Genomic DNA, 142,408 nt, shown 5'->3' on the forward strand with positions numbered 1-142,408 from the left:
GCGCACTTTCTTTCCTTAAAATGATCGGAGTGTAAAACGTTGTCAACGCCAACGCCAATGGCTTCAGCGCCGCGTTTCTGGCGCAACGTTGTCAATGCCTGCAGCCCCCATCTCTCTCGCATCACCCCACGTACCTATAAGCGCCATCCAGGCGTCCACTGACCCAGGGAGCCAGTTATGCGCACTTTCTTTCCTTAAAATGATCGGAGTGTAAAACGTCGTCAACGCCAACGCCAATGGCTTCAGCGCCGCGTTTCTGGCGCAACGTTGTCAATGCCTGCAGCCCCCATCTCTCTCGCATCACCCCACGTACCTATAAGCGCCATCCAGGCGTCCACTGACCCAGGGAGCCAGTTATGCGCACTTTCTTTCCTTAAAATGATCGGAGTGTAAAACGTCGTCAACGCCAACGCCAATGGCTTCAGCGCCGCGTTTCTGGCGCAACGTTGTCAATGCCTGCAGCCCCCATCTCTCTCGCATCACCCCACGTACCTATAAGCGCCATCCAGGCGTCCACTAACCCAGGGAGCCAGTTATGCGCACTTCCTTTTCTTAAAATCATCGGAGTGTAAAACGTCGTCAACGCCAACGCCAATGGCTTCAGCGCCGCGTTTCTGGCGCAACGTTGTCAATGCCTGCAGCCCCCCGAAGAAATCGGAATTCGTGCACATACGTCCCAATCCAAGGTGCACAACCAAAATTGCCCTCTCCCTGCTTAGTGGCCCGATACCTGAACAAGATGAAATCAGAGTATTGGGACTCTACATACAAAAGAACCGCAAGATTGACACCACGCTGAAGAAACTCCGCAAGGTGGGGGATCAGGTGGGCCGTATGGTCCGCCGGGTATCAAACAAACGAGGGGGGTTGAGATGCAAAGACGCCCTGCGGCTGGCGAATGCATTCGTAACCAGTCGAATCCTGTATTCGGCACCGTACCTCCACCTGCGCAAATGCGATGAGAACGCTTTCGAAGTGATTCTCCGAAAAATCTATGAGAGCTCTCGACCTCCCAATTGCAACATCCAGCCAACGTCTCCTCGGCCTGGGGATGACGAACACCTTTGGGGAGCTGCGCGAGGCTCATCTCAGCAATCAATACTTGCGGTTAAGCAAAACACGTGCGGGTAGCCGCCTACTGACCCGCCTCCACATCAATTACACAACCCAAGAGGAGAAGCGGGTATCCATGCCCGAGGCCTGGCGCTTCGCACTAAACGTTCGCCCCCTCCCCAATAACATGACAAAAGATGCCCATGATGGCCGCCGCCTCGCGCGAGCGGAGGCCATTTCCAAGCAGTACGGTGCTCGACCAGGGGTATTTTACACAGACGCGGCAGGTCCACACCATGGGGGTTGGTACACGGCTGCCGTTGTCCACCAAAACAACCCAGTTCAGGGCCTCACCTTCCGTGCCCCCAACATTACATTCGCGGAGGAAGTTGCTATCGCACTTGCAGCTGCGGATCCAGCGTCCCGAATCATTATCACCGACTCAAGAGAAGCTTGCCGCAATTTTGAACAGGGCCAAATTCCAGATCGTGCTTTCCAAATTTTACACAGTTGTGAGTACCGGGATTTCCCAACCCGGCGTACCATCATCTGGGCCCCAGCACATGCGGGGATAGAGGGAAATAAGGTAGCGGACACTACCGCCCGCGCGCTTAACCACCGGGCATCGCCTCTCTCGCCGCCTGATCCGGCTACTGATTTTAATCCGGCTATTACTTTTCGGGAGATCTCTCTCCTGTATCAAAACGCTCACGGCCGATACCCGCCCCCCTGTAAAGGCCTCAATAAGGCAGAGGAGCGTTGGCTACTTCGCCTCTACACCAACACGGTACTGTGCCCGGCAGTGCTCAAACATTTCAATTCGGCCTTTTCGGGCGAGTGTCCACACTGTGGGGAAGTGTTTGCGGACACGTATCACATGGTGTGGGCATGCCCTGCCAATCCTGCTTTCCCACCCCACCCCCACCCCACCCGAGAGGACTGGGAGGCTGCCCTGCTCGGCTGCTCAACTCTCCAGGACCAACGAGCCCTGGTGACAAGAGCCCGGGCCGCCGCGGAGGCCACAGGGGTCCCGGACTAGGGATCCCTCCTAGTGATTGTGAGGGCCGGGCCCTTCAGGCACGGTCCAAGCAATACCTCTCTTGTATATAGTATAAATAAATGTTTTACACCACCACCACCACCCATCTCTCTCGCATCACCCCACGTACCTATAAGCGCCATTCAGGCGTCCACTGACCCAGGGAGCCAGTTGGGCCGCCGCGGTGGCTCAGTGGCTATGGCGCTCGGCTGCTGACCCGAAAGACGCGGGTTCGATCCCGGCCGCGGCGGCTGAATTTCTTTGGAGGAGAAATTCGAGGCCCATGTACTGCGCGATGTCAGTGCACGTTAAAGAACCCCAGGTGGTCGAAATTTCCGGAGCCCTCCACTACGGCGTCTCTCATAGCCTGGGTCGCTTTGGGACGTTAAACCCCATAAACCAACCAACCAGGGAGCCAGTTATACGCACTTTCTTTCCTTAAGGCACAACGTTGTCAATGCCAATGCATGCAGCGCACATCTGTCACTACCGCCACGTAGCTTAAAGTACGATTGAAGTGTGCACTGTTCCAAGAGGAGAGTTATGAGCCTTTGCTTTCCAAGCTCCCACTCCATTGGTTTCACAGCTTAAAGCGCGACTTATGTGTCCACTGCTGGTTACAACGGCGACGGCGACGCCGTGAAACGCAGAAACAGGCGCCAAAGAGCTGCGGTCTAAAAAATTGGCTGTGGCTTAGCTAAGGTTAAGCCTGGATATCTCGAATGAATGAAATGAATGAAAAACTTTATTGTATAAGGGTTCTTTCTCGCAGCGTAGGTGGAGCCCTCAGTCCAGGGCCCCAGCGGCCTTTGCAGTCTTGCGAGCCCTGTCGATCAGCTTTAGCTGCTCTTCAGGCTTCGAGCTGGACAGCGCAGCCTCCCACTGCTCCGGTGTTGGTGTGTTGTTTATCGGCGCTGCCTGCATTTTCTGACAGGCCCATGTAACGTGGTAAAGCGTTGGGTGTTCACCGCATAGCGGGCATTTGTTGTCATATGTGGAAGGATAGATTTTGCTGAGTAAACTCAGATTCGGGTATGTATTAGTCTGCAGTTGTCTCCAGGCAACCGACTGCTCTCTACTAAGGTCTTTGTGGGGAGGAGGGTAGGTCCTCCGGAGGGCTCGTTGGTGTTCTAAGATGGCTCCATACCGTCTAGTGACTGCGTCCAGTTCCCCGTCGGTGCGCGCCTCCCGGTTGGCGTATGCTCGGGCATTGGCGTCCGCACATTGGTTCCCTTTGACAGCCTCATGGCCTGGTGTCCACGTGATGAAGCATCTCGTAAAAGTGATTGTCCTCGCCTTGAGTATGTGAATGGCTGCAGTGGATATGCGTCCAGTGCTGTATCTTCTGCACGCCTCTTGCGAGTCTGTAATGATGTGTGCATGGGGCTCGTCACTCTACTGGGTGATGGCGAGTGCAATTGCTGCTTCCTCAGCCTCGAGGATGTTGTTGGTTTTTATCGAAGCGCAGTTGATTTCCCTGAGCTGGTGATCCACCACGCTCGCTACCGAAGCAAAAAGCTGCAGCAAGGCGGAGGAGGAGCCGCGCGTGTAGTGACTACGGTGCTGTCTTAGAAGGTTGCTTTCGATACGTGTACTGTGGCGTGCATTCCTCTCGGGTGTACACCAAGATATGAGAGACAGGAATTTGCTTTCCTTAAAAGCAATTTTCATTTCATTTTCCTTACGGCCCTTACGGCGCGGTTTAAGGTATCCACCGAGATATGAGATAGACAGGCGTCGTTTCCGTTCCTTAAAACCAATTTTCCTTTCATTTTCCTTCCCTTACGGCGCGGTTCGGGTGTCCACCGGGACGTCACGCAGTTCGCGCATGCGCACCTGTGGCTTTTTCTGACGACGGGGCCCACACTAGCCTCGGTGTTGACTAGCCTAGTGAAGCTTTTCGCTTCAAAAAATAGCAGCGGTTTAACTATTGCTGGACCTGGTTAGAAAGCGAAAGCTATGGCGTATCGGGCAACTATACGCGGCTCGGCGTCTGTAACGTTAAGTGCCTTTCGGACACTGTATAGGCAGCGCGCCCACCTTGCCACCCTGGCAGGTGGCAGTTAATGGTTGATTGCGAGAGTTTGCTCTCCCGGGAGAATGAACACAGCGGCCTACTGCTGCAGTGCCGCGTGTCTGCCACAACGTTGTCAGTGCTAGCGCATGCCGCCCACAACTCTCTCTCTACCCCACGCACCTCAAAGCGTGATTTAGGCGTCCACTGAGCCAAGGAGCCAGTTATGCTCACTTCCTTTCCTTCACATCATCGGAGTCTAAAACGTTGTCAACGCCAGTGAAAGTAATGAACGCCGACGGTCTATGGCTTCAGTGCCGCGTTTCTGCCGCAACGTTGTCGATGTCAACGCACGCAGCGCACATCTGCCGCTACCGCCACGTAGCTTAAAGCACGATTAAGGTGCCCAGTGTTCCAAGAGGGCAGTTATGCGCTTGACTGTACCACCTGTGGCGTGGCCAGATCCACACTTTTCCTCTACCTTTGGGAATATGTCCTTCCCCAAAGGCAGTAGCCCCCATCCCCAATCCCACTCATTCTTCCTGGGAGGCTGCTTTACGGACCGCTCAGCCCGCCGGCAAGAAATGGCTGGTGGATCGGGCTTTACGTGAAGCTCAAGCCCGTGGACTCCTGGACCAGTGGGGGTCCACCCTGTAAGATTTTTTTTGTGTGTAATAAAGTTGTTTCCATCCTTTCTATGCGCCTTTCCTTTGCTTTCCAAGCTACCGCTCCATTGGTTTCGCAGCTTAAAGCGCGACTAAGTCCACTGCTGGTTACAACGGCGACGCCGCGAAACGCAGAAACGGGCGCCAAAGAGACGCGATCTAAAATAAAAACAAAGCACAACACGCAAACGCTTCTTCAACAGAGGAATGTGTTGCATTTCGACTTTGCAAGGCATATGCAAACCTTTGGTTTTTTGTAAATTTTCCCCGGTTTTCTGTCAGTGTCATCCATCACAAACGCTAATTCATGTCTTCACTGAAATGTGTTGTCGCGGAACCTAAGTTTTTTGTGTTGCTTCACCGCGGAAGTTTGTTTAATCTATAACCATCATTCTGTGTTTATATGTATATTATATTCTCCTGTCATTATGTATACCGTTTCAACAGGAGGAAAACCTGTATATGTATTGAAGCTGCCCACTGCTAATTTCAGACGGGAGACGAGGCCTTGTCAGGCTCCATGCCTTTTGCCTTGTCTTCCATTTTCAGTTGAAAGAAAATAAAATGTTTCTCTCTCTCTCAAAATCCCTTTCCGAGCGCCGACGGAACCCTCTCCCAACCTCGTGGCAGCGGCCACGACGGCACACTCGACTACCACGCGGTCACCTCACCTATTACAACCCCGAAAGTATAGGCGCTTCTACCCACCACCCCACCACTCCCTCGACCCACGTGAGGGGGCAGTCTGCAGGCAGCTCCCGACCAATTAGCACGTATCGCCTGAGTAGCTAACCGCATCCGCCTTACCTTACACCCCACTCACAGCAACAGCCCCTAGACCTCAGCTAATGGTCGGCCTTCTACCATTACCTTTCGGCCTGGCCACAACCGCGGACCATCGACTCCATCCTCAAGCTATTCGGCTCTTCCTGGAGGGACCCTCTGCGAGCCGCTGACCCGGTCAACCTGCCAAGACTGATCACCCGGATGAGCCGCGAAGCGGAGATAGGCAAGAGGGCTTCTGGACTGGAGCCCTCCCCGGAACCAACAGCCGTGCAATTTTACCAGAAAATAGGATTTATTCCTCCACCTCGGTGTACACAGATGCGTACATAGCTTGTGAAACGGGCTAAGTCGAAAACCTCGTTTAGACAGTCGATAACGCTGCGCTCTGTATCGTGAAATTTAAATGCAGTTTCATCCCGATGAACGCTGAAAGCTTTCAGAGAGAGAGAAAAACTTTATTATGGCAAGTGTGTTTAGACCCCCCTTGGGTCCCTGGACCACCGCACGGTCCCACTCTACGTCGGAACGTTCATGTGGTGTTTGTTCATGACGTCGGCACCCCTAAGCACCGCAGCAAGCTGCGATGGCGGGTACAGGGACGAGAGCACGACCTCCCAGTCCTCCCAACTTGATAACGCGGGCTGTCCCTGCGGGGGAGGATCAGCAGGGCAGCCGAAAAGGATGTGGGAGAGTGTGGCGTGAGGGTCGCCGCACAGGGTGCATGCAGGGGAGGTGCCACAGTAGTGTGATAGCAGCTGAGGGGATGAGAGAGAGCGGGTCTGCAGGCGTCTCCAGAGGATCTGTTGGGAATGGGTAAGGGAGGGGTGTGGAGGAGGGTAAGTCCGACGGTCCAAGCGGGGCATTTGCGTGAGCTCTGAGCGGTGATCGTAAGCTTATACCCGCGTCGCGTAGAAACGCTGGTCGGAGTGGACCAATGCAACTTAACATCGTTAAGCAGGATTAGACCTACTATCTAGATTTACTACCTGCGGAAGAAATGTGACTCGACAGTAAGCATCTTTTTCGATCAAAAACAAAATATATAGACTTGAAACAGTGCCCAGGTGTGGCGAGCGACTGGAGGCGTTTTTTTTTTCAGGAGGAGGAGGAGGATAAACTTTATTTTCGTCGACAAATGTATCTGACGGTGTGGGGTTACAGCCCCATCAAGTGGCCATGAGCCCGTGGCGTTCGGCGACTTCTAGGGCTCTTGTCACAAACATCACAAACATGTTAATGCATCAGCGCGCACTGCTAACACCACCAATCTGTTCAGAAAGCTGCAACTTAGTCGCCTTTGATTCTCGAAATGGCTTGGATTTATTCTTCCCTGTTTCCTATATACGGTGCAAGTCAAAGCATGCGCGATGAGAGTTTCAAGCCCCCGAAGAAGCTGTTCGCGGCTGGCAGAGAGCTTGCAGCGAATGAAGGCAGTGACGGTAACGAGTGCATTAAAAATGTTTTACAGTAATGTAGAAGCCCAAAAATAAGATTAGTTTTGTGCTTGTTCATTTTGGTATACCTCAAAGCTATTGCAGCAGCGCACGTAACTAATGCAGCATATCGGCTCCATCCCCTATCCATCCATCACAGTCGACTGTGACCACCCATTCTAATGGCAACAGACGAATAGCTATATCATCATCATCACCATAGAGTGCACACCCGATTCAAAGGGCAAATGGCATTACTATCATCATCATTTCGTTCACTCATCCCTCTTTTATTGATCTTTCCCCAACCCATTACAAGGGGAGAGCCTCATAACATTTACAAACACGTCACGTCTGACAAGTCACTCGAGCAGTGGCAGGAACAACTGCCCAGTGTCACCTTGGAAAGCCAACGAGTTCCAACTGGAGCGCTCGTCGTCCAAGGCCACTGGAGTACTGGACAAAGGACTCCAAGCACTAGTTCAGTCAACACATTTTTTGGTTATTAAACATCCCCTCCTACCTCATAATCAGGAGTACTGTAATGCGTCATCGAAGAAGATGAAGTTCGTTCTTGGTTCATCAAGGCTTCTTAAGCCTGAGAACATCATCATCATCATCAAGGCTTCGCACTCGGCGCAGATGAGGCGGCCCGACTAAGGACATCGAGCCGTAGAGGAAGAAGAAGGCGCAGAACGGGGAGCGCGTGTCGGCGGCCGGTCGCGCGGCGAGGAAGACAACGGACTGGGCGGGCGTGCGAGCCATTGGCGTGAGCTGATCGCGCGTGGCGAGGCCCGCAGCTGTTCGATGGGCCCACCCTGACTGTCCCTGCGGGACCCGCCAAGGAAAATTTGCACTCTCCCTGAGTAAGTGACGCCCAACGCCTTTCTCTGCGACGCGCCACCGCCCGCACGGCCGCCGGCGCCGGTCTTGAGCCGCTGGCGTGGCTTGGCCGGCCGCCCGGCCTCGCGCCGAGGGATGGCGCCTGGGCCCCACGGGCCAACGGTCGTCGGGCACTGTCTAGGGCTTCACCGAACGCGCTCAGTGCCGCCCTTACGACGCGCCACGCTAGCTGAGCTCGAGATTTCCTAGATTTTCTTCCGTTCCAGAATTTTTATCTCTTGGAACATTTGCTGACTGATTGGGAATATCCGCTGCCCTGTCACCTACGGGAGCCGGTTCGCTTAGGCAAGAGCAAGTATATCTGGCAGCACGAGTTCAGCATGGTTCGGAGGGAATGCTTACTGCGTCAGATGCTTCGTGTCCGGTCGATGCGCAGCAGTTAATTTCCCGGTATCTTAGCGACAAACTCATCGCCCTGGTACCATGCATAGGAGCTCGCTTTCCTGCGAAAGTGACAGCACGGGTTGAATGAAAAGGACGAGCTGGGTTTGTTTTTCGTCGCTGCCACGGCGGGACAGCTTATACAGTTAGGCCTAAAATGATATTGAAACCGCTTCATAGTGCCCATAAAGGTGCACGTTCGTGCCGCCCATATTGCTTTTTCGGATGCTAATAGGGACCACAAATGTGACTCGATGTGAACGAACGGACACGCAAGTTGCGCAGGAGAAACTTATGAACGTGGCTGGCGCACTTCGCAGTGTTCGCAGAAATGAAGCACAATCGATAAAAGAGCATTTCTACACGTACTGCAAACGTAGAAAACTGTTCCGCTTTGGCAACTGTATTTTGTTTCAGCCTTGCGTAGTTGTCCCGCCTGTGTCACGGTCTTCCCTAAACTGACTGCCGGAAACGGTTGCCACTTCGTGCCTATGGGAAATTGACTTAAAAGGGCTTGCTGTTATTTACGATTATGCTAAAATCTCGCCCATCCATAAAAGCTGTTCCACTTTACAGACTTTGTGTGTGCCCGGCTCCGTGCCAGTCGTCAAAGTTAAAGTGACGCATCCGCCAACCGTTCTTTCATGGCGAACAGCTTCGAAAATACACCCCCTCTTAACTTTAACGAAGCAGAATTGGCGCATTTTCGTAGCTCCTGGACAAAGGAAAGCATGCAAGAAGCTGTCACACTTTTCCGAACGGCTGCGCCTCGTCCGCTGCACATTTCCTGATGACGCGACTGTGTCACTCTGTCACATGACGAGTGGCCTCTAGGCTGTCTCACTGCGGTTCACTTGGTCATGTGGGCGCACTTTGAACTCTACAGTACGGGCGTGGGAGCGCCTCAGCGACCCTGAACACCACTGCTGAAACTTTCTCTTCGTAACGCCAGTGGCTGCCTCCAGTCGAATACAACTTCAGAACACAGCGGCACACGCCCCTTAAAGGAGGCCTTCCAGCCAATAGCGTTGACAGATTCTCATGACGTCGTGGTTAGTCCCTTTGCACCTGCCGGCCACCTGCAATGTAAACTTGCAGGAGCAAATGGATTAACCACGATGTCACCCAAATTACGACGATGAAGACAGGCCTCGTCGAGCCCGATCCCGTAGAGACGAGTCCTCGTCGTCTTCGTCATCTGATGGCCGTCGGCAGCGCCAGCCAATAGCGTTGACAGGTTCTCGTGACGTCGCGGTTAGTCCCTTTGCACCTGCCGGCCACCTGCAATGTAAACTTGCAGGAGCAAATGGATTAACCACGATGTCATCCCAAATTGTCCTCGCCATTAGCTGGATGCCTTCTTTGAAAGCATCTTCAGGGAAAGCAGGCTATGTTTCTGCGCGCTGCCTTAAGTAACGATGCAGACGGGCCAATAATCCCAAGAAGGAACTGCAGCTCCTTTGAAAGGTATTTGCAGCTGTGTTCTTCACTGGTGTCCCACTACAGAGGCAGCAGTCCGGGGCATTCTTACTGCCCGTCAGGCGCCAGTGTGCGCGCGCCTCTTCAGGTTAACCGTGCAACTCGTTTCTACGGCGTCGGCAACGTCAAGAGGGAGGTGATTTCACCGCCGCAGTTATCGCAACTTGCTAACGCTTGCAATACCCGTTATCTTAACCTCTTTTTACCTAACGGGGAGTCTGAGCACTGCAGTAGTGTGGATCTCCTTGGCCATTGGAGAAATATTCTGCACAAAAGACAGGCTCGCACAGACACTTGTGCCGAGTGTAGTTCTGTATACAAGCATGTTTCTTGAGCCGAAGATGACTCGAAGAGCTGCTTTGCGCTTCCAGCTAGTCGATGAATTGCAGTCGATGAATTGCAGGCTGTGTACGAGCAGTGAGCCGTGATACTGCTTCTCTCGCAGGTCGACGTCTCGACTCGCCGTTTCGTTCGGGGGGTTCGTGGGCTCCGACTTCATCTTCCGGGCGCCGCTCTTTCGTGGGATGAGGGTGGCCCCCAGTCCGCGGCAGCAGCAGTCAGCCCCGCAGCAGTAACTTCGCCGGCGCCCCTCCTCCGCCCTCAGAGCGAGAATGGCTGACGCTCCTCCTCCCGGAGCCTCTCCGGGCCAGGGATCTCCCGCCCAAGCCGCGCCCCTGGCAGGCGTTCCACCGCCTGCGGACCCTGCCGCAGCGGCGGCTGGCGCCGACGTCTTACCACCGCCGCCACCACCAATTGCTGACACTGGAGAAGCTCCCCTAGAGGCCGCCCAACCAGAGGCCGCGGCGATACAGCCAGCCCCGGGCACTTTCGTGACAACCACGGCAGCGGATGCACCCGTGGCACAAGTGATGATCGACCCGAACAAGAAGGAAGGACCGAAGAAGGAATTCATGGCGGCGGTCAAGTCGTACGAAGAGATAGTCGGTGGTAATGTGATTCGCGGCAAGATGTACCTAGAAAGCAAGCCGCAGTGCGAGGCAGGGATCCCCTTGGGCATGGGCGGCGGAGGCTATGACAGGCCCATGGGGATGGGCTACCAAGGACCCATGCCGTACCCGCCGCCCATGGGCATGGGAGGGTATGACAGGCCTCCCATGGGGTACGACGGACAAATGGGCGGCTACGGCTACGAGAGACCACCAATGGGCGGATACGGTTACGACAGGCCACCGCCGCCACCACCTGATATGTACGGGCCGCCCAGGGACAGGCCGTACTCGCCAGATCGCGGCAGGTATCCGCCTGACTATGACCGACCACCGATGGACAGGCGAGAACGACCCAGGAACCAGAGAGACGATGACTACTACTACGATGAGCTTCCCAAAGGACGCTCCGAGACTAAAGTACCCGTCAAGCAGGAATCCGCAAACCGGGCCGAGCGCGTGATTCAGAAGATACGTCAGGACATAGAGGCCTTCGACAAGGACGAGGGCGGAGTAGAAGATGCCACGAATGTTCCTGGCAGCAAGCCGAGCGAAAGCATGGAGAGGAAACCGCGAACAGGACCAACGCGTGCCCTGTGGAAAGCAACAGATGATTACGAAGACGAGCCGCCACCCGCACGAAGGAGTCCTCGACAGAGGTCGTCGTCTCACCGGTCGCGAGACGATGGCGATGACTATGACGATTACGATGACAAAAGGCGCAGCAGAAGGAAGAGATCTAAAACAAGGCATGATTACGACGATGAAGACAGGCCCCGTCGAGGCCGATCCCGTAGAGACGAGTCCTCGTCGTCTTCGTCATCTGATGGCCGTCGGCAGCGCCGGAGGAGGCAAGACTCTGACGATTACGACCGCGGGCGCAGTTCTTCGCGGCGGCGACGGGACTCAGAAGATTACGAAGACAAGCGCGCGAAGCGCAGCAGGTCGCGTTCGAAACGACGGGATGAAGAGGATGGTGACAGGAGCTCACCGCGTCAGCGGAAGGGTAAGGGTGGCGAGAGGCTAGTTTCTCGGCCCACAGACGACCGCAACTTCATGCAAGCAGGAATGCTCTACCGATACGAAAGCCAGCCGCTAATGCTCGTAAAAGGAGACGTGTACAAGAAAGAGGAAGGCGCTGCACCAGCGCCAGAAGGCCAGGAAGGCGGCCAGAAGGCGGAAGAGGGCGCGCCTCAACAGGCGAGGTTCCTGTCGCCGGATCAGTACCAGGACTTCCTCCTAGGTGTGAGGGCTGGCAAAACACCACTGGGCTACCCTGTGCGTGCAACGCCTTCGGCGGTGGCTGAAGAGCTGGGAAGGTACCACGACTTCCTCGGCAGCGTCATGCCGGAAGGCGCTGCTCGCGAAGCAATGGCGGCAGAGGTTGGGAAGTACCATTCGTTCATCCTGGGCACGGGTAACGCCGCCTTACGTGGAACCAGTCCGGAGCGCGATAACAAGTTCACAGAGTTTCTTCTAGCGTCAAACAAGGGTGTTGCCAGAGTCGTGAAACCGGTCCCGCCAGCAGAAGCCGAGCAAGGCGCTGCAGGCATCAGACCTCCTCCAGGCTACACGCCATTCACAGTGCAGGCTAAACCGACGGCGGGGGCTAAGCCCTCTGCCAAAGGTCAGGTTGAGGGGCCTCCAGACCAATACCAATTCACTGTTCAGGCAATGCCGGAGCCGGATGATATGGCCCGGCGCTCTTCCAGCGACAACCAGTTCACAATGCAGACAAGGCCTCAAAGGATGCCCAGCAAGATGAAGGGAGAGCGCTACGAGCACATGGAAGATACACCGCAGCTTAAAACAGAATGGTGGAGTCGTGCTGCCGGCATGTATGACGACGGCAGGCCTCCGTCGAGAACCAGGTCCATGAGGGGCCGGCGCGGGCTAGCGAGGTCCGCGTCGCCCCGTATGGTTTCGCCGCGGCGCAAGGCCTACGATGACGAAAACGGTGACGCATATCAAGTGACGAGCCTCGAAATGGAGGGCCCTATAAGCAATCAGTACGCCCAGATGCGCATATCGAGGCGAGGAAGAGACCCCAATAGGAGGTACTCTGCAACAAGGAGAATGTCTCCGACCGGCTACGGAGGACCTCCACGCAGGGCCTCCCCGGAGTTGATTGGAATGGGCGGAATGGGTGGCGGAGTTCAGGGCATGCCGATGCCGGGTATGCAGATGCAAGGAATGCAGATGCAAGGCATGCAAGGGATGCAAATGCAAGGAATGCCCATGCAAGGGATGCCAATGCAAGGGATGGGCATGCAACCGATGGGCATGCAACCGATGGGCATGCAACCGATGGGAATGCCTATGCAGGCTATGCCAATGCAAGCGATGCCCATGCAGGGAATGCCTGTTCAATACGATCCCCGCTCTGGCCGCGTTCCGATGCGCATGGACCGTCGAATTCATCAGATACTGAGTCAGCAGCCGGCGGGGGGACGGTACAACGTTCCTCCCATGCAAGTAGCAAGCGCAGCTATGCCAGTGCAGGCGCAAGATGCCGTGATGTTCAAGTACCAGATCCAGAACGAAAGCAGGCAACGCCAAGCGGACGAAGGAGACTCGAAGGAGCAGGGACCCGCCACCAGGGACGTGCTCATTGAGACGTCCAAGGAGGTATTGGTGGAGAAGGTACTCAGCTCGCAAGAAGTGCAGGTGGCGGAAAAGAGAGTGTCCAAGGCTACCAGCGCGCGAGTCAAGACTCGCTCGTCGGCAGCGGCCACGCACGACGCCGGTTCCAAGCGAAACGCCGAAGCTCAGGCCGAGATCGAAGAACAGATGCCTCACGTCAGCTTTACGAGGAACCCGAACTACGACAGCCCTCCACCGGGATATCCGTTCCCCATGGGCCCATTCCCGGGTCAGTCACCCATGTTCCCGCCTCCCGCTCCCCCGCAACCGGTACAGACTGTGTCGACCACGACCGTGCACACCCATCAGCATCATCATCACTATCACGATGACAAGAAGAACTACAAAGTCGCATACTTGCTCCCCAGAAGCGGCGAAGTTCGAAGGGACCAAGATCGATACGAGGACCAAGAGCCATTGGGCGCGGCAGTGGGCGTCCAGTGTCTGTCGCTGTACGAAAGGTTCATGAATTGGATATACCCCGAGACTAAGCAGACCGAGGATGTGAGCCTAATGACGGACGCCGACGAGCTTGACGACAGGAAGCGGCCGGGCAAGAAAGGAAAGAAGGCCGGCAAAAAGGGTGAGAAGGACGCCGATGGCAAGTCGGAGGAGAGCAAGAAGGGAGACAAGAAGAGCCTGGGAAGCGAATCGGAAGCGGAGGCCAAGGCCAAGGCTGCCGCAGGCGCGGACAAAGACAAGAAGGAAGGCGAAGGGGAGGAAGAAAAGAAGAAAGTGCCTCCGGGCCCACCTATCCCAGTCAACCTACCGTGGCAGGGGCACGAGTACGAGTACGAAGAGGAGATCAAGCCCGACGGCAGCCGAGTCGGAAAGTACCGCTACAAAGGTCTTGGCGGTGCCCCGAAGCTGCCTGAAGAAGGAGCAACCGAATCGATCGGGATGGCGTCGAAGGAGCCGGTTACCTTCGAGACGACGACGACGCGAATGGAGTCCGACGGGCAGCACTTCTGGCAGCGCGAAATCAAGCCCATTCCGGCCGGACAACGCATGGAGCCCATGATGCCCATGATAAAAGAATCGCACGAGTCCTACCAGAGACAAGCGCGGCAGCACCCGTCCATGAGATCTGTCTCGGGGTCACAGCGGCGCTCCGTGCAGACGACGAAGAAGGTGCACCGCTCCACGGAACACGGCGCGGTCGCTAAAGCTGGTGGGGCGGACAACTTCGTGCCCGATGTCCAGATTAGGCTGGACTTCGGGGACACGTCGGACAACAGCGGATCGCGGGGGTCCAAGACCAAGTCGGAAGCGTCGGCCGCGTGGCAGCCTGCGGATATGGTGGTCTCATACGCGCACAAAAGTTTCGATGACAAGAACATGACCGACGACGAAGATGAGGACGACGACGACGAGATGCTGCCGTCGGGTCACGTCTACGGCGGCCACGGCTCGACCAAGAAGCTCATCAGGAGGTAAGTGACCGCCTTCTTTCACATATTTCTAACTCTACAACGCTAGGGGGGAGCGAGGGATAGAAGGGACGTAGGACGGGGGAAAAAAAAGCGGTGGCAATGCGATTGCATTAGCAGCTTTTAACGCCTTGACCTGAAGTGACTTGGTGACGTCATTTCCGTCCACCCAGTGGGAATGTTCCGGTATGGTGCCGTTACTTCCTTCCATTCAAATGGCTAATTTTATGTGAGACGACGCATTAAAAGGGCACAAAAGAGGAAATTCGTGTCAAAAATGGGGCTAGGGAATAGCACTGAGGACAAACTGAAGTTGGCCTACATCGGCAGGTTCAACTACAAATATGCTACTTATAATCTAGAAGTAGTCGAAAAATGAAATACAGCCTAACCTCGTTATAACGAAATATGGATACAACGAAGGAATGAGGATTCCCCTCGGAAGCTCGGTCCACAGGGGCTGTAACGAAGCAACGGCTATAATGAAGTAATCACCGGTCTCCTTCAGCTACGTTATAACTGGATTCAACTGCATAGACATCGCCGCCACCGGCCGTTTCCACCAGCAAACTGCGGGACACGAATACAGGTTTATTGAATACGAATCGCGCGGCTACTCCGCTATTAATTTTCCACTGATAATCACGGAATCCTTTGTGGTCTTCATACCGATGAGTATGAACCGAGTGGTGAGAGAAGCCTCAAATCCAGTTAAAAAACACCAAGCTGGAAGACATATAGATTCAATGTTTCTTAAAAGCAATAACTTGAAGCTGCTGTTCTCAGAAGCGCTTCTAGAGTAAGCAATCGTCTATGCGGTTCGTTTACATGCACTGACTGCACCCGAACTCTTAAAAAAAAAATAGAGGTTACCTGCGCGTACCTGACAGTACTTTGGTGTCATTGCGTACTTTTATAACCCTTAAAGTTGCGTTTTTTTTTTGTTTTACTTGAACAAAAGATTGCCAGACAGAAAACGCACACTTCACGAGATGATCACTAACTACAAAGTGCGTTAAACACTGATTTTCAAACGCAACGCACCGTCAGTACCTCTGGCGGTATCGTGTAACAATGAGGAAAGTAAATTAAATTAGAATGGTTACCTTGCATTACAGGCCGCGCATTCGGCGCCAATAATTCTTTTGTCCTATTTCCTTCGACGTATAGCCTTAGCGCTACGCAACACGGATACAATAAGCAGACACGCAAGACAGGACGGGCGCTCTATGTCAGCGCCCGTACTATCTTGCGTGTCTTCTTCTTGTGTGCGTGTTACACAGCGCTAATGCTATACGTCGAAGGAAAGCAATGAACCAACTAGCCCAGACCAAAATCCTCATTGACCTTGAATGTCACCTTCTTGTCCCTTTTTGCATTCCCTTATTTGAACCAAGTTACTGCAGTTTGTCGCTGAAGTTGTTTTTGTGGTTCACCGTATCACCAAAAGTGTTACGTCTCTGACGCGGCGTGGTTATCAGACCTCCATCAAACACATTCACCAATTTGTGATTGCATCATTTCGTGCGTGCATTTCATAACGTTATATTCTGCCACCCAGACGTCCTCATGCGTACCTGGGGTTTCGGCGCAAGTTTGATGCCAGTATGTTCCCACCGGGCAGTTTTTCAATGCAAGTGTCACGAGAGACTGGGAGGAAGTGAGAGCCAATGCTTGGGGACTCGTTATCTGACATGTTGAGGAAATTATTGCCGAAATAGTTACGCGAAGCTTGCAGCATGCAAGGACACTCAGAACAAATGGAAGTGGGCCGGTATCGATAGACTACGGCATTTTAGAAGAGACTGATCTAACCGAAAACGGAGTTTCTAAGAGCTAGAAAATATCAAAAGCCGAAGTACAGGTGCCGCCAGCACCGGCAGATTTCGGAAGTAAACTGCGAATGTCGTACCACGGATCCCAAAGGCTACGCTACCCCGCCGTTCACTTCAAAATGGCGGCAACCAGTCGTTCTTGGCCGCGGCAGCCACGAGTTCGAATTGAAAGGCGGGAAAATTTTTTCATTAAATTTTCTCAACCACAAAAAGTTTCAGCAGCCGGACAAACGTTAACATACCTGGAAAGCCAGAATAACAATACAGTTGTTTTCGCTTGTCCCTTTCAAAAAATACCCACATTTGGTACCATACGCCCGGAGTGTAAGCTTTATTAGTAAAATCATCAGCCTGACTAAGTCCACTGCAGTACGAGGTCCTCTTCCTTATCTGCCGCCGCGGTGACTCAGTGGTTATGGCGCTCGGCTGCTGACCCGAAAGACGCGGGTTCGATCCCGGCTGCGGCGGCTAGAATTTCTTTGGAGGAGAAATTCTAGAGGCCCGTGCACTGTGCGATGTCAGCGCACGTTAAAGAACCCCAGGTGGTCGAAATTTCCGGTGCCCTCCACTACGGCGTCCCTCAAAGCCTGAGTTGCTTTGGGACGTTAAACCCCATAAACCAAACCAAGCCAATCTTCCTTATCTCTCCGCTTAGCCCTGTCCTGTGCCACTGCGGTCACCTTGTTCCCGTAAATAACCTCGTTTATTTTTAATTCGTTGCGTGTTCGTGACTACGGGCCTTGTTGGCAGTTTCTTCAATAAAGTGTATTGAAACTCGTTGGGTGCCTCCTGGCCGCAAGGCGTCACGAGTCCATTTCGCTCAGGACGCGTATTTCGCCGGAAAATTGTACGACGGTATCTCCTGGAATTACCACGATAGATACGCAGACTGCGTATAAGGTCTACAACATGCTCAGCCGCCGAGTATAGGCAGCTGCAGCAGCATTCATGTAGGGGGGAGGTCACAAAAGCCAATAGTAGACCGAGGTCTTTCTGCCTTCGTTATTTGACAGCTACGGCATTATAGGGTTAAACATGCGGAACGAAACAGCACCCATAGCCACCTTGTGTATAGAAAACTTGTGTCACTGCATGCATAAACAATTCTTCAGCTAATATGCAGAGCGTAAAAAGCTGACAATGAAGTCTTTTCTGCTCCGGAAGTTCACTCCGACAATAAGAAAGTTGCTTCATCGCCGCACCCGAAATGCACAGACACCTGCTACGGTTGAATCGATTAATCGGACGTAATGCTTCATTCGATGTCTTCCTTAAGGCAAACGAAGTTTATGTTTGTACGGTGTGGGTCAGCCTTGTGTAGAGCGCTCGAGTGTCTTGCCGCAAATGGTAAACAGAGAAATTAGCGGACCAAGCTCTGAGGCGAAGTACTTATTCCCATCTGGCCTATCGGTCCTTGCGGCCGCATGTCCAGCCAGTACATCCAGTACACAGCAAAAGGCGAAATTAGAGGGCCAGACTCTGGGGTGAAGCAGTTGTGCCCATCTAGCTTCTTGGTCCTTGCTGCTGCATGTCCGGCTAGTACACACCAAAAGGCGAAATTAGAGGGCCAAACTAAGAAGCGAAGTAGCTCCCATCTGACCTCTTGTTTCTTGTGGCAGCATGTGTCCTCAAATTTCGGCTTTTGGTGTGTACTAGCCGTACATGCGGCTACAAGGCCCAAGAGGCAAGATGGACAGTACTTCGCCTCAGAGCCTGGCTCTCAAATTTCGCCTCAGTATGCACTAGCCGGACATGCGACTAGATGGACATGAGGCTAGATGGGCACAAGTACTTCGCCTGAGAGCCTAGACCTCTAATTTCGCTTTTTATTGTTTGCGGCACGCCTCAAGCACTCTGCACGACTCTAACGCACTGCACATCTATACTCGGGACATCAAGGTAGCGTGGTCGTATGACCCTTGTTGTGAAGCGATCCACATACGCCTGTGCGAAGTGTGGTCACATAGAGCTTTGTTTCCCCACTTTTCTCCAAAAAGGGGTCGCAAGGTGAGGGGCATGCCGAACAAGGAGCTGATGGCCTACTCCATGGTTGTCCTTGTGGCCGTTGTGGGGCTCGCCCTCCTGATCACGATGACCGGACACAGGTCACAAGCAAGACGCAGTGAGTCTGCCGCGACGTTATAGTCGTTTTTTTTTTCCTTCGTTTTCCCCGCTGTTAGTGCGCTGCTGTACGGTCAGTTTGTTTTTCAGAATACAGAACATTATTACGCCAAGCCACAAATGCGTAATCGCAATCATCATAACGAAAACCTCTGCCGCGGTCGTCGCCATTTACATTAGTCGTGGTGCCAGCCGCGTGAACCGCAAACAGACAACTTTAATTTAAATTTTTAGCCCCTCATTCAACAGACGTAATCACTGCACCTGGCACTCAACCCTTGCCGGCTACGCTTTTCATTCCTTGTTACTTACTCGTTCATTCTAAAAGACCACCTTACGTCTATCACCGTTGCATGCTGTGCCCAAGTTTTAATTACGCCGATTAGATTTTAGCCCTTAGATGAATCCCAATTACGCTGCCACGCAGAGCGCCGTCATTGGTGCACCATGGGAACATGGGCGTGCCACCACAGTACAAACTGGACAGAAGTTAAGCAGCGACATATCACTCACTGGGTGGACGTGTTCCTGGGGAACTTTTGTCCTGTTTGTGCAACATTTAGCTCTGTGAAACGCGTTGCACTAGGAGAGGGTGCATCTCTGCGCCTGGCAATCCCACAGAAGCAGCCGTAATTTTCCTCGGATATACGCAGGTGCTGCTTTCCCACAACTGATTCTAAATGAGTGCGTCAGTGTCCTAGCTCTAGGGGGGAGGAAGAAGGGACGCTTGAGCTCCTCCTTAAGGGCATGACGCCACAGCGTTAATGGATCCTTCAACTGCCTGGGGTCCTCTTTGCGTGTCGCCTCGCTGACTCGTTCGTCCAATGTTTTACACTTATAGATCGTTGGTGGCTGTTCCAAACGCTGCCACCGGCGGCACATGCGAGACCCAGGTTGCTCTCCCCGACGACCCTTTCGCGGCCAGTAATTAATGTCACTGCCACCTGCAACGATGTGTGGTTGCGATGACGTCACAAGGTCACGTGGCCTAGGTGGCAGGTTGGCCAGTTGCTCACATGGCGAAATCCGGTTTTACCTACCAGAGAAGCTATCGCTTCAAAAATTGGATCGTAACTACCCCAGAATATTGGCGTGTGGGCCCCGTAGTACAGCTGGCGATCTAAGGCATTCAAGCGGTACAAAATACAATTCTTATTGTCTGAGGCATCGCACCGTCTTACTGCTGCAGATACTGCATGAGCTAATTTTCTGAAGTAGTGTTGCGACGTGGGCTCGTTGTCTCACGCGTATAATAGGCAAAAAAAAAAAAATGTCCCTGGACGACACGGAGCAAAGGGAAAGATTCAGCGCCCGGTTTGCCCTCTTAGCTCCGTGTCGACCCCGCAGAGGTTTCCAGTTTATTCTGAACAAATTTCCATTTCCTCTCACTTTTAGCCTGGAGAACATGACGGAAAGTCCCGCACGTTGTGCCTCCGTTAATACGCTTTTTTTCCTCTTCTTACGTTTCAGCCTTTGGACTGGATCGTCACCTCGTCCTGAATGCTTCCAAGTTCAAGGCCGTCCAAGCAGGACCAGGTGAAGCTTCCAGATATATACTAACCTATCTGCACACGTAGGAAGGCACAATCAATCAATCAATCAATCAATCAATCAATCAATCAATCAATCAATCAATCAATCAATCAATCAATCAATCAATCAATCAATCAATCAATCAATCAATCAATCTTCATTCATTCACTTCTTATTCCTCTTCAACACTTTCCAGGCGGCAATGCCTTCTGGAACGCTGCTCCAACCGTGTGCAAAGATGCCCGCTGCTTGACTAAAGGTGAGAACCATGTCTTTCACGAGCGACCGGTAACAGTAATACGGTACTCTGTATGCTAAACGCGTCTAGTAACCAGAGAAGTCAATCGTATGCTGCGGATTGTTACTAGTTAGTACTTAAGTTCATATTCCTTTATTCAAATCGATTGAGTCTCTTGATAGGTAATTCTTCTTACCGAGGTTTTCGGTCGACACGACCGCACGATAGATGCATCGAAATAGACTATGGTTTAGCCACAACACGTGGTGTAATGTCCCATCCTTTTATGAGAGTCTCGTTTGGTCAGCCTCACTTCCGGCAGCAAAGTGAGCGACATAAGTGCTTTCATGTCGCCAATTGATATCGAGTGTAATGGGTCTCGTTGCCCCTATTCTACTCTAATTAACCAATGTTATATACTGCTTTTGCCACGCTTCGCCCGGTAAGTTCCCTGTTCGTGTACAGCAAGTGTTGAGTGCGAGTCATATACCGTGGTCAGGTGTGGAGTACGCTAGTCATTCCTCCTTCAAATCCCACTTCACCACGAGAGACTTCCTGGAGGCTTTAAAACGGGCGATACGCGTTAAAAAACGCACCGTCATGGAGAGTCAACATTTAGGTACACGAATACATATATTCTTATATCCTTCGCATGTCTCTTCGAGGTCAACTCCCCCGTTCGTATTTTTTCTTTGCACTTATCGCTCGGCGTCTTGCCTCGTCGCTTCACCAGGGTCGGCGGCCGTCAGACACCTTCCCAGGGACTACGTGAGGTCTGCCTGCTCGGACTTCTACCAGTTTGTGTGCGCCCACCAGAACGTGACCAACTCTCCGCGCATGGTCGCCCACCGGGCCCTCGAGGACGGAGTACTGGGCGTCATCAAGGGTAAGTGTATTGGAGACCCGGAATCGGAGGCAAGACCTCGAATTATTTTTATAACTAAGCAAACTCAAGTAATACTGTTGAAATATTTTTCTTTAAAGCCCAGGAAAAATACCCGGAGCTGATGACCGCCCGACATCTGTACAAGGAGTGCTTGAACAAAGGTGATCTCACTTCCATATTACGACTTGGAGTGGCTATTCTCGAAATAACATCTGACTCGCGCATCCGAAACCACTACAATAAGCATCCTTAATGGTTTCCGGAGCCCTTCACTATGGCGTCCCTCTTAGCCCGAGTCGCTTTGGGACGTTAAACCCTCATAAACCATAAATCCCTTTAAGTGTGCAGAAGTAAACCTAATTAAAAAGTCCGCCTTTCTTGGACATCACTCTTAATTGAGAGGCAACTATGGAACATTGTAAGATGCTGTTGTGAATATTGATGAGCAAATTAACAAGATGAGAATGGTCTGACCTTCCGATGTGTCGTAAAATACGCTTTAAAGTTTGACAGTTTTGACGTTAAGCTCATTGCTAACGCGGGAAACACTGTAAAAAACGCACCATATTGCTTTTTTATGGCAGTTTTAACAGCTCGGTCCTCACGCAGGACATAGAAAAAAAGGGATTGTGTTTTAGACAATTTATAACAGAAAGCTACATGTCCCGGAGAGGGGTCTGCTGATGTATTTATTGTTATAGTGAAGACTTACGATATGCGAAAAAATTGAGTTCTCAAGCAAATTCTCGTTGAGAAAATGCGCTTGTCCAGACCAGAATTTCTGGTTATGTGCTCAACTGACACTAAACAGCGCCTGAGTGCGTACGTTCTTTCATTTTCTCGTTAGCCTCTCCAGAACTCCTTAATTATTCGAATCCTATTTCGGCCTCAGTGCTACACATAATTTCTTTCTGACTCACACACTTACGCACTAAAATACTGCAGTGCAACCCTCTGAGTCTGTCGATCAGCTGATGGGTGAGTACTTCCGCTGAAGTGCTCGACCATCAATTAACCGACTCTCACTCACTCATTCACAATCCATCACTCACACTCGCTCACTCTCACTCGCTCGCTCTTCCGGAGCCCTCCACTACGGCGTCTCTCATAGCCTCATTCGCTTTGGGACGTTGAACACCATAAACCAACCAACACACTCACTCACTCACTCACTCACTCACTCACTCACTCACTCACTCACTCACTCACTCACTCACTCACTCACACACTCACTCACTCACACACTCACTCACTCACTCAATCACACTAAAAACCATATCCACTCACACACCCACTCACTCACACTAAAAACCATATCCACTCACACACCCACTCAATTACACTAAAAACCATATCCACTCACACACCCACTCAATTACACTCCATCACTCTCATTCACCGGCTCGCTCACTCACTCAAACACAACCACTCTAACACCCACTCACGCTCACCTACTTCCACTCTAATTCACACCAACTCACTCACACCCGTTCACTCACCTACATACCCATTATCAACCTGAACCCATTCATTCGCTGGCTGCAGAGGCGATCAGCGAGCGTGGCTGGGACCCCCTGGCCGAGCTGCAGGAGTCGACCGACCTGAGCGGCTGGCCCTTCACCGACCCCGTGCAGCAGCCGCTCGTGTGGCGAGCCGCCGGACGCACGCTGCGCCGATTCAACCTCGCCGCGTTGCTCTCGCTGGGCGTCGAGAAGCACCCGCACAAACACGGCGCCAACATCCTCTCGGTATTACAAACTATATACACACGAGCTGCTGCTTCCCTGCCATCGTGTTTGTGTCTGACAGCTTGAAAGTTCCAGGCCCGACGCTGCATTACCACTTGACCGATTTTACACCCCGTTCAACTATACTTCTCAGAGTGCTACCGCTCAGTTTCAAACCACTCCGTTCTATTGAATCTGTATCGAATACGATGAAACACTCTTTGCCCTCGATAGAGTTAAGTGCCGACCTGGACAATGATGCTGAGACAATCTTGGTGTCCATGTTGTTCGGGCTATGTGAGCGTCGGCAAAGGTAGTTGTGGATTAGGTTTTAGAACGATAGCTCTACTAACTGCTAATCTGCAAACCGACTTCGGTAGTTCGTCTGAAATTGAAATGACCTTCAGACTTCGCGATTTCATAGCAACATCCCTAAGCCAAAGTGGGCATAGTCGAAGGATACTTCGACTGTGCCCAATGTGATGGTGCCCTCGAATTTGGCCCTGGCCGTTACCAAAACTAGCCCACCCCCACTCCCAAAATTTGGCCTTCGATTTGGGCCAAAATTTGTCCAATCAATGATGACCGCCAAATATGGCCCACCCCCAAATTTGACCATCTCGGATTTGGGCCAAAATCGATGTCCAGGCTAATTTGACTAGGGCCAAACGATGGTGACCCCTAAATTTGGCCTTGGTCGTTACCAAATTTGGCCCACCCCGCCCGTGAAATTAGAAATAGCAGCCGCTAACAAAAAGTCAACCCAAGAGATAAAGAACAGCAAAATCACAGTAAAACCGGAAAAAAAGGCATCGTTCGACCACCGGTGTAACGCAGTTAAACCACTGTAATTTGATGAAGATTTTTTAAAGGTTGGGTGACCACGTTCGTCACGTGGTTCTTCAGGGTTGAGTGCATTGTAAGCTTGCGGCAGCCATAACTTTTCTTGTTTAGGTCAGGATTCTGTCACTATCCTCACGCACTCCATTCCCATATTGCCCTACATTTATTCTTTAGCCTCGTATTAATGGACGTTATTATGGGCTCTGACGACTTCGCCGCTTGGCGGTTCGAAGACCCTAGACACTTGTTATTCATATTGATTAGGCTTAAGTTGCGAAGCAGGAAACTAAGGAGACGGACATACTAGTTAGTGGTGCTCATAATACTGTATATATAAAAAAGTAATAATTTGTGCAGGATTCGTGCAAATTTAACAATCTGTGTGATTTACTGAGAATGTTAGATTTGAAAGCTTCTGTTAGTGATTCATGCTTAATCTATCTCGAACCCTGTCTGCCGCCCTACATACAGCCTCCTGTCATTACAACTTTGATCAAGAATCGTTTCGTTACACCCACATCTCGCATTACTTCGTCTCCCGTATAAAGCAGGCTTTGCTTGCGACCGCAGGTCGGCCACCCCGAGCTGCTTCTACCGTCGAACCTGGGCAACCGTTCGGTGAAGTGGTACTACGGTGCCGTGATGCACGCGTTGGCTCCGTTCCGGGAGCGCATCGTGACCCCCGTGTTCGCCGTCGAAGTGTCCGCCTTCGAGAGCCGCCTCGCAAACCTGGTTCGGCCGCACCCGCGCATGGCCGTCCAGAAGCTCGCCGAGCGCCCGGAGCTCACCGAGGCAAGTCTTCTACGCGTGCGATTCGGCAGTGCGACTATACTCGCGGTCAACTTTCTGTGGCACTGCGTCAGAGGCTAGGCAGGAAAGGAAATATGACAGGCCTTTGTCCCTATGCCATGGGGAGTGGGTTGTTCGTTGTTCTGGCTAGGGGTGCGGAGGGATGAAGAGAGGAAGTTGGAGACGAGATGCGGGGTTGCTGAGGCTGAGGTACCCCATTCCCCACGACAAGGGGGAAGAGAAGAGCCTTCTTCTTTTCTGCCCAGACTCTGCTGCGGTGCCACAGAAAGTTGACCGCAAGCACAGTAGGCCCGCGAAGTCGCCTCACTATACTACAGACACGGATTGACGCTGGTTCATGCCGTACGTGTTTCTCGTCCGTGGATATTTTCGGCCGGAAAGTTAGGATGAACTCGTTAGTTGCCGCGTGCGTACCACACCTACGTCTTCAAGGGTAGAATGGAAACATGATGATGTATAGTTAAATACTAGACGTTGCAAGTAACAGTAACTACTGTCACAAGAAAAGCTGCTTGCCTTGTTGAGGCAGTTGATGTTAAGGCGTTAGTGTTCCTCTGATACAGCATGCTTTTTAGATGGCGAACTGCTTTTGAGACGCGGACATGGCCAGCAAGAATACGCGTGCTAGCTCTTCCGCTGCCACAAGCTAAGTAGCAGATTATATGGTTCTTCGCATATGGCGTCATTCTTCAAGGTGTTGTCGTCTTGCCTCTATAAGGTTCGGTGCAACATGACGATGCGGGAACTGGTATACCCTAACCTCCAGGGATTGTAAGAGGAGTACGGAGTTAGTTCGCCGCTAATCCTAGTTTCGCATACGAAGCCATCAATATCCGTAGGCAAACCTCAGTGTGCAAAGGACAGCCACTCGACAGTGCGAAGCTGTGTTGACAAGGCATGCCAAGTCTCTCCATTTTCCGTGAAGGTGAAAGGTGTTGGTGACGTCGGCAGGTGGAGAGAGGAAACTTCCCCGGACATAAAAAGCAAAAATCATTAAAGGAAGCATTTACGAATAAAAGTGCAATCAGAATAGGATCAGAATAGGATCAAAACTGAAATTGAAGTAGTATAGGAATATATTGGCGAAGGAAAGAAATATGGATTTTCTCCGCATCAATTCGAGTAATTGCCCCTAAATTTTTCTCCCTCTCCCGAGCAGTTCCTGAGCATCGCTCTCGAGAACATCACGCGGGTGACCAAGTCCACTGAGTTCCTGGTGAAAGACGTCGACTACGTCAACGACCTCGTGACTGCTATCAAGGAGACTGCACCGTGAGTCGCGGCAGTCGCCAAGTCCAGTGGCGTACAGCGTACGCTATATATAGCTCTGACGTCTTGGTGAAATCGCAGCGAATGATAGCACTCAAATGTGCAGATTTTTATAAGTCAAGACGTAAAAAGTCTTAACTACAGAGCTCGGCAAACAGCACCAAGGAACACAAGAGAAATGCGAACGGTCGCTGATTTCCAGTTGCGATTTTACACGGCAAAGCATCGTCGAAGAACGTGATGCAGGCTGTTTATGGGCGGTTCCAGACTAATCTAAACCCCCTGGGGGTTCATTAACGTGCACTGGATTTACGAAAATTAGTTACCATTCACCAACGTAGGAATTCATTAAACTGCGCCTGTCCACGAACTGGTTCAATACAAGCTTTTTCTTTATTTGCTTCGAATAACCCCTTTCGAAGGTCCGCTAAACAAGAATCGAAGGCCCGCTAAACAAGATCCTTCGGCACGAAAAAAATCTCTGCCTCTCCCGTAACCGAGAGTAGAGTAAGCATGAAATGTTTACGGGCCTGATGTCATCTCGGTGGACACCCGAACCGCACCGTACAGGAAGGGAGGAACGCCACCACCCGTTCAGCGCGATGCCTTGCCATTTGAACGCAAGGTTTTTTGAGGAAAGGAAATGGCGCAGTAATTCTCTGCCATCTCGGTGGACACCCGAACCGCACCGTAATGAAAGGGAGGAACGCTACCACCCGTTCGGCGCGATGCCTTGCCCTTTGAACGCAGCGCTTCTCCCCCGGGCCCCTGTGCGCCTGCGCGGCTTTGCTTCGATGCGCGAAGCCCCTAAGAGATCACGTATGACAACGAAGTGTATCGTGGCATTTATGTGCTTTTTGCACGCGTTATTAGAAATCGGAAATTATAATTCCGTGCATTATCAAACGCACAGCTCCACTGATATCTTGATAAACATTGAGAAGGCACTGGCAGCAGTTATTTTTTGTGACTCCTTTGGAGACCAACCGGTGCTTGCATGCCGGTCGCGTAGGAGGGCTTACAGAGTCTCGTTAAATCTCGTTGTCTCGTACGGTGCTCGGAAGTTGTTTCTTTTTGACGCGCTGTCGGTGTAGGCGCCGGCTTGTGAGCAAAAATTACGAGCATGACTCTGGCAGGTGGCGCCCAGAGAGCAACCTAGGAGGCAGGTGGGCCACCTGGGTCACGTGACCGTGCGGCGTCGTCGCAACCCGCCCACCGGATTGTGAGCAAACTGCCCACCGTGGCAGGTGGCGGTTAAGTTCATGATTGGTCGCTCGGAAAGAGCAAACTGGGTCGCACAAGTCCCACCGATGGCAGCACCTGCCATAGCAGGGCAGTGGCGCACCGCTTAAATGGCAACTGCAGCACTTTTCTGAGAATTTCGCGATATTCAAGGATTCAAATCTATATAGGCTGTAAGTAAAGCATGCCAGGTGTTTTTGCACTAGCATCTAAAACAGTGACGTAACCGACGACTGAATTTTTCGCTTCTCCTCAATGCACTGGAGGAGTGCAGGGAAATTCAGTGTGACGTCACGGAAGGTATGATTTCAAATTACTGGTGTCGTCAGCCACACCCTGCCCTGACTCGTTAGACGCTCCCAAACAATTCTCGGCAGGGTTTGCCTTCGGTGGCGTTGGTTTTTTCCTTCAAAGCAGGCGTTTGTGCGTTGGAAATGTACTGATACCTTCGATGACGTCATCATGCGTCCCCCACTTGGCGTTGTGCGCGGCGGAGAAGCTTGAAGGGCGTCCAGATTTTAATCGGCGATTACTTCACTATTTCAAGTGCTAGCCCAAAAAATATGTGGCTTAGCTTGGTTAAGCCCGGTAATTGCGAAAGCAATATCCGTACGTACGCCATGGTACAGCTGCTAGTGCAGCTGGTGGTGGTGCTTGTGGTTAGACTTGTGGTGATGCATCGGTTATACAATCCAATCCAATGCAATCCAATGCAATCCCATCCAATCCAATCTAATGCAATCCATTCCAATCCACTCAAATCCGATCCAATCCCATCAAATCCATTCCAATCCAATTCAATCCAATCCACTCCTATGCAATCCAATCCAATGTAATCTAATTTAATCCAATCTAATGTAATCTAATCTAATCAAATCCAATCTAGTCCAGTCCAGTCCAATACAACCCAATCCAATCTAATCCAATCTAATGTAATGCAATCAAGGTCAAATGAAGGTCAAGGTGGTCGCCGCCGCGGCGCGATGGTGGCCACCGGCCGCGGCACGCAACAGCGTGAAAGTGCAAGTAGTATTGCTTTCGCAAAGACTTCGCATGCTTTACCTGCAAGTTTCACACAATCGACCCTTTTGAGCTCGTTGATTTCTAAAACCTATGCAGTTTCCCTTTACCCGCTGCGCCACTGCGCCAGGAGGTGTATGAGAACTCCGAGGGATCTATGAATGTAAAGTAGAAAGTTACCTTCTGCAAACATGGGAATTGACTCATTAAGCTATCGCGTAATACCCTTTAGTCGGAGCTTAAGTGTCCCCTCCAGTTCTCTGAAACCACGCCACGCCTTTGGCGGCCGCGCAGGCACATTGTGCTCAACTACCTCGGCTTCCGGCAAGTGGTGGTGGCCTCCCCGTTCCTGCCCTCCAAGCTGCAGGCACTCAGCGCCCTGGGCCGCTCGCCTGCGCTGCGCAAGGAGATCTGCCTCGCGGTGGTGGCCGAGTCCCTGCCCGTCATGTCCCTCTACGCCGGATTCAACGCCTTCAAGCAGGGACTCAACAACTTCAAGGTCTCTGCTCTCTCGCTCCGATCTCAGCGCGTTAAGACGGCGCAACAGCAAGGCTTAGCGGAGACACTGCAAATTACTGCACGTGGAGGCTAACAAAGAGGGTTCAGCTTAAGTTAAGGATAACGCAGCGAGCTATGGAGAGAAAAATGATAGGTGTAACGTTAAGGGATCGGAAGCGGGCGGAGTGGGTGAGAGAACAAACGCGCGTTAATGATATCCTAGTTGAAATCAAGAGGAAGAAGTGGGCTTCGGCAGGGCCCATAATGCGAAGGCAAGATAACCGCTGGTCCTTAATAAGGGTAACGGAGTGGATTCCAAGAGAAGGCAAGCGTAGCAGGGGGCGGCAGAGAGTTATGTGGGTGGATGAGATTAAGAAATTTGCGGGAATACGGTGGCCGCAACTGGCGAAGCACAGGGTTAATTTTAGAAACATGGGAGAGGCCTTTGCCCTGCTGTGAGCATAGTCAGGCTGCTGCTGCTGATGATGATGAGGAACAAGAACGGAGTGCTTTTGTTGCAATGTTGCTTCTGTAAACAGTTACACTGATGCAGTAAGAACGGTCTAATTACTCATTGGCGTCCACCCAAGCGCAGCCATACGGCAACAAAGGAAAACGGCACAGCTTTTCCAGAAACTTGTTAGTTAAAAATAATTCGTCCTGGTCCGGTGTTAGAACCCTGGACCACAGCTTCACCGGAGCAGTAGCTCTACCAACTGAGCTAACCGGGACGGCTAGCTTATCGTAGGGCGAGAGCGAATCTACCAATAATTCAAAGTGGGAACAGTGTGTGTCAAATGACTGAGGAATAATCCCCCAAGGTGAAATAGATTTGTGATAAGGGAGTAATTACTCAACCAACACTGATGTTGCATTGACACCTCTTTTTGGGCTAGTTGGTGCATACTTGATTTGGTGGAACACTGATGTAGTGCATGTAAATCATTTTGGCTTCAGTGAGTTAACTACAGCTGACTTTCACTGTGACGAGGTGGGCTTAATCAATAGCAGCTCAATTTCGCTTGAGCGCTTCGCAGCTGCATATACCCATGCGTCAACCTGGGCAGAACGCAAAGAAAGCAGGGCAGGTCCTGCATGCAAAGAAATCAAGGCCACTAGCGAAACAGCATAAGCACGTTGTCATGCATGTCGTACCACGTTCATTGGCTCGATTTAACAGCGCCGAAGCAGCTCCTCTGTGGCTGATCGTACTGACCGTTACGTCACATAACTACGGGACGATGTTTAAAACTGGTAGAACCGGAAGCTGAGAAAGAAATTATATTGGACCATCAAGGTCCGTTGCACGTTTGACACGGGGTCTCTTCTTTTAGGCTGCGAACATTTCTGGAGCTACGAAGGAAGTCGTGTCGTCCTCCGTGAAGATGATGAGCTGGATGGATGACGCCACGAAAGCCAAGGTTGCCAAAAAGGTAGTACGCGCATTTCTGCTTCGTGCCAGGAAAACGCGGTGTCCGCGGAAACCAGCTTTTACCGACCCTTTGTGTTTCAGATACTCAACAGTCGCATGAAGACTTTCCACCCGTCGTGGATATCCGACAAGTTCAAGGTTTTCGCCCAACACGAAAACGTAAGCGCTTATTTCGCCTTTGTTAAAGGGTAACCCTGGAGGTTACCCAGGGTTACCCGGGTTACCAGGGTTACCAGTTAGGGGTTAGATTCTGGGCAAATAAATTTTACGTTTACCATTTCCATGCCGTTGGTCCAAGCGGATTCTACGGGAAACATAGCAAACATGCTAGACCACATAAATTAACCATCAACCATATGTTAGTGCTCTCTTCCTGCACGCATTACAAAGAAAAACTACTTCCCGTAATGAAAAAGAGGGGTGAAGAATACAAAACGATTATCAGCTCAAATTTCAAAAATACCTTGCTCTGCTGCAAGTTGAAGAAGAGTCCCTCAATGGGGGTTTGAGAGTGCAGCGCTGTGACTTGAAAGCGACTAGTTCAGTCCGATGAAAACTCTTATAGTACGGCAGGAATTTTCACTGACGTGGCTGGTACGAGGCTCCTAGAAGTTCTTACAAACTATGCTTTCGACAACTTGGACGTATTTCGCCTGAATATGTTCAATCTAATCTCTTATTAGATTCCCTCATTTCTGTTCCCCAAAGCGCGAGTTCATCGCCGTCATATTCAGTTCTAAAATCAAATTAAACAAACTCGCACTTTTTTAATGCAACACCTGAAAGTGTAGGAATACGTAGCGGCAAAGCGAACACGTGATCTTGGAAAAGAGGGAATTTATCTGACCTGATATAAGTTAATAGATTAATACGCTAAATAAAACTCATTATGTCCAAAACACAATTATATGCACGAAGCACGCCTGTCGTTTTCTGTTTGAACTGTGAGGAAGTGATTAAGGCGGTTAGCGTTTAGTTCATATGGTACTGCTCTGTGCTGCTAACAGCTCGACTTGATGTCTCACCAGGTGCCGATGGTTACCGAGAATGAGGGTCTCCGGTCGTACGCCTCCATCCGAAAGGCGCTCTTCGAGAATACGCTCAAAGCTGAAGCCGCCCACATCGACGAAAGGTGAGCCCCGACGCTCTAGTCGCCCACCTAAGGGAACTCTGTGAGCTGCATTTCGTCTAACTCTGTGCTGTAAAGTGTAAGAGCTCTTGGATCATCGCGAAACTCCCGCAGGGCCATGTATCAAAATCCGGCATATTTACTAGTTCAAAACTCTGTGGTTCTCACGTTCAAGTAAACTCTGTACAGGGCTGCACAAAGTGATGTCATGCAGCCCTTATAAATCTTTCCGTCGGATGAGGGAGATGTAGAAAACCCTCTTCTTAGGACTGTTGCGAACCGGTTCCGCTGCTGCTTCCACCGTGCCAGCGCCAGTTGCACACAACAGTCCGGCGAACATTATGGCGACGCCCAGGGAGTATTTCTTGGAAAGTTCCAAGGAATGAGTTCCCAACATATATTTGCTCCCTATACTCAGAAATTAGTTCGCTGTACACAGGTGTACGTTCCTACAAAGATGAATTGACTCTCCGTGGGGATACCCAGAGGTTCGCTCCCTAGGCACAGGAAGCTAACATACATGAATACTTGCTCCCTAAACAAAGGATTGTTCCCTATGCATATGAATTGGTTTCCTATACCTACAGTTACCTCCCTGTACACAAGGATCTTCCCCGGGATAAGTGGCGAGACCAATAAACATGGAGCGAATTCCTCATACAGCAGCGAGACAAAACACTGAGCGCACGTTTTACATCTACGTGCCAGAGCCTTTAGTTATAATCCATAGTTGTAAAACTAGCATGTTAAATAACGAACAGCACCGAGCTTTGCGTTCAATGCTGGCTTTGTACAACACTGTTATTCACATTTTCAGGTGGATCGGAACTATCCTCGACCCACAGTGCTCTTTCGACGCGCAAGGAACGAGCATCTGTAAGTATTCAGCGAATTTTAATTTCCCATCTTGCAGTTTGCAGCGCCTGTTTGTTTAAACTGCTCAACCTCTTCATGCTCGCAGACGCACCGGTATCCTTCTGGAATGTCTCTTCTCCGTCCACTGACAACTTCCTGTAAGTTGTTCTTAGCATAATGTACTAAGGGTATCGCACAGACTAACGCCCGAACTATAACCTCTTGTAACAGCTCTCTCGATGAACTAAAAAAATAAATAAGCAGCATTGCTCTGCCAAGCTTGAAAAATTCAAGCGCTGACCTGTATCGCCGATTACCGCATTCAAAAGACAGATTTTAAGTAGTTTCACTTAAAGGTGAGCCTTTATAAGCTAGAACCAACAAAAAAAAATGTAATACATGTGTCGCCATCATCGGCCGATTTCGCAAGTGGTCAACGCAGCTTTTTAGGTCGTGGATCCCAGAGGCTAGGCTACATGCTATTTCACTTCAAGAAGGTGATCACGGAGTCAGCTTCAGTATAGTCGTGACATGTTTGAATTGAGTGGTGGGAAAATTTTTACTGAAAATTTTTCAGCTATCAAAGCACCTTTTCCTGCCGGACAAACATCAACGTACTCAGAAGTGGATTTTAATGATAAAGGAAATCAGATGGAAGTGACCTCAATGTCCTCTTAGAGTCAATGAAAAATAAAAGCGAAGAGCCTAAACCTCGCGAAATAAGTTTTAGAAAGCCCCTCGGGCCGCCAAATTCCTTCCGTTCACCTAAGATACGATGCATTCACGATGATGACTGGATACTCAAGTTTGGAATTCAAGCCTTCAAGTCTAGTAAGCAGTGTCGGGGGCAGTAATTTGTGGCAGTTCCTTCCGAGACGCATCCTTCTACCACATTACCATTAGAAGTTGTCTGTGACGTCAGGGCTGATGCCGAGCTACCGAAAAATTTAATTTGCCAGCTCCACGGACTCGCAGGCGGGGCTGACCAATGCCAGTGACACGAAGTATCAACTGGGAAAAGACTGCCTACAAAAAACTGCCCCATTTCAGCCGTCAGCTGTTCTCGTACCCGACGACGTAGGTATAACGGGGCATAGCAGCTTTCTCCTCAAGGTGGACCACTGCTAGTTAAAGCCAGTGCGGCAGGAAACTAAAGAAAGTGCTTAAAATTAGAGAGACCAGCGACCTACAGAAGGCAGGACGATAGGGAAAACGTTGATGGCAACAAAAATAAGCGATAGTCAAAAGCAGGAAATGTACTGCAGCGGGCTATTTAACACGGAGAAAAGATAAGCGATGGTCTACGAGACTACAGCCCAAGGGGAAGGAAACGTAGCTTCGGGATCATGATAGTTTGACGGGCAGATGACTGTCGGCAGGAGGCATTGTCTTCCAAGTGGTCACATTTGGGCGGACGATGAGTTAGTCAAGTTGGCATTATATGACGATGCTTTACACTATGTTCAACTGAAAAGACAGACGGTTGTTAATTGACATGGCGTATATTGCAGGATGATGCACATGCCGGACACCCTGCCAAGGATCTCTCACTGCCTCATGACAATGCTGCTGCGAGAAGGTAGGTCACCATTCAAGGCTGACACTAAAGAACATTCATTGCAGCGGTAAACGACACAATATGCGGCAGGTTCCGCCAGTAATATTTGGTTCATTTGGACTACGTTTGTTCTTGCAGCGCGGTGTTAAAACGGTTTGGTAGAAGCTGCTTATTTGTGTTTAGTGCTCTGCTCCTTAAAACTGCACCACTAGCGTGCGAGACGACTTTTTCCGATGCTGGAACGTGTGATAACGCATTGCATGGAGCAGCGTTGTTGTCCATTGTGATTAGTGGTTACCTTGCATGCATTGCGCACTTGGTTTGATCATCCTCACTGCATTTTGCTGCGAGTCCTGCAATGGCCCTCCCGGAGAAATGACAGAGTGAAGAAACAAACCGGTGCTTCCGCTTACCACTTCGGCATCGTTCGCTTGCAGGGGGCGACTCGGACCACGAGGACAACCCGTACTCGAAGCCGCTGTGGACTGCCTCTACCAAGAAGCACTTCAGTAACGTCCGACACTGCTTCTCTAAGCAGCTCTCCGGCACTGCAAGCGAGAACGCTTCCACAACGGTACTGATGGCTTCCTCCATAGTCCCCACACTATCGGAGCATCGCGACGCACTTTCTTGCCGCTTTCCATGTGACGAAGCTACAGGCTACACTAAGCGTTTCTGACGCTTGCTTTGACGGCCGCTCTACATGTCCGCTGTCGTGTGACGTATACTAGACGATTGTGCGTACCGAACGCGCGTTGAAGTCTTGACCAAGCACCCGGCCTCTCCCAACTCGATTATGGACGGTAAACTTGCGTAAAACGAGCTTGCAGTGGCGCCGCGTAGCGGTGGCTCAGCGCGTTGCCCCATGGTTGCGGAGAGCGGCGTCACTGCAGCAAGAACGTTGGGTCCGTCGATGAAATCATCCTCTCTTATCACCGGCCGATGACGAAGCAGGAGCGAGGCGCACGCGAGCGCTGCTGCTGATAACCAGGCGGCCCCAATATAGCTCGGTGGCTTTCCGGCAACCGGCCACCTACGATTCGGTCGGAAGACGTCGTTTTACTTTAAGGATTGCTTGAGCCTCTGGTATGGACGAGCTTACGAATTTCTGCCTGGAATAAGACTGCTGTATCTGCATCGGGCGAACTTATTGCTCAGATACCTGAAAACACGACCTCTTTGAATGTTCGGCACCGCAAGAACATTAAGCACTCTACAGCTGTCAAGGTTGCTGCGATGCAGAACTTCGTTGTTCAATACGCGGTCATCTCTACCATCTTGTGGCAGAGGTGCAATGTCGACCCGGCACGGTATTATTCCTCGGGGCTGAGTTTTTGGCACAGTGGCCTAAGGCGAGGTGTGCAACACCGCTGCCGTAGGTCGAAAACTTATTTCAGGAATAAATTTCTAAACGCTGTGTCCCTTGTACAGGTGTGCGCAATCTCCTATTACGTGCGTGCTCGTGTGATCTGCGAAGGTTTCGACACCAAAGCCATTATTGAGCGCCATAAACAAACCGTTCAGACTTCGACTAGTGACTGATTAAAGGTTGTTAGGAGACGCCTTGCCTTAGAGCTGCATGGAAAAACAAAAGAAGACATTGGGAATATTTCTTGAAGCTAATTTTGCATATCCTGTGGCCTGTTAGTCGCACTCGACGAGTGTAGGGTTATCGAAGAACTGGCAATTAACAAATATGTACATCAGTGTGCCTCTCTTGTCTTTCTTTCGAGCCTTTTCGGGACCCTCGAGGGAGGGGGATTTCGAACTGGGTGTAAAGTGTACGGGAGGTTCTTAGCTGAAATATCTCCACTTCTACAAGCAGGTGTTGGCAAGTGCATCCTGCAGTCCCGTCTCGAGTATGGCACCTTAGTCAATACCCTTGTTAAAGGTTTCTTCACAAAGAGGTCAAAGGGCGCCACCATATTTGACACTGGGCAGTCAAACATGGTACTCTCTTCCCTAGTCAGGACACCACTTATCCCGTGACTTTACACCACCCGCCCATATAACCTTACAGTCGTGAAAGCGTCTATAACTTTATCCACCGTTTAATCATGACTGCGCTTTCTTTCATAATCTCTTAGATTCAGTCCACTGCAACCGCACTTGCATGCAGTTTCTCACCCTGTCGCGTCTTCTCCCTAACCGCAGGAACTCCTCTCTGTGGTAGCAGATGCAGCGGCTCTGAGCCCAAGCTTCAAGGTATTCGTCCCCAACATTTATTTCCCCAAATCTGCCTCCAACGTATACTTAACGCTTTTGCTTTCGTTGCATGCGACAGATCTACAAGAAGTTCATCAGCGAGAAGAACATTGACGTCAACAGCTTCGAGAAGACGCTCAACATGAACGTGGACCAGTTCTTCTTTGTGTCGTACGCGTCGGTGAGTGGCGGACCCTTACGCCTGGGAAGACGACTCCGACTGTTTCTGTGAAATTCCATGAGCCATGATGTAACCTGGAAGCACTACTAGTCCACACGCGAGAAAGATGGAAAGCTTTGCATTACTCTGCAGATATTGAGCGAGAAGAGGTAAACTGGTGAAGGTGAGGCGGCAGGTTCAGTGAGTGCGATCTTGAATCAAGTTTAGAAGGGGCACAGGGCAAGCGTTCCAACTGCAGCGAGAGTGATTCGTGCTTATAACTTTTAGTTAAATAGAAGTAAAATAGAAGATAACAGACAAAAGTAACGTTAGGAAACAGGAGGGCAGCATGGGTCAGGGAACGTACACTGGCTAGTGATATCGTAGCTGAAATAAAGAACTTTGACATAGGCCAGAAACGTAATGCGGGGAACGGATTTTCCTTTAAGTCAATCAAGGGCAGACGCAGCAAGGGGCTGTACAGGCGGTCAAGTGGCCGAGAGTCAGTTTGTGTCGACAGGAAGTTTGACTTATGGCGTGTTTCAATTGGCGAACTGAAGCAGCTCTCCGAATCCACGGAGGAGCAAATATGTCAGTCGCCGTCCAATCAGAACTCTGAATTTGAACCCGAATCGCCAACTGAAACGCGTTCTTCGGTTTCGCTGAGCAAGAACACTTGCTTTGAATTGCTGACTGGAATACGCTTATGCTTGTTGGTCCATTATGATCAAAGAAGCAAGACTGTGCACAAGACTTGAGTGAAAGACACGTCTGTCCACTGCTTTGCTTCCTTGAGCGCTTTTGTGTTTTTCGCATTCGGTGGAGTCCCTTGTGGCAAAGCTTTCGGTCCCCGCTATAAGAACCTCCTTGCGTCGTGACTGCAGAAACGCCAGCCTATTTGGACACCTGGTGCGGTCGTTGCGAGAGTCGGTCAGGTGGTGTGTAAATAATCCTCGGCCGATCAACGCGTCTCGCCTGCAGTAACGGCCTGAGGCAGCTGCTTGACCAACCACCCTGCAATCATATCATGCATTTTTTTGTTTGTTTCCTCTCCACGCAGAGCTACTGCGGCAACTCTCCGCCGGCAAAGCCCTCCCATCACAGCGAAGTGACGAACCGTGACAGGCACGTGTTTCTTCGTCTCACGCACTCTGCGAGCGAAACGCATGCTAATCGGCATCGTCCTAATTCCAAGTTAAACTGAGTTTTAGTGTTAGTGATATGCCACTGGTTGACAACGTCTCTAATGTGCGTTGTTACTCCGTTACTATGGCTCTCAGAACGTCTCTAATGTGGCTCTCATTCGGCGAAAAAGTCACTGCCTATGTGTCCGAAGCCCCCACCCTGAAACTCTAGGCGCACCCTCCCCCCACCTGCACTCTAAGCAGAAAGGAGTACAAAGGGAGTAAGCTGTCATATAGCGCACTCCCTTTATATAACAGGGAGTGCGATAGAGGAAGTCTTACTCCGTTTTTTACTCCCATGTGGGCGTATTTGTGTTTAGGCTAACTGTATGCCCTCCACAATTCTTTGCCCACTATAGAAATCCACGCAGCAGGCGGAACGAAATGGCGCAGTAATTCTCACACATCTCTGTGGGCACCCTAACTGCGCCGTACAGGAAGGGATAGAGGACAAAAAAGGAAGAGATGCCGTAGTAGAGGGCTTCGGAATAGTTTCGACCACCTGGGAATCTTTGACGTGTACCGACATCGCACAGCACACGAGCGCATTTAGCGTTTCGCCTGCTTTGAAATTCTGCCGCCGAGGCTGCGTTTGAACCCGCGTCCCCTGTCTCGGCAGCCGAGTCCAGTATAGCGAAGTTTAATGCTGTCTCTTCTCCGCTTCTGCGCGCAGGGTGAACACCGCGTTGAAGAACAGTCCAGAGTTCCTGTCAGCCTTCCGGTGCCCTTCGAAGCGAGCCATGAACCCTGAACACAAGTGCCACTTGTGGCGAACCTCGTGAAGACGACTTTCAGCCCCCCCGACCCACCCGAAACGCCCGACATCGCACGACCCAGACTCGCTGTCCAAATCCGATGAAGTCGCTCGTCAGCTTGGGACCCATCGAGCCTCGCAAAAGTGCCGTGTTGCAACAGACCTGTGTTCTGCTGCATAAAATCTTTTTTTTTTTCTTCAGCTTGGTCTGACCCTTCATTTGCGATGACGGCAAGATGAGAGGAGGATAACTGGGTCTGAAACCGGCTTGAGCGGTGTGAGCGCAGATTTTATTAGGGCCTAGTTTCATGCCACAAGCATGTATGCAGGCACGGGCAAAAGTTGGCGGGACGTAGATTCGCGGAAAAAATAATTGTGCATTGCCGCGCTTCTCGTCGTTTCCGACTTATCCCCCTACTAAACAAATGTTTTTTTCATGAACCCGAATCCCACAAACTAGGACCGATCAGGGACCAAGGCATTCTTTTGTCGGAAGGCATGCCTACATGGTTCTACACAGCCTCGGCCTGGATCGGAAGTTCCAGACAAGCTGCTAGCCGAGCCAGTAATCGAACCCTCAACCTGTCCCGATTCCAACACCCGCGCTGTTGGGGCTGTCTCCTGGCTCTTAAAGGGGATGAGTGCGCACAGTTTTCTTTTAAACGCAGGGGATGCCGATGCATCTTACAGATCCGTTCGTTGGCTGCTACTTTGTCAGTGCAATATCACTGTCGTCCATAGCTATTTTGTACCCATTTTTCTCCGGTTAGAGCTGAGGATGTGAACTCGCTCATAGTTCTGTTGTTCCGTTCTCTTGTTCCTTGGAACCCAACAGCTTTGAATTCAACAAACATCATTCAGAAGCGTTTCTGTGGAGTCCATGGGCGGTGACCTTTCTGTCATGGGGTTCAGTGCGTTGCTGAGGACGGCTGTGTGGGAGTTCATAGTAATCCATAGTTGAAGTAACAGCACCTCGTGATCTGGCACAGTTGCAAGTTACCGGTGCATTTGCACTGAAGTCCCACATTGGAGCAGTGGGAGGCGGCCTTGACCAGCACGATCGTGGAGAACCAGCCTTTACAGGCCAAGCCTGCACGGCGGCTGTCATCCTGGGGGCCTTGGACTAGAAAAAGTCCGTAGCGACCAGCACTGCTCCCATAGAGAGGCCTTTCGAAATAGTTTTGTCTGCGGTAAAGCGGAACCTACACTAAGCGGCAGTCAGTAGGAAGCAGAAGACAAAGCAAGTATCTGAAGTGTGCTCGAAGCGTGTATTTGTTGCTCGATTCCTAAAGGTGTACAGAACGCAAGTGGAGTTGATTCCCAACTCCACTTGTTCCGAAGTCCAGAATTCGCGCGTTCAAGAACGACGGAGGGGACAACTGTTAATTATGATTGTGATCCCTTACAAAAAACGGTGTGTTTTAGTGATCGTTTCGTGGACTTCTGTCAACACAGCCAATAACATAACAAAATGGTTTGGTTTGTTTGGTTTGGTTTATGGGGTTTAACGTCCCAAAGCGACTAAGGCTATGAGAGACGCTCCGGAAATTTCGACCACCTGGGGTTCTTTAACGTGCACTGACATCGCACAGTACACGGGCCTCTAGAATTTCTCCTCCAAAGAAATTCAACCGCCGCGGCCGGGATCGAACCCGCGTCTTTCGGGTCAGCAGCCGAGCACCATAACCACTGAGCCACCGAAAATGGTTGGTTTGGTTTATGGGGTTTTAACGTCTCAAAGCGACTCAGGCTACGAGGGCCGCCGTAGTGAATGGCTCCGGAAATTTCTGCCACCTGGGGTTCTTTAACGTGCACTGACATCGCACAGTGGCCATACACCTTATTGTTGCCAAATTCTTGCATAGTGGGTCGCCTTTTTGTTGACCACCTGTTGAAATCTGTTGAGAAGTTGTAGTCATTTTGTCGATGCACACAGAGAGGCAATCTTGCTGGAAGAACCTATGCAAATGGTGTTTGATATTTAATATAATGGACTACAGTTTAATATAACTTTCGTTGACTGCCGTTGACTGTAGTCAACAAGCATTCCGTTTTCGTTGACTACTTGGTTTCATAAGATGTCAACAGTTGGTCAACGAAATGGCGATGCTGATTTTTGTGAGGGAAGGGAGTCATTGCTCATACCATCCACCCGAGCGGAGCCATAATACAAAGGGAAGCTATCTAGCTTTCGCAGAAACTTCGTAGTTCCAGAAAAATTCGTCCTGGTCAAGGCAGTGGGTAATGTGGCATTTCCATATGAGGGCATCACCTACACAGTAACATCGACAAGATGCTCCGCTCGCTCTATGCAGCTTCGCTCGTTGAGTCGTCGTGCATCGATCTTGGCCAACAACCAACGGAGCCCTGGACTGAGGGCCGCACCCAAGAAGAGGAAGAGCGTCCCCCCTCCGGGGGGGGGGGGGGGGGGGGCACTCTTTAAAAAACAAAATAAAATTGTTTCCTCCTTTTTCTGCTCGTTGGCGATTCAAACACGACACTGCAAGTCCGTTGACTCCATCGTTGCAAAGTGCGGGACATGCCCGGAAGGCGTCCTGAATTCCTGGTCATGCGCAATGCATGCATGAATGCGTCTGAAAATGAGGCCATAGGTGATTCATATTTATGAAACGTTCCCCGTTTTCCGAGGTTGTGAAACTCACTCGCAACTTGAGTTGCTTTGGGTGTCACAAAGTGAAACGACAACACGATGAGAAACTTGGGGGAAAAAAATAAGCTCTTTATTGCAGAATCGACACTTGTCTCCCAACCGCTGATTTTTAAACTGGCAATTGTGCAGTTCTCTTGTTTTAGTTCCCGCTGCTTCTACTCGTCTGTTAGCCCCATCTAGATGCCTCGAGTGGCCAGTCCAGTTTTATTAACAATTTACATTTGACGGAAACCTTACGATTCAATTAAACCAGCATAAAAATACACCGCGGTTGAAAACAAAAATTACTGGGGGCATTCAAAGAACTTACTGCGAAAATACATTCTATTCTTTTGTGGTTGGCCCAGTTGTAAGTACTAGTACTGACGATTACTGGTGAACATATCGAACTTTCCCGCCTTTGATGACGTCGCATCGTTTCGACCAATCGCGAGCTTTGGCGACACCTGGTTTTCGTGTCGATGAGCCACCCAATTCTTTCGCATTAAAAGGAAATGTTCAATGTCGGTCAAATTTGTTGACAGTTCCCTTTCTCAACGTTACGCCAAACCTATTTCGGTGCATAATGCACAAAGCAATACCCTAGACCCTTACGAACAGCCCCCTCCCCTGGGCAAGCAAAATGAAATAAAATAAGAAACGAACGGTAAAGTAAAACGTGCGCGTGCTGAAAACAGCCTAAACGCTCAACATGTTCAAAAATAGCTGCCATTGAAGCGTTCTCGGTGTTCGCGCGCCATGAATCCGCTCAGGTGTGGTGGTCCGTTCAGTTCCTGGGTGCCTTGAACGACTTGCTCTTCTTCGAAGGCTTGGTCGTGGTCGTCGCCGCTTCCGTGGTGGTGGCGTCCGTCTCGTTGGGAGGGTTGATGCGGAGCTGCAAAGGTAGACAGCGGCAGGTTTCAACGACTCGTATGACGCGTTCACTCGACTCAGACAGGCCGATACTATACGTAATCATATTCAGCCTAACCACGTCCACTGCAGCACAAAGGCATCCCGTTACCCTGCAACTAACCAGGTCTAGTGCCAGATGCGGTAACTTCTTAAAAGTTAATTAGGCTAATTGGGTAATTAAGCAATTAACTAAGCTCAGTCCCACTTGGAGCATCACTATACGATCCCTTCAATTGGTTGCGTGGTTACTAGCCAAAGTACAATTGGCCCCGTTTGAAATTCGCGCACTGTGACGTCACGACCGTTTCGACCAATTGAAAAGCGTGACATTTCTGTCCACAACTGCTGCTTACAACGATGAGACATTAAAGGCTTTCGCCTTAATATCACTCGCCCAGAGCTTAGCCGCTGCTTCCGGTGTAGCCCATATCACCCAAGTGTTGGGCGATATGGGCTCATACGGTTCGACTTGAGAGGGCGACCCGGACCACGGTCTCTCTCTCTCTGACCCTCTACTTCACGCCTGCCTCAGGTTGCAATACGCTCCATTACCCTTCACTCCAACACGAATACGTCTAAATGGGAGCACAAAGGGTGTAAGATGTCCTCTAGCGGATACCGTTTTATAAAAGGAGACTCTCGTTTTAATCATTTCTGTTTAGAGTGTAAAGGCTGCCATGCCTATTTCTTCTCAATTGGCGGCTGCGGGTCTCTCGCCGGCCAATCTTTCGTCGAATATCACTTGGACGGAGGGACCGCATCATCGCTCACTCCTGGACTGCATTAGATCGGCCAACCTTTATTACGCAAAAGCGTAAAGACCTCGTAAAGGGTCGGCGTTGCCGTCGGCGTGACGGAGAAGTTAGGACTAGTCGATTACAAGAGACTCCCATAGATGGCGCCAGCCCCACCAACGGCGCATCAGAAACCCCTGACCCCGGGCCCTGGGATTGCGAGTCGGAAACGCTACCGCTACGTTCGCTAAGCTACGTCATGCAGACACGTTTGTACAGCTTGGTTAAAGAGGAACTTTATATGTACGTCGCGAGGTGTTTCCCATAATGAATGTGATTAACATTGTCAGCTCCCTTGTAGGCAAGAGGAACCGCTTTCCCTTGATACCATTAAAGGCGCAGCTTAACTTCTCCCCAGCTTTTATTCATTTAAGCATCCTTTTCTTCCAACCATCATTACATGCTCCGTTTACGCCCTGTGGCAATAAATAAAGCTATAAAAAAATACGCTTTCCCTTGATACCATTAAAGGCGCAGCTTAACTTCTCCCCAGCTTTTATTCATTTAAGCATCCTTTTCTTCCAACCATCATTACATGCTCCGTTTATGCCCTGTGGCGATAAATAAAGCTATAAAAAAATACGGACGCCAAGGCGGTGAGATGTGGAGGCCAAGAATTCATTCCTGCATTAAAAGCACGCCTAGACTGCCAGTCAGTGCACTTGCGTCGGTGACCTAGAGAGCATGAGTCACGACCACCCAGGCACAGAGTTTCTGTGACCTGTCTGGGCTTTGAAACAATGCGTCATTGCCGTGTTGAGGCGATTAAAGGGCTACACGCTTCCCACGCTGGAAATTGTTTTCTCCGTCGCTTGATCATAACGGCGCAAGTCACGTAAATAAACTCGACGGAAAAGTGGTACGCTGCGGTTGACGAAGAGGCTGATAAAGAGAGTGCCGGGCCGTTTCCATTCTACAGTATCAGGGGGGTTCAGCGGACTGTCACGGACCAGCAAAATTACTGGCTAAAAGCAGCGCTATCATCTATTGTTATCGGCGAGTTCCTTTTCACAAACGATCGCGGACATAAAAAAAACAGTAATAAAAAAAAGTCATCTTTGCTCATGATAACCGAGCCAAAATAAATGCCGCATGCACAGTCAGGTATAGGGTCGGCACGTCGACGCTCGAGCGGTGCACGCTTGATAAAGCTTACTTCCTGCCGTCACCCCTAGGCTGCAAACATGGAAACGGCCCGATAGGCAGGTCTGCGAACCGCAGCGCCGCGTGGTGAGATATACCAATTCTGATCGCCAGTGATCTGTGCTAATATTTTTTGCTCGCGACTGTACCAGAATGGGCGCGCAGAACCATTAAGTATATGCTACCTCCGTAATCGACAGCGTACCAGAATGGGCGCGCAGAACCAGTAAGTATATGCTACCTCCGTAATCGACAGCGTGGCTTGGATTCTTCTTCATGAATCCGCACAGTTTAATCGAAGCTTCCTTATCTGCACAGATGGTAGAGTCTTGGTAGATCATTCCTAAGGTTGCTGTACACTCTCACTCACCAAGATTCGCTGCTTCTCGGCGCACGCGTACTCGGACTCGTCGACGTCGTTGTAGCAGTCCGACTTGTATCCCTTGGGCAGACCCTTGCCCTCGAACTCGCAGAGCTTCTCGACGGGCCTAGCCTTGACGATCATCTTGTCCAGGGCGCGAGGCTTCTCTTGCGGGCAGTAGAACACCTTGGGCGTGCTGGCGTCGAACACGATGCTCTTCCGCATCATGTCGCCCAGCGCCACACAGGCCACCTGCGTTAGTAATTAAGATGTATGCACCGGGAGAGCCGCCTGCTGCAGCGCGATCAGGTGCAGGTCTTGTCCACAAAAGCATACTTGAACGTAATGTTAACGAATACAGCTGAAAGACACAAAGAAAGACAACGCACCACTGAATTTCGTTACGTTTTCGTCACGAATACGCTCAAGCTATCTTGCCGAGACGGCGTCAACTTGCTTACTAGCCATACCGCAAGCAGTCCTCCTATGCATATATGCGAATGAACAGTGGATGCAGGATCCCGTCCATCCCGCCAGCTGCATCAAGGTGGAATGCGCAGAACAAAGAAAGTGGCATATAAATGTGCCTAACCAGGGCTTCCTCACTTTTGTGGAGATTTGTACAGTCCCCTCCCCCTTCCCCCCCCCCTAAAAAAATAAAGTGGCACTGTGGTAGGAGGTTACAAACCTCATTTCTTCGTGGCCACCAAGCTTTCGCGGCACAACGACCTCCTGTGCTCACAGAGCGACAAAATCGGAATCCAGAGGCTTTACTTTGCATTCTTTTCCAGATCTATTAAACTGCTCTTCTCTCCACCACTATCACTTTGCAGCTGCAGCCTGCGACGACAGGGCTTGAAGCTCGCAATAGACGTCGCCAGCTCGGGCACCGACGGAAGGGAGCGGGCTTATGGCGGGTAGAATAAAGAGCGAGTCGAAAGGAATGAAAGAAACCTTTTCAAAATAGGCGCCTGGTTACACCTCTGCACTCTTGGAAAGTAGCCATGCTTTCCCGGCTGGCATCACAAGTTGTTCTTCTCTGCTTTCCTGAACTCAACCTTCACCTGGCTGGCATCTGTCCCTCCTTCCCAATAGTGTATACAACACCTGGAGTAACGAAAGCAGCCGTACGTCCAGGCGTTATGGTTTTCTCACGCAGTCTCTCCTCGAGAAGGGTGGCAAAAAATCTCTGTAGCAGATATACGAATCCTCTGTCCATCCTAAGGTGATGTATATAGACAAGCAACAGTGAATAATGCGTTGGAGTCGGAAGACTCTAACACATCCGCCACACATCGTATGCTCCATTGTCTCCTTCACCCCCGAAGTTTCGTGACTGCGTAGAGGCCGAGAAGTTTCTTTGTCCAAGCTGTGCATTCATTGTAAATACCCGGTATGCCGCAACTCCATGAAGCGTATATAATCGATTGTACCTTGCAGAAGTCATTCTACCTTAAAGGCGTTGTTTTACGCTAAAGGCCATGTCTTGTTTTTTTCTAAACAAGAGAGAAACGAAATCATCATCATCAGCCCAATTACGTTCAGCGGAGAACAATGCCTTTCCCTCTGATTTCCAATTAACCCTCAGAAACAACAGCTGCGGCCAGCCTATCGCAAATTTTCTTATCTCATGCACCCATACTTCTATATACCACACAGATAAGCAATGTCGAGAACCTGGACACTACTTGTAATAGACGGCGAATTTTAGCCTGCAGCTGTGGTTCGCAATGTCGAAACGCGGTTTCCTAGCTTAAAGGGAAGAGCTTAAGGGCGTCGTCACTTGGTCGTAGTCGACTCCATGCGACAATGTTCCACCTTTAGCCTTGGCCTATAAGACTGGATAAGCAGAAATGAAAACTGCTAAATATCCGAGTTATTGCTTGCCTGCGCAACCCATATACCTTGCATAATAAGTTGAGCGGAATATGACGAATAAAAGGCACATTGATGCATGTGAGTAACCAAGCAAAGAAGTGACTCTTGTACGATGCATTTGCATCGAACAAGAATCGATACAGATACTATGCGAGTTATTGCTCGATTTGCATCGAGTAAGGAGGGGTAAGAAGCTGAACATTAGCCTATGGACTATCGGTTTCCCCACTCTAATTAAGAGATTCTTACACCGATTTGTCATCGTGATTACGAAAGTACAAGGAAAGATAACATGCGACCGGTCGAGACCGAACCCGCGACATCGGTATTTTGCTGACTCCTTTTTTCCGTGTTATATCAACCCGCCATTGAGGCTGTTAATAACATGTCAATGTGTAATTTGTAAACTAATCACTCATAATTGTTTATTTTGGTGAACACTAACAGCTTGTGAGTGCTTGTTAATAATCAGTGTGGGGTACTCACCACTGATAATACGGCTATCGCCACGAGCTTATCTGCAAGAGAGAGGAAAAAGAAAGTGAAGAGCGATTATTATTAGTCAACTCTGAGGCTAAGGTCGAGACATACAAAACGCCACAGTGTCTGGAACGGGCGATCAGAGGCAGCGTAAAACGATGGACTAAATTGAGTAAGGCCCGAGTCCTTGATATGGTCAGGCACGCAACGTCAATCGCTATCACTGCCTCCACGTCACTTTGAAGGGCAGATGGATCTCGCGTAATTGCAACTCGGATCGAGCCGATAGCAGCCAAGCATGTCAAGGCCGCGCAGCCTATTTTTAGCGCCGCCAGCAGCATACTAACGTAACGTTACGCTCGACCAAATACGAAGAATTTCTCCTCATCATTCGCCAAGCGCGAAGCGTTTAAGTGAGATTCGCAGCAGGCTCTACGCTCGGATGATCCCATCACTCGACTTATTCTTTGATCAGTTGCAGACACGACACGGCACTACACGGGACAGGATGTCAAGGAGCGCGGCGACGTGTTTGCACGTACGAAAGCAGCGACATCTGGAGGAAAGAATGGGTTTTAACTCGTCTTTCCTGGAAGGCTGTAATAAAAAGCGCTTCAATTTTCAGTATTCAGCAACACGCTTCACGAAATCTCGGCGCCCTTTAGGCTTAAGTCGCAGTATCGAATCAGCATCGAACACTCCAAGGCGCTGCACCATTGAAACCTGGTGCGGATTGTCCCAACCGACCCGCGGAGGGTGTGTAACATTCTCTAGCCGTCGCAAAAGAGAAGACCTTTCACTCACACATGTCGGGTCCTGGGCGCGACGCCTCGGTATCGGTCTTCGCAAACAGAAAGCGTCACACGGCGTCACGGAGCTTCGTATCAGACGGGCCACAATCCGAAAAAGGCTTTGCTCGCAGCCACTGACGTATTGGTCTGTGTTGTTGTGGCGGCGCCGACGGGTTGGTCGCTCACGCTTGGATTCTCTCCTACAGCAGAGAGTGAGAAGCCTTCCTTCGACGCCCTCCTCGCCCGAAACCAGTTCCCGGGTTGGGGGCGGCCAGCCGAGGAGCAGGAAACCCACTATGCAGGAAACAGTTTGGAAGACGCCGTCTCCGTCGTGGCTGGCCCAGGGAGACTTCCTGGCGAACTTGGCGTGCGGCACGGCACGCCTGTTCTTCGCTGCGGAGCGTGATCGCCGCTTCTCGGGCGAAGGTTCAAGTGCAACCCGTTTTGTCGTTGTCGCTTGCTGGTTTCACTCGGCCTTTCTCGTTCTTTCTTAAGAGGCCGGGCCAGGCGGAAGACACGACAGTTGTGTCGTGCTGTGCGGTCAGGGCGGCAGTTGTCACGTGAGACCATGCTCTGTGTCAGGCGGTGACGGCTCAGTGCATCGTGATACAGCACGTGTAGATGACAAGGTATGAAATGACTGCACAGTTCTCCTGCGAGGCTCCCTAGTCCAGTTCATCTGGTGCGGCAACCAGGGAGTCGTAAAGTTAACTTACTCATGAACAAGAGGGCTGCTTGACACACCATAACAGGTGGCATGAAATGTGAGAAGAATGTGCCATACAACAAAGGAAACAATAAAAAAGAAACAATGTAAAAAGCTTACATTGCTCTCAGTCTAGCCTACACGTCCTCATATTATGACTTATATGCTGCAAACCTCCGTGGGCCTGTGGCGCAACGGATAACGCGTCTGACTACGGATCAGAAGATTCCAGGTTCGAATCCTGGCAGGCTCGGCTTCATTTTTTTCTTGCACGATTTGGCACATGGCTTCTTCTCTTGGTGTTTATGGGGCTTTTTCACAATATCCGCCATTACTGCCAATCCTGCAGTGCTCACAGCTCACTTTGCCGGCGCTCCTACCAGTACCGCCTTGATCGAGTAGCATCGATCTAGAAAAAAACGGCCTCAAATTCAGTTGATGGAAAACAGTCACCGTGCTTTAACAATTCTTTCTGCGCTTCGTACGTAAATCGTGAAATTCAGTGGGAGTTCGTGCAAACTAACGTTGTCAATTCTTTAACACCAGATGTGCTGTATGCCAGGTTCCCCCTGGAGTCTTCTAAACCTCACGAATACGCGGGTGCCTCGCGCGACTTTTGTCGCGTTGAGATGGTACGGAAGAGGAAAGGAAGAGGGGAAAAAAACTTAATTTGAGGCCGCCACTAAGGCCCCCTGAAAATGAGCGCTTGATCCCCTAAGGCCCGTTGTCCACCTGTCGAGCCCGTGTGAAGCCATGCATGCACTCCAGGAAGGAGGGGGAGGGTAAGGAAAGTAAAGAGAGTTCATGGCAGCGTTACACGAGTACAGAATGCGTTCGGAATCTGCCCTACCTCCGACCAGTTGCGACATGTGTTGTGTCTCGCCATCCGAAGTTACACAGCATTAGTGGAGTGAGGAGTGTGTTTGTCTGGACAATGCGAAGGATGCGTGTGTGTTTCGTTTTGACTGACGGGCGAACCCACATAGCGCCGAACATTAAAATAATGTTCTAAGATTGTTCTGTAAGCTGCAACACCGCTATGGTGTTACGTTGGAACGCTATGTTACAAAACAAACAACGTTATATGTTGGCAGACGCCCGTAAGTATAACATTCAGACTAAACATCACGCTAGAGCTTTGAGCTCAGTTCAAAAATGTTGTTTTAATGTTCAAGTTAATACATTTCAAGTTGTAATATTTTTATAAGCTTAAAATAGAAACTATGAAACATTACACGTTAACGCTATTTTCAAACATTGTGTCTCAGAATTTTACTCCCTGATCGTGCATTAACGGTGTTTTTTCGACCAGCAGAACTTTGCAGTTAAATATCTCACATGGTGTCTGCCATAGATTGCATGCGGAGCCCTGAAATTTAATTCGAAAACTTTGCATGTTACCCTTCCACCACTACCACTTATGGCCCCCTCACGGCTGACCATATTAGCTTGGGGAGTGGAATCAGAGAACAGAGAAAGAGAAGCCACACTCGTGGTCTCCGGAATAATTTCGACCACCTGGAGATCGTTAACCCGCACTGACATCACACAGCACACAGGCGCCTTTCTGCGTTTCGCTTCCATCGAAACGCGGCCGCGCTCGAACCGGAGTACTCCGTGAGCAACCCAGCGCCCTCACCACCTGACCCACAGTGGTGAGTCTGACCACATTAAAATTGTTAAATTATGCGGTCTCGCCAAATCCCTGATGACAATGCGCAATTTTTGACCCGGGTAGAATTAGTAGGGCCATCATGGGCAAAACCCGGCGTCGTTGGCGGTTTGAAGCTTTGGTATAGAAGTTCAAAAATGCAAATCGTCTTTGAGGAAATGAAATTTGCAGCGACATTCACTTCTCGGCGGACACCTCAAGCACGCCTTGGGGGAAAAGAACGAACATTCAGTTCAACACAAACTGGTCACACCGATTAGTCGGAGTCGCAATGCTAGCGCATACCGTAACGCACCTATCGCAATGATCGCCTGAGAGGTTTTAACGAGATAGCGACAAAGGAACCATTCACCGGAAAATCCGGTGTCGGCGTTGCCCGGGAAAAATCACGGGCACGGCTCTGGCAGATGGACCCCAGAGATCAACCTAGGGGGCAGGTGGGCCGTCTCGGTCACGTGACCTTGCGGGGTCATGTCACAACCTGCCCACTGGATAGTGAGCGAACTGCCCACCGTGGCAGGTGGCAGTTAGTGACACGCGTGAAGAGCAACCTGGGACGCACAAGGCCCTCCACTGGGAGCACCTGCCATCGCAGGGCAGTGGCTTAACTGCTGCACCACTGCGCCAGGAGGGCTATACGAGGACTCCCAGGAATCTATGAATGTAAAGTAGAGAATGACAATCTGCGTATATGGGAATTAACCCATTACGCTATCGCGTAATACCCTTAAGGCGGAGCTTAAGTGCCCTATTCCATTTTTTTTAAATCTGCATGGTCCATGTGCCCTCCCACTCACACGGACAGATTTAATGTCATTAAGTGCCGCCGCGGTGGCTCACTGGTTATGGTGCTCGGCTGCTGACCCGAAAGACGCGGGTTCGATCCCGGCCGCGGCGGTTGAATTTCTTTGGAGGAGAAATTCTAGAGGCCCGTGTACTGTGCGATGTCAGTGCACGTTAAAGAACCCCAGGTGGTCGAAATTCCCGGAGCCCTCCACTACGGCGTCTCTCATAGCCTTAGTCGCTTTGGGACGTTAAACCCCATAAACCATAAACCAAACCAATCATTAAGTGCTTACTGCCTTAAGTTCTAATGGCATTCGTGCGGTGCCACACGCGTAAATTTAATGGCATTAGCCTTACTGCCATTCGTGACCTACTGAGTTCGCCACAACTCATTCGCCCGTGCAATGTGTACTCTCGTTCCCATTCCACACGCAGAAAAGCACGCAGCTTTGTTAGTAACAACTTCCTAACCAGTAGGAAATGGTTAATTCTTGACTTTCAGTCAGATGAGGCATCCATACCGCATTTTCGACGTGAAGAGCGCCATTTTAACTAGCCTTATTGACAGATACTCTCGACTTATGTGCTGACACGCGAGTTTATGGCTACTTTTTCGACTTGTAAAGCAGGAACAGCCTTACTTTCTGAAAAATCGTTTTTGCATTACATTTGAACAATATTTCCCATATATTGTACTCATTAGGAATGTTTATATTCAGTTGAGACTTCTACCTTGCAAGCGTTATCGTCATCGTCACTTTCGATAATGGCATTAAATGTGGACGTGTAGCACCAAGTCCGAAAATAATGGCATTAACAATCTTAAGGCCTTAAGCATTTAATGCCATTTTTTGTGCTCGTGTGGCACGGGTATTAAGTCTGTTACCGCGCCTTGGAACTCCTTATATCAGTCTACGCGAAAGCGCACAGTCTGTGGCTTCGGCAGAACGAGGCCACCCGTCCTACGCAGCATGACGTATACGAAAGCGTTGTAGGCGCACTCTAGCGGACGTTTTCGGGCAGCGTGCTTGCAGGTGACGTCCGTAGCGCTATAGAACTCGGGGGACAAACTCAAGGGCTAACTTCCACTAAGGCTTTATTTGGTGCACACAGAATTTGGTGCGTGCGCCCTGCAGTGCGACCCGCCGAATGTATGCAGGCATGCATGGGCATGCATGCGGGCTTCCTCCTCGCGGCTACGTGCAGCGTCCACGTGATCTAGCACGTGATCGAGGGACGATACAGCTCTCGTTGTAGAAAAAAAAACTGCACCCGACAGCCACTGAATTTTTGCCTCTTCAGAAGAGGCGAAGGTGTTTGGCGACCAGAGCCATTCCTTTATTGAAGCGACGTTGTTTGCGCTCAGCAGTCGCGCTCTGTATTACCTGCGTAGAAAATAAGAAAGAAAAAAAAGGTGTGGTTTCAAAATTTGCAGTATTGCACTATATGGTGCGCAATACCCGACACCGTACCTCGTAAAATAGATGGATATGTGTTGGAATGGCCGAGAAGCATCACTGATCAAATAAGTTGAGGGGGGCATCCCGACCTGGCGTCCAGCAGTGCTGCGCTTATCGCATCCGACAAAACGAGTTTTTTTTTTTTAGCAGATTGGAGTTACTGAGACCAGTAGCGTTTCTTGGGACAGTTCTGAGTACATATTCACCGGGATAGGGCCAGAAAATTTCCCACAAAAAGCGAGCCTAAGACTGGTGATGGTACAATGCCCCAAATGAAATTATTGTAGGGCGATTAATCGCATGCACAAACAAAAAGATCAGAACGAAAAGGTAAAAAATGAAATACAGGTGCCGCCGCCATCGATACTTTTTGCAAGCAAAAAACAATGATAAGGATATAAGCTACACCGCCGTTCACTTCGAAACCCTTAGGGCAGACATATTGCGAAATTTGGACCTCGGTGCACGCTAACGTTCGTCCTCCGAGATCGCTTGCAATGCGTAAAGATTTATGCGCGGAGCACTGAGGCTAGGAAACATCGCTGATCACGGAGCCCTTTTCGGTATGGACGTCACTAGCTTCCTTACTCTTGATGGTCAGAGCCGCCTCCGCCTAGCTATGGAGATTTGCCTCCTCTTGCGCACCGCGGTCGGCAGGAAACTGTCAAGCAGCCGGACCGATTTGCGGGAGAACCGGGCTAAAAAGTCGGGCAGCAAAAACAAGCAGAGGAGGAGGGTCAGTGGGTAGCAAACACTCCTACTGCGCCTCCTTCCCCTGGTCATTAATCTTTCTCTCTTTCTCATTTTTGCTTTTCGTTGTGAAGGCCGATTCGTCGGCTGTCAAGCCTAAGTGAGGCAGCTCACATTCAGTCTACAGCGTATACCTTTAGGTTGCCCCTTTTTTTGCCCGGTTTTCCCAAAGTGGCGCGAGGCGGTACAGCTACCTACTGTTCAAAGGCCGTGGCGAAGGCGGCCAAGATTGTTTCCGCCTGGTCTTCGATAATGTTCGCAGCAGTGCAGCGTTTTGAAAGGTAGAGCCAGCCAATCAGAGGTCGAAAGAGAAAGTAACAACGGTTCATGATTGGGCAGCAGCCTGGCCAGGACTCCGTCGGCTGGCCTCATTGGTCGGAGCACTGGCGGCATCGCCAATCACACTCCGCCTTCGCGTGATTGGCAGACACCCAGCTCTAAGTTCCAGAAAAGCTGCACGCTTTTCATGAGGCAAAAGCAAGCTAGCAAGCGGGCTCTTCCGACCATATTTAGCAACCTACTCACCGCTCCTCCTCTCTACTTTTGAGGAGAGGGGAAAGCGGATGCTCTGGCCAACACCTGCTTCATTCACGCTACATCCTAGACTGCTTCAACTACACTTAAGTGGGAGGGGAAGGAGACACAGTAGGGGAAGGCATCAATTCGCTTTCGCATGCACAAAAAAAAAGCAAAGTTTCGCGAGGAGCTTCAGTCATTAGCACTCTTAGCATTCTACTTGACGGTCCTGGCACCGCCCACAAACACAAGGCAAAGCCCTCACCGCATTACACTGCGCTGCGCACACGCTTGCGCTTGGCGCTTCATACACTCCAAACACGAATTACCCCACAAGGGAGTAAAACGGGAGTAAACGGTTATCTAGCGCACTGTCTAATAATGCAGGCAGGGTATGTTGCCGAAGCCTTTGGATAGATTTCCACCACTAAAGATTCGAAATACTTTTGGGGGGCAAAGGAAATACGTTACAACTTCAAAACAGGCAAAGTACTTGCAGTTACCAAGATTTTAGCTGAAGTTGAAATCACCTATAACTGCTAACCTTAAGACTTCCAGTGCCGCGATTAAAAGTATCCTGTCACTGCTAACTACACCAAAGTATGCTTGCATGCGAGAATATGCCTCTGTTGTCAAAAACAAACACTCTGCATATTTAAGGATCAAAATCTACTCCGGGGCTTAGCTAGCATACCCTGCCCTTGAAAAGGACTTCGCTAGAAGGCCGTTTGCTCCTATTTGACTCCCTTGTAGGGTATTTGATATTCAGAGTGTGCTACGCTCTTCTGTGCTGTTCGCCAATCGTTTTACACTAGCAGGAAATACGAATAAAAGGTCTCAAGATCTACGAGCCCGTATTTTACAGCCTAATGTGCAAAACCAGACAACTAGGGCCCAATGAAAAGTTTGTCTAGCAGAACACCGCTAACAGTACCTGCGCCATGCGCGAACGGAAGTACCGCAAGTCGGAGCTATATCTGTAGCTGAATCGTAGGGTGATTCAGAGTTCAATTATTCGTACATAAAACCATGTATGTACATCTAAAATTGTCTGTCAGAAGCACCCAGACATCAGACATGTTTCCCGCAAAAAATGGTAAAACTGAAGGAGCCAACAAGCTATGCACTTTCAGCCCTTAGATGCGCGCATCTCGTGTTCAGCCTGCAATTGGTGCCTTCCCAAGCATTGTGTAAAAAACGCTAGCAATGCTTCGGAGTTGTCCGGAATCTCACCTACAACAGAGAACTCCCTGGAATTTGGAAGGTTGACGGCCACACAGGCTCCGAGGGCGCTTCGGTTTATGTTCATCTCGGTGACTCGGCGCCAGCCGTTGGTCCTGGCGTCGTAACATTCCACGTACGGTACGGTCGTCGTTCCTGAAGACAAGGACACCGCATAAATTCCGATCACGATTGTGGATAAAGCCTGCGCAGAAGTCTCGGTCAAGCAGTTAGCACACTGTTCTTTAATCGCGGGTTCCATTTACTTCGAGCATTAAAATTTACTGCAAAACGTGAGCTACATGCAGAAAACTGTTTCCGTTTTTTTTTTTTTTTTCACATCAAGGTAACCGTATGGAAGATGAAACCGTAGCCGCGTGTAGAAACGTTACTGGAACCTACTGGAACCGACGAATGCAATCCACGTGCGGCACACCGAAACAGTGACCACCAGAATAAAGTGTCATAAACCTAATAGTTCATGTCATTCATAACTGTGAAATGATACAGCGAAAGTAAACAGAACAACAAATAAATGAAGTGGACAGGGCTCTTAGCTGCAGGAACTTGTTCACTTGCCCTCTTATGTTCACACTTGGACATTCGGCGACAACAGTGAGCGAAATTCGCCGCCGCCGAGTTCGGGCCCAACCACATAGATTCTCCGAAGAAGCAGCGACCAACTCCGCCCGGCGGCACTCGTCGGAAACATCAGTTCGTCGCCGCCGCGCCGTCTACTTACCGCAGGGAAGAATTGAAAATTGTTATTTTTTTTTCTCAGGAAAGGAAATGGAACATTAACGGTGTCACATCGCTGTGGACACCTCAACCGCGCCGTGAGGGAAGAAAGTACCCGTAGCACCAGTACGGCATTACAGTGAGTGCGTGTGCGTGCGTGAGTGCGTGCGTGAGCGCGCGGGGGGGGGGGGGGGGGGGGGTAAAATCAACTGCAGAATCAACCATCAATAACCTATTGCCCGTATTACTGCATACACGCGAGCAAAGGCCACTCTCGTATTGGTCCGCTCCCACAAATTTGGGAGCCGATAATTTGAAAAAAAAAAAGTGAAAATACGCAAACAGCAAGTGTGCTTCCTGTGTGCATAAATTTCTTTGCGTGCTGCGCTCCCGAGGGAGCTACCAGATTACGAAAGCTGCCTGGTGCTATCATTATCATCCCTTTAGCATGCACCACTGTGCATCTTAATGAAGCTGTGCAGTGGTGTGCCTTTTCAACAATTCAGACGCCAGCACTTGGGAGCGAACCGCAACGACAGACCACAAAGTGAAGATAGCTTCAAAAAAGGGGTGCGCAAATTACGCGTAGATTTCGCGAACAAGTCCTGAAAAACTCTACAAAGGTTATAACGCGCAATGTGTGCGGTATATTGCCGCAAATTGACCCCGCAGCTCCCGCCCCTCGCCGGACAAAAAAAAGAAAGTTCTCCAAACAAGTCAACGCATAGACCCCTTCCCCCCCCCCCCCCTCCTCCATCACCCCTTGACGGCGCGTGCGGAGCTAAAAACAATAAACGCGGAACGGTACAATCAAAAAGCCAGCAGTCAGAGGCAAATGGAAATCAAGGTCGATAAAACGGCACCCTGTCCCGTTCTCTTGCCTTGTGTGTGTGTGGTTTTTGGCGCCTTTACTTCACAAGGAAGCGTAAAATATGTAAGAATTTTTTTCCAAAATCCCTTGCAAAGTTGGGGGTGCGCTAATTACGCGAGTACATACGGTAGATAGAACCGCCGAATATGACTTAATTTACGAGCGTGCCGGGCTAGTGCAGTGGCGAAAGCGATAGCAACCAAGAAATCGAATTTACGTGTCTGCAGCTAGACACCAGAGTTAGCCCAAGACTTTATGGCACTGCAAAGTCCCCTCAGGGTATAGTCTGCAAGCTGAACTGAGAAATTCTACTTCCGTACAAGGGTCGCATGAAACCAAAATCGCGAAAAAAAAAAGTGCGGCCCATAGTTGCGTGTATACGGTAGTGTTCCTCCCAAGGCAACATCTGTTGCGCACCGTTGAATCCACCGATGGCAAAGAGCAGGTCGTCCAGCACGGCCACGGCAAAGTTGCTCCTGGGCGTGTGCATGTTGGGCAGTTCCAGCCATCGATCCCTCAGGTGGTCGTACTTCTCTCCTGCGTGCGAGGGGCATTGGGAGAGACGGAGGACAAAACTTACCTTCATGTCACTTCAATTACACGCACAAAAGCTACGAAATAGCGATCGTTAAGGAGACTGAGAAATACGAAACTGAGGCAGAGAGGACTGAATACGCGGACGAAGCGATAAACACCTATAGCAGCAGTGTACAGGGTCGTCCACTCTTAGTTAGAATGCGCTAGCGCATGGCCGCACTCTTCAGAGGGCCACCGCGTGCGACACAGTCGCTCATCGCAGCAAAGTGGCGCAGGAGAAGGTGTACCTGGACGTGGTGCTTCGCGTCATCTGCCACTTTGCTGCGATGAGCGACTGTGTAGCACGCGGTGGCCCTCTGAAGAGTGCGGCCATGCGCTAGCGCGTTCTAACGATAAGAGTGGACGACCCCGTACTTATACAGAAAAAAGAAGAGAAATGACTGACCGCAGTCTTGGAACAAGATCTCTTCCACCGAACCCCGACGGGAGGAACAGAAAGCTTAATTTTCATTAATCGTTCGCGCGGCGGAGCACAAAGCCCTGTGAATCCCCCGACGCTTCTTGAAAAGCAAGTAGTTGGAAAATGCAGAAAATTTTCGGCAGCGTTCCCTGCCTCGCATTAGGTAATCTGCAGACGCTGCATTTCTGGTGAAGTCAGCACAAATGGAAATAATCTGATGCAAAAATCAGAGGCGTTGCGTTTTTATGCTCGATAGGGTTGGGCAGACGCCTAAAGCATGTGCATTTGTAGTTATGGAGGCTTAACTAATGACACCGCGAAGACACAGCAACAAACCCACAACGAGAACAGAAGGCTGTCTATGCTGGAGGTCCTTGTTTGTAGATAACATTGTATTTTCCGTTGTGGCAGTAGATAAAACACAAGGAATGGTATCTTGCTTGCTAATCACTATAAGACTGTACCCCGGAGTATACATGCGCAAAAATTATCATGACAGCACACGTGTCAGGAAATGACTAGCTCGCGGACTTGTGATGTACCTGTGGAAAGCCTATTGGTCCCGTTGAAGCCACCGAGGACGTAGACGGTGTCCTGGTAGTTGATGACTCGCACTCCACTGCGCGGCATGGTCATGGCGCGAATGTAGGTCCACACGTTCACCTTGGGGTCGTAGTACTCCGCCGTGTTCAGGACCTGCTGGCCAGTGAACCCGCCAACGATGTAGACCTGCGCCAGAGAACAAATCCACAGCGATGCTAGCTAGCGAGTTCTAAAGAACCATAGCCTGGCTATGGTCATTGCGGATAGTCACTGTAGGCAACCTTGATTTGCTCAGAACTGTGCTATGCGATTCCTCCCAGTCTTGAACACTGTCTTTAAGCCCAAAGATTCACGTGCACGACGTTCTTAATTTCGTTCCACAGCAGCTGGCAAGCGTACAAGGGAATCACGAGCGAGCAAGGTCGTTCGCGGCCGATCTGGACCTGCTGCTTACTTCCAGGGGCTTCCAGAAGCCAGAGCATGCAGGGCCACTGTGCTTCGGTGGAACGGCATAGTTCAGCCGACGTAAGTACGCGAAAAATGCGGTGACTCGCGCGCACACTTCTAGGTGCCACCTCTTTAGAACTGGCGTGTTTCGTAATCCTAAGTGGCGCTTGTCCCGTTTGATAAAACTGCGTTTTCTCCTAGCACTCGTCCACGAGAAAGTGGCACCAGCCGCTTAAAACATTGCTTCTTGCCCGTAGTCAATGACTAGCTGTGTCTGAGGTGAAGACTGCAAAAAAAAAAAAAAACAAGGGTTGTAGAAGATATCGTAGCGACACGTCGTTGACGTGAGGACATGCTAATCTGTTTACATGCTGCATAAAAAAAACGGGAGCACCACTTTAGCACGGACAAAAGTAAAAAGGAGTACGGTTTGGTACTCTACCTCTGCCCAAAGCCTAGCAAGATGGTCGGTATATGCATGGTATCATCATTGACACGACGGGAATGAACATATTGCTACTTTTATCTTATGACCAGTTGAGAAGAGAATGAATCTGCAATAACAGAGGAACGTGCTCCACTTCCATCTGCCCGCGCAAGTATACAATGCACGTCCTAGCACAGCTATGTGGAGTGCTCCAGAGGTGATCTGCGCAGCGAACAAGGTGACCCATGGTAGGAAAACTTATGTTCTGAAGGCTAGGTGAGCGACTTACAAGCAGATATGTACGCAGCAGTTGCTGCATAACCTCACTTTTTATTGTTTACGGTACAGTGCTCGAGAACAGTGCGAACCGTACATGTGAAAACCCGCGATATGTGTGAATACGTTGGGAATAACCATAGGGCAAGAGAAACGCTCCCGTTTCGACGCCTCCTCCTTTCGAAGGAGCCTGTCTTCGGGAAGGGGGCCGACGTACCTTGGAGTCGACGACCGTGGCGCAGGCGTCCGAGCGCTGGTCGTTCATCTCGGCGATCAGCGTCCACGTGTTCAGCGCCGGGTCGTACCGCTCGGCCGTGTTGGTTCGCCGGTCGCCGTCATAGCCTCCGAGCGCGTATATCTTGCCGTCCAGCACCGCGACGCTCACGTAGCAGCGCGCCACGTGCATGCAGGCACGCTCCGTCCAGCGGTGCGCGAGCTGCAGCGACGGGCAGAAGCGGGGTCACCCATCGGGCGCCTGCAGAACAGGGACGCCAAAGGCTTTGCTCTACCCTCCTCTCTTTAGAGCTGTATGCCGAGTCGAGCGACGGAGAGCATAGACGTGTGCCGCGTGCAACATACGCGAGCCTGACAACGCGAGATGATGCGCCTGACGAAAAGAAGGCCTCCTTTTACTTAGCGACCGGTCTAGCCCTACCGATGGCGGAACCACATTTTAAATTCGGAGGGGTCTGAGAAGTGTCAGGCTAAAGGTCAGGGTAAGAGGTTGTGGTGAGGAAGAAACTGGGCCATTCAGCATGTGCGGGTCGGGACAGCTTCCTGTCTATCTGCGAGGGCACAAGCACGATTATGCTATAGGAGGAAGTTGGCATCGGTCCTTATGTCTTTAAACTACTACTGGTGAAAAGCAAGACAGATTAGCACTGTTCCGAGTCCCTGGTGTCTGGTTCTTGGGTCAGAGTGATAATGGCGCACAGTCTATTGAATCACAAGCTGTTTATCAAGGGATGAAAGTGCGGGACCATAGCACAAGCGAAACCATAGCTGGCCGGGGGACAGGTGGACAGATCTGCGGCGCCGATATAGCGGGTACTGATTGAAGGCGGCAACCCAGCACAGAGCTCGAACCAGGCCCAGTTACTTCTTCAACATAAAATGAAAATGAGGGTGTGCTAACTTCACAAAGGAGGCTTTTGAATGCGGCCCGTAAGTTTAGCACGCTTTGGGAGCTCTTCCACAATTTGAGCGGTTCAGCGTATACGACTGCCTGTTGGCCAGATCGATGAACGTCCGCGACAGTGTGCTATGTAACGCACTGTTCAGAACGATTTCACGTGTGTCGGTCGAAGCTACTTATCTAGGTTTGTGCGTTTGTAGTCGCTACCAGAGGCACAGCGTCCTCTTACTCCTCATGTCCGTCGCTGACTCAGCACAGAGGTGATGCCGCCGAATAAGCGTCCCTGTCCTGAGGCTACTATTTGCGCGGCACCGGCAATCGCTGATGTCCACTGGCAATCTTATGTTTAGCTCAGCAGCATGTTGCACGAGAAAACAGCAACAGCACTTAGTGCAAGCGGTACGCCCATATCATCTAATCGGCAGGCGAACTTAACAGAAAACAACGTGACACTCGGACCAAAAGTCTCATTAGGAGAAACCCATCGCGTCAGGGTCGGTCTGCAGCTCCTTCAGCGGTAACAAGATGTAGACCCAATCTTCAGCAATGAAAATGAGCGCGTTAGTAACTTCATCACGTAGCCTTTTGAATGCGGCCCGTAAGTTCATAGCGCTCTGAAGACAAGAAGGAGCCCCCTGTCTTGCCACCACTTCAGGAGCCAAGCTGACCCCGAAGCGTTGGGTTTCTCACATAATCAGTGCGCAAAGAAACTTGACCCTTTAACCACGAACCCGGACCTGCACCCGTCATGAGAGATTGTACTAATATCGCCAATGACGAGTCACACTCGTCCTGCCCGATGTTTCGTTGCTCCCACAGCCGAAGACAAGTTAGGGTCGGCAATTGCATTAGTTGCGATTTTCAACACTAGAAGGCGGTAGTTGTTCATGAAACGCGTTTTGCGCCAAAATCATTGGAAAATTAGGCGATTTTCGTACGTTTTGGGGGGAATTAATTTGGCCGTTAAAGTGCTGAGTACGACTTCTCTCCGTACGAAATTTTTGTAAATTTGGGCGCCCAGAGGCCTGTTCACGTACCGGGTTGAAGCAGCGGACGCAGTTGAAGCACTGAGATCCATCGAATCCGCCAATCATGTAGATAAGGCCGTCCAGCGCGACCAGCCCGTGGTAGGCGCGAGGCATGGTGTCCCTGTCGTTGGGGAATATCAGCCATCGGTTGGCACGGCAGTCGTACGACTCGACGAGATTTGTCGCGCTGCCGTTGCTCCAACCGCCGATCACGAACAGCACATCCCTGTAAGACAAAGGCACCCACTGGAGGCGAGCAGAAAGGATGTGCCCGATCAAGAATAGGATATCCTCTGGGCGTACGGTGTATCACCTTTTAAAGCGGTAACTGTACCAGGAAAGTCTGCGGTATCAAATTCCTAGTACCATGCAAGTAGTAAGAAAACTCAGTGACGTCATTAATCCGTTATCGCATGATTACACGCTCGGGTAGTTAAAGGGGAATGTCCCCCTTATGGTGGCGTAGTCCACAAATGTGGCAAATGGAAGCTGTCAAGCATAGTTCTGCAGTCAATGTCTGTGATCACGAGATTGGGCCCTCTCGAAAAGCCTGTCAGAAATAAGCTTTTAATTTCCACTGGCGTCCTGTAGTTTTAGTATTGTTTATGTCTATGTTTATGGGGGTTTAACATCCCAAAGCGACTAAGGCTATGAGGGACGCCGTAGTGAAGGGCTCCGGAAATCAACCACCTGGGGTTTTTTAACGTGTACTGACATCGCAAAAGAACCAAGTTTAAGACAATTTCGAAGCTTTGTTTTTTTTTATTATAACAGCAGCGCAACAGGATTCATGTTGCCCTTATGGGGCCGGGTGCATACATATAGTTGTGAGGAGAAAGGTACGAGATTTAATGGGTATTTGGAATATCCAGCGGGAATCCGAAGATCACCGCTGCTGCAGACGTCCGTCAGACGCACTAGGCCCGTCAGGCGCTAAATATAGCTGCTGTTGTTGTCGCGGGGAGTAGGGAACTAATTTGCCTTGAAAATCAAGCGTAAATGAGAAGATGAAAAATTTTGCCTCGTACTGTACTTGTACATGGTATTTTTTTTTTAGTCTAAAGCATGGAAATTTGGCAGATTTTCATAAAACTGCGCAGCCGCAGACGCTGAAGCTCATGAAACTCAAATAAGCTGCTAGCTCACAGTTGTACGGCAGCAGTGTATGGGACGTCCATTGAAGCCGGTCACTCCCCGACTAAAATTTCTCTCGCTAATTCTATGTCAGCTTCTTTGGAGATTGATAATGACAGTACCCGGCGCCCACTTCGGCCTGCTAAGCAGACATAAGCGCCAACTAAAGCTTATTAAAGCGCAGGCGTGTTTCGGAAATGTCAGTAAGCGAGCACAAGCCTAGCGCGAATTCGAGTGCATGCCTTGGTATTCGAGGTCGCAGCATCGGATGCGTCAAGTTGATCATCCGTTGGCCTTCGTGCAGCTCCATTTGGTCGAGAAGACCGTGGACTGGTTCCAGGACAGCACGGCAGTCAACGTCATCGAGCATGGGATGCGGAAACACCTCCTCTTGAAGGTACGACACCTTGCAGAGCCCGAATCTGTTTCGTACAAACACTGATGAGTTCTTAGCAGAGAATACAGAAACGGTGCGCATTCAAGTCGGTTATTCAGAGCATTAAACAAAAGAGTAAGGAAAACCCGCGTTTAAGACCTCAGTGTTTAAACATCTCCCGATACTCTGTGTAAGGCTCCATGACGGAAGCAAAAAGCCACCGAAACCACGGAGCATACAGGATGTCTTTTTTTTAATTTGTAGTTTTTTATCAATGGGAGATTAAAGGGCAACTGCAGCACTTGAGAATTTCGCGATATTCAAGGATTCAAATCTATATAGACTGTAGGTAAAGCATGCCAAGTGTTTTCGCACTAGCATTCAAAATAGTGACGTAATCGACGATTGAATTTTGCGCTTCTCCTCAATGCACCGGAGGAGTGCAGGGAAACTCAGCGTGACTTCACGGAAGGTATGATTTGAAATTGCCCCTGTAGTCAGCCACACCCTGCACTGACTCATTAGACGCTGCCAAACAACTCTCGGCAGGGTTCGCCTTTGGTGGCGTTGGTTTTTTTCCTTCAAAGCAGGCGTTTGTGCGTTGGAAATGTACCGATACCTTCGATGACGTCATCATGCCCCCCCCCCCCCACTTGGCGTTGTGCGTTGCGGAGAAGCTTGAAGGGCGTCCGGATTTTAATCGGCGATTACTTCACAATTTCAAGTGTTAGCCCAAAAAGACTTGGCATGCTTTACCAGCAAGTTTCACACATTCGACCCCCTTAAACACATGCCGCCGGTGAGATCCGAACCCACGACATCCTAATTTCGCGTACGGTGCTCTACCATCTTGGCTTCCGTCATGTATGCTACAACGAGCGCCTCTTTTTCCTTCACTTGTATGTTTACAAGGCTTCAGTGATTTAAACGACAGGCAGCCATGTTTGACTCATTAAAGGAATTTGGCTTAGAGGGGATTGTGATCGAAAAGTGGGTTCTGGGCAGAGACCAATATTCATGCGAAATGTGCCGTGCCTATTACAGCAGGTCTCTTGCTAAACACTAGAATCCGCACCATGAGGCCATCAAAATGTGCACAAGAAAGCAAAATGCAATCTAGGTTACCTTATAGCACTTAATAGACTGGGTAGGAAACGATGCCTGTTGGGAGAATCTGCTGAGGTCCATTTTGTGGCTGCCGTAAACGCCTTGCCTTCATCGACGAGATTGAGCTCGTCAGAGCTTAACAACGCCTTGAGGTCATCATAGGGTATCCGATCAAAATCTGGGTTGTGGTTCGCAACCTGGCGGAAGTGAAAAAAATTGCAGCATAAATATTTTCTTGCTCGACTTACTGAACCCTCACCGAAAATTTTTTGTTATCACACTAATCAGAGCATTATTTCATACCCACCTCAACGAAGTTTCCAGAAATAAAATTTAAGGCCATGTCGACGAGGCTGGGGTGCTTATGCTCTCTGGCGAACTCCAATATGCGGATGCAGTTGGCAATGCTGATGTCCTTGGATAGGAACTCGTGGCATTTTTTGACAATTCTTTCAATCTGCGACAACAAGCAAAGGAAGAATTGTATAGATTACCGTTCCTATCGCTCTTCCTTTAGCTAAAGAATTCATAGTTCGCGGTTTACGAAAAGCATTAGGACTACGATCAAGGTCAAATAAAACGTTAAGTAGTTGAAATTCCAGCCTCTTGGGGCAACTTTGCTATTTCGCGATTGTCACTAACTGGATAAAGGATGAACTGCACGAAAACCACAAGTCGATAGTATGGCCCCCATTTCGTGGCACTTTTACTTGCTTCAGCCTTTCTTCTACTTCGAAGTTCTCATCGTTATGCCTTCTAACTTGAGTATCACACAAGATGTCAAAGACGGTCAATGCGACTTATGCGGCAGCGTATCGCATTAGTGTTCGGTGGCGGGATGTGGTTCATCAATCACCGTATGACAAGCCGTACCTCCTTCACTCGCTCGATACCATTCATCAATCAGTGGCGCCACGCCGTACTCTATCGCCACTCTCCCAACCCCTCGACTCTGATTGGTAACCGCGGTTTCCCTCTCGACGCCCGTCGCATCCCACTATCTCCCTCTCTCATCTCTTTTTCACTCTCCTCATGCCCTTTCTTTTTGTCCCATTTGCCTCCTCTCCCCCGAGGCTTCACGCGCTGCCAACGCTGGACACTCGTTGCGCGAATAGAAGTTCTAATGCTAACGTATAAAAATAATGTAAAGCGGGAACAAGGGAGGGGGAGCATGGAAAAAGAGGAGGCATGTACGATGCCCGAATGCGCGAGGAAAAGGAATGGGTTCGACTACATTTAGAGGCAGAGCATAGCTTCATTCCTATGAGGTCGTCCCAGTTCGGCCCCGGCCTCTTTTGCAACGTCCTCTGCTTCGAATGACCGGTCCTTTTGAAGAACTTTCACTTCGTTGACGTTTCTCAGCCGACCTAACACTTCGATACCTGTCGTTTGGTCGTACCTCGACTGAGGTCGCAGAAACCCTGTATTGGACAGCTTGACCTTCTTCACTATGTTATGCGACCACAGCCATAACTTTGAGAGAGTGTGTGCGTCAGGAAGACTGCTCATTCGAGTCACGGTTACTCGTCGATCCACAAGCTTACAGCAAGAAGCTTTCAAACATGTGCAGCAGAGGCTACGGTGTTTCACCTGGAACCGCTGGGCCGCCAGGAGCATGTCGAGCACGTTGTCGGAGCAAAGCGAGACCTTATTGGTGTAGACGTAGTCCAGCAGGGCAGTCATGACGTTAGCTTTCAGCCCGTCCACGGTGTAGGTCTTGATCGGGCCGCCGTCGTCGACACTCACTGCCAGCGACGCAGCGGGCTCCTGCTTGGCGCCGGCGGCGGACGACAGGTCCTCCGCCGAGGCGGCCCCGGCCCCGGCAGCAGCGGCGACGGTGATCTTGGAGACCGGGCCCACGGTTCCCCTCGCGGCCGGCTCCCGAAACAGGGGGCAGGCGGCGTACAGGAGCACCTGGTGGACCGGGAACCGGCTGCCATCGTCGCTGCAGACGACCTCGGCGTCGGTGAAGACCCGTCGCCGCCGCAGGTCGCTCAGGACGGTGACCATGTCCTGCGTGTACACGTCGGCCATCCCATGCAGGCTCTGCCACGTTGCCGCTAGGACGTCATGGTCCGCTTGAACTCGCCCCGGGGGGAACCGACCGCCGAGGCCTCGCTGGGGCCACGGTTCCTCGCGCGCGCTGCTGCTGCTGGCCCTTGGTGGTGCCCCTCACAGTCTGGCCCCTTCGTCCTCTTCGCCTTCGGCCCCGGGCGTTCAGCCCATCCGGCCTCGTCTTCTTCGCTGCAGCATCCCAAGCCTCGCGCTCTGGCCGACCCTGATCTAAATTCGGCACACTGAGACCACTGCATGGACGTTGAGTGCGTACTAGTTGCACCCTTCTTCATACACTGTCTTTAAAGAGAAACTGAAGACAACTCCATCAAATGAATGCTATCAATAGAAATTGATTCTTCGGCTCTTTCTGGCTACGTTGAGAAAATTTTGTCCAGTAGCAGAAGACGCATTTACCGGTGAAGAAATTGGATTTAAAAGTCTTCCCGCCAGTCGACTCAAACTCGTGACGTCTTAGCCGAAAAGGACGGGCTGCAACCATTTTGAAGTGATGGCGGTGTAGCGTAGCCTCTGGGATCCGCTCCCGAAAATCGGCGTCGGCGCACGTATTTTACTCACGAAATCGGCCGCGGGTGGCGGCACCTGTATTTCGTTGTCTGGTCTTTTATTACCTTTCAAAAAAGCTCCGTTTTTGATTAGAGTAGTGTCTTTAATATGAAGACGCGGTATCCTATCGATCCCGGACTTCTTTATGTCCTCAATGCCCCTTTAAAAAAAACTGGTGTACTATACTGGGTACTGCAGGAAATAATCCGTCGTAATAACTGCGGAGAAAACACACTGAAGCGTTTCATATATTTTCCAATCAAAAGTATGGCCAAATGACTGACCGCCGGCTTTGCAATGTTGCATACATATTACATCGTTCGTTAAGGTGATATGACAGGTCATATGTGTGACATCGATTGGTATATTGCCTTGATATGACTGTCAATATGACCCTTCACGAGACCTGCGTTTATGGACGGTAAGCGACAGGGCGATTCCTGCATCTACGCTGGAAACAACTAGCCTCTGTCACTTTGAGGGAGGCATCATGGCGACATATGAGGATGGTGCTCTGCTGACCGAAGACTATGGACAGGATGGGCGTATGCCCCAGTGTTAGTTCAGTAGCGTGAATACATCAAATTAAAGAATTATCGAAAAATAAAAAAGCTTTTCACCCTAAAGTTGCTTTGGGTCCTAAAGTTCTCGATTTTGTTTTGGGCTTAGATCTTGCTGAATGCCCCTCGTATATGCTTTAGATTTTGCTGTTGCTAGTTGCTAGAAGTCACAAGGACAACAGTCTATGTGAGGTGGCTACACCACCAAATGAATTTTAAGGTATACCTATGATACCTTGGCAGGATATACCTTTAGAGTGGAGTACCTACCGGGGTTCTTCGAGGCCATAGGTGTGGTCGGAGCACGCATCGAAGTCTTGGACCTGAGTGCAGGGTTGCATCCGCGGTAAAACCCCCACAAAGCGACTAAAGACGCGAACTAAGGGCGCTACTCACGTCCACAAGGAGGAATACTTCTCCAAGTGGCTTACGAACTTATGTGGCTTAGAGCAGGAGACTGCTCGGGCTCTTTCATGAAAATTTCCTATACGACTTTCTACAGAATACAACCAGTCCAAATTATGCCTTATGGCAGGAGTTCAAACAAAAAAAAAATACTTGAGGGGAAACGACGCGATAGCGTTAAAGGCTCCCTTTCCGTATGATCCTCTTTTGCGCATCACTTCGTAGACATGGATACTGTTCTTTCTTTCTATCCCATGACGCTTAATGTAACCTTAACAATACAATGCAATAGCTTTAAAGATCCTTCTTGCTCAAGTACCCCTTCTCAGTCACCTATGGGTTCTGCCTACATGCCCATATATGCGGAATAGGTCATTCTATGCTTTACATTCATAGATCGCGGGGAGTCCTTGTACCACTCCTGGTGCAGTGGTTGCAGCGGGTAAGTGATGCGCCACAGCCCCGACAAGTGGCTGCTTCAAACAGCCACCGGTGGGGTTTGCGGGAACCAGCTTGCTCTTGCCGAGCTACTCAATGTAATTTACTTTGATTAAATTAACTGCCACCTGCCACGGTGGTCAATTTGCTAACAATCCGGTGGGCAGCTTGTGATGACGTCAGAAGATCCCGCGAGCTAAGTGGCAGGTGGGCCACCCGCTTTTTTCCTCATGACGTCGGACGACGCTGGATTTTCTGCACAGCTTGCGCTTTGAAAATGCATTGGCTACGTATTAAATAAGTAGCGAATGAGCAAAAAGGAATTGAGATAGTCTAATGTGAGAAAGTGTGGAGAGGTTGATCAGAGGAACAGTTATTGAGGGGGGGGGGGGGGGGGGTGCTTTTAACAAAATATGCCTAGGAAAGGGGCATGGCTAAAAAATGTCATGCAATGAGTTGCACGCGCGATGAACCCATGCTCCGGCCACATACAGGAGATTAGTGTTAACACCCGCCGGTAGCCCGCATAAATTCTGAAACCACCGTCGCTGCGCACAGGGCTTGACGCATATCACTCTATAGCTGGTAGCCAGAGTCTCTGCGAGCTGCTTTCCAAGACTTAAAGGATTTTAGTCAGGCCCTTCTAAAAAGCACTTCTAATTACAAGATGGAGATGGTTCATCGGCTGACGTCCATTGCCAGGGATCAGCCTTTACACACAGATCACCACTACAGAAATCCCGGTTATATAGCACGTGCCGCTGCAACGCGCTTCGTACGCGTAAACGATTACCCGTATCGAGCACTAAAGCTACTCAGGTCATCATTCGCCTTCCTCCTGAACTTACTCGTTTCGCTTTGCTATACGGGACGCAACTGGGTCAGAGGGCGCTGAGGACGCCGGTGAACTAAAGCCCCATATCTTTCCGAGCGACTCCACGTAACTGATCGGGCAGGCCGACTAGCTCTCCTGCTGACTTGTGTGTGCACCGATTGCACGTGACAGAGTCTTGTTTTGCGCGCGCACTCATTCTTTCTCACCCGCGCAAGGACGCCGTTGTGAGAAACTTTAGGTCCATTATTCGACTCACCTGCAATGTTGAATTGGTTTCAGAGTTAGTTGTTGGGCTGATTGGTATTGTAGATTTAAAGTTTTCAAGCGCAACGGTTCACTGCCAAAGAAGGGAAGTAGGACGAACACAGCGCTGTGTTCGTCCTTATTCTTCCCTTCTTTGGCCGGTGCTGCACTTCGCCATTCGTTTGAAAAAAAAAAATGCAAACATCCAGCAGGCATAGTTCAAGAAAACTGTGCATCTCCTCGGTGGTCAGTGCCGTAATCATGCAGCTGCAGCGCCATTGAAGCAGACGATTACTGGCGCGACAATGGCTTGCGCGTTGTGATAAACGACGAAGGGACTCGTCGAGAAGAACGGTGCCCGACTCGGGCCCGACTGGTATAGGAGCGTCGAGTGTGCATGCAGCAATGTGGTTTCACGAAGATAGCCGGCAGTCGTAGTTTTTTTGTTGCGAAAGCAACACTACGCGAGTCGCCGAGCCATTTCGCGGAGCTGATCAAAGGCCAAAATGCGCATGCGCGAGGAGCGGAGACGTCACACGGCGCGCAGCTGGGGTGCCGCCGCTGCCGCGCGCTCTCCATCACCTCTCTCTCCTCGTTGCTTTCGCAATACTCCAGGTTTAACCACAGTCAATGCCAGAGCTAAACCACAGCCAATTTTTTTTTTCGCAGGCACGTAGCCGGGAATTTTAGAGAGGAAGCTCTACTTCTCCCATGCAAAACCTCATGTCGCTCCGAATAATGACCTTCAAGCGGCGGTGGCGTCCTACTATGTGATTCGCAGCGCCTCGGCGTTCGCTCGTCTTTGCAACTGCGTTGAACAACGCGATTCAACGCCCACCTCGCAGTTGCGCTTAACCACGTGACTCACCATTCATCCGATAAAATAATAAAAAGCGCGAGTTCAAGCAACAACTAAGTTAAGTCACTGATATGCAATAAAGTTAAACCACAGCAAACCGTTTCTGACTATGCTGAATCGAGCTTCAGCTCTGTAAACTATGCTCAGCTGGGTTGAACCACGGCCCATTTTCTTCTAGGCAGGAGTCCAAGGTAATTTTCGACATCGGGAGGGAGCCCCCCCCCCCCCCCCCCCCCCCCCCCTCTTGGATACGCGCATGCAACATCGTCCACGACGTGGAATTTGCGGTAAATATTTCATCTTCTAGCAAGGTCATTTCAGCACTGTGAAAGCTAAGTAGGTCATTTCTTTAGTATAGGCAGCTACATGTTCACAATGACAGCACAAACAGCACTTTGTTCACGTGGAGGACCAAGCTTAGAGATAGTCTGTTGGATATGATCTTGTAAATTTTTAACCTCTGAATAGTGCACTCAACATGAATGCTTGCAGCTGCAGTTTCGCAAGTGTTGTTCATGTTCTCTTCAGACATCTGACCCCCTGTACAATTGAATGGCAGCATGATGGTATGCCGGATCTCAGGAGACAGGCAGGGGGGTGACAGGGGCGTGCCAGATAGGAACGAGAGCTGCCAGGTGACCCCATCCCACACAAAGTCTGATGTGAGTGAGCAAATAATTGTCGATGGCCAGGCTGGAGATGCACACAGAAGGCTTGGGAGGGCAACGAGAGCAAAGGCATTACTTGCGCAACTCGTCAAAGCTTTGGCAGAGGTCATAGACTAAGGCCACAGTGGCGGGACATGAAAAGTTTCATCATCGATCCTCTTTATGATGTGTTTGATCTACTCAGCTTCACACATAGACAGATCAACACGCTTGCACAGATCGACCACATCTTCAACGACCAAAAACCTTCCCAAGTGCGGTCTTAAAAAACCCAGGTTGGAATGTCGGCCTCATGATTCCTAAACCAGAGGATCAAGACATTGCTAAGGTAGGAGATGACTGTTTATCCTCATGCGGTCGTCCCAGTTGTTGTGGTGGCTCACGTGTTCGTATGAGGCCAACCAGACTTCAACATCCTGGTCTCTGTGCACGCTGAAAACAGCGGGGCCCTGCTGCTGGACGGCACCAGTGCAGCTGATGGGCTGCGACGGGCTTGCGGACTGGTGACAGCCCTCGTTTGTGGTCATTGGTATCGTGCGGCTGCAAAGCTACACGGTGATCGTGTACAAGTCAGACACCGCAACCTCCATGAAATGAAGGGTGGTTTATTGGAACATACGGAGACGAAGACTTTTAATTGATCAAGACAAGTAAACGATGAAGTAGCGGGGCAAGAGGCAGGGTCACAAGCTCCCACCACGAGTGTCAGCCAGCCACCTCAAGAGCTTAGCCACTGTAGGCGTCGGCGCATGATCGTCTTCTTGATTCAACTAACAACAACATGTACAAACAAAACAGAGAATGAAAAGTGCAGTGACAGTGCAACCTGATAAGTCTGCTAGGTGTGTGTAACTTGAGTCATGTTTCAGCAGAATTCACCATTCACAGAAGGATAGTAAGCTTCCCAGTGGTTGAAAACTGTCTAGCATTCCTGAAATAGCAAAGAAGAAAAAACATTTGTTGCAAACTACGTGCTTTTGGTGCGCTGCAAAGTGTTGCGAGACAAAGGCTGGATAGAGCATACGTCATAATGATAACTTACTGGTGTATAAAAAGCATTTACAGCATTTATCCGAACATCAAAAAGAATACTGGGTGCTTACAGCATCAGCCTTTGTTAGTCGTGAAATGCTTCTCGCTGTATGAGACTGCAGATCATCCATGTCACTTGTTGGCACCTCACCACCTTCAAATTTGCCACTGCAGTCCATTTGGAGCTCACGTTCCTCTTCGGTGCTATCTGCACTGACTGAAGCTTCTAGTGTTGGCACTGCCTCTGTGATTGTTTGTGGCAAACGCTGCTTTTTCATACTCTGTACCCTAGATGAAGCTGCGTCATTCAGTTGCCTCCGACACCTGTATTGAACAATAAAAACAAAACTGAAATATAACAGCTGTGTTGAGGTGGCAGGCGTGTATCTGCTCTGCACTGGTTTCTAGTGCTGCAATGAATTACCACTTTTGTCAATATGCATACATCATAGTCTTATTTACTTACTTAAAACGGCTGAAAATTTAATTCTTGGTTTCACTGGCAGCCGTACCTTTCAGTCCTTTCTCGGTCAGGTGCTTTCTTCTTGTACACAGGTGGAAAAATAGTAGGATTGTATGACGGATGCTGACTTATATTGCTTTTGCAGTTGCCCACAAAATGAGTGCTGCAAATTCGTGCCCCCCTTGTAGGCATCCATGGAGTTCCATCGGGACTGCACAAGGGTAAAAAAAATTACTCTTAAAATTAAGCATGCAACATTCAGTATCAAGTAGTATATCTGTTCAAAGCATGTAGTTCACCCACAAATGGATTAAAATCTACTCGGATCTGGAACACTGGTTCACAAAGCATGTGACTGGGATGAACTCTATTTAGCTATTTCTCTCAGCTCCCTAATAGGCATCGTCGGCCTTTCTAGCAAACCTAAGCCTTACTATTAGATACAGTGATGCAGTGCTGCTGGGAGCACAGATTGGTGGATTCACTGATGAGTCAACTCACTCGGGCTTACATTCAGATCATGATCTGAGTTGTGAGTTCGGACTCACATTCAAATCGTCATCTGAGTCGTGAGTGAGTCCGGACTCAGATTCAAATTATGATCAGTCGCGAGTGATGCCAGACTCACATTCAGATAATGTTCTGAGTTTGGATTCACATTCAAATCACGATCAGAGTCGTGAGTCTAGGATGAGGCTAAGATCATGATCTTTGTTTTTTCAACGACGATGTGAGCTTGGCTTTTTTTCTTTCCTCCTTGTGGAAACCATGGAAACAAGGAAGACAGCATTCTGTCCCTTTTGTTCACGCGGGTGCAGTGCAGTAATGGACTTCAATAAAACATGGTGCTGGGCTAGTTGGCAATGAGCCACACCAGTAAAGAGCCACATGGAGATGTGTCCGAAGCCATGACCTAGTTTCACCAAGCCTCTGCATGGGAGCAGGGAATTTCTTGTAGCGCGTCTTTTGCATGCCTCAAGCCCGTATCACGCAGTGCATTCTCATGCTGATGTGATCGTGAGTTGAAATGAGTGAGTGAGGCCAGACGAATTGGGATAAGTGAATCGTAATGAATGATCCACCCTGGATGAGTCGAGAGTCTGAGTGAGCTTGACTTAGTTGTGAGCCCAAATGAGTTCGAGTTCGAGTGACCTCAGGCCTCTGCGAGTGTCAGTTTGAGTAAGCCTGTCAGATGACCAAACTTTTGGGAGTGAGCCTCGGTGAGCACTCATGATTTTTCTGATGTACGGCTGAAAGTAAACGAGCCTGCAGTTGGGACAGTTCGTGTACGTACCCAGGGCAAGATCCAGGTCAACAAGATTTCCCGTAAACTACTGATCGCGCCATACTGGTGTCATGTTCATGCGGAAGGCTTAAATCTACTGACGACTCTTTTCATGCGGGGCCTATGTAGCCCTGTCATACACACCCCATCGAAAATGAAGGAGGCAACAAAGGCAGCGGCGGGCGGCTGTGGAGGCGAAAGCAGCAGCCAGCGGCTACGGCGAAGGGGGGGTGCTAACAACGAACACAACGAAAGGTTTTAGAAGACAGAGACAACGGGGGGAGCGAGGGAAAGTCATCTCAGCCAGTGGATGAGGCGGACTGCCAGAGCAAGGCAGAAGACCAGGGCTGCATCACGACCTGAGAGCCCGGGGTCTAGCTGTCGCACCAATGCATCCCCAGGCTGGCAGCTAAGCAAGCGAGAACAGCCAGCCGAAAACGACGGCAGCACTTTGGCAAAGAAGCCCCCGACTGACACGGAAGCCACTAGCTCTTCGTGTCGTACCACGCCGAAGAATCTCCAGCGGTGTCAAGCCCAAGATCGGCAGTCCTGAAAGCAATATCGAGCCAGAAGACCTAATTAAAGATAATAAAATCAATTTTCGACTCCGCTTCAATCTCTTCATGCTCAAGGTCCATTTTAAAAAACCGGTTTATCCCACAATCTCCCAGATAACTTGCCGCATTACCTGACACGCGGATGGCTTGGTCGGCAAAGGAAAGCAAGCAGATTGAATTGAAACGAAAACTCGTCGCCTCTGTCGGCTTGCACTTATGCAGCAACAATTCGTCACGCGCCAAAAAGTTTAGAAAAGGAAATAAGAATCACTTGAGTCTGCGGACGGCAACTATCCACGCTTGCCGCCTCTTTTGCTCGTACCACCTTCCGGGGAAACGGTAGAACTTCACGGGGGGTTCTCTGCCCTTGGTGTTGATAGAACTGTTGTGGCAGCCAACAACACAACAATACGCTTCCCCACTCTTCGACCGACGTGCAACCGCTCCAGCCATATTTCAAAATGAGCTGCAACTCTTCTTTGTACGCCTGAAGGCCGGTTCACATGCAAGCGACTGAGCGATTGAGCGGCGCGTCGCTGCGAAAATTTCCAACTTGTTGAAACCTAGCCGCTCGTCGCAGCGACGACTCAAAACAGGTTTTTCCGTCGCGGCGACAGATTTCGCTAGCATATTCGCTTCCATGTGAAACAGGCTTGAGAGGGACAAGCGCGCGCACTTGCAAAAAGATTGGGCGCGAGCACCACGCTTAGCTGTCAAAACACTGCTTGGTGAACGCGTTGAGCCGGCGACGCGCAGCTAAACAGTTCCGCATCCGACAGTTCCGGTCAACAGTTCCGCGATGCGAGCAATGAAAGCCTTTTGCACGCAATCACAAGATCACCACTTCGCTACACAAACCCCGACATGACAACATTAGCCGCTGCAATGCGTTTGGCATGCGTTTGGCATGTGTAAACGAGTACCCGCAGTACCCGCTAGAGCACTCATTCGTCTCCTGTCGTTTCGTTTCGAGAGCTCCTGAGAAAGCACAACCACGGCAGAACACGCGATCTTCCGCGCACAGATTTTCTAAATATATTCCAAAACTCTATCTGTGTTTGCGCGCACTTGCAGCAGGCCCAAGAAAGTCTGACGTTTGACCGTGGCACGCATACACACTGATTTTTGGTCACGAGCGGCGAGCATGCACCCCGATTTGCCGTCTTTGGCAGCCTGTGTGGATGGTGTTGGCCACGTTGAGCACGATTCCTGTCAAGTCGTGCCAATCCAATGCAATCCGCTAAGTGGCCGACCGTGCCGACCGTCGTGCAGACGCTTTTTGTCGCGTGTTGCACTCTTCTTTCGTCCATCTGGGTTCGTATGCGCAGGTTTAAGTTCGCTACGCAGCATTCTCAGTGACACTTTATCATACTTCATTTTTCTTCAGCATTTCCTTGCTGCACTGTAAGCATTTTTCAACTCTGTTATGCATTGTTTTGCTCTCAAAACAAGGTAGCGACTTAGGCTCTTCGGGCTAGCATAGCGTCATAAAATTGCGCCCACAGCCCTTCGGCATAAGTATGTGGGCTGCTAGGTCACTGATCTGCACAGCAAAATTAGCAGCGTCCGTATCGCCGAGAAATGCTGCTGTACGTTGGAAGGCGCTGGAACGTCAGCAAATAACGAGAAGAGCAAACTTCCACACATCTCCGAGGCACTGTGTCCATCCCATATTTCTGATCGCTGCCAAACAGATCACAAAAGGACTGGCAATAATTACTGGAAGGTGGGTATGCTCCATTACTCGGCAACACGAGCTAAAATAACGCATGCGTGGGTGTAGTCTCGCTTAATTTCAGTGGACTCGTTTAATATGTACTATTCACCGTGCATGCATCGACCGCGACTGCGGTCATCCGTTTGTGCGCCATGAGATGGTAAAAACAGAAACAATAATCTGTCCAGGGGCTTTCGTAAGTGGTGGAAATCCTTACCTTCGGACAAGAAGGCATACTTCGTCGCAGTCGCTCTCAAGAATAAATGGAAAGTCGCAGGCAAGTTAATCCGTGTGCGCTTTTCTGCATGCACTATGTTTGACACATTTGTTTCTTCTCTGTTCACATTTCTGGGTCAGAAGGCAAGCATATGTTGGAAATGCAGTATTTTATTTTGATAGGTCAATTAGGCTGATGCAACAATCAACTTTATTTACGTGTATTGCAAATTTAGTGTTTGTCTCCTCCAATGTTATCCCCGTTCGCACTCACGCACAGATGCAGTCATGTTTTCATCTGCTAGAGGGCGTGGAGCAAATCAGTCTGTCAGCTGCTTAAGCACGTACAGTCTTCATAAAAAAAAAACAAAAAAACAGGCCGCTTAATTTGAATGGGCGCGGTGACCCAGTTGTTATTTGATGGCCGCGGTGCTCGGTTGCTACCCCGAAAGGCGCGGTTTCGACCCCGGCTGCGGCGGCCGCATTTGGATAGAGGCGGATTGCTAGACGCCCGTGTACTGTACAATGTCAGTGTGTGTTAAAGAACCTCATCTGGTCGAAATTATCTGGAGCCCTCCACTGGTGTCCCTCATAGTCTAAGTCGCTTTGGAATGTTAAACGCATAAAACCAAACATATTTTTATCCTATGCATTCAGGGGCCCAAGTATTTGCATTATCCTGAGGGATATTTTCCTTACTGTGTTACATCGCCCAATAAGGTTTCCTGTTTTCAAAGTGTTGGTCTTTGTTGTGGAGACATTAGATTAAAATGTAACCTTAACTTGTCTCAGCGCACCGATGTGAGGTACCAAGTTGCACTGTGATATATGTGGGCCATTAACTCACTCTTCTTTGAAAATCCGACCAGAATCCGTTATTTCGACTACAAAGGCTCCCTTTGCAAAGGGCACACAACCATCATTTTATTACATATATTTTAAAATACGTAGACCACACTTCTCCACTAAGAAACGACTGTATATTCGGCGTTGCGTTTTTTTTTTTTCTAATAAATCCACAGTAAGATTGTGGAAATGTTTCGGAATTAGAGGACGTTCGCCCTCCCTTTCTAGCCGAAACATGCAGTTACAACCACTCCCTCCACACTTTGGGAAGTGCTCACTGTCTTCCCAATGTCCAGGCGCAAGTAGGTCACGTCCTCACTGGGCACCGTGATAATGTGAGTTATTACCGTTTATTCGGAATCGTGTAAAGAAGACCCCAGCCAATAGATGATCACCCTGTGATAATCGAGATCACCTTGGTGATCACGAAATGACTAGATGAATTCTTTACAAAACATTTATCAATGTAGATGAGAGGTTGCAAATGAGCACAGAATAAAAAAAATGAGACTGTTATGAAAAGTTGCCTGGCTTTCTGTGCTGCCACGTTGCATGACACTTCATGGCTGTTCAAAAAATCACTCGAGTGCTGAGCAGTGCCACCCTGGCCACCGCAATTACTCGCACAAAGCATCATTGCTCAGCGGGCTTAAGACAAGCAAGCAGCAGTCATAACAAATGCTGCTCTAGGTTTTCACTGGTGTTGTTATCAAGAGACGTCCAAGAGTAAAGTGCAGGTTTCCCTTGCCCTCTTTACCCTCGGAGCAAGCAGCGGCTGCACGCGCTGGCGTTCACATCGCCATGGTAGCGTAAAGCAGCCGCTCCTGGCTCATACACAGCGGCCTGAGGTTTTTTGACGAAGACTGTACATGCCCCTGCCATTTTTTTTTTGTTCATTGCATCAATTAAGTGACTCAAAGCTCGTTCATTGGTCATGGTGCTTTTCAGTGCACATACTGTTGCAATGTTTCCAGTGGCAGTGCATAGTAGGCATGCTTCCAGTGAAAAGATGCGGCCACTCAGAATAGTACGTATTTCAAAATGTAGTGTGCTTGGCTTTTTCGAGCCTTAGGGAACACATATACTCTGTTGTCCTTCACAATTTGCTGGTGGTTTGAATTTTTTAGCCTTATCTTGATATTTTTTCATTTTCTTTGTTCCCTTCATGTTTGTTGATCAATGTTGTGATCAATGTCACAATTTTTCCCACCACATGAAACCCTTTAAGTCAACTTCCGCAGAAGGCTACAAGCTTATGGCGCAGAAATTGAGGCCACTGCGCTGGCCCATCCTCCACATTTGTAGCTAACTAGGGTGGACTTCTAAACTCAAAACACTAAGTCTAACTGGAATACTCAATTTCGAGATCATCTGCTGATCTTCAACATGAATTGGTTATCGCTGAAAACCTGAAGCTCTAGCCATAACTATTTTGGTTTCCAGGCTTCTTCGGGGCAACATGGGGTGTTGGATGGATCTACTACTTCAGCCACATCCAAGAAACGCCCATCACACACAGACGTCGCTTTGTTGCTTTCACACGTGAGCAGTTCAGGAAGATATCAGACTTTGAGTTTGAAATGGTAAGTGTTCATCTTGAGCATGTGCCAAGTGTGATACATGCAGTTAGTGGAGTCGGATGTGCCTTTCTTTCAGTACGACCTGAGGTACTTATTTCCTGTAGCTGGGGCCAGCAGTAAATGTGAACATACCTGTGAGAAAGAGAAAAACTTCATGAAAGCAGAGACAACTAGAGAGGCTGGTTTGAAACAGACGTTTCATAGTCATTGGCTTTAAGGTGAGCACTGTGAGCATATGTATATGCAGCCTGCGGTGGAACCTTCTGTGGTGATAAGAGTGCCGCGTATGACTTCCAGCATCTGTGACAGCATTGTTTTAGCACTGTTTACTAAATCTGATCTGAGGTGAATCAGTGAATTTTTAGGTCTAGTCTATTTCTGATGCCTGAAATATGCATTCACGTCTCTTTATAGCAGAATATGATAAGCTTGTGTTCCAACTTTTATAATTGGGTCCACATAGCAGTAAAGTATGGCATTCAAACAAGAAACATTCTTGTGTTAATGCTCGGCATGGTGGCTCAGTGGCTTTGATATTCGGTTGTTGATCTGAAGTTCACGGATAAAGTCCCGGCCATGGCAGCCCCATTTCGACGGAGGCGAAATGCAAAAGTGCCTGTGTCATGTGGAATGTTAGCGCACCTTAAAGAACCGCAAGTGGTCTAAATTACTCTAAATAATCTAAAGTAAGGTCAAAATAATTAAAGTGTCGCTTTGTGACGTTTGCTTTGGGACGTTAAACTTCATGTACCGTCACATTTCTATGCTATCACTGTCTCCTCTTCATGAGATATGACATGTGACTGTGGCAGACAGACATAAGCCGGTGTGCTAAACTGATGCCATGCCAGACACTTAATGATGCCAGATGTAGCGTGCGCTAGGGTTGACATATTGCATGATGGGCTTCTATTATGTAATACATGACTGGAGCAGCAAGGGATTTAATCCCTTCTTATCAGGAAGCCAGTGGCATGAACAAAGGCCTTAGACTGCATTGATATCACCTAACTACTTCATAAGTTCATATCATAGACTGCAGCTAGTCCACACTGTATCAAGCATAGTTTTAGGATGTTTAGATACTGATGGTGACCTTCATGCTACAATAGCCATAAACAATAATAAATAAGAAATGAAGGTGAGGACATGCATTCTGGAGTTTGGCTACAGTACTATTGTTTGCAAGCATAAAATTTATGCAGACATAAACTGTAATGCACATTACACATACAGAACCTGTCGTTCCTTGCTTCGATCCTCGGTTCCCATCCTCTTCACGCTGCTATAAATGTCGGAACAGGATTTCTTCGCCAGAAAAGTGATTTAGATAGAGGTAATTGAAGGACTACCATCCTTTCGAAACCTGTTGACTAGTGCTGTAAGCAAATTAGCCTTCATTTCTCATGTGTGACTCAAAGGGCTTTAGATATGGAAGCTTCCAAAATGCTTTTCATTTCTTGGCGCTGCAAAAGCAACATTTGTGTGGTGTTTGATTGTGTAGTATGTTCTTAGGCATTTCATATCAGCATGAATTTGACAGGGCTTTATGACAAATCTTCTGCAGTGCTCCCTGAATAGCTGCTTTTATTGTCATTGAATTATTCAGTACACACAGAAATGTGGTGGCAGTGTTAGTTGGAGATGAGATTCAACCTGGTAAATTTAGCTTGTAGCTGTTTTCTTTAGCGAAGGAGAAAATGACTCGAGCAAAGCTGTCGAAAAACATTCTTCATGTTCTGACACAGGTTAGATTTCCTCTTCAGCAGACGTTAGTGTACACCCATGTAGCAGCAATTTTCTGATGGCATAAAACTGGCTGCTATATTGATATAAACTAGTCTTCCTTGAAGGAGAAACTGAGTTAGTTGCAAAACATTGAGGGCTGTCTTGAATAGCTAGACTGGAACTCCTTTCTGTCACCCTGAACATTATCCAGGTAAACAAACTGCTTAACCACTTCAGGCACTGTGTGCACATTTGTTCATGCAACGTGAACACTGCTAAATCCTCGTATACATACATGATGTCCACTAATGTGGGCTCTATAAACAAGTACCAATGCATGCAAAATCTACTGTAGAGCCTCTTTAAGCAAAGCATGTGACATCAGCACAAAAAATTGTTTTTGAGATGGACGTCTTTACGTTTTACGGTAGCTCTGGTACGAATGCAGTGAGTGCGCACTTTCTCTTGTTTGTTTTTCAAGCATACTGGCGCATTTTCTTTTGTTAGTTTTTCCAGCACAAGTGCTTTAAAATGCCTAAAAAGAGCCGATTTGTTTACATCACAACTTCTCATGATAGCATTCAGTCAAAATATGTGTAACCAAGACCCTGAAACTAAAGTTGAGTCCTGGTATGGAGATACTATGAGGTCTGGAGCAAAATTCTAAAATTAGCCATCTACGTGAATAGAAATTTTTCTTTTAAAATCTTGCCATATGTTCCTTGGAAAAATCTGAGTATTTTATTATTTTCCCTCCGTGGGTAATAATTAACACCTGATGTAAAATATTTGCTTTCGCACCACCTGTTCTCCCCTGAGACCCCTTCACAGGGTCGGTGGTGTGCCTGGACAGCCTCCACTGCTCCTTTCCTTTTTTTTCTTTTTTTCTAGCAATTTGAGCTCTTCAAGCCACACCTCCTTCCGGCTGTGCACCCAGTGTACCACCGTGTGGTTCGAGTGGCCAATCAGCTCCTTCACGGGAACAGGGACATTGATGAGATTCACAATCTCTCATGGTCGGTGTCAGTCATTGACAGTCCCATGAAGAATGCCTTTGTAATGCCCGTGAGCACCATTTTTTTTGTTCTTTTCTAATTGCTAGCTCAGATTCCTGCCTTGTCGTCGTTTGTTTTATACGCAGCATCAGGTTTCATGCAATAGAAGAAACCATGTATCAGATGAGTGCAACAGTGAACTAACTACAGTGTGGTCTAATGTTTAATAAATGGAGGTGAGGTGTGAATAAATACAAGGTGTGAGCTGTGACTTATAACCATTTTCAAGAAGAGAACGACTAGTGTGTAAAGCTTGAAGTGGTCCTTTAGAAGGAGTGTTTCAAACCTCTGCTCTTTCTTCTACTTTACTGACACTCAGCTGTACACATCACAAAACATCCCAATTTTCATTGCTCTCTGAACTTCTCTCCCACATTTTTTGTGGAGAGAGTTGGATGTTATGTGAAGGTTTGGCGTGATGCACGCATCTGGTTAAAAAGTAAATTATCAGGTACTTTTCTGCATTCTGCTTGTAAATATTTATGTTGCTGACTTAAGGCCTCTGATAATGATTTACTAATGATTTACTATCGAATGAAAAAAGAGGCAGTGCTTTTGAGACATATATCACACATGCATTTAACTTATGCTTCCTCGTCCTGGCCTCCTGACTTAACTGCGGAAAAACTGGCCCGTATTTGTATCAGTGTTGGTTGCTGTGAGTGGCTGCCTAGCAGCAGTGCGGACACAATGCCACATTGTTCAGCCTTGAGAACCACCTGCCCATTGTCTTTTGCAGAACGGGCAGATCTTTGTTTTTGCTGGCATGCTTGAGATCTGCACAAACGACGAGCAACTGGGAAACGTGCTCGCTCACGAAATGGCCCACTGTGTTTTGGGACATGGTGTAAGGCACCTTACCACTTCTGCTCTTCTGTTGTGTTTATTTCATTATCACATTTTACAGTGTTTACAGGTCATTGCTTGGTAGTTTTTGTGAGATGTCACGTCTTACTGGCTTTAATTTGACTAAAAGAAAATATAATGTGTAGTACCTGCTACGGCGGCTTAGTAGCCGTGGCATTCGGCGGTGGCTGCATTTTGATGAAGGTGAAATGCAGAAATGCCTGCGTGCTGTGCCATGTCATGCACCTTAGCCCTTTAAGGCACTTTGTACGCAACTGTGTACAGTATACGGCAACCTTGTGTAGAGCACTTAAACAGGGTCATCATCATCATCATCATCAGCCTGACTACACCCACTGCAGGGCAAAGGCCTCTCCCGTGTCTCTCCAATTAACCCTGTCCTTTGTCAGTTGCCGCCACTGTATCCCTGCAAACTTCTTAATCTCATCCGCCCACCTAACTTTCTGCCGTCCCCTGCTACGTTTGCTTTCTCTTGGAATCCACTCCGTTACCCTTAAGGACCAGCGGTTATCTTGCCTTCGCATTACATGCCCTGCCCAAGCCCATTTCTTCCTCTTGATTTCAACTAAGATGTCATTAACCCGCGTTTGTTCCCTCACCCACTCCGCCCTCTTCCGATCTCTTAACGTTACACCTATCATTTTCCTTTCCATAGCTCGCTGCGTTGTTCTTAACTTAAGCTGAACCCTCTTTGTTAGCCTCCACGTTTCTGCCCCATAGGTGAGTACCGGTAGGATACAGCTGTTGTATACTTTTCTCTTCAGGGATATTGGTAAGCTACCATTCATGATCTGAGAGAACCTACCATATGCGCTCCACCCCATTCGTATTCTTCTAGTTATTTCCCTCTCATGATCCGGATCTGCGGTCACTACCTGCCCTAAGTAGACATATTCTCTTACTACTTCCAGCACCTCGCTACCAATTGCGAACTGCTGTTCCCTTGCTAGGCTGTTGAACATTACTTTGGTTTTCTGCATGTTACTTCTTAGCCCCACCGTTCTGCTCTGCCTGTCTAACTGATTGATCATGCTTTGCAGTTCTTGTCCTGAGTGGCTTAGCAAGGCAATGTCATCAGCGAATCGCAAATTACTCAGGTATTCTCCATTAACTCTTATCCCCAACTGTTCCCATTCCAGTCCCCGGAATACCTCCTGTAAGCAGGCAGTGAAGAGCATTGGCGAGATCGTGTCTCCCTGCCTGACCCCTTTCCGTATTGGAATTTTATTGCTGACTTTATGGAGAACTATAGTAGCTGTGCAGTTGTTATAAATATCTTCCAATATTTTCACATAACACTCTTCTACACCCTGATTCCGCAATGCCTGCATGACAGCTGAGGTTTCCACCGAGTCAAATGCTTTCTCGTAATCAATGAAGGCTATATATAAGGGTTGGTTATATTCTGCGCATTTCTCTATCACCTGATTGATAGTGTGAATGTGGTCTATTGTCGAGTATCCTTTACGAAAGCCTGCCTGATCATTTGGTTGACTAAAGTCCAAGGTTGTCCTGACTCTATTAGCGATTACCTTAGTAAATACCTTGTAGGCAACGGACAATAAGCTGATTGGTCTGTAATTCTTCAAGTCCTTCACATCTCCTTTCTTATGAATTAAGATAATGTTAGCGTTCTTCCAAGCTTCTGGTACTCTCGAGGTCACAAGGCATTGCGTATAGAGGGTGGCTAGTTTTTGTAGCACAATCTCTCCTCCGTCCTTCAACAAATCTGCTGTTACCTGATCCTCACCAGCTGATTTCCCTCTTTGCATTGCTCCTAAGGCTTTCTTTACTTCCTCCTTCGTTACTGGCAGGATGTCCCATTGCTGTGCTTGACTGCCTCCCTCAGTAACTTGATGATTACATTCGCTACTGTATAGATTTGTGTAGAACTCTTCGGCTAATTCAACTATCTTATCCATATTGCTGATGACATTGCCCTGTTTGTCTTTTAGCGCATACATCTGGTTTTTACCTATGCCCAGTTTTCTCCTCACTGATTTTAGGCTACCGCCGTTCCTTAGAGCATGCTCAATTTTCTCCATGTTAAACTTTCTTATGTCGGCTACCTTGCGCTTATTTATTAACTTCGATAGCTCTGCTAGTTCTATCCTGTCTGTGGAGTTAGACGTCCTCATGCTTTGGCGTTTCTTAATCAGATCTTTGGTCTCCTGAGATAGCTTGCTGGTATCCTGTCGAACCATCCTACCACCTACTTCTGCGGCGCACTCTGTAACGATAGCTGTAAGATTATCATTCATTGTTTCAACACTGCGGTCGTCTTCATCAGTTAAAGCGGAAAATCTGTTTTGCAGCGACATTCTGAATTCCTCTACCTTCCCTCTTAATGCTAACTCGTTAATAGCCTTTCGCTTCACCAGTTTCGTCCGTTCCCTCTTCAAATCTAAGCTAACACGAGACCTTACCATTCTGTGGTCGCTACAACGGACCTTACCGAGGACCTCCACATCCTCTACGATGCCAGGGTGTGCGCACAATATGAAATCTATTTCATTTTTAGTCTCACCATTGGGGCTCTTCCAAGTCCACTTCCTGTTTTCTCGTTTGCGGAAGAAGGTATTCATAATCCGTAAATTATTTCTATCTGCGAACTCTACTAATAACTCTCCCCTACTGTTCCTAGAACCTAGGCCATAGTCACCTACCGCCTTGTCTCCAGCCTGCTTTTTATCTACCTTTGCATTAAAGTCGCCCATCAGTACAGTGTACTGTGATTTTACTTTGGTCATTGCCGATTCCACATCCTCATAGAAGCTTTCAACTATCTGGTCATCATGGCTTGATGTAGGCGCGTAGGCCTGCACCACCTTCAGCTTGTACCTCTTATTAAGCCTAATTACGATAGCTGCCACTCTCTCGTTAATACTGTAAAACTCCTCGATGTTGCCAGCTATATCCTGATTAATGAGGAATCCCACACCTAGTTCTCGCCTATCTACTAATCCACGATAGCACAGTACATGCCCGCCCTTTAATACTGTATACGCCTCATCTGTCCTCCTAACCTCACTAAGCCCTATGACATCCCATTTAATACCGGCTAATTCCTCCAATAGCACTGCTAAGCTAGCCTCACTTGATAAGGTTCTTGCGTTAAACGTTGCGTTAAACAGGGTACACAAGACAAAAAAAAATAAAAATAAAATTATGCAACAGCCCTTGGTTCTCTGGTAAAACCTGCATGCCACCATTGCTTGTAGACCTAGGGGACTCTGCTTTCTACCAATCGTTGAGTCTAGAACCTAGCAGATACGGTGACGTGTCGTTTTGTTCGCAGGGAAGGCCACCACTCGAGTTCTCTACAAGAATGATGCAGACTGTACATTGCAAACTCTTAGCTTTTTCTCAGAGTGAGCTCCTAGCAATTATTTCGTTGTTTCAGGCGAATTTAGCATCCTTCGTGTCATAAATAGGATAGAAACTAGCAAATGGTGCATATATTTCTCAAAACACTTCGCACGGTAGCATATACTCCACCATTTTTTGTCAGCAGGTTTTACCACCAGTAGTAATGTCAGTTTTTTTTTTTTTTTCTGAGTTTCTAGCATGATGTGCATCCTTGTAAAAAAAAATGACTCCAGGATCCCTCGAGTGTTAATTATATTAATCGTTGTACTTTACTATTACAGTTTCTATATATTTCGACAGATTGTAAGTAACCATTGCTGTGTTCCTTATGAAAACTAATTGACTTTCTTAATGGCTGGATATACCATTTAGGCAGCAAAGTATTTGTTTTCAGTCGATATTATAAATGCTGCCTGAAAGGGTTTAAGAACCCCAGGTGGTCTAAATTAATCTGGAGCCCTTCATTACAGCATCCATCATAACAAGTTAGTCACTTCTGGATGTTAATGCCCATATACCATACCAGAATCTGTAGCATATGCAACAAATAAACCACATCACATATTTTTCTGATGCAAGTGCAGAATTCTGACAACCTACATAGCTATTTAATCAAAATATGCATTTTTAGAGAGAATATATATTGTGCCCTAATACTAGGACAGAATTGTATGGATATACAACACAGCATTCAAGATATGGCCTGCAATTCAAATCTCTTTGGTAGCTTGTAGTTAGTGTTTATGGCAATGTAAACTAGATGGCGCCACCTGTCCTGATGAGCTACCCATGCAGGATACTTATGGAACATGGAACAGTTCTTTCCTTCCTCCACGTTATGGAAGGTTTTTTTTTTTTTTTTTTAATTGTGAACCTGTTCGAAGAGGACAAACAAAGTGTTTGCATACACTGTGTGTTGAACATATTTAAGTTCTGCTTCTGTTATATACTTCATTATTGAAGAGCTGCTTTCCTGGATATCAGAGAAGTATATGGAAGATGCTGCCAGCCTTTTAATTTTTTTCTTCCAGTTTTGTGCCTCGGCAGTAATAATTATGTATGTAACTAGCACTTACGGTACCAATAATGATTGTGCTCATAAATTTTTGCTAGTACTTTCCATCTGCAATAAACATAACAATGTTAGATATGATTGGTTCGGTTGTTATGCGAAGTTACCATTTTTGTTAGATATTCAATCCTAATTAAGAAAAAAGCACCTTTTGCATTTAGTTATTTTATATTGGATGAGAGTATAAATGCCACGTTAATAATATCGCTTTGTGTTGAACTTGTCATGCCATTCACTTCAGCCGCTTCACGGTCCCCGTGTGTGGCTTGCTCAGCAGCTTTGTTATGTAGGGGCAAGAATAGTGCATTGATGCCTCTATGTAATGCCAGGAAGCCCAAACAAAACAGAAATGAAGCTACTGGAAATTACAGCAGATGTCAATTTTCAATGCTTAAATGGCCTCACGAGAGCTATTTCAGTTCATGTCATCCTTTTTTTTATGGCTTACGTCCAAAGATGGCTGATATTGATGACTTCATACTGATTGTGCTTAATGACTGTTTTTTTGCCCGCTGTGTAGGCTTTGTGACTAAGACATTTGGCTGCTGTGGTGGGTGAGAAATGTACACGTACAACTGAATTGCTGATGATGTCATATATGCGCACACCTTTTATCTTGTGATTTTTAATGGGTAATGTGTCTGTGGAGTTAAAATGCTGAACTGCTGGGAGTAATCCTGCAGTGTTGGAATGTCAGTGCTTCATAAATGTTCACAGGTGTGAAACACATACTTTCTTCTTTGACTAACCCAATAAGCTGTATTATGTCCTGCTGAGTAAAAAGAGAAACACATCAAATGTATGTATTTACCACCTTGTCAATTACTGTTATTTTTTGGCATCACATGTAATGTCAATAACATTGTGAAATGGATGGGCGACAGGATATATGCTGCTTCATGCCTTCTGATGCTGGAACATGTATATTGCTAACTGCATGCACTTGTGAGTACAATCTGGTCAAATTAATAAACAAAATGTTTAATTACATATACACTTATCATAACAGATGTAATGTGTCCTGTGACCTGTTAATTGTTCTCTCTGTGCATGATTTACTTGTTGCAAAAAGGAAACAAGCATGATTAGAAGTTAAGTGTTGTGCCCATTTCTCTTTTACGCAGGCAGAGCAAGTGAGCTATGCCCACTTGATAGATTTTGCTCTGATTGGATTTCTGGCTGCCATTTGGGCCATCATGCCGACTGATGGCATTGCTGTCGTTACCCACTGGTTTTTTGAGAAAGTTGTCAGCGTAAGTTACTATTTCTTTTTCTTGTTTTCAAATTGAGGTCTACCACTTCACTAATAGCCGGTGTTTTGTTTCAATACGTTCTCATGTAACTAAAGCAAGCAAAATAAAGTTCAAGAAAATTAAACTCGAAAAAAGAAAGGATTCAAGACTCGTCATATGTTGGGCAAGCAGAGCACATCACTATGTCAAGAATTCTCTACCTGAAATAAGCAGTGAGCTTCCTTACCTAGGTGCTCAAAACAGAAAATAAGGGTTGCAAGTGGAGTTGTCACACAAAATTATGAAATTCGTTTACTATTTGTTATTCTTATACTCTGTTATTTGTCAACTGGTGACTGAAATACAAGTTGCGACGACATCTTGTCTGGTCCGGTGATGCGTTCATGTCGAAAGGAAAAGGAATGTCGGCCAAAGGTTGTTAGAAATGTTAGATGTTTTGGCTTCTGCACAGAGGCCTTGTTCACTCTTGAGCGCTAAAGGTTGTTGTTAAAAATGTTAGACATCTCAGCTCAGAGTGAACAAGGCTTGTATGCGGAAGCCAAAACTTCCTAATATTTTTAACAGCAACCTTTGGTCGGCGTTCCTTTTTTTTCGACTTGAACATACTACCGGACCCGATGAGATGTTGTCCAACGTTGGATTTCATCATGCTACAATGGTCATTGGGCCAGCGTTTCACCACTCAAGAGTAAACAAGGCTTCCATACGGAATCCGAAACATCTAACATTTCTAATATCAACCTTTGGTCAGCGTTCCTTTTCCTTTCGACGTCAACTACTGACTGTGTTATGCTGTTACAATGGTTTTAGAAGTTGGGATGTGCATCTACAATCTCTGCAACGAACCCCTAAAAAGCTGGAAATAATTTGTGTTCACCTTACAATGATGCTCTTTCTGGCTTTAATTTATGAACTGCTCAGTCTGACAGGCTTAGGTTTGGCCACACGATTGCAGGGTTTCGTACACCTGCCACTTGTGCCTGCAACAATTGGTCATGGTGTTTAGTCACACATTTCTTAGAGCCATTTTTATTGCAACTTTCGTGAACAGTCTTGACAGGTGGGCAAGTGCAGAAAACAACTGTTCCGGATTTCAGTGCTACCTTCTGCGAACAATATCGGGTATTACTGAAGTATGAAATGCATGGAATAAGTTTTCTGTTTTTCTTGGTGCTTATTATTGATCAAGCTGTGTCTTGATTTAATTAGGTATGCTTTCAGATAAATAAGCCAGAAATCTTTGAGAGTAACTATGATTTCCGAAATTCTTTTTGCTTGCAGCATAAAGCTCTGCTTGATCTGGTACCGACAGAATTTGGCTTGGGCTGACATTATTTTTTTGTCTGGCATGGTGCATGTCGCACCTGTTAGACCAAAGAAAACAATCATTACACTTTTACTAATTCCGGGCAGTGAATGAACGTTGTTATGGACTCTTCTTGAAAGAACAGTACATAAGCACCGGGCTTAAGCAAAGTTTTCAGTCTTTTCATATATACGAGCCAAATCATCTTTGTTCCTGCGATCACCGAAGCTCGCTGATCTCTTCTCCACCAACCCCCCCCACCCTCCATTTCCACCTGCTCGCCCGTCACCTTAAAGCATAGAAGGCAGGAAGGTCTTAATTTGTCAGGTTGGCTGCTTAACTTTCGTTTTGTTAACTCACTCCCTTATCCTGTTGCTTGCCTTCAGGGCCTTCAAAGCAATGCAGTCATCGATTTATGTATGCTATCTTTGTTAACTTGAGCAGTTACCCATTCAGGTGCCTGCAGCTTAATCAAGCAGCACAAAGGCAATGTCATGTGACATTGTGAGAGGCTGTGGTCGGGTGCTTTTTTAGTTTCAGTGTATTTTATCCTTTTCAGATCCTTCTCAGGCTTCCGTACAGCAGAAAACTTGAGCTTGAAGCAGATGAGGTTGGCCTTCAGCTTGCAGCAAAGGTGCGTGCGTGCTTTCTTGGCTGGCAGTTTCCTTGAAAGGCATAGTGTGCGTGAGCATCTCAGCAAGCGAATGTGAGTGGCGCTGTTCTCACTAATTCTCCTCGTTGTTTGCAGGCATGCTTCGATGTCCGTGAAGCTAGTGCATTCTGGACGAAGATGAGCCTCATGCAGGATGCCCTAGAGAATGTGGAGTTCATTTCTACACATCCAAGCCACGAGCGGCGTTCGGAGCACCTGGACAACATCATGAACAGCGTGAGTGCTGCTTTGTCGCCTGTAATAAACTGGCACATTGGGGTTCTATGCCGTTCAAGCAAGGAAAGCTAAAGTTAAATTTTGGGTGCATTCTTGTTGCTGTACTTATTATTTAGAAACATTAAGAAAGCTGCTCAAGGGGTGTTTATAAGTGGCCAGAGATGAATATGGAAAAACGTGCTGTGAGGACAAACTTTTTTTTTTAGGAGTTCACCAAATATACTTGGTTGCCTATACTCATCTTCTGCAGCATTATAGATACATTTATGGAACATGCGTCATTATTAACTGCCTTTCTGCAATGGATGTTTAATACTGAATGAAAATAAATAGTGTGTATTTATTTCATCACAGTTTCCTGCTCATTCTCTTGGGTGTAGGTGGCAGGTTTGTAATAGCAAACGCAGTGAAAGCTTCACAAGTGGGATTTGGATGGATGCTTGTTATAATTTGTAACATGCCAGCATAAGGCAAAGTTTTGTTAAATATGCTCTTTACAAAGCAGAGTCCTGTGGCACAGTTTAACCACTGACACTTCATTCAGCAGCAGCAAGGTTCTGTTCTCATTATATCCCCGTTTAGCATTACTGTCTCACACAAGTATAAACTGTGAAGCCAGCGCCGTATGCCCTGCACTACTTCAAGCCTTCTACGGGGCTGTGCACTTTGGCAGCGCTCACCTCCACACATTGATTCACTGGTAGAGCAAAATGAATAGCAAGGCCTTTAACTTATTATTCTGAAGTAAGTCTTATGTTACATTCTGAAATCAGCATTAAAAGGTAAACTAAGGACACCTTGGTAACATCCAATTTGCAGATGGCATTCCCATACTAAGTAGCTAAGGAGAGGAATTACAGAGTGTGACTGAGAACTTTGGGAAATAAAGTACAATCATAAGCTTAGAAATTAATGCCAGTAAAACTTAGCAACGTTCAGCTGTGAGAAGGAAGGGAACGACAGTTTACGATAGGAAGGGAGGTATTGGAGTTGTTTAGGGAGTACATATCTTTACATCTCCCTGTTCACTGTAGTGACTGCAGGTCTTGACCATGAGGAAGAGCTTATGCGGATAGAATAGGAATCGGCTTCATTGCATTTGGCAGGCACTCTTGTGCCATGACTAGCAGCTTACCAACACTCATTACAAGAAGTATATTATATACAACCAGGCTGTTGTTGTAGGCCAGTGCAGTGAGCAGTTGTTAAGGGGCTAATGCTGAAGGAAAGAGAGCACCATAGACTAGCAAACAAATTTAATTTAATAATATCCTAGCAGAAATCAACAGGAGAAAACAAACTTGGGCGTGAAATGTACCGTGGAAAAGATTTTATCATTTATTTATTTTTACTTACAACTTACCGCTAGCCTCACACGGGAGGTTGTTGAAGGAAAAGGATGAGATGAACATAAAAATGTTAGTACAGTGAGTACAGTTTGGCCAAAACGAAACAAAAGAACTCTTGATTGCAAAATAGAAGAAAGGCAAAGTGATCAGACAATTATAAAAACAAAAGTAACAAAAGCAAACAAGTAAAAGTCACAGCTGTCCAAAAAGTCATCTAAAGATTGGCCGGTGACAACATTTGACTGTTATTCAATCATATTTTACAGCAACAGAAATCAAAGAATAACTTAGGCAGGGGCTAAATGTTCATGCTAATAGCGACCTCTAATCGAAAGTTTGTCTTTATTATGTATGTGTGAGGTCTTGGCTCATTCATAATCGAGAAGGAATTTTCACAGGTTTTTACCATTTAATTTCCCTGTTGCCTTGTTTCTGAATGGCTCCTCTGGTTTTTCTATACATACTTGGAAAGACACCTAGTCAGACCCTTGACCATCGTCCATAGCTGAGGATTTATTTTGCTTTGTTGGCAGCCGTATGGAAACAGAATCCTTCGTAGAATTTAGGCTTCACTCCAGCCCTCAGCTCATTTGAGGCAGTGCTGTCATGCCTGAGCTTTATATCACATCAATTTTGACAGTGCCACAAAAGCATTGTCTGTTTTCTTTGTTCATTGGTAATGCTCTTCATTTCCAGCGGTGCTCGGCCTTATAATATTGTCATGCAATAGTAGACCAGATATCCTAAGAATAATTGGAGCTGCATACTTGAATTGTTTATACACTATTTGAGATTGTCGTAGGTGCTTTAGGCGCTTTATCATGAAAGTCCATCGTTACCTTTAAATTGAGCACGTCCGACAGCGACCATCAGTCTGACCTTCGGCAACTGCCCTGCGCTCTTGCTGCTATCGTCACCACCGAGTTTGAGTTCTCTTGAGGGAACAGGGACACCCAATAAACATTTTCCTTTGTAAGCATTCAGCTGTCTTGCTGCCCGACTGCCAATACCAGCACGTGCCATTAACATCTCAGACCGCTTAGCTTCTATGGAAACTACTACTAGTAATAGTGGAAGTGGAATGTGCATTCAAAACGTAGTTTTATGCATTGCAGGCCATCGAGTTGAGAAGACAGTGCAACTGCCCCCGCTTGCCACACCAGGACCCCCGAGTGCTGATGTCAATGTTAAAAGAAGAAGTAAAGCAAGAAAGCATGGTCAAACAAGGCATTGTAGTATTACAGCCGCCCCGCTGAAGGCCCACAATGGTTTGAACCTTTCTGCCACTCAGGGTTGCAGAATTTATTATTTATCTCAGTTAGGATACTCACCCTGAGCACATGGTTTATTCTGGCTTTTTGGCACCGGCTCTAGTTTTTTCCTTTGCAGTTCTATATTGGGATGCTTGCTGGGAATCTTTATGTCACTGCCCTTGCAACCTCTTTGTTTCGTTGCCACTGCTGAGAAAGACTGCTTTTATGTAATGCCTGGTCTTTTAATTTCATTCATTCATTGAAATCGATGAAGTACAGGCATTTGTTGCAGCCTATCCCTGTGTCATGACACAGGTACAGTACGGTCCACTGTTAAAGGGAACATGCGATCGCGTGGCCTCCGCGCTTCACGAAGCCCTGCTACCTAGATGTGGCGTCAATATGCGGCATGAGGCGCATGCGTGGAAAGACCAGCCGCTGTGCTCACTGTGTATGCGTCTTGTGCCGACAATTCCCACAAGTGCTCGGCGGCAGCGCGCCGCGAAGCGCGGAGGCCACGCGATCGCATGTTCCCTTTAACAGTGGACCGTACTGTACAACGACTTTTGGTAGGCACTGAAACTAAATAAAAAAAGACATGGTTCGAGGACAAAATAAAGGTTTTTGCATATTTATTAACCTGGTGTATGACTTGTTTATTTCTTTTTTTTTTTGTCTGGCCACAACTGAATTCTAGAATTGCTTAACAAGTAACGTTTCTTGGTGTCACATCGAGCTCTGCTTTTTGGAGAGAGAGCAAGCTAACATAAAATGGCACAGCACTATTTTTGTGCTTGCTTCTCTGTAAACCATCCCATGTTGCATCCAAGTGCATAGCAGATGTATATAATTAATGTTACGACACAGCCAAAGAAAATACTTGCTGCACTGATGACACTGTTAGTACTGGACCAAACCCAAGAATGTGCGGCGCCTTCTTGCAGCATATTAGGTGTCGTCTTGTGCGGATTTATGGCCATCGTGTCCTCTTTCATTCGCTGAGAGTGTGACAATACCTTCATGCTGCTCCAGAGAAAGTTTATAAACCTTCGTGCTGCAGAAGCAACGTTGCCACTATGCTTGCCAATACCATGTGTGAACGTCGACCAGCGCGTTTTTGTTGGAAATCCAACCTCAGTGAAAGTTGGCCATTCAAAGTTTTCAAAATTATCTGGTGACATCCCACAGGAGTACTCCTTTTCTTGATCGAGCCCATTGAGGCGACGATGTCTGGCCTTCTCGAGGGCTTCCAGCCAGGGAGGACAGAGACTCGAACACGGGTCGTGGGGCTGTTCGCAATTTATGCAGAGACCACTTAAACACTCACCTTCGCCGACATGGAGCCGCCCATGGCTTTGTCTCTCAAAGGACAAATCTTCTATATTCCGTTTGCCGTCATAGGTCTCGTTTTGTAACCATGGGTCACTTCCAGGGCAGGAGGATCTGTCCTGGACTCTTTTCATTGAATACGGTGGCTTGTCGTTTCCTTGATACTGAGGGGGGCTTCTGACTGGCGAGACCCCATCAAGCTCACTGTAGCTGTCACCAGAAGAAGGCTCTCGGGAATTGCCTGACTCTTCGACGCAGCCAGAACCAACGATTTCTTGTGCTTGACCAGTGCTGTTTTGCAGACATATGCTTGAAGAGCCCGGATACATGGAGTCTTCCTCACCTGCAGTTATCTTGTCGAGGTTTTTGTTGGAACTGTGCGGTCTGCAGAATTCTTTTGCAACAGTTGTCCCAAATTCTGGCACATTCAAGGCAGTCACAAAGCTTTCCATCTCGTCCTCATCACTGGCCAAAAAATCACACTCGGGCTCTTCTGTGTACACACCGCCGTCGTCGCCAAACACTTCATCATTTCTCACAGTTGTGTCTTGTTCGGAGTCTTCGTCTTGAGGAAATTTTTGCCAGTTGTAATCTTGTGCGACATCGTGTCGACCGCTAGTACCGTGTGATTGTTTGTCATCACCTGAGTTATCCTCGGAGACTCTAGCAGAATCCACGGATTGCTGTTTAGGGATATTCCTGTCCGTTTTCAACATTTCCTTTCCAAACTGTGCCTTACTGCATTTTACTATACACTGGCGCTGCTGGTCCATGGATGCCTCGCCAATTGGCAACGCATTCATGTTTTCACTCCAGGTAAAGTCTTTTGCAGTGTGCGGCGAGGCCTTGAATTGCCCGATACGGATAGGGGCGAATGGAGCCGATTCTTTGTTCTGTAGAGGCACATTCTGCAATTGACTTATGATGCACCGCCGATATAGGTTACCACACACAATATGCTTGCTTGAAGCTGTGGCTGTGATAAAAACGAATTTGCAGGAGGCTGCATAACAATGCATCATAATTTCTAGGTTGGGACTGCTGATGGCCATGCTTTGTTTTTTCATCATTATTTTCAGCAGCAAAACGAAGCTTCCGATATAAGCTCCCAACATTGTGCTGATGGCCATGCTTTGTTTTTTCATCATTATTTTCAGCAGCAAAACGAAGCTCCCGATATAAGCTCCCAACATTGTGCTGATGGCCATGCTTTGTTTTTTCATCATTATTTTCAGCAGCAAAACGAAGCTCCCGATATAAGCTCCCAACATTGTGCTGATGGCCATGCTTTATTTTTTCATCATTATTTTCAGCAGCGAAACGAAGCTCCCGATATAAGCTCCCAACATTGTGCTGATGGCCATGCTTTGTCTTTTCATCATTATTTTCAGCAGCAAAACGAAGTTCCCGATATAAGCTCCCAACATTGTGCTGATGGCCATGCTTTGTTTTTTCATCATTATTTTCAGCAGCGAAACGAAGCTCCCGATATAAGCTCCCAACATTGTGCTGATGGCCATGCTTTGTTTTTTCATCATTATTTTCAGCAGCAAAACGAAGCTCCCGATATAAGCTCCCAACATTGTGCTGATGGCCATGCTTTGTTTTTTCATCATTATTTTCAGCAGCAAAACGAAGCTCCCGATATAAGCTCCCAACATTGTGCTGATGGCCATGCTTTGTTTTTTCATCATTATTTTCAGCAGCAAAACGAAGCTCCCGATATAAGCTCCCAACATTGTGCTGATGGCCATGCTTTGTTTTTTCATCATTATTTTCAGCAGCAAAACGAAGCTCCCGATATAAGCTCCCAACATTGTGCTGATGGCCATGCTTTGTTTTTTCATCATTATTTTCAGCAGCAAAACGAAGCTCCCGATATAAGCTCCCAACATTGTGCTGATGGCCATGCTTTGTTTTTTCATCAATATTTTCAGCAGCAAAACGAAGCTCCCGATATAAGCTCCCAACATTGTGCTGATGGCCATGCTTTCTTTTTCATCATTATTTTCAGCAGCAAAATGAAGCTCACAATATAAGCTCCCAACATTGTGCTGCTTTCTTTTTTCGCAGTAAAAAAAAGATAATAATGCTGTAATATGCCGACAAGTGGGGCAGCTGATGCTATAGATTAATCGCATACTCATGCGTGGTAGAACAAAGATGGTCGAACACATGGGTGTGCAATGCTGTACACCAGCGCTAATAACGTGCTCGCGGAAGTGCGGGACAACACTAGCGTCATTTCAGCTGTGAATTTTACGATGCTGTTGCCTAGGATTCAAGCAAAGGATGTTCGACACGCCTTGCCCTTGTTGTGATTTCCTTTGCTTTGTATCTCTCCAGCATTTGTTTCCTGTCACAAACGACACATCTCGCTTTGGTTATATGGTGGCAACACACACTTTTTCAATGAAAACCTGAGCGGACGTCCTAGCGCTGTCCAGCGCACATTCCGGGAACTTGTTGCATTGTGGCAATGCAGCCAACTTCATATTCTAACTGTTTATATGCTTTTTGTCACATTAAGCACAAGTTAAGGCTTACAGCGTTGCTAGCGTTGCACTGCTTTCTGGCGACCAGGTCAAGCGACACATTTGTAACAGTAAATGCGTTTCGGGAATCAAAATTTTCGCGCTCTGTTTCTAAGCGACAGCACTCGTGGCGCCATCTCTCGTGCACTTTTGCTACTAAGCTTTGTGACTCGAAATGTACACGGCGGCGGCGCGCACTACTGCGCGCGCGTACGCATGCCCTCCGCCTGTTTGAGTTTGACGGTGTATGGTGGTAACGGATTATCCGGCACCAAGACATAAAGCAAGATTACCATCCAAACGGACTGATAAATTTTCATTGATTCGGTGGTCGAGTGAAAGGAAGTGTCTACAGGAAAGAGGAAAGCAAGATTATCGCGATTCCGACGCGAATGGTCTTCGGCATGCGCGACCTCCTACAGGTACATCTTGACGTCAGCAGTCTGCCGTGGCGAATACTGAAAAAAATGGCAGGAAATAATTGTGATAGCCCATTTTCTTGCCGAAAATTACACGCCATTAGTTTAATAGAAAACCAATCTAAGAGTAAATATGAGAGAGTTTTAGGCTGCGTAACAAAAGTTCTGACTAAAAAAATTAGCTGTGGTTCAACCCCGATGAACCTAGTAAGACTAGCGAAAGCATTGTTAAGCATGGTTATCCAATCTGACGCCTTTTCATATCGTAAAGATAATCAGATTTCGCTCAGATCAGAGACGGCGACGATACATCGTCGAAGCACTAGTTCTGGCACGTTGCTCGTCTACGGCATAATGCGAAGGTAAGCACGCATACGCAGCTGTGACGAGGCGCAGCGAGTCACGTGATTCGATAGTTTCGAGGCGAGCGAGCGCCGTCGACTCAACTCATGGAGGAAAAAAAACTGAGGAAGGAGCGTTCGGCGACAGCCTTGAAGCCTAGTCTTAACAAGTAAAGATATAGTAAAATAAAAAGAAAGTTTGTCCCCCGTGATCACGCCACGTGATAGCGTGCGGTAAAATCTAGCCCCGCTGCGCGCGCGCATGCGCGGATCAGCACCAGACGGACTGTAGATCAACCTCGTTGCTGTAGGCGCTCCGCGCCACAAGCCGCGCATACGCATGCACTAACACATACCAGAATCAAAACATAAAGGACTGACTGGGAGAGCGAAAAACTGAGGGAGAAAACGGCTTCATAAATACTCGGCTTGCGGATGCTGGCCGCGTGACGTCACGCTCCCTCCTTAGTTTTTTTTCATCCATGGCTCAACACGCGCAGCTGTGGCGAGACGTGGCAATTCACGTGGCATGGCGAGTCAAGCCTCCGCTACGCCCAGTTTGAAGGTCAAATTTCATAGCCACATGACCTTCAACTTTGTAGGGGAGGAGTAGAGCTTTCGCTCTAAAATGACAGACGAGTACGACAGTCGGTAATGCGACATTTGAGCGCAGCTCTTCATACGCCACCTGCCACCGCTGGCAGGCGACATAACGCGAAATCATTGCAATTCTATTCCAATTTTATTCTATTGCTGTTGTAACTCTAGCCCAATTCCATCCCAATTCGATTTCAATTCTGTTTCAGTTGTGTTTCAATTCTACTCTAATTCCATTCCTTCGCAATTGGTGCAGTTGTAGAACACTGAGGACAACGCCATGCAATTATTTTATTCAGCAAAAATTTGCTCTTTCTGAGTATGCTGACGTTTGTTCACTAGTACAAGACGCATTTATCGCCAAGACAATTGGATTTAAACCCTGTCCCGTCAGTCGAGTCAAACTCGTGACGTCCATGCCAAAGGGGTACGGGTTGCCGCCATTTTGAAGTGAGTGCCATTGTAGTGCAGCATCTGGATTCCGCGAGGAGAAATCAGTGTAGACGCACGCATTTCACTAGCCAGATCGACCGGTGGTGGCGCGACGTGTATATTTCATTTAAAAGTAAGAAACGGCGCGAAGAAACGACACCCACACGAGCGCTGGAACAAGAGATGAAGTTCAGAAGAGGGTGTGAACTTCCATGCGCTCATGTGTGTGTCGTTTATTCGTGCGTCCGTGTTTCTTAACGCTGTTTCGTCCTTTAAATGCATTACCAACTAGCCCGGAACCCTGCTCTATGTATATTTAAATTGGTCTTCTATAGCTTATAAAAGTTGTTTCGGTCGAGTGTCTCTTTGTGATTAGACCGCTGTATACTCTGTATATACAGACAAAATTCTATTTGTCCTCAATGTTCTTTTAACGTGTGCTGGTGTGGTGGTGATCCCACAGCAGATGGGTACACAGCACATTTCGTCTTCATTAACCGGGATTCGATCCTGCGACCTTCAGATCAGAAGCCGAAAGCCAAAGCCACTGAGCCACCGCAACGGGATTTGGTAAGTGAAATATATGAATCGCGCTATTTGCTCACCAGGGTTGCACGTAAGGAGGCGATACCATGTGCTCACGTCCGATACCCCGGCAGGCCTTGCAATTACTCTAGCGCCACCACATTACAGAAATGCACAGACAGCTCAATGAGCACTAGAGCTCCCTTGGACATCCTACAGACGATCAGGATGTCCGCAGGACGTCTATCGAAGGTTTAATTTCATTGGGAGAGAACCCTCCTTTAGACCTTTACTATCCTTTATTATAACCCACTGTATTGAGTGTAAGAGAATGAGAAGCCACCGTGCTGTGCAAACTAAATTCCCCCCGATCAACCGTTAAACCAGCTGTTTCTTTTTTAACCGAATGTCTCTGCTTTCCGCCTACTTCAACAAATTGTCGTTGGCTTGAAATTTGTTCAGGCATCTGTAACAAGCCCTCTCGATGTCGTCGAAGAGCCTGCCCAGAATGCCCACCACCGTAATGACTGCCTTCAAGAATGGACCGGCGATGCGACCCACTACACCAAGTGTAGATGGTCGTTGGCACGTGCCACTCTGTGTACTCTTCGCGGCTTCTTTAACCTTACTCCCGATCTTCAGGAGTTCTTCTACAGTGTAGACTTTCCGATCTGCCGCTCTTCCTGAATTTCGCGATGCATCTTTCACTTCGTCCGCCAAAACTTCGATGCGCGTTCGACCATCCGTGGAGTCGGTCGCGTCGGCCAGCGCTGAGTTGAGGCACCTGATGGCTTCCTTGTTGCTGGAGCTGATGTCGCTACCTTCGAGCGCCTTCGAGGTGGCCACCACCGCTGCCTTGGCTGTATGCAAGTCGACGTTGTTGAGGCGCTTGTAGCGAGACACCTCGAGCATCTGCAGCCAGCGCGGACACGTCCTGGATCGGGAGTCGTGATCCCGGCCGCAGTTGAGGCAACGCAGCCGGGGCGCTGGGCACAGTGACGTGTCGTGAGCCGCTCCACATCGTTTACACGCGTGCGGCTTTCGACATACGACGGCCACATGTCCAATGCCACCGCACAGCCTGCAGCGGGGCGGCCGGTCGACGTAAAGCTTCACCCGGTACTGCACAAACCCTATGGTCACGCGGTCCGGAATCCTGCACGAGGCGAAGATCATGATGGCCGGACTCGGAGGGCTCGGGATGCGGACACTAAGGACGGGCACGTTAGAGCGCACGCAGGCCTCGATGTCCGTGGCCGTCATACCCGGTTGGATGCCGTACACGACGCCGACGGCCTTGAAAGAGCTCCGAGGCTCCTGAACCTCGACGGACACACCGCACAGCCGCCGGAGGCCCATCAGCGTGGCCGTGACTTCGGGCTTGAGCGTGTCCACGGCGAACAGGTTGAGCTTCCAGTTGAGGCGGACACTGCGGATTCCATCGGGTACGATCGAGTCCAGCTCCTTCGAGACTTGAATGGCGTTGAGGTTCCTCACCTGAGTAACTCTGTCGATGGGCATGATGAGGGCGACGTTGCCCACGGCGGTGCGGGACTTGCCCGTGGTGTATGGCTCACACCGGAGCGAGGGGAACACGTCGTCTTGTGGACTGGGCCACTGGGGCCCGCGGTAATACGTCGGAAAGCGTCGGTTCCACTCGGACGGTAAGTCCATGTGGTAGCTGGGTCCCAAGTAGCTGTCGTGGGCGTCTTGGTTCACAAGGCGTTGCATTCTATCGGCGAGCGACTCGTCTGAGATTTGCACCGGGTTGATGCTGTTCCCTTGCTGGGACCAGCGGAAACCTTCGCCCACCTCTGTGCCGTTACGCTGATAACTGTCGTTACGAATCGCGGTTGTTCCCGAGTCTGTACCCGTGTTAACAATGACGTCACCGACGAATGGCGCTGCGTTAGCAGGACTTCGCGCTTCTGCGAGCGAAGCCAACTGGAGATCGGATGTGACGCATGGCTTCACTTGGGCTGTTGGCTTCTGAGAGCTTTTCTCGGGCCCGACGACGCTGCCCGTCTTACTCCTGACTTGCTTCTTCATCCCTCGGTGCTTAGGTGACTTAGAGTGCTTGCGTGGCATGGCCGTTGCACGGAAAGTGTTACTGCGGCACAACGATACGTACCTGTGAACTCGAAAGCTTTAGCGTCTCTTCTTTGGGAAATGCAAGAGCCCGACTGACCTCAACGCAGGGCCGAGGCAGGGCTCTCGCATTGTGTTCTCTTTGACGTTACGTACGATGCGCAAAGGGGTCTCAAATCTGCTCGTGGCAGACTGGAGAGCAGCCTTTTCTTTTGGAATTAATGACTGACGCCGAAGAGCTGACAGCTTCTTTCTGCGCAGTTTCGGAGTGCTTTGTGCCGCTGGTTCCATAAGCTCGAGAATATATCGAAGTGACTGCCACAACTGTCGCACAAGCAGATTTCAGACGCGATACCTCAAATTTCTAGTGAAGCTCAGTACCTTTCAGTGAAGTTTTGTGAGACCGTGAATCACATACAGCAACGTGCGAACTCATTTGCTGAGAACAACAATGAAAACTTGGGGGACAGTTTATTACGCATTGAGAATTCAATAGCATTAGAAGCCTTTTATGCATCATACCATGTGGTTCTAACCGTGATTTTCCCGCCATTTCTATTCTCCCGCCACGTTTTCCTGCCCGTTCCAGTTCTAGCCGGATTTGCCCGCCGTTTATCCCGCCCTTTCAGTTTTTCCGCCATTTTTCCGGCCATTTTTTTCAGACGATGACGTCGTTTGCGATGTCACTTAACTTGGACCAATCAGCGAAATTTATGAGGGACGCCATTTTTTTTTTCTGATGAGGTTTCCAATGCTTAGCATTACAGCGCTGCTTGTTTGAACAGCGCACGATGCATTCAAGCAATGCACGCAAATATTCGAACCATTCGATACGCATGAACGTTAATGTGATGGTACGTTCACACTAGGGAGTGCGGCTGCCAAGAGCGACGAAAATCCGTCGCCGCGAAAGCACTTACTTAGCAGCTCACACTTGGGCGTATGACTGCAGTGTTGCAGGAGAAGTTGACGGGTGAGGAAACCAGCGAGGTCTCCTCCTCGAATTTGTATTGGGCAGAGCATTCCTATATGAACCACTATTATGGAAATAAGTTGCGTTATGTGTGCATCAAATAACCAAGTATGATTCTGGATGAAATTTCGCATTATTGCTTCTTTTTATATGAGGAAGAACTCGATTAACACAGTTACGTCACAGCACCTAGATCGCAAACTTGGGTGCTCGAGAACAGCTCTCAGCTGCAGGGGTCTTCTGAAACTGCACCACTCGACAAATAGTAGGGCGTGACGATGCGGTTGCCTTACAAAAGTTTATTTAGACAGACTGTTCATAGGCTTTGTCTATAAAGTCTATATACTTCCTATGAACAACTCATATAGACTAGTCTATGGCCAATACAGAGAGAGAGAGACTTTAATGAATAAAGGAGAGGTCTGCCTGGTTATGAGCCTAGCATGCTACTCCAGGGGCAATAGAGATTTTTATAGACAGTCTATGGACAATCTATAGATTTATGGACATGAACTTTTATTGCACTTGTCTGTAGACTATGAATCAAAAAACGAAATACCTATAGGAAAGTAATAAAGTCTATAAGCGGTCTATAGATAGTCTAATGACCATTTTTGTAAGGGTTACACATTGAAATTAGCGCGACACACGAGATAGACGTCTGCAGAATACACAACCACCCCGACTATAAAGCAGTGTTGATAGCACTCGGCGTGTCCTCTTCCCTTGTACTTATTTCGTGCATCGCGCTGAACGCAAAAGCGTTCGAACATTTCCGGAAGAAAGGACGTGCACTTTACGACGTCACGTATTTTTTAATCATCCGAATTGTCAGCATCCCGCGCTTTGCTTCGAAAATCGTCGTCTGCATCAACCTTCCAACCTTGCGATATGAGTCCGCACGCAACCCAAGTTTGAATGTGTGACCAGCTTGAAGCCTGCGCTTGATGGCACTTAATCAAAAGCTTGATCCAGCTTGACATCTGATTTCACCAAGCTGGACAATATCGCAAATGATTTCAAAGAACTGGAAAACATGACAAGCAGCTTTCCTTCCTCTCCGTGTGCCACTAGTTGGCGCAGCTGCTGTCAGAGGGCGCCACGAATCCCTGGCGCACGCGCTAGTTTGCGTTACTGCGCAAAGATGGCGCCACGTGTCAGTGCACTGACTAAATCGGAGCCCACTTGCGAACGCATTTCCCTCCGCGCAAATCGCATTAACCACCCATTATTTTTTTGTAAATTATGTCACTTCCAGTTTAAATGTCAATAAGCCTCACAGACGGCGCTAAACGATGATTCGTAAGCCGACGCGTTTCGAGAGAGAGAGAGAGAGAGAGAGGTTGTTGGTGATGATGAGTTGAAAAGAGGAACACGGCGCGTTCAACTGTCTCCTCTTGAGAGGGAATCAACGACGCGTTTTGAACATATGCACGTTTCCATGCCAGTATACACTATCGGCAGAAAGACTAAAGTACCATGAAAGCGACCGTAAAGTTTTATTGCTATTCATGACATAACGGGCGCGACAAGAACAGTCCACCGTGCTTAACGTCTACCGGTAGAATTCGTTACTGCTGCGCTAGAAGAGGGGGCCGACCGTGCAAGAGAGTGAGGGAGGATAAAGAGAAGGAAAAGAGGAGGGAGAGGCCATTTATAAACTGGTCATAGTGAAATCTCACTCAATTCTAACTGATTCATCTATCACCGCGCATATTAAGGGGTGCCCGATCGGACTTGCCTCATATATTGCGCGGATAGCTCGATGAAATCTTCGATCGCTTTCAAATTCCAATTACCAGAGCTCGACCGTAAAATGATTAAGCGACACGAATACACACGTAGTAGCAGTAATAAGCTTTGTTCAATACTTGGCTAGTATCTACGCAGCAGATGCGTATGCGTGAGCATGAGGCTGGCCCACACAGAGGCTGTGTGCCCACCCAGCAGCGGCACCAATACGGTGTCGCAGCTAATTCGTTTCCGCTTCGAAACGTATGTACCTCGCAGAAAAGCACGTACGCACACCACACCTCACTACACACCAACGTTCGCCCGAGGAGCCGCGAGGGAGGCGAAGAATTACGGCCGCCTGAAAACGAACACCGGAAGCATCGCCGCGAGTTCGGTGGCCGCCCTGATTGCAACGCGTACACACACACACGGCGAATGTGCGAGCCTGATTGGAAAGCGTACACGGCGCCCAGAGTCGCGCCTCTGTCCCGGGAACGCGAGCCATCCATTTGGGAGTCCCACCTTATCGGCAGAGAACGGCCTCGCGAGAGGCCGTTTAGATGTGCGGTTGCGAGAGAGAAGAGGCGCGTTGACTGCATCCTATAGAAAAATACAAACCATAAATAGGTGATGGATGCAACGAAAGCGAAACGAAATTAGGCTAAGCCGACGACGTTGGGCGCCTCTGGAGACAGCGAAGAACGCGGAGGAGAACGAGGGGGAAAAGAATCGTGCCGTAGGTAAAGACGTGCGCGAATTGAGTGTTCAGCGCCAGCTCGAGCAGCTCGAGGCTAAACGCGCCGACGACGACTTCCTTGTGGGACACACCCCCTCCCGGCAGTTCGCTTGGGAGGTACCCAATTTCATTTTTTTTTTGTTTCATAGTTTTCGGTCCCTGCAATGAGCGAGGTGTCGTTGCTTCGTTTTGTTTCGCTACTGTAGCCGCCCCTGATTTTTTTTTTTCTGACCGACTTACATAAGTTAATGGTGCGGCGATCGTGTATATAGCCATGTAGATAAAAGTGTGCCGTCAACTCGAGTTCTGTGTCCTCACATCGCCACCCGATTCTGTAATCTTTGCCTTTTTAGCGTGGGTGGGGCTTTCCTGCATGCTCGGTTGCTCTGCAGTGGCCCAATTTTCAAAACTTAGATGAAGGTAGCGGAAAAATTAAATTGACGTTTCATATAAAGGTTACATGTGTAAGGGCCGTACTCCGTATATGTTGAGCTCGGCTCAGTTTTTTGTCCGAAAGCGTATACCAACTAAGCCTTTCAACACCGCATCTTTCTAGCTAAGCGCTGAGATTCCTTCCTATACTAGGGCTAATTCCCCTGCCCTTCAAAAGACGCGTGCGAACTGCAGTGTTATGAACGCGCTTTTGAATAGCGGGCCGTTTCGTCTCCCCCACACAGCACAGAAAGCCAAAATTTTGACCGAAATTACACCTCGGAGAATCGAAGAAACTTTCAGGTTTTGGGTTGGTACTACATTGCTCACACTGAGCACAAGAAAGTCGCAGTGAACGACTTACACAAATCAAATGCTTTCCTAGCGTTCCCCGCTATCGACAACGCGGGTTACGTGTTCAGCTAGTTGTCCTTCGGCCTAGCCAACTTTTCGCTTAGAATAAGTATTATCAAAGCGTTAGACATGCCGTTGACTGGGACGCCGATTGTGTGACTACCAAGAAAACACAATTATCAATGCGTTGGACTCACTGACGGCGCTAAGGGGAGACACGGGTAGCGGCCGCCACTGAACATATGCCTAAATACGCCAATAATTTGCGAATCGCTTTCAATTCAGACCCTGACGAAGAGGAAGTTGTTGTTGTTGTTGTTGCTGTTGTAGCCTTTGAAAGAATGGCACATACCCACACTGGGGGATCGGCCAAGAATCGGGAGGTAAAGGTTGCTACTCACCTGTACATAGCCAAGGCAAAAGAAAAGCACACGAGAGAGCAACACCGGGGGAGTCTACCACAAGGAGGGCAGGGAGTGAAAAAAAAAGAAAGTAGGAGTTTGGATTGGAGAGAGAGAGATAAAGAGAGAGAGAAAAAAGATATTAATTCGAAATATAATAAAACATAAAAAAGAAATACTGTAAGCTTTAGCAAGGCAGTCGATGAGATTCCAGCAAGAAATTTTGAACAGCGTCCCAAACAGACCTGTGGCTGAACCCAAGCGTGGTGGTGCCAAATGATAGCAAGAGTGGGCTACTCCAACGAAAGCCAAGATGCTGTAAAGGTAACTCCAGCAGTCTTCTTCTCAAAGAGGTGAAATGACGACAATGGATCCAAAAATGATCGATAGATTCAGGCTCACGGCAAAATGCACAGAGGGGAGATAACGCCAAACCAGACCTGTGCAGATAGAAATTTAGAGGAGGGATACAGCAGCGCAACCTCGTCAGAGATACTTCTAGCTGCCGAGATTGACAAATTTTCCTGCTCCAGGAATATTTCAGATGCTGATACTCCGCCGATGTTAAAAGTGCTGTGTCTTGCGCGCTTAATAACACTCGTCGCCGGAACCTAGATGCTATGATATACGCTGTAGCCGGGATGATGGGCAACACGGGGCCGCCTAGGGAAGCCTTTGCGAGGTTATCCGCGATCTCATTTACTGTCACGCTGCTGTGACCGGGATAATGCAAACAGTATAGGCTCCTTTTCCTCCTCTATAAACGCTCCTCTTTCCAGCAGTTCACCGCCTGTGTATTGGCCACTCCCCCGTAGTGGGTATGTGCCATTCTACTTGAGGCCAACCAACCAATCAGCATTAGGCGCTTTCGCTGGTAAACACAGTATGTGGAACTCTCGTCGCAGCATTTTATTTATTTTAACTTTATGCCACCCAAATCATGCCCCGCCCCACTCCTTCCCTTTGTTCCACTGCACTGAGAATATCCTGATGCCGGCCTTGCGCATGCTCATGCGTTCTAAGCAAAACCTATACTGCGCCACACACGATAAACTGGACAAGAGGTAGTCAGATAACTTGCGATCCTCACGAAACAACTAGCCCCGGTGTAAAGCAGTGAGCCTTAAATTTCGATCAATCTTGAACAAGACACCCGTGCAGGGCGAAGAAATGTCAATTATGTTAATGCAATGGCATTGAACCATGCACCCTGGGGCCGATATGCACCATCGGTCATAAAATTCGCCCATTGGTTGGAAGGACGTGACGTCACCAGAGCGGAGGATTTCCACTCGGTGGAGGGGAGTGACGTCACCAGACGGGAGGATTCGCATTGGCTGGTTGGAAGTGACGTCACTTCCAGCAAAATCAACAACCATTAGCAGCTTCTTCCAGTCGCTACAGATGGCTTGTACCGATGTCATATGGGCCATCATGTTAGTCTACCAAAACCGTAGTGAAAGCCTGAGCGCCTATATACTGATTCGCTGCCTTCCACCTGTTACGACGTGTTCCTTTGAAGCTATTTACGGCCCGTCATCATAGCACCCGTGACGTAACGTGGAAGCCGCCTATAACAGCACAGCTTCCGTCTGGCGAGCGATGATTATGCATATAAAAAAAAGAGTTGCTTTTATTGTCTAGCCGCTCCCGGGTTCACTTTGCACAAGCTGCTGAGCGCCGTAAACGCCTGTAGTTCTGGACGCGGCCGATGGGGGCGTTTGCAGCAGCTTCGCACTCCCCATCGCCACGGTGCTCTTCTAGCCAAAGCTGCCACTGGCGAACACAGTCCTTGCCGCGCCGTTTGTCCCGGGACCGTGCCTGTCCTGTCGGCTAGTTGCCGGCACTCTTGGGGGCGTCGGACGACGATGGCGGCTGTGGCTGCTCCGCTCGTTTTCGCACCTCCTGGGATCGGAAACAGCGCCATCTATGGGGCATCCATTATGTTGCAGTAACATGCGCATTCTAGTGGAGCGGGACATTGGGGCGGGAGCCAGCAGCGACACCCGTGTCCCGTCGTATAGCTATAGTCGGGTATACAACTTAAGCAGTGACGCTTTGCCCACATTCAGGGCAGCAGCACAGAATTCTTTTACGAAGAAAATTAATCCGTTGTTAGAACTTTTCTTGTTAACTAAACAAGAAGCCAATCAGAAGAAAAAAATTACAAGCTCTAGAATTTGGACGCCTGGCTTGTTTAATAAGTCGAACGGTAAAAAGCTCATTTTGTTTACTGTTTTGTTTGGCTAGCGGAGTAATACAGTAAGCCACGGACCGTGGTTCAGTGGGGCATCCAAGTGCTGTTTTCTTAAGTTGCGTCCTATTATCCTAGTTTTGTCCTAGACAACCGACGCACCAGAAAGGTCGTTGGGTGAACTTACAAGAGATTAGGCGAGGTCACAAAGACAAGACGCGGTAACTGTCTCAACTCGAGGTGGACAAATGAACTGCGCTGTGACGAAAATCATCATCAGCCTGACTAGCCCACTGCTGGCCAAAGGCCTCTCCCATATTTCTCCAATTAACCCTGTGTTGTGCCAACTGCGGCCATCCTATCCCCACAAAGTTCCTAATCTCATCCACCCTCTTAACTTTCTGCCGCCTCCTGCTACGCTTTCCTTCTTTTGGAATCAATTCCGTTACTCTTCAGGATCATCGGTTTCTTGCCTTCGCATTACATGCCCTGCCCACACCCACTTCTTCCTCTTTATTTCGACTGGGATGTCATTAACCCGCGTTTGTTCTCTGACCCGCTGTGCCCCTTCCTGTCACTTAATGTTACACCTATCATTTTCCTTTCTACACCTCTCTGCGTGGTCCTCAATTTGAGTTAACCTTTTTCATTAGCCTCCCTGTTTCTGCCCCATAGGCAGAAACCCACGCTAACCGCTATTTTCTCTTCTTGGTTTCGACGTTAAAGTTCCAGGCATTCGTTGCTCAGCTTCCGGTGCAAGTCGTTCATAGTGGGCCAGCTCATATCCAACTCTGTCCCTCTTAATCCGCGGGACGCCGCCCGGTCACATTGCCATGTTCGTAGTACCTGAAATGTCTTGTCGCAGGTGGTCACGATGAAGGTGAAGAGCCCGTTCCAGGCGGTCACCGCCGTCGGCGTCATGGTGGAGCCCAGTTTCTCGGTCAGCGTGTCCACCACGGCGGAGCCCAGGTGCTCGAATCGCGTCTTCATGTCCGGGCTGCGCGTCGCATGTGACACCGCAACCTTGCGCACCAGCTCCAGCGTCGTCTCCGGCTCGTCCAGGCTGTGCCAGTCAGAGACCTTCTTAAAGGGTCTCACAACATATCATCCGAAGAACTTCGTTCGTTGACCAGGCTTTGTTAGGTAACTAGTGCAGTTAGGGGTGAATCTAGAGATTTCAAGGGTGGTGCAACGGTGGACTGCAATATGGAGTCTGTGCCAGTCATTAAGTGATCTCGGAACAGTATGGAAGGCGCTACCAACAAGGCCACTTTGCAACGTTCTACACAACATCAACGCGTGCCAACCAAATCAACCTTCAGCCATTCTGCATCCGATCGACATGCAGCAACCATATATACATCATCAACATACCCTTCTGCAGCCCATCAGTAAGTACAAGTTATGTCAACTTTCAACTCTCTTGTATCCCAACAAAATGTACCATCCAGGCCCTTCCGCAGAAGATCAGCCTGTACCATATGGGTAGACTTGAATCCTTCTTGGAGCTCCAAGCACGCGCCAACAATAGATCGGTATCTAACCACTCTTTCGCACGTCACCTTTCACCAGGCAGCTCAGCGTGTGTCAACACGGACGAGTTGCACCACACTTACCTATCCACAATGGCCGTCATGGCGTAGGCGACGGTGAGCGCGTGTGCCAGCATGCGCGGGTTCTTCGGCAGCTCATCAAGCGGGTCGTTGGCGAACGCCGGGAACATCTTCTGGTAATCCGGGTAGCGACTAAAGAGCACCACGAAGATGGTCACGCTGCCCGTGCGCAGCTGCTTCTTGAACTGAAGCCACGTATCGCGGATGGCCTGCTTCTCCTGGTTGCTCAGCTGCGTCACATTGTCCCGCGCCGTCGCATCCACGCTGTTCAAGTTGCCCATGACGTTGACTAAGAGACGCGTGGCTACTATGATGATGATGTCCTCAGGCCTCCGGGACACGTCTCTTTCTCTTCCTCTTCAGCGCGTTGAAGAGTAGAAGTGTTACCGTGGAATGAGGAGGCTATGTTGAGAGCGGATCAATGCTTTACCAGAGGAAACACCCGGAGAATGCTTTTTCATGGAAGAAGGGTAGTTATCGTGGAAGCAGGAGGGTATGGCAATGATGATGATGATGCCCTTAGGCCTCCAGGACACGTCCTCTTTATCTTCCTCTTCAGCGCGTTGAAGAGTATAAGTGTTACCGTGGAATGAAGAGGCTATGTTGAGAGCGGAGGAATGCTTTACCAGAGGAACCACCCGGAGGATGTTTTTTCATGGAAGAAGGGTAGTTATCGTGGAAGCAGGAGGGTATGGCAACGATGATGATGATGATCCTCAGGCCTCCGGGACACGTCCTCTTTCTCTTCCTCTTCAGCGCGTTGAAGAGTAGAAGTGTTACCATGGAATGAGGAGGCTATGTTGAGAGCGGACCAATGCTTTACCAGAGGAACCACCCGGAGGATGCTCTTTCATGGAAGAAGGGTAGTTATCGCGGAAGCAGGAGGGTATGGCAATGATGATGATGATGATCCTCAGGCCTCCGGGACACGCCCTCTTTCTCTTCCTCTTCAGCGCGTTGAAGAGTAGAAGTGTTACCGTGGAATGAGGAGGCTATGTTGAGAGCGGACCAATGCTTTACCAGAGGAACCACCCGGAGGATGCTCTTTCATGGAAGAAGGGTAGTTATCGCGGAAGCAGGAGGGTATGGCAATGATGATGATGACGATCCTCAGGCCTCCGGGACACGCCCTCTTTCTCTTCCTCTTCAGCGCGTTGAAGAGTAGAAGTGTTACCGTGGAATGAGGAGGCTATGTTGAGAGCGGACCAATGCTTTACCAGAGGAACCACCCGGAGGATGCTCTTTCATGGAAGAAGGGTAGTTATCGCGGAAGCAGGAGGGTATGGCAATGATGATGATGATGATCCTCAGGCCTCCGGGACACGCCCTCTTTCTCTTCCTCTTCAGCGCGTTGAAGAGTAGAAGTGTTACCGTGGAATGAGGAGGCTATGTTGAGAGCGGACCAATGCTTTACCAGAGGAACCACCCGGAGGATGCTCTTTCATGGAAGAAGGGTAGTTATCGCGGAAGCAGGAGGGTATGGCAATGATGATGATGATGCCCTTAGGCCTCCAGGACACGTCCTCTTTATCTTCCTCTTCAGCGCGTTGAAGAGTATAAGTGTTACCGTGGAATGAAGAGGCTATGTTGAGAGCGGAGGAATGCTTTACCAGAGGAACCACCCGGAGGATGTTTTTTCATGGAAGAAGGGTAGTTATCGTGGAAGCAGGAGGGTATGGCAACGATGATGATGATGATCCTCAGGCCTCCGGGACACGTCCTCTTTCTCTTCCACTTCAGCGCGTTGAAGAGTAGAAGTGTTACCATGGAATGAGGAGGCTATGTTGAGAGCGGACCAATGCTTTACCAGAGGAACCACCCGGAGGATGCTCTTTCATGGAAGAAGGGTAGTTATCGCGGAAGCAGGAGGGTATGGCAATGATGATGATGATGATCCTCAGGCCTCCGGGACACGCCCTCTTTCTCTTCCTCTTCAGCGCGTTGAAGAGTAGAAGTGTTACCGTGGAATGAGGAGGCTATGTTGAGAGCGGACCAATGCTTTACCAGAGGAACCACCCGGAGGATGCTCTTTCATGGAAGAAGGGTAGTTATCGCGGAAGCAGGAGGGTATGGCAATGATGATGATGATGATCCTCAGGCCTCCGGGACACGCCCTCTTTCTCTTCCTCTTCAGCGCGTTGAAGAGTAGAAGTGTTACCGTGGAATGAGGAGGCTATGTTGAGAGCGGACCAATGCTTTACCAGAGGAACCACCCGGAGGATGCTCTTTCATGGAAGAAGGGTAGTTATCGCGGAAGCAGGAGGGTATGGCAATGATGATGATGATGATCCTCAGGCCTCCGGGACACGCCCTCTTTCTCTTCCTCTTCAGCGCGTTGAAGAGTAGAAGTGTTACCGTGGAATGAGGAGGCTATGTTGAGAGCGGACCAATGCTTTACCAGAGGAACCACCCGGAGGATGCTCTTTCATGGAAGAAGGGTAGTTATCGCGGAAGCAGGAGGGTATGGCAATGATGATGATGATGATCCTCAGGCCTCCGGGACACGCCCTCTTTCTCTTCCTCTTCAGCGCGTTGAAGAGTAGAAGTGTTACCGTGGAATGAGGAGGCTATGTTGAGAGCGGACCAATGCTTTACCAGAGGAACCACCCGGAGGATGCTCTTTCATGGAAGAAGGGTAGTTATCGCGGAAGCAGGGGGGTATGGCAATGATGATGATGATGATCCTCAGGCCTCCGGGACACGCCCTCTTTCCCTTCCTCTTCAGCGCGTTGAAGAGTAGAAGTGTTACCGTGAAATGAGGAGGCTATGTTGAGAGCGGACCAATGCTTTACCAGAGGAACCACCCGGAGGATGCTCTTTCATGGAAGAAGGGTAGTTATCGCGGAAGCAGGAGGGTATGGCAATGATGATGATGATGATCCTCAGGCCTCCGGGACACGTCCTCTTTCTCTTCCTCTTCAGCGCGTTGAAGAGTAGAAGTGTTACCGTGGAATGAGGAGGCTATGTTGAGAGCGGACCAATGCTTTACCAGAGGAACCACCCGGAGGATGCTCTTTCATGGAAGAAGGGTAGTTATCGCGGAAGCAGGAGGGTATGGCAATGATGATGATGATCCTCAGGCCTCCGGGACACGCCCTCTTTCTCTTCCTCTTCAGCGCGTTGAAGAGTAGAAGTGTTACCGTGGAATGAGGAGGCTATGTTGAGAGCGGACCAATGCTTTACCAGAGGAACCACCCGGAGGATGCTCTTTCATGGAAGAAGGGTAGTTATCGCGGAAGCAGGAGGGTATGGCAATGATGATGATGATGATCCTCAGGCCTCCGGGACACGCCCTCTTTCTCTTCCTCTTCAGCGCGTTGAAGATTAGAAGTGTTACCGTGGAATGAGGAGGCTATGTTGAGAGCGGACCAATGCTTTACCAGAGGAACCACCCGGAGGATGCTCTTTCATGGAAGAAGGGTAGTTATCGCGGAAGCAGGAGGGTATGGCAATGATGATGATGATGATCCTCAGGCCTCCGGGACACGCCCTCTTTCTCTTCCTCTTCAGCGCGTTGAAGAGTAGAAGTGTTACCGTGGAATGAGGAGGCTATGTTGAGAGCGGACCAATGCTTTACCAGAGGAACCACCCGGAGGATGCTCTTTCATGGAAGAAGGGTAGTTATCGCGGAAGCAGGAGGGTATGGCAATGATGATGATGATGATCCTCAGGCCTCCGGGACACGCCCTCTTTCTCTTCCTCTTCAGCGCGTTGAAGAGTAGAAGTGTTACCGTGGAATGAGGAGGCTATGTTGAGAGCGGACCAATGCTTTACCAGAGGAACCACCCGGAGGATGCTCTTTCATGGAAGAAGGGTAGTTATCGCGGAAGCAGGAGGGTATGGCAATGATGATGATGATGATCCTCAGGCCTCCGGGACACGTCCTCTTTCTCTTCCTCTTCAGCGCGTTGAAGAGTAGAAGTGTTACCGTGGAATGAGGAGGCTATGTTGAGAGCGGACCAATGCTTTACCAGAGGAACCACCCGGAGGATGCTCTTTCATGGAAGAAGGGTAGTTATCGCGGAAGCAGGAGGGTATGGCAATGATGATGATGATGATCCTCAGGCCTCCGGGACACGCCCTCTTTCTCTTCCTCTTCAGCGCGTTGAAGAGTAGAAGTGTTACCGTGAAATGAGGAGGCTATGTTGAGAGCGGACCAATGCTTTACCAGAGGAACCACCCGGAGGATGCTCTTTCATGGAAGAAGGGTAGTTATCGCGGAAGCAGGAGGGTATGGCAATGATGATGATGATGATCCTCAGGCCTCCGGGACACGTCCTCTTTCTCTTCCTCTTCAGCGCGTTGAAGAGTAGAAGTGTTACCGTGGAATGAGGAGGCTATGTTGAGAGCGGACCAATGCTTTACCAGAGGAACCACCCGGAGGATGCTCTTTCATGGAAGAAGGGTAGTTATCGCGGAAGCAGGAGGGTATGGCAATGATGATGATGATGATCCTCAGGCCTCCGGGACACGCCCTCTTTCTCTTCCTCTTCAGCGCGTTGAAGAGTAGAAGTGTTACCGTGGAATGAGGAGGCTATGTTGAGAGCGGACCAATGCTTTACCAGAGGAACCACCCGGAGGATGCTCTTTCATGGAAGAAGGGTAGTTATCGCGGAAGCAGGAGGGTATGGCAATGATGATGATGATGATCCTCAGGCCTCCGGGACACGCCCTCTTTCTCTTCCTCTTCAGCGCGTTGAAGATTAGAAGTGTTACCGTGGAATGAGGAGGCTATGTTGAGAGCGGACCAATGCTTTACCAGAGCAACCACCCGGAGGATGCTCTTTCATGGAAGAAGGGTAGTTATCGCGGAAGCAGGAGGGTATGGCAATGATGATGATGATGATCCTCAGGCCTCCGGGACACGCCCTCTTTCTCTTCCTCTTCAGCGCGTTGAAGAGTAGAAGTGTTACCGTGGAATGAGGAGGCTATGTTGAGAGCGGACCAATGCTTTACCAGAGGAACCACCCGGAGGATGCTCTTTCATGGAAGAAGGGTAGTTATCGCGGAAGCAGGAGGGTATGGCAATGATGATGATGATGATCCTCAGGCCTCCGGGACACGCCCTCTTTCTCTTCCTCTTCAGCGCGTTGAAGAGTAGAAGTGTTACCGTGGAATGAGGAGGCTATGTTGAGAGCGGACCAATGCTTTACCAGAGGAACCACCCGGAGGATGCTCTTTCATGGAAGAAGGGTAGTTATCGCGGAAGCAGGAGGGTATGGCAATGATGATGATGATGATCCTCAGGCCTCCGGGACACGTCCTCTTTCTCTTCCTCTTCAGCGCGTTGAAGAGTAGAAGTGTTACCGTGGAATGAGGAGGCTATGTTGAGAGCGGACCAATGCTTTACCAGAGGAACCACCCGGAGGATGCTCTTTCATGGAAGAAGGGTAGTTATCGCGGAAGCAGGAGGGTATGGCAATGATGATGATGATGATCCTCAGGCCTCCGGGACACGCCCTCTTTCTCTTCCTCTTCAGCGCGTTGAAGAGTATAAGTGTTACCGTGGAATGAGGAGGCTATGTTGAGAGCGGAGCAATGCTTTACCAGAGGAACCACCCGGAGGATGCTTTTTCATGGAAGAAGGGTAGTTATCGCGGAAGCAGGAGGGTATGGCAACGATGATGATGATGATCCTCAGGCCTCCGGGACACGTCCTCTTTCTCTTCCTCTTCAGCGCGTTGAAGAGTAGAAGTGTTACCATGGAATAAGGAGGCTATGTTGAGAGCGGACCAATGCTTTACCAGAGGAACCACCCGGAGGATGCTCTTTCATGGAAGAAGGGTAGTTATCGCGGAAGCAGGAGGGTATGGCAATGATGATGATGATGATCCTCAGGCCTCCGGGACACGCCCTCTTTCTCTTCCTCTTCAGCGCGTTGAAGAGTAGAAGTGTTACCGTGGAATGAGGAGGCTATGTTGAGAGCGGACCAATGCTTTACCAGAGGAACCACCCGGAGGATGCTCTTTCATGGAAGAAGGGTAGTTATCGCGGAAGCAGGAGGGTATGGCAATGATGATGATGATGATCCTCAGGCCTCCGGGACACGCCCTCTTTCTCTTCCTCTTCAGCGCGTTGAAGAGTAGAAGTGTTACCGTGGAATGAGGAGGCTATGTTGAGAGCGGACCAATGCTTTACCAGAGGAACCACCCGGAGGATGCTCTTTCATGGAAGAAGGGTAGTTATCGCGGAAGCAGGAGGGTATGGCAATGATGATGATGATGATCCTCAGGCCTCCGGGACACGCCCTCTTTCTCTTCCTCTTCAGCGCGTTGAAGAGTAGAAGTGTTACCGTGGAATGAGGAGGCTATGTTGAGAGCGGACCAATGCTTTACCAGAGGAACCACCCGGAGGATGCTCTTTCATGGAAGAAGGGTAGTTATCGCGGAAGCAGGGGGGTATGGCAATGATGATGATGATGATCCTCAGGCCTCCGGGACACGCCCTCTTTCTCTTCCTCTTCAGCGCGTTGAAGAGTAGAAGTGTTACCGTGGAATGAGGAGGCTATGTTGAGAGCGGACCAATGCTTTACCAGAGGAACCACCCGGAGGATGCTCTTTCATGGAAGAAGGGTAGTTATCGCGGAAGCAGGAGGGTATGGCAATGATGATGATGATGATCCTCAGGCCTCCGGGACACGTCCTCTTTCTCTTCCTCTTCAGCGCGTTGAAGAGTAGAAGTGTTACCGTGGAATGAGGAGGCTATGTTGAGAGCGGACCAATGCTTTACCAGAGGAACCACCCGGAGGATGCTCTTTCATGGAAGAAGGGTAGTTATCGCGGAAGCAGGAGGGTATGGCAATGATGATGATGATGATCCTCAGGCCTCCGGGACACGCCCTCTTTCTCTTCCTCTTCAGCGCGTTGAAGAGTAGAAGTGTTACCGTGGAATGAGGAGGCTATGTTGAGAGCGGACCAATGCTTTACCAGAGGAACCACCCGGAGGATGCTCTTTCATGGAAGAAGGGTAGTTATCGCGGAAGCAGGAGGGTATGGCAATGATGATGATGATGATCCTCAGGCCTCCGGGACACGCCCTCTTTCTCTTCCTCTTCAGCGCGTTGAAGATTAGAAGTGTTACCGTGGAATGAGGAGGCTATGTTGAGAGCGGACCAATGCTTTACCAGAGGAACCACCCGGAGGATGCTCTTTCATGGAAGAAGGGTAGTTATCGCGGAAGCAGGAGGGTATGGCAATGATGATGATGATGATCCTCAGGCCTCCGGGACACGCCCTCTTTCTCTTCCTCTTCAGCGCGTTGAAGAGTAGAAGTGTTACCGTGGAATGAGGAGGCTATGTTGAGAGCGGACCAATGCTTTACCAGAGGAACCACCCGGAGGATGCTCTTTCATGGAAGAAGGGTAGTTATCGCGGAAGCAGGAGGGTATGGCAATGATGATGATGATGATCCTCAGGCCTCCGGGACACGCCCTCTTTCTCTTCCTCTTCAGCGCGTTGAAGAGTAGAAGTGTTACCGTGGAATGAGGAGGCTATGTTGAGAGCGGACCAATGCTTTACCAGAGGAACCACCCGGAGGATGCTCTTTCATGGAAGAAGGGTAGTTATCGCGGAAGCAGGAGGGTATGGCAATGATGATGATCCTCAGGCCTCCGGGACACGTCCTCTTTCTCTTCCTCTTCAGCGCGTTGAAGAGTAGAAGTGTTACCGTGGAATGAGGAGGCTATGTTGAGAGCGGACCAATGCTTTACCAGAGGAACCACCCGGAGGATGCTCTTTCATGGAAGAAGGGTAGTTATCGCGGAAGCAGGAGGGTATGGCAATGATGATGATGATGATCCTCAGGCCTCCGGGACACGCCCTCTTTCTCTTCCTCTTCAGCGCGTTGAAGAGTAGAAGTGTTACCGTGGAATGAGGAGGCTATGTTGAGAGCGGACCAATGCTTTACCAGAGGAACCACCCGGAGGATGCTCTTTCATGGAAGAAGGGTAGTTATCGCGGAAGCAGGAGGGTATGGCAATGATGATGATGATGATCCTCAGGCCTCCGGGACACGCCCTCTTTCTCTTCCTCTTCAGCGCGTTGAAGAGTAGAAGTGTTACCGTGGAATGAGGAGGCTATGTTGAGAGCGGACCAATGCTTTACCAGAGGAACCACCCGGAGGATGCTCTTTCATGGAAGAAGGGTAGTTATCGCGGAAGCAGGAGGGTATGGCAATGATGATGATCCTCAGGCCTCCGGGACACGTCCTCTTTCTCTTCCTCTTCAGCGCGTTGAAGAGTAGAAGTGTTACCGTGGAATGAGGAGGCTATGTTGAGAGCGGACCAATGCTTTACCAGAGGAACCACCCGGAGGATGCTCTTTCATGGAAGAAGGGTAGTTATCGCGGAAGCAGGAGGGTATGGCAATGATGATGATGATGATCCTCAGGCCTCCGGGACACGCCCTCTTTCTCTTCCTCTTCAGCGCGTTGAAGAGTATAAGTGTTACCGTGGAATGAGGAGGCTATGTTGAGAGCGGAGCAATGCTTTACCAGAGGAACCACCCGGAGGATGCTTTTTCATGGAAGAAGGGTAGTTATCGCGGAAGCAGGAGGGTATGGCAACGATGATGATGATGATCCTCAGGCCTCCGGGACACGTCCTCTTTCTCTTCCTCTTCAGCGCGTTGAAGAGTAGAAGTGTTACCATGGAATAAGGAGGCTATGTTGAGAGCGGACCAATGCTTTACCAGAGGAACCACCCGGAGGATGCTCTTTCATGGAAGAAGGGTAGTTATCGCGGAAGCAGGAGGGTATGGCAATGATGATGATGATGATCCTCAGGCCTCCGGGACACGTCCTCTTTCTCTTCCTCTTCAGCGCGTTGAAGAGTATAAGTGTTACCGTGGAATGAGGAGGCTATGTTGAGAGCGGAGCAATGCTTTACCAGAGGAACCACCCGGAGGATGCTTTTTCATGGAAGAAGGGTAGTTATCGTGGAAGCAGGAGTACATTGCGAAAGAATAAACAGGCGGAGGGTGGCTGCCAAGGAAACCGCATGGATGGCGGCTATCACGAGAGCGGAGGAATGTGGCACATTCGGTCTGGGCGACTGCTGAGAAACGCGCCGCCCGAGAAGAGGCTCGGCGGCGATGGTGCCGCACACTTGAATAGGAGGAATGGACTAGCGGAGCGGTGTGCTAGTCGATGGATGAGAATGTTTGGAAAACTAAAAATAGTGCTCCATAACGACGTATTATAAGCATGTCGCTCTCAAAGTGTTTACCCCTCAATACATCGTGCAATGAAAATACTTAAACAGCTGTCACTGAATCTCGCGTTACCCAGTGGTAAGCATCCTGCGAATTCTAGTGCGACACAACTAAATCCCTACTCACCAATTTTGGCTATATATATATATATATATATATATATATATATATATATATATATATATATATATACCGGGTGTCTCAGCAAAATCTAAACAACCTTTTAAAAAAAACGAAGTGTCCTAGTCCAGTGAAACCAACTGAGGGTTGTTCAGAGTCCCGAGGCCTAGTCTCGAGCATTGTTTTCGTTCTTCAATGTTAATTATTTAGTTGAGCCTAATTAGCTAACTTTTTAATTACTGACTTCAGGAAGAAAGTGTCAGTGAAAAAGTTTTAGATAGCCTAAAAAAAACGCTAGTAGCGCTGCTGCCATCGATTTACGATTAACGTAGATTTATTTATTGGCCTTAAAAGAAAGCTATCAGGTGACCAGCTGCTCGCTCACATCTCTGCCCCTATGTGCATCCAAAGTCTAATCGAGGAGAGGACTTCACAAAAAAAGAGGACTTTATTCTCTAAGGCGCGTCTTGGGACGCTGACATCGTTGTCACGTGGAAGCTTTTTCTTATTGTATTATTACCGAAGTATTATCGATAGGCACCTGATTGCAATTAGAGATTTGTAGCCGGCCGTTAGTAATAGCCATATCAGTTTTTCAGAATTTCGGAAACGCGATTACTCTCGGCGCTGCGGCTCGACCAAATTTGAGTATTTCGACTATTTACACCCGCCGCGGTGGCTCAGTGGTAAGGCGCTCGTCTACCGAGCCGGAGTACCCGGGTTCGAACCCGACCGCGACGGCCGCGTTTCGTTGGAGGCGGAACGCAAGAGGCACCCATGTGCTGTACGATGTCAGTGCACGTTGAAGATACGCAGGTGGTTGAAATTATTCCGGAGACCTCCACTACGGCATCTCTTTCTCTCTTTCTTCTTTGACTCCTACCTTCCTCCCTTGCCCTGCGGCGCGGTTCAGGTGTCCGCCGAGATATGAGGCACCCGTGTGCTGTACGATGTCAGTGCACGTTAAAGATCCGCAAGTGGTTGAAATTATTCCGGAGACCTCCACTACGGCATCTCTTTCTCTCTTTCTTCTTTGACTCCTACCTTCCTCCCTTCCCCTGCGGCGCGGTTCAGGTGTCCGCCGAGATATGAGGCACCCGTGTGCTGTACGATGTCAGTGCACGTTAAAGATCCGCAGGTGGTTGAAATTATTCCGGAGACCTCCACTACGGCATCTATTTCTCTCTTTCTTCTTTGACTCCTACCTTCCTCCCTTCCCCTGCGGCGCGGTTCAGGTGTCCGCCGAGATATGAGGCACCCGTGTGCTGTACGATGTCAGTGCACGTTAAAGATCCGCAGGTGGTTGAAATTATTCCGGAGATCTCCACTACGGCATCTCTTTCTCTCTTTCTTCTTTGACTCCTACCTTCCTCCCTTCCCCTGCGGCGCGGTTCAGGTGTCCGCCGAGATATGTGAGACAGATGCTGCACCATTTCCTTTCCTCAAATACAATTTTACCAATTTACGACAATTTACATGCACTGGAGGAGTTGCTCTGCCTGCAGGCTTTTCGAAAGCGCATGCATTTTGGCACGATGAGTAGTGGTACGCAGTGGTGCCGTGCAATCATTAATGTCCAGCTCCTTCGCTCTGCAAGGAAATCCGTCACGAGCGAGTATTTCAATTATTAAACCTCGGCCGGGTGATTCTTCTTCGCTCCAAAAGATTCAATAACTCTCTGTCCTAGTTCGAGGGCCATCGTGGATGCACGTTGTTCCAGAGCAGGATGAACCAGGGGGGTTCATTGAGGAAGTAAGTGAACGGGTCACAAACGGCTGTCTGCTTATGATAAAAAGCGGTGTGCTTAGCCCCGTAATGACTTCATTTGTCATATGCGCCTGTAGCAGGGTAGGCACGCTTCAACACAGCTCTTTAGTCTCTCATCTTGAGTTCCCATTAGTAAAGGTTCTCCACTCTGGCAGGGTGAAGACAAAAAATAATTAAGGCACGCGACGAAGCAGCGCACGCCTTGGAGCTGCGCGCGTTCCTTATTCCAGCATCATTCTCTGTCGAATAGGCAGGCGCCCTCGGGCCTAACCTCGCATAGCGCTCGCTACTCGACGAGGGAGGAAACTTCGTTACGTCAACATCGCTCGTTTCGCGCTACTTTTAGTTCCACGTTGAGAGGGAAAGGGCGAGCGCGCTGCGGCAAGGTGTCCGCGGATCGCGCGGGGGTCTCATGTAATTTGCAGGAGGGTCTCGCGCAGAGGGGTTCGCCGCTGACTGCATCCACTCGTTTTGTTTCGCCTTCCTCTTCTGTCGGGACCGTAGCGAACGCCGTGACGTCGAGGAAAACGAGTAGTGTTCGCTAAAGCCGTGCAGCGCTCGTGAAAGCTGTATGCAGATCGTGGGAGCCAATCAGGGTGCTTGTGGCACCGACCAACTCGGAGGTTCTCTGTCCGCGGCACGTATGTTCGTCGTTTTCCCCAGCGAACAAGACCGCCTCATGCGCAGTGTGACGACGAAAACATCGAGTGGACTTTACATCTTTCGACTGTGTTTGAGGTGTCCACTGACAGTCTGAAGACACCCTCTAAACACTAATACGCCTATATGGGAGTAAAAGGGAGTGACCTGTCCTCTAGCGCACACCCTTTTGTAAAACAGTGTCCGCTAGAGGACAGTTTACTTCCTTTTTATTCCTTTCTTCTTAGAGTGTAGCAGCTGAAGGTTCAGTCAATGTCCTTGATGCACTTGATGCTCCTCAAACCAATCAGCACGTCCGAATTAAATCAATATATTTTCACTGAAGCAATCAGGAGTGATAATGATGATTGGGATAGCGCGAGAATTGCAGTAAACAAAACAAGAATAAGGGTTGAAAAATATTCTTCGGTGTTTCGACGGCTGACCCACGGTACATTGGTAGTGAGGAAAGAGTCCCGCGAACATAAAACCCCCGCAAAATGTCCCAAAGATAACCCATCGGGACATTTGGAATCTCCCCAGGAGCTGCTCATCTTCCCCGAACACATAGAAAGAAACGTTCCCACAACCAGCAGTGTCCAAAAAGTTGTTGATCCCATGGAAGGCCCCAAAAGGTTACCCCGTAATTTCTCGGCTGTGGTTCGTCTGACCTCGACATTGCTGAGCGAAAGATATCGCACAATAATTATAGAGCGACGCCATGCCAATTTTACACTGGAAATGTAATAATTTGATTGGCACACGGTTTTCTCGGACACCGAATTGAAACATGCTAGGAACATCCAAGCCTGATGTATCCGAACGTCCGCTGTACTATGGCTGTACCAAACACGCTGATGCGCTTGTAGTTGATTGTACCGAGTGGTGCTTTGACTTGGCGGAAGATATGCTATAAGGAGGATGTCCGGGAAATATTCGCGCGATTCTGAAAATCGTCTCCACAAGCGTTGTGGACGTGCGAAAAACATCCAAATTTGATGTACAGTTCAACCTCAAACAACGAAGTTGAAGGGGCCCGGCGACTACTTCGTTATAGCCGCAGCTTCGTTATAGCCCGTGCCGACCGAGCTTCCAAGAGGAATCGTCATTTCGCAGTTATATTCATTATTTCGATATAAACCGTTTCACTATAGCAAGGTTAGACTGTATTGGGGACATACACTTTACGGAATGCACTTCGGACGCATACCATAGGGGACAAAACTCTCCAGGACGCGCGACCAGCGATTTTGGCTAATTAATGGCATGCTTGCTAGCAATCACCTGCTATCACTGCCCCACGTAACAGCACGCGAGTCCGACTTTCACCTCGAGAAGTATGGTCTGCAGCCCGCGGCTAATCAAACAGCTATCAGATTCAGTTCCCGATGACACGTCTTAGAGACTTTTGTCCCCGACAGTACACTACAGGTTCACTAATGCTGATTTGTTGGAGGGGACGTTCGGACCGGGCAGAGGATATGCAGAGGATGTCCCTCCAATATCCGAAGTTGGTCCCCAGGATTATCAACGCAAGCGCTACGGAGACTTGGCAGTATAACGAGATATTTTCGTGCGTATAGCCTTCACAAGGCTGCACAGTACATTAGACAAAGTGCGGTTCGGCGGCGCGTCTAGCCACAATGCGGAGAAGCCGTGCAAGCAAAACATCGCCGGCAGCGGAAAGTTCAGCGCCGAGGCATCGGGCACGAGTTTACCCGCTGTCGGTGCTCGCGAACGTGCGAGCGCGGGGTCAATGAGATTCGGGCTCGAACATATACTACGCTCTTGCGTGCATCCGCGCACACGCATTAGCGCCGATGATGGGCGCGCAAGACGCCGCCGCGACCTGCGCGCGCGTCCTACAAAGAAACGGATACACGCGCACGACCGCGGCGGGTAAAAGCGCGGATCGAATCGGTAGTTATCGATACCGACGCGGTGCGTTGACCTTCTTCGGCCGCCACGTAACGCCGGCCGAGCGGGTGCAAAAAAAGTCTGTGTAAACGCGTGGCTTCTGCAGGCGCATTTCTGTGCACGCGAGACACGCAGAAGGCCCTGCGTACACACATCCACCTTTGTCCCGGAGAATGCGTACAGTCTAAGCAGGAGTAAGCCTATATGGGAGTAAAAAGGAGCAAACTGTCCTCTAGCGCACACCCTTTTAGAGGCAGGGTATGTCGCCCAAGTTCCGGAGTAGATTTCGATCACTAAATTCTTGGAGTGCTTCCTCTTGGCAACGGAGGTATATTCCCACTGCAAAGCATAGTAACTTGATGCAGTTACACTTTAAACAGAACGGAGCAAAAAGGGGTAAACTGTCCTCTAGCACACTCCTTTTTATAAAAGGACAGCTTACCCGCTTTTTACTCCCATTTAGGCGTATTCGTGTTAAGAGTGTAGGAGAGGAAGGAAGCTTTAAATCGCGGCACCGGAGGTCCTGAGGTTAGCAAATAGGGGAGACAGAGACGTCGTTTAAATTCCTCGTAACTACTAAAACTTAGCGTGTTTTGAGGAAGGAATTGGTTTCCGTTGCCAACCTTAAATGCTCGGTATTTTTAGTGATGTAAATCTGCATAAGGGCTCGGTCAGCCTACCTTGCCCCTTAGAGGGCTCCCTTTTTAGTCCTTTTGTGTTTGAAGTGCATCTACAATTGCGCGATGAAGTCACTGACGAACAATATAGGACGTGTACAGCGCGCAAATGCGTGTCTGTTCCTTGTTCGTCAGTGTCTTCACCGCTCAAGTATACGTACTTTCAATAATGAACCAACTAGCTCAAATCAAAGTATGCAAAATGTCTCGAGCTTTCTCGGCGCTTGTTATTAGGTGTGCGCTGTATTCAACTGACGGCATATTAGTTCAGATCAAAGTTCCCCGCTGCACAGGCATTATTATCGGATAGTGGAGGGGCTAGCTTTGATCTTAAGCCTCCCCTGTATTTAAACTTCAACTGCCTCCGAAGCCAAAGTTGCCGGGTCGCAACAACCGTCTCACCTCGAGTTTCATCTCGATACCGCTGACGGCCACAAAGGTGTTGTACCCCGAGCGCCTGAGAATTTTGCGCTTATTTTGTTTGCTTCAAGCCCGCGGCTGTCGCTCAAGCTCGGGCCGGACAAAGACAATGGAGCCATTTTAGCTGGCAGGCCGTCAGCCAAAATGCGCCAGTCATGCACGTCGCGACGAGTGAAACAAAGGAAGACTAGAAGAGGAAAAAAAGAAAAAAAAAAGCGGAGTTGTTCGCAGTAATGCGTGTCGACGGTGGGCTTGAGAGCTTTCAGTCACTCTGTTCGCGTGCTCCAGGCCCATGGAATGTCGGCTTCACAGAGGTGCAACTTATCCCCAGTGTAACTGTATACCAAGATCTTGCTTCTAAAAACGCTCTCCTCCTCCCTGCTCCGCCACCTCCCCGAACTTTTTCCTTTTTTTTTGTGCGCGGTTTCTCGCTCACTTTACACTGTAAAAATTGTTCGCATTTTGGCTCGTCACCTCTGTGATTACCCCGCCGTGGTGGCTCAGTGGTTACGGCGCTCGGCTGCTGACCCGAAAGACGCTTGTTCGATCCCCGCCGCGGAGGCCGAATTTCGATGAAGGAGAAAATCTAGAGGCCCGTGTACTGTGCGATGTCAGTGCACGTTAAAGAACCCCAGGTGGTCGAAATTTCCGGAGCCCTTCACTACGGCGTCTCTCATAGCCTGAGTCACTTTGGGACGTTACACCCCAATAAACCAAACCAAACCAAACCAAACCTCTGTGATTATTAATTTACTTTTTATATTATTCCCATTGGAGTGCGTCTTCAGAAGCATACTGCAACATTTACAAGGCATAGCGCGCTGCTGTTTGCATCGAACACTTGCAATGCTATGAATGTTTCGCTGTGAACAGTGTATACCGTATACCACAGGCAGCGAAGCATTGGAAGTGGCAAGGGAATACATCTACTTAGGGCAGACAGCAACGCCGCCGACCCGGACCACGAGAGTGAAATAATAAGAATGGGATGGAGCGCATATGGCAGTTTCTCTCAGATCATGAATGGCAGTTTACCAATATCCCTCAAGAGAAAAGTACACAACAGCTGTATCTTACCAGTACTCACCTGTGGGGCAGAAACTTGGAGGCTAACAAAGAGGGTTCAGCTTAAGTTAAGGACAACGCAGCGAGCTATGGAAAGAAAAATGATGGGTGTACCGTTAAGAGGCAGGAAGAGGGCAGAGTGGGTCAGGGAACAAACGCGGGTTAATGACATCCTAGTCGAAATCAAGAGCAGGAAATGGGCTTGGGCAGGGCACGTAATGCGAAGGCAAGATAACTGCTGGTTACCCTTAGGGTAACGGAGTGGATCCCAAGAGAAGGCAAGCGTAGCAGGAAGCGGCAGAAAGTCAGGTGGGCGGATGCGATTAGGAAGTTTGCAGGGTCAGGGTGGCCGCAACTGACACGGAACAGGTTGAATTAGAGGTCAATGGGAGAGGTCTTTGTCCTGCAGTGAACGTAGTTAGGCTGGCGATGATGATAAATGCATATATTTTCTTACAGGAGCTTAACTGGATAATTATTACCAATTATTTAACAACTGCGAGTACAAAGCCTATAAGTGATACATACATCTGACGATCTATACTATCTCTATACTCGTCCCTCATTTCGTGTGCTGGTATAGTGACGGCGGGTAAGTCCTCAGGTTCTGAACACTCGGAGAAATCACAAATAATGAGGATACTATCATGGAACTGTCTTGCGGCACAGTAATGGCAAATGAGGAGATTGTGCAGCTCCACACGTGAACACTTCCCGCGTTGGTTCGAGCACACGAATAATAAAGCCAGCGCCCACTGAGACCTCTCCGGCAAATCCTTTCGTGGCTGCTTCTTCCGCCAAGCTTATTTCTGTTTTTTTTTCTTTCGCGAATCTCGGCCTGACCGGACAAACCTTCAGTCGAATCCTGCACACTGCGTACAAGGCACTTCCCGATGTCAACGCTATGCAATGCACGGTTTCCGCGATATGCCGATAGCCACACGGTGATACCCTGCAAGTCGGCTCAGAGCCTATTATATCGCATAAGGAAGTGGGAACGGTTAAATGCATGTGATTGACAACGGACGCCTCAAACGCGGAACTCCACAGTGAGTTCAACGCATCTTTTGCGGCACTTCTACAGCCGAATTCCGCCCCCAGATGGCGTCACCATCGCTTGGTGGAACTTTTCACGCATCGCTCCACGTATTCGCAAACGCCACCTTTCTATTTAGCGCTACAAGTTTAGCTCGTGGGCGGCTACGGAAATGGGTTGCTTGAATTTCGTTAGGGTGCAATTTATCGCCTTAATTCCCATGGCACATTTATTCCCTGTCGCCGTTGTCTTCTCCGTTGTTTACGCTCGGTTCAGTCCGCACACCGTGAGAACCAGGCTACGAGCCTAGCGCGTTAAACGGACCGGGGTGGCTGAATTAAAACGACCCGGGAACGAATTCGTGGGAGGTAGAGGAGACAGCGAACCGCCGCTCCTACGCGGCGCGCGAGAAATATATGCGCCCACTCTTGACGCTTTTTGTGGAAGTGGACCCGCTATGTATAAAGGACAGAAAGAAAGGCTGAACAATGACCGAACGACAAGAACTAATGGCGCTTTAAGCGAAATAAATGCAGTACGCAAGTGAGAGGAAGACACGGAGCGAAGTGACTGCGTTTCCACTTGTGGGAGCCCGCACGGATTCTTGCTCACGCTGCCGTTTTTATATACATGCATGGAGGCATATACGTATGTGTATACGCTGGGTTCGTCTTTCACGCTCGGGTGGTCTCCACACGGAACTCCTAATGTCGTGCCCTTTATTAATATTTCTTTGTTTATTTCCATGCGTTAGCATTAGAACTGCCATAATGGAAAAATGGGACCGTCGCCTGCGTGTGAAGCCTCGGGGGTTAGAGAGTGAAAAATTAGCAGGAAAGGAAAGACGCCGTGACTGCTGCACTGTACACTTGCTGGACAGCTCAACCGCATTGTGCAGGTGGGAAAAGTAGAGCGGAGCCTTGAGCTTTAATGCGCAAGCATTATTAAGAGCATTATGGGCAAACAATTACGGAGGGCACTTAAGCCTGCTTACGTGCTTCGAATGTGAAAGCATTCCTTTTTTTTTACTTGTCTGCTTTTTATTTATTTTTTATTCCTCTCTTCCTTTCTAATGACGCATCCATTCATTAGCATACAGTCGTAAGATAACGCATATGCCATAGTTTCGCCTTTGTTCGTCAAGAAGCAACGCGGTTTGCCAATAAAAACGCTTTTACAGGGAAGGAGCTTATTTCTCCCATGGTGTTCAGACTGCCTAATCTGTAAACAACCAGAAATAGAAGACCACGTTTTTTCTTCATTGCTGGGAAGGGGTTTATTTTTGGGACGCTCTTCAAAGAACGATAAAGACAGAACTTTCACTTCACCCTAACGGAATACGGTATCTACCCTCGCACAACGAGGAAGAGGTGCCATATAATTTAATCATGCTAATGGGCCTTCACAGTATCTGGCGCTAACGAATGGCAGGGTATTACTGTGACCCTGCTGGCGATATTCCTGAGTGTTTGTCAAGGGTAGAGCCTTTCATGGCTCTAGAAGAATTATAATGCGACGAAGCCGGCCCCGGGCGGGCTGATTCTATCAATGTCATGTGCGTTTTGTGTATGTAAATTTTGTTTTTTTTTGTATTTTGTATTGGTTCGCCAAACTCAGGCAATAAAGAAAAAAAGAAAAAAGAATCTGAGAGCCCTGGGTACCATCAGAACAATACTCTATTTTTCTTCTATTTTTTTTTATTCTATTCTGTTCTATTCTATTCTATTTTTCTGGGACCACTGATCCTGGTCAAGGCCGACTCCGGGTTTCGTTGCCGATGAGCCAACGTAACGATTTCACATTAAAACATGGCGTCGTTGGCGTTTTACAGATGCTGCAAGAGAGTGAAAAGCACGGAATCAACACCGAAGAGTAAAATCGATGTCTACTATAAACACCTGTGCTATAAATTAATTGCGAATTCGCAACTTTTACTGTCGTTGGTTTGAGCGAACTCAGTTCGACAACACAAATCGGTCACATTATCGCAGTCGCAATAATAAAGCATACCTCTCAGCATGAATAGCATTCTCTGTCACTTTTTCCTTCTTTCTGTCTTTCATTCCTTCTTTGTTTATTACTGAAATTCTTTGTTTGCCTCTCTCTCTCTCTCTCTAACTGCTTTTTCTTACTCTCTTTCTCACTGTTATTATATCTTTCAGTCTTTCTTTTTTCTTTTCTTCATCTGCTTATCTCCTTGTCATTCCTTATTTCTCTCATTTTCCTTAATTCATTCCTTCTTTCTTAATCTGTCTCTTTCTCGCTCTAATCTCTTTATTTGTGCCTTTCTTTTCTTCTCTCATTCCTACTTTCTCTGTCTTCATCCCTATTTCATTCCTGCTTTGTCTTTTCTGTGTGTCATTCTTTCCTTCTTTCTTACTTTTTCACTTTCTTTCTCTCTCTAGTTCTTCCTTTCTACCTCCTGCTGTGATTTCTTCTTTCATCGTCTCTCTCTCTCTCTGTACTTCATTCCTTCTTTTTTACTTTGTCTCTTTCTGTGCGTCATTCTCCCCTTCTTTCTTTTATTTTTCTGAATGCAGCACCGAGAACCAAGTGGCTCCGATGAAACACATCGGAAATGTAACGGTGTCTCGGTCTGCCGCGTATCGCGCAAGCATGCAGCCATTTGCACATACACTCCGTGAGCGGGCAATACGCGAAAACATGCCGTGTGTAAATGGAGTCCACATTCGCACTCCGTACGTCCAGTTCCCCGAACGCACACACGCCCAAAACACGCTCAACTTTGTATACGCCACAGACACGGTTCACACGACAAGCAAATAAAGGCCAGACGAACACGCGTCTACCGCAGACGATTCGCAACGCGTTTCCGCGTGTGATATAGCATACGTGAATGCACAATGCGCGTCTAAAAGCTCGCCCCAGCCTAGTACGCATCAGTCCGACTGTATGTATATATAGTTCCATGCGTGTTGCCACTTCCTTTTTCGAATTTTCGTGGCGACTACACGGCGACGCGGTTCAGTGCATGCGGTATACATAAAGTTCTCGCAAGGCACTGGAATACACACAAACAGTCGCCGTTGTCATTCAGACATCTCTAGCGCCGCCGCTTCGCGAAGCGATCGATGCTCAAAGCGAATGCATTACGCGGGCGCGATCTTTGTGGATCGACCTGATTTGCATGCGAGCCGATCGTCCGTTTGTCTTTCAAAGCACGTATGCAAGTGTGTGTGTCTGCCCTGCCAACGCGTGCAGTACACCTGTCCAGCTGAGGGCGCAACGTTGCCTTCTTTAGTGCCAGCGAGCGTCCATTTCCGCGAATGCGCGCAGAAAGCTAGTTGGGAGACGGCGCTGAAAAGCGCGACCGCGGCGTCGAGTTGGCGGTATACGTCGAACGCCGCTACGCGGCGCTGGTGGCGCAAGGCGGCCGCAAGAACAATACCGAGGCGGGAGGTCCGGGAGACAGGTTGGCTATTCCTCTCATCGTTCGGTAGCCGGTGCAGTTGTCGACCCCGATACGGCTCATCGTAGTTCACTTAGACACGCACGAATTGTGGCTTAACCCAGAGGCGGCCTGCACGGGGAGAGGAACGAAGGGAAGACGGATAGGAAGATGAGAGAAGAAGAAAAAGAAAGAGGAATCGTTGGAGAACCGATTGTTCGTTCAAAGCGTGCAGCTATGGGCAGTGTAGTGGCGTACCAAAGACCGCTGAGTGATGCGGGAGCCAGCTGTGGTGCACAGCTCGGGCTATACGCGGGCCTGCAACGGCTGCAGATTTATTTTTGTCTCTGTACAAACTGAGACTGCTCGAGACTTCGTGACGCCGCTACGTTTCTTTCATTCTTGCTTATTTCATTTCGTTTCATCATTACTATTATTACTCTTATCCGATCGAAAATTCTGGCTCTCTGAACACGAAGGAGGGCACGTTTTTCGACACCGTCTCACGCGCCTTGCGAGGTGGTAGCGAATGCTCACGTCAGCACATATATGGATTTGTGGTTGAAAAGACATCGAGTGTGCAACATTATGCGCGCAGCAAATGGTCCTTCCAAAGCGCTGGCGAAGCGAACGCGAGACTTCAACGAAACGGTGCCAACGGTTTTGTCGGGACTGCTATAGACACGGATGCGCGATCGTTCGATAAGGTGCGCACGCGAACTCAGGCTTGAATAATAATAAAAAAAAAATTAAAGAAAGCTATAGATTGAACGGAGATACTGAAACAGGTGCAGATGTGAGATGTATAGATCGCCGTCTCCGCGCGGTCGTTCCGAAATGACAGGTTCGCTCGCTGCAGGCGCTTTGGCGGTACAATGCCCTTGTTTTATTTGGGTGTGCGACTCTTGTGATTTGTTCGGTGTCTGTAATGCTATACAACGCGACGAGGATTTTTTTTTCGTTATTTTCGTCTCTCGTGCCTCGGCAGCGGCGGCGCCTTTGATATCCAGTTTGAAACCAGTTTTTTTCTTTCGTTTTCTTTTTTTTTTTTTTGCAGCTGGCGCGTTATAAAAGGCGACAGTTTTTCTCTTTCGTTCGGATTTAAATCTCTTCTAATGCGCGTCGCCTAGTTTTCACAGAAATCTGAAGAAAAGTTTGACTTCGCCCTGAAGACCATTCGTTGAGCAGGGTTTCGAGAGCTCCGTTAAATGTTTAGTACTTCGATTCAAGTGATGTCCAAGCTTGCGTTTCGTCGGAACGTTGGCTGCGCCTCGAAAGAGGAGAGCAGTTTTTCCTGCAATCTTTCTTCCCTCGCAGTAATTTTTTTTTTTTCGTAACTGCATTCCGCTAATTTGAAGCTAAGAACGCTGGCCTATTTACAGCTTGAATGAACGGCACTCGCCTAAATACCTGCACTTGTCCGCGATGCTGAAAATGGCCGCTTTATAAAGCGGTTCGTTTTTGCCTGCTCGTGTGCATTTAAATGTTTTTTTTTTCCGCATTACACAACTGGATAGTTAGACAAAAAAATAATGTTATTTTCCTTAGTTTGCAGGATTAGACATCAATAATAAGAGCCCCTTCCCTTGCGATAACATTTCGAGAAAAAATAAATTGCTTTTCAAATCGAAACGTTGGGGACACCAGACCAAGGTATACGCCCTTGCACAGCTGTGTAGCACCTCGTCCTCACTGGGATCATCGACCTAATACTGGCTCTTCCATGTTGCGCCAGTGTATCCTGCAGCTATATTCGTAGGACGTTGAATACTGTCCCAAAATGCCTGCAAGTCTCGACGCCTGATTTCAAGCATGATGGGATGCCAAATGTAGCGCTGGTTTAAAAGGCCATGACTCCGTTTCCTCAAGGACAAACGATGACGTCACACTCACTCACAGCTCTCCTGGCGCTTCCGCGAGAAGTGGAACGCATCTGCTCTCTCAAGCTGCGCAAGGCCTCTGCCGCTGGTGCTCCTGGGATTTTTCGCGCACTAACGACGCGACGGAGCCGCGGAAGCCTTGATTCTGTAGACGCTGGCGACAACTCCGGCTTTTCCGCGTTAAAACAGAAACAACTACAACTACGAAGGCATGGCAGTTCGTATATTTTCCAGCTGTGACTGTTAGACGAAGGGCTCCGGATTCCTTTGGTAAGCTAAGGGGCCTTTTAACGAGCTCGGCTACCACAGTCATTCTGTGACAGCGCAAAGGATAGGATCCCGGAGAAGCAAGCAAAACAAGTGAGAAACTGCGCTCTAAAAAAAACACCGTAGTTGTCACTGTTCGCGGTTGAACTCTTTACGTGATTTCAATAATTACCGCACACCGCGGCAGGCCCACTTTCCCGTAAACTTCCGCGATCTCGCTGTCGCATCGAGATGTTGTCGCGGAGACCAACCGCGTGTGCTGTGCCGCGCGCTGAGCTGGTTTCCAGTGTTTTCAATCCTCGCTCGACACGTTCGTTACGCGTTGAGTAGCCAAGGAATGAGTCCGTAGTTTCCACGTTCAATGACCCCCACTGCTTCCAGCTTCCAGGAGTGTATCCGGCATGGCTAGCAGCGCGCGTTTCATGGTAACGGAAATACACTTTCTCCAAAAAGTAGAAGCAGTTGCTTTTCCATGATGCCAGTGGAGATATGCGAAATGGAGACCACTTGGCGTCGGTTCGTTAAACGCTCGATTCGTTTGTTCGTTAACCGCTCGTTTCGTTTGTTCGTTAAACGCTCGATTCGTCTGTTCGTTAAGCGCTCGATTCTTTTGTCACAAGCGGGAACGATAACTCATCTCTTCTGCTAGCTCGTTTCACGTTTCTATACTGAATACTAACCGACTCTCGCGCGCAATACATTCGAGGAGCGATCAGGGAACGTTTTGCTTCGTGTGCCTCTCTTCATGTTCGAGAAGCGTCGTCTTCCGCGACGCGACTCTCGATCGAGGCGTAAGTAAGTAGCACACGCATTGATCGCCCATCGGCGGCTCGTCGATAGGCGATTAAGCGTCCTTATTACTAAGCCGGCTGCGAGACACTAAAAGGACGAGCCCATAAAAAAAAAGGCCGCGGAGAGAAAAAGAATAAATACGGAAAAGAACCGTCCCTTTCGGAATAAGCCGACACCACCTAAATAAGCCCTCGCGCCCGTTGAATCACATCTGGGTGGCCGCCTAGCGGGGGGGGGGGGGGGGGGGGGGGGGGGGGGAATCTGTAGGCACACATGCACACCGACCGGCCTGCCTGTGGATATCTCTAGCCTCACAGCTCTTCCTCGCAATTCGGGGTAATTGTCGCCTTGCTATCATCGCTATACGTCCAAGGAAGGAGTGAAATGGGAAGGCAGTGGGTGAGAGACGTTTGTCTTCTAACAAGAAGGTAAGGAGGACAGGTTGCGAGGGGGAGGGTAAAGGAGGCTATGTACGGGACAGCTCGCGAAGCGTCCAGCGGCGTCGGCACTAGGTCTACAAGCGATGCGGGTCTGGCCAAATTGCCCGTCCACATGTATGTATACCTCGGCGCTCTCTCCCGGCTCGCAGCCGCGGGTGTTACGTACAGCAGCCACCCCCCCCCCCCCCTCCACCCCCCCTCGTCTTTGTTTCTCAATGTCCGCACTGCTCCCATTCGGCGTAAAGAAGGGAAAGGGAGAGGAGGTTGTCTAATATAACAACCGACACGCTTCTCTCAAGGACGCGGTTCGTCCTATACACGCGTGCGGCCTCTTATACCGGACGAGGCTATGCGAGGAACGGACATCGACCGTGAGAAGCGGACTATTCTCGCTTTTTTTTTTCTTTCGCGAGCCTTTTGTTTATATATTTTCTTACCGATCCGCCTGCAGAGCTTTAGCGCCTGTCACTTATGGACACCGATACTGGAGGAAAGTTTGGGCCGCTTGGGTTGTTGCGCGTTGGGACTCGTATAAGGTGGGGCCGCTCGTACAATGACAGAAGTGCAGGAAACGATTGCCGAGGCTTTCTCGCTGTTGCTTGAGGTGTCGTTTTCCTCAATCCTGGGGTGCACGTCCTTTGTAAGCAGTGTGCAAATATGCATACAAACGAAAACCTCGGCTACTGTAGCTAACTAAAGACAGACCCTTGAGGTACTTGCAATGCATTTTATTTTTGCTTTATTTTCGCGCAGAAATGCGCTCTACAGTGTTTGCACCCCAGATTTTCACTGCGCTATTTTGCGTCTACATTGCAGAGCTCCTGCATAACAGTGCAATTACGAGATCCCCTGTATAACAATGAAAAACTTCCATTCGTTCGTATACATATACACTGAGCCTAAATAGAGCCACAGTATGTCGAAATATTGTTTATATCGAACAGTCAGAACATCCCCTAGAAAATTCCACGCAAACGTAGAGCACTAGACACGTATATCGAACTCGCGTTCGGTGGAACATTCGATATACCGAACTGTACGCCACGCACTTTAAGTGCCGCTTCTTCTAACGACGCTCTTCGGTCCATTTTCACACGCGGAGACGGATCGACTGCGTAGCCTTGGGCAGCTGCTGGTAGTGCCGGCGCTGTGAAACCGGGTGACGAGGTGAACGTGAGGAGTTTTTGAGGGTGACCCGCGGTCTTTTTTACTCATTTTCCACGCAACATCGCTGTCATGCGGTGAAGCCAACCTAACTAAGCTCTCGCGGTGGCTCTCTCCTGGCATGCTTCACTGTCTAGGTCGTTGCTGAAACCAATCGTACCCTAGTTTTAATGAACTTATCGCATTTATAGTTTACAGACAACATGATTACACATCTCATGATAGGCAGTGGCTAGTCTCAAACCAACCATCTTCCGCTACAGATTCGATGCGAAGCAGGTTAGGCTTACAAACGACTTGCGAGCAGTGCGCTGCCAGCACACCGGCGGGCAGCGCGTATTCGTGCTTCCAGGTTACACAGAAACTCTCCTATGGCCTTCTTTTATACATCAAATTATCGATATATCGAACTATTTCGCGACCCCCTTCGAATTCGATATATCCTGGATCGACTATGGCCAGGTCCAGCGAGCACTGCAAATAAACAGCTAAGATACGAAGGAGTTTGTAATCTATCAACATACGGGACAGAAGTGAACTTGGAAGAACTAAATAGTGGAGAGATAGACGTAGCTGACAAAGAAAGAAGACAGTGTCCACGTAGCACATATAATTGGCCCACTATTGCTAATGGATGGTTTCACTTTGGGCCTTTGTATGACTGGCCTTTTCCAATATGTTTCCAATATTGGGCTGATCATCTGTGCTGCTGGGGTGCGAAAACCTGGCCAAACCTCGCCCTGAGCATGGGCCATTTCAATAGAGGCGAACAACAACCGATACAGTACGTGGACATCGATGGCTCCCACCTATAATAAGAAAGAGAGCACGATAAACAGTCACCAGTCGAAAGCGCCGAAGGAAATACACTATCTTGCAAGCGCCATCGGTGATAATACATTCTGTCCCTGCGGCGAGTGTGCCCTGGTGTACTAGCCAATTTCTTGTACGCCATCGGCGGATTACCTTCTTAGAGTTCCTTTAACAGGTCAAAGGCCATGTTAAAATTGCTAAGCTGGACCATAATACCCCAGCACAGAACCGTGACCTTGGCTATCAAATCAAATCAAACCAAATCAAATCAAATCAAATCAAATCAAATCAAATCAAATCAAATCAAATCAAATCAAATCAAATCAAATCAAATCAAATCCAATCAAATCAAATCACATCAAATCAAAGTTTATTTTCCATCTAACACTACAGATGGAGGAATCGTAGAAAAAAGCTGCCCTTGGGCAGCTTGACGAGTCTACAATCCTAATTATTGGCAGGGAGGCAACACAAGAGTTTATATAATTTAAAAAAAAAAACAAGCACATCAAGGAAGCACCGGAGAATACACGAAACAGCAATATGTGTACATAATGAAACTTAAACCATGTTATTCAAAAACAAATTATGTAGTGGCACGGCGTGAAAAAGAAAACAAATCGAGGTTAATGTGGATATACATATTTAGAAGAGATGGAAGTGTGTACTGAAGGCATTCCCTACCAAGATTTAGTCGAGGTGTTGGCACTGTCCATTCTTCGCCACGTCTTGTTGGATAGACTGATTCTTTTTTCCTTAGTTGTGCTAATTTTTTAAGATTTGTTACATTTTTCTTGATTTCTGTTTTAAAAGTAACACTGAGGCGATATTTATAAAGATTATGTGCTTTAATAACTCTGGAATGACAAAAGAAAGCTGCACTTGGATGTCGGAACAGTAAATTATATGCATTTCGGAGATATCTTTTTTGCATTAAATGAATACGTTCAAGGTTAGTGAATGTTGTAGTGCCCCACACCAACTGGCAATAGTTTAAATGAAAGGAGGTTTAAATCGAAAGGAGCAATATATGTTTCGTTACTTAGGAGAGCCGAGCAGACAGAAGGGTCCGACTCTAATTTTCGTGGCTTCTTTCTTACCCCTTACCGTCGCCTTTTATTTTTTTCGTACTGCCAGTAATTGAAGAACACACTACAGCTACTCGTCGCCTTACACTCCGTTATAAGGTTTATAAACTATTCTCTACACGCGTCACAAACCAGGACCATGTGTAATGCATTATTCGCGATATGTCCGAGAATGAACTCCTTTTGATTTCTTTTTTCAGCGATTGCCACAACGCCTCCACTATCCTCCGGGAACACAGCTATATAAACACTGCCTGTGATTATCGCAATCACCCCCAAGAACATTTCAAGATGGCGTCACGGATTCTGCTATCGCAGTTTTGTAATCTTATCGGCTATGAAACTCCTAATCAAAACTCTACGGTCAACTTAGCAGATGGTGGCGCCGGGCCTGTGCAGCTAACTAGACCTGTGAAGTCTCCGTGTTTTGAGCAGCCATTAGCGGTTTGTTTAACAGCCACAAGTAGCGGAACCGTCGGCTCACCTCTGGTTTTCATACAGGAACCTTGCGGGAAGTTTCGCAACTGTATCGTAGTCTGTTATGCTCAGTTGCGTACGGTTCGCGGTATACTGCGCAGGAAAGTTTTCACACAGCTGTGCTATCTGTTAGTGTACGCTGCACTCTCTGTGTGCTCTCTCTGTAGACCGCTTGAATGTGTAATATATATTAATGCGAAGCTTGCAATCCGGAACTAAAACTTGCTTTAGGACAATAGCTAGGCAGGAGCCTATGGTCGCTGTCGTCACAGCACTGTCTGTCAGCTGCAGTAACTATTGCACCTCCATCGCACCTCCAAGCTCACAACACTGTCTGTCAGTGCTGTGAACAGGACGAACGCTTAACCAAATGCGGTTTCTACTGCAACCCCATACGAAGTCAAATATATTTTCTATTACTGCAAGTTCCTCTGTCTATTTTATTAGAACAGCCTAGCGCAAACAGGCTGTGAGACAGAGAAATACACGCCACGAGCGCTGACTTTCAACTGGGCGTTTATTCGGTATACATCTGCAGGCTTCTGTTTTTGCAGCCATTGTGCAGATTTTCAGAGTCTCTAGAGTAGCCACTTGTTCTAAGGAACAGAGTTTTGCCTCTGACCGCAACAATACTTTCTCGCCGTCTGTGCTTGAGTGCGGTGAGGGTCTCCTGAAGACACTGCTGACTCCGGAGACACCGAAAACGAAGTGTTTACTGGGTCAGGTGAGCTTCAAAGAGGCGTAACCTTCCGCCTACTACGGAAAGCTATGAAGCTCACCCTCAAGTTCACACTCTCTTTAAACCATTTTATTTCTCTAATTAACGTACTCCCTGTCTTACGCGCGAGAATTGCGATAACGACTTACTCCATGCATACATCAGTGACGCCACCCGTTACGAAGAGTGGGATAGATCGCATGTGGACGGGGACAATTTTCCAGGCGAACACCCTTTCCCTGGAAAGGACGCGAAGAAAGCGAGGAGGTGTCGTCTACGGGAGATCGCGCATAAGGGAGGAGAAGCGTAATGTACAGGCCGCCTAGCTAAGTAAATATAAGTCCGAGAAACAACGATCGGCGCGAAGCAACCCCCCTTCTCCGTCAGCGTTTTTAAACGGCCACGGCCGAACCTCGTCGCGTTGTGCGAGCGAGAGGATGGAACACAGATGGAGAACGACACGGCTGTGGCTCCTAACGGTTGCATCCAAGCCAAGTCTATAGCCTAGCCGAGCCGATTCGTCCCCCCCCCCCCCCCCTCGAAACTCTGGGAGACTTCGTTACCCTCATTCCGGAGAGCGGCCGGCGAGATAATTGCGTCCACGCGGAGAGTGTCTATCGGGGACACTAGCGCTACCCGCTGCCGCCGGTGCTGCCGCGCTGCGGGCACCGTCTCGTGTGCACGACCTCCTTTGTCTTATTATGGATGTCGGCGCGTTTTCTCGCACGCGCTGCGTCCGCCCCGACGCCGGTCAGTGCTCGGCGCCGTTTTCGCGTGTAGTACAAACTGCCGCTGTGCCTCGTTGCGCTGTCTGCCCGTGCGCGTGGCCGACGAGGCAAGCGATACGCTCGCATGAACGCGGTGTCAGCCGCGGTATCTGGTCCGTACAACACCTAAGCCTAACGGATGACGACACTGTGACTGCGTGTACTTGGGCTCGCTGAAAGCGGACGACGGCGAGTCATGCGCTGCACTCTAAACAGAGAGGAATAAAAACGGACTAATCTGTCCTCTGGCTCACTTCCTTTCATAAATAGGAGTGCGCCAGAAGACAGCTTACTCTGTTTTTACACCCATATAGGCTTATTCTTGTTTAGAGTGAGAGCTTTTATGTATCACGATTTAAAAACTCAAGCTAACAATGAGACGCACTCGGCGTAGTCGCGCGCCTCACTGTCCCACAGTTTTAACGAGTACGTAAATACAGCTCGCATAAATTATTAGCGCTGGTTCAAAACGTCGACGATAGGGGAGTTTTTTTAGTGTTTCCCTACGCTTCAGCGCGTGAGAGCAAGCGTGCAGGAGCTCTGCAATAAGTCTAACATCGACGATGAACACAGGAGCTCCGCTGTCTATGTGTGCCTATAGTCTTTCTTGAGATACTCACCCACTCACTCACTCACTCACTCACTCACTCACTCACTCACTCACTCACTCACTCACTCACTCACTCACCTCACTCGCTCGCTTGCTCGCTTGCTCGCTCACTCTCACTCTCACTCGCTCACTCTCACTCACTCACACTCACTCGCTCACTCTCACTCATTCACACTCACTCACTCGCTCACTCTCACTCACTCACTCACACTCACTCACTCAGTCACACTTACTCGCTCGCTTATTCACTCACTCACTCACTCGCTCGCACGCTCACTCACTCACTCGCTCGCTCGCTCACTCTCACTCACACTCGCTCGCTCACTCTCACTCGCTCACTCTCACTCACTCACACTCACTCACTCGCTCACTCTCACTCACTCACTCACTCACTCACACTCACTCACTCAGTCACACTTACTCACTCACTCGCTCGCTTACTCACTCACTCACTCACTCACTCACTCACTCACTCACTCACTCACTCACTCACTCACACTCACTCACTCACTCACTCACTGCATAAGAGTGCCAGACATGTTTCTTCCCTTTGGTACCCTTAACAGCGATTCATGAACCTACCGTTTACAGGCTAGCATTGAGGTGTAATAAGCTGAAGAGTGCATGATGTGCACTGGACTCGGGAGCCTCACCTCGCGTTTGATATAGAACGCCACTGCCTGTGCTGTTTAATGCGCTGCTATTCTCTTGAGGTGGCATTAGATCTCCAGAATGCAGGGGGAAAAAATGTAGTGTAATTTGCGAAAAGCTTATGCAAAAAAAAAATCGTACAATGCGCTCTAGGTGCGTCATAATGCGGCGAAACTCGACTGCAGTGAAAACAAAAGACAACCTGTGCCAGGACTGGAGCATGTGACGTGACCTGGTTTGGCATGTAGTGTTGAAAATTATTAGCAAGGTGCACGGACAACAGAAAGCGCGAAAGGCCATAGAAAACACAAAACAAAGCGAAGTTCGAAGCATGTGATTCTCGTGACGATAAAACTACCCATTCAAATCTACCGAATTTTGATGAACTGAAACTTGAGCACTGCAGAGAAAGTCACCTAGCTGACTTCCTTGTTCGACTGTCCGATATCGCTGCCCTTCAAGTAGGAAGTTTCGGGATTTCTCACCAGCTGTCTCACACTAGGTAATCTACGCTGATTGTATTGCCTCGGCGTGCTGACACCGCCATCCGTCACCCGCAGCTATCCGCAACAACCAAGCAGCTCAAGCATACGGCTCGTCCGACTATTCGCGGACGCGATAATTCGCCGAGTCAAACTGGGCCGTGAGAAGACGAGTTTGTGCCCGTTTCTCAAAGCGCTATCTGAACGGGTATAGAATAACAGCGGTGTCGAAATGCCCCGTCGAGAAACATGTACGACGCTCCACTCTGCCTGCACAAACGGCAAGTTATCGCGTGTGGTACTTACAGAATGGACAATGCGAAGAAGCTGTCGCCATCCATTTTGCCTAATCTGGCCCTGGGCTTAGTTGCATATATCAAGCGAATTAGCAACGCGCGCTTCTGAAATTAGCAATGAGGTGGGCGGCGATAACAGCGATGAACTCTTAAGTGGACTCGACGATAGCTCGCAAGTAATTATGCATACGCATCCATTTGCTCTTATCTCTCGACCTCAAAGTGCAAGTGGGGGGGGGGGGGGGGAGTTTCCCGCTTTGCTTTTTTTTATTGTTTGTTTAAGTAGACGCAGCTCTCCGTTACATTCTGTGCTTGCAGTGAAGCCGAAACGAGCCACAGACCTCTGCTCATCTCATAGCTTTTCATCTTTACACGACGAGTAATACAGTCGAATCTCGTTATAACGAAATAATGGATATAACGAAGAACTGACGATTCCCCTTAGAAACACGGTCAACACGGGCTATAACGAAGCCAGGGCTATAAAGAAGCAATCGCTGGGCCCCTTCAACTTCGTTACAAGATTCAGCTTATATATGCCGGAATCGCCACAAATTATCGCAGAAAGTAATGTTTCATTAACAATTCACTTTTTCCCTCACGACTTAACTATTCCCAGTTTATACGAGGACCCACGACGTTAGATAATTTACAAAGACTGCTTGTTTACCGAAAAAATTCTTTGACCTGTAGAAATTGTGCGCAGCCGTTAGCACTCACACGAATTTTTCATTAAATACAATGTTATGCCAGTGCTAACAACCAATGATTACAGGCCATGCGAAAACTTCAATCAATAATTGCAAAGGGAAAGCACTTGAACAAAGAGTTGGATCGACATAGAAGAAAAAGCTTGAAAAAAGTCAACACTAAAAATAAAATAAGTAGATCCTCGAAAAATAGCGTGACCGTGCAATGAGCCCATAAATTTCATTTTTTTCCCCCATGGTTGACAGCAATATGACAATACTACACTTGTAATACGCGCTTGTTTCTCTCTCCCCCTCTTTCACACCATCATAAATTTCATTTTTTTTCCCCGAGGTTCACAGCAATATTTTTATTTATTTATTTGGAGCATACTGCTAGCCTCTTCCGAGGCTGTTGCAGGAATGGGTACATGTTTGTTTTCGTTTCTCTAGGTACGTCACACACAAAAAAAAAATTCCCAAAGAAGGTTCACACAGCTGAAATAACATTGTAAAAGGGATAATCATGGGAGACAGTTTCAAAATGCAAGACGCAGTATCAAAAAACACAAAATAAAGCACGGTGTGAAAAAAATATTTCTTCGAAAAAATACAAGCAATGCCTTACTAAAAAGTTCAAATAAACAATTATGACAGGTGACAAAGAAAACCACTCAGAGATTCAGAGCTGACAACATATGCAGGTAACATATGCCATTCCCTAATCGCTTGCAGAAAAAAATGAATAACGAAAGGTGTCAGTATTGAATTTATACTCTGTTAAATGCTGTGAGTGTTTCGTTCCGGTATTGCGTTTTGGTGAAGGAACTAAGTGGAGTTCAGTATCTATTTTAAGAGCACCGTTTAAGAGGAGAAAGACGAATTTAAGGCGCGAGGTTCGGGCGCGGTTACTAATAGTGGAACTGCAGATTGGGCTAGTTGGTGTAGATTCATAGTGATGGTTCAACAGCGCAAACACACACCATCACTATGAATCTGCACCAACTAGCCCAATATGCAGTTCTTCTACAGTTTATTTCTTGTACATGGGCGTCTTTTATGTGTCTGTGTGTGTCTTGTCTCCTTCTTGGTCTGTGTGTGTTTGCGCTGTTGAACCATCACTAATAGTGGAGAGATTTTCCTTGTTTAAGAGCTCAGTTGGGGAGTCATTACGTTTATATTTATTAAAAATAAACCTTACTGCTTTCCACTGGACGCTTTCTAACTTATTTATGCATTTCTGTGTGTGCGGAAACCAACACAGGATGTTGTATTCGAGCACAGGAAGGACGAGGGAACGGTATGCCAGTAGCTTGGTGTCGGGAGAGGCAGTCGGTATTGATCGCTTAAGAGAAAAGGGTGCGGAAAGTGCTTTTGATGACATATATTCTACATGATTATGCCATTTCAGGTCAGAGGAGATGACAACACCGAGGTACTTGTATTTCTGGACTGATTTTAAAGGTTTATTTCGACTTCATATGGGAAAACGAGCGGGTTCTTTTTTCTTGATACAGTCATACACACTGATTTCCCGAGATTCAGGGTCATCTGCCACTCTCGACACCATTTTGATATTCGACCAACTGCACTGTTTAATGTGACTTCATCGTCGTGCGACTTAAATTTCTTTATAAATAATGCAATCATCTGCAAACATTCGGACTGTTGCGTTAAGCTTAACTGTTAGATCGTTGATGTAAAGTAGAAATAATATGGGTGCTAATACCGTTCCTTGAGGTACTCCAGACACTACTTTGACATGATGCGATGCGTGGCCGTCATACTGCACAAACTGGTAGCGGTCTGAAAGGTAATTTTGTATCCAGTTTGTAATTTTATTACAACCATATATAACAACCGTATATAACAATACTGCACTTTTTTCTTGTTGTACGCGCTTCTTTCTCTCTCCCCCTCTTTCACACCACCACCCTTCTCTTCCGGGCGCAGTCTTTGTGTCCATTTAAAGTGAGATAGTTTCCGGCTCAGAACCAAGACGGTGGAGAAATTAATGGCGCATTCCAATCGGCGATCAGGAGCAAGTTTTCTTGTTGCGCGAAACCGAAAAGCGTGTGTAAATGGGCGATTTGCATTAAGATCCAGAGTTCTGATTGCGCCGCGACGTTACGGACCCTAGAGTACACCGGGATATCTTGCTGTGTCGCGGATTCGGAAAGCTGCACCTGATCGGCGTTTGGAATATACGATAAGCTTTTTCGCTCTAATATCCCGTTCCACAAACTTTTTAGGGCGAGTTGACGTGCCACGCCCATAGCAATATCCAGTTTGTGTGAATTACAGTTGATAAGGCAAGCCCTCGCAGGTCTCTCGTCCGGAAAAATATCGCAGGGACACTTAAATTATGTGTTGTCAATGCTTTAGCAATAGCAGCTGTTGATGCCTTTACCAGAAGTGAAGACACTTCAGGTCAGGTGAACTCACGCCCGTCAGCCAATGGGAACGATCCCGTCTGGTGACGTCACTTCCGATCATGTGAACTCACGTCCTTCAGTCAATGGGAATGATCCCGTCTGGTGACGTCACTTCCGGTCAGGTGAACTCACGCCGT

General features: G+C 48.8%; 6 protein-coding genes, 1 long non-coding RNA gene and 1 other non-coding gene across 9 annotated transcripts in view; 3 read left to right on the forward strand and 5 right to left on the reverse strand.

The window, feature by feature from the left end:
* The first annotated feature begins 10,207 nt into the window (after positions 1-10,207).
* On the forward strand, positions 10,208-38,268 carry LOC149365798 (uncharacterized). The gene is made up of 21 exons (XM_089546013.1): positions 10,208-14,776; positions 18,606-18,730; positions 20,200-20,265; positions 20,459-20,521; positions 21,234-21,386; positions 21,485-21,547; positions 22,932-23,134; positions 24,527-24,748; positions 25,926-26,038; positions 28,592-28,796; positions 30,130-30,228; positions 30,309-30,386; positions 31,256-31,359; positions 32,174-32,232; positions 32,318-32,369; positions 33,723-33,790; positions 34,207-34,343; positions 35,924-35,974; positions 36,054-36,155; positions 37,195-37,259; positions 37,992-38,268. The coding sequence occupies exons 1-21, from the start codon at positions 10,365-10,367 to the stop codon at positions 38,098-38,100; spliced, it is 6,549 nt and encodes a 2,182-aa protein (XP_089402139.1). The 5' UTR covers positions 10,208-10,364; the 3' UTR covers positions 38,101-38,268.
* A 2,523-nt stretch (positions 38,269-40,791) lies between these two features.
* Positions 40,792-47,287, reverse strand: LOC149365799 (uncharacterized). Its single transcript, XM_089546116.1, has 4 exons — positions 47,098-47,287; positions 46,300-46,331; positions 43,945-44,187; positions 40,792-41,617 (listed from the first exon to the last, which is right to left on the reverse strand). The coding sequence occupies exons 1-4, from the start codon at positions 47,099-47,101 to the stop codon at positions 41,510-41,512; spliced, it is 387 nt and encodes a 128-aa protein (XP_089402242.1). The 5' UTR covers positions 47,102-47,287; the 3' UTR covers positions 40,792-41,509.
* Positions 47,288-47,970: 683 nt separating this feature from the next.
* TRNAR-ACG (transfer RNA arginine (anticodon ACG)) lies at positions 47,971-48,043 on the forward strand. The gene has a single exon. It is a non-coding gene; the product is annotated as a tRNA-Arg (tRNA).
* Positions 48,044-51,610: 3,567 nt separating this feature from the next.
* LOC149365801 (kelch-like protein 21) lies at positions 51,611-65,369 on the reverse strand. Its single transcript, XM_089569276.1, has 10 exons — positions 64,865-65,369; positions 63,582-63,731; positions 63,293-63,471; positions 62,034-62,213; positions 60,667-60,883; positions 58,712-58,930; positions 57,344-57,530; positions 56,222-56,341; positions 54,208-54,351; positions 51,611-51,633 (listed from the first exon to the last, which is right to left on the reverse strand). The coding sequence occupies exons 1-10, from the start codon at positions 65,306-65,308 to the stop codon at positions 51,611-51,613; spliced, it is 1,863 nt and encodes a 620-aa protein (XP_089425402.1). The 5' UTR covers positions 65,309-65,369.
* A 5,119-nt stretch (positions 65,370-70,488) lies between these two features.
* Positions 70,489-71,421, reverse strand: LOC149365802 (uncharacterized). Its single transcript, XR_016283218.1, has 2 exons — positions 71,008-71,421; positions 70,489-70,835 (listed from the first exon to the last, which is right to left on the reverse strand). It is a non-coding gene; the product is annotated as an uncharacterized LOC149365802 (long non-coding RNA).
* Positions 71,422-74,492: 3,071 nt separating this feature from the next.
* LOC149365803 (metalloendopeptidase OMA1, mitochondrial-like) lies at positions 74,493-92,228 on the forward strand. Its single transcript, XM_089546221.1, has 9 exons — positions 74,493-74,967; positions 75,147-75,235; positions 77,464-77,603; positions 80,220-80,393; positions 81,123-81,230; positions 86,816-86,944; positions 88,810-88,884; positions 88,999-89,139; positions 91,604-92,228. Exons 1-9 carry the CDS (start codon positions 74,762-74,764, stop codon positions 91,742-91,744), a joined length of 1,203 nt encoding a protein of 400 aa, XP_089402347.1. The 5' UTR covers positions 74,493-74,761; the 3' UTR covers positions 91,745-92,228.
* Positions 92,229-98,341: 6,113 nt separating this feature from the next.
* Positions 98,342-100,006, reverse strand: LOC149365804 (uncharacterized). Its single transcript, XM_089546327.1, has one exon. The coding sequence runs from the start codon at positions 100,004-100,006 to the stop codon at positions 98,342-98,344; it is 1,665 nt and encodes a 554-aa protein (XP_089402453.1).
* Positions 100,007-106,274: 6,268 nt separating this feature from the next.
* LOC149365805 (globin-like) overlaps positions 106,275-142,408 on the reverse strand; it is a 177,393-nt gene continuing 141,259 nt past the window's right edge. The window contains exons 1-3 of one of the 2 annotated variants that reach the window (XM_089546328.1): positions 108,447-108,724; positions 107,677-107,893; positions 106,275-106,541 (exon numbers count right to left, since the gene is read on the reverse strand). In XM_089546328.1, coding sequence (XP_089402454.1) covers positions 106,470-106,541; positions 107,677-107,893; positions 108,447-108,724 — 567 coding nt within the window. In that variant the 3' untranslated portion in view covers positions 106,275-106,469. Of the gene's footprint in view, positions 106,542-107,676; positions 107,894-108,446; positions 108,725-142,408 lie in introns of those variants that run through there. The other variant, XR_016283215.1, reaches the window with a different exon arrangement.

Source organism: Amblyomma mixtum, chromosome 1 (assembly GCF_055824585.1).
Source record: "Amblyomma mixtum isolate Tamu chromosome 1, ASM5582458v1, whole genome shotgun sequence".
NCBI classification, from domain to species: domain Eukaryota; kingdom Metazoa; phylum Arthropoda; class Arachnida; order Ixodida; family Ixodidae; genus Amblyomma; species Amblyomma mixtum.

Bases quoted from the DNA above. Each gene is read 5' to 3' on its own strand.
- LOC149365798 (XM_089546013.1), top strand. From the start codon at position 10,365: ATGGCTGACGCTCCTCCTCCCGGAGCCTCTCCGGGCCAGGGATCTCCC. The intron at 20,522-21,233 runs GTGAGAACCATG...TCGCTTCACCAG, and splicing joins TGCCCGCTGCTTGACTAAAG to GGTCGGCGGCCGTCAGACAC. The intron at 32,370-33,722 runs GTAAGTTGTTCT...CGTATATTGCAG, and splicing joins CCGTCCACTGACAACTTCCT to GATGATGCACATGCCGGACA.
- LOC149365799 (XM_089546116.1), bottom strand. The intron at 44,188-46,299 runs GTGAGTACCCCA...TTACTAACGCAG, and splicing joins CGATAGCCGTATTATCAGTG to GTGGCCTGTGTGGCGCTGGG. The intron at 41,618-43,944 runs GTGAGTGAGAGT...CTACCTTTGCAG, and splicing joins CCGAGAAGCAGCGAATCTTG to CTCCGCATCAACCCTCCCAA.
- LOC149365801 (XM_089569276.1), bottom strand. From the start codon at position 65,308: ATGGCCGACGTGTACACGCAGGACATGGTCACCGTCCTGAGCGACCTG. The intron at 58,931-60,666 runs GTACGTGAACAG...CCGTCGCTGCAG, and splicing joins GCGTCCGCTGCTTCAACCCG to CTCGCGCACCGCTGGACGGA. The intron at 57,531-58,711 runs GTACGTCGGCCC...TCTCTGGCGCAG, and splicing joins CCACGGTCGTCGACTCCAAG to GTCTACATCGTTGGCGGGTT.
- LOC149365803 (XM_089546221.1), top strand. From the start codon at position 74,762: ATGTGGGCTGCTAGGTCACTGATCTGCACAGCAAAATTAGCAGCGTCC. The intron at 75,236-77,463 runs GCAAGTTAATCC...TTTGGTTTCCAG, and splicing joins GAATAAATGGAAAGTCGCAG to GCTTCTTCGGGGCAACATGG. The intron at 89,140-91,603 runs GTGAGTGCTGCT...TATGCATTGCAG, and splicing joins TGGACAACATCATGAACAGC to GCCATCGAGTTGAGAAGACA.
- LOC149365804 (XM_089546327.1), bottom strand. From the start codon at position 100,006: ATGCCACGCAAGCACTCTAAGTCACCTAAGCACCGAGGGATGAAGAAG.